The sequence below is a fragment of the Coregonus clupeaformis genome, chromosome 14, assembly GCF_020615455.1.
Source record: "Coregonus clupeaformis isolate EN_2021a chromosome 14, ASM2061545v1, whole genome shotgun sequence".
NCBI classification, from domain to species: domain Eukaryota; kingdom Metazoa; phylum Chordata; class Actinopteri; order Salmoniformes; family Salmonidae; genus Coregonus; species Coregonus clupeaformis.
The window spans coordinates 10,061,528-10,205,706 of record NC_059205.1 but is presented as its reverse complement, the minus strand read 5'-3'; the positions used below and the strand labels follow the sequence as shown (position 1 = coordinate 10,205,706).

The window sequence follows — 144,179 nt, the reverse complement described above, 5'->3', positions numbered from 1 at the left end:
TAAGAACAATCGCGTTATTTTGTCCATAATAATAATCTCATCATGTAGCTATACTTATGCTCTAGCCAACAGCGCGCAGATAGTGATGTTGGCTAGAGCGCATGTGCCAATACCCGGCACAAATAACGCAACATTTCTTGTGAGAACACCATCAGTAGAGTTGAAAATTCGATGGAAACCCATTTAACTTGTATATTTTTTATTCTGCACATGGGAATTTATCCGCAAAAGGTATTTTTATGTGTACTATGTCATCACGCACAGCCTTTTGTCGGCAACAAGTCCATTTGATGGAAAAATTCGTATATTTTTTTTATTATGATTTTAGAATATTCGCATGAAAATCTGTTGCCAATTGGATGGAAACCTATCTAATGTCACAGAACATATTTGGATCATTCAGTGATTAAATCCACCCATCACTGTCATATCTTAACTGTTGAATGATGCCTTTATAAGAGACATACTGTCATATGTCTTAACTGTTGAATGATGCCTTTATAAGAGACATAGTCTCCTTATTCATTGCTTGATTAGACGAATTAGCTCAAAATGCATCATTCCTATTTACGTAAATTAGTACGGAAAGGACATAATTAATTTAGACACACAATGCTCAAAAGCGAGTGATTATGTAAACTGTGCACTATCGAGGAAGAACCCATATAAAATGCATGAAAGGCCACAGATATTAGACGGTCACATTTTGATCAGTTAAAACCACTTACAGTGATTCAATCTTCTGTATTTACCGAAGTTAAACTCAATAGTAGTTTATGGGCTATGTTGTCATATGATTTTTCCGAAAGGATGTCAACATTTTACTTAACTTATGTAACTCTGTAACAATTTAAGCACCAAATGGGTGTCCTAGGGACAGGTATCATGAAGGGTCATGACAGCTCAGCTTCGAGAACATCAGACTTATACAAAGTGTCAAACCAAACAGAGCAGCATGAACCCCCATTGGAGAAAGCTCAGACAGCCAATGGGCAAACAAAGACAGAGGAGGACAAAAGTATGTTATTCTTTCTCGGTGACAGTAATGCCTTGAAAACACTAGTTTGGCTGTAACTAATGCTAGCAATAGCATAGCTGGCTAATCCTGCCAGGACAATCAGTTGTTTAGTTTATGAATATTTACTGAAATGACAGACTGAGTGATGTAACTATTTGCAACAGTTGTTATTTTGACATTATAACCACACTATATATGTATTTCAGTGATAGAAACAAACTGGTTTGAAACCAAACTGAATACCGAGGGCATATGCTCTTCTGAATGTCCTCTGCATTGCCCATAGCTAGACTGAGATCAGTTCTACTCATCTGAGCCCTGCATCGCTCCCCCAGTCCATTCAATAGTATACATCTATGAAGGATAGCATTTACCCTAGCAGGCTATAGTACCTTCAGTGGAGGCTGCTGAGGAGAGAACGGCTCATAATAATGGCCGGAAAGGAGCAAATGGAACGGCATCAAACACATGGAAACTCATTCCACTGATGCCGCTCCAGTCATTATCACGAGCCGTCCTCCCCAATTAAGGTACCACCAGCCTCCTGTGCTTCATACTGCAAAGCCAGCTCATCTCAAAACATGCTGAGCATGGATACTATATTTCACTGGCTCACTGAAATGGTATCAATTATCAGCCGGGCCTTTTATAGGTCAGTGGGGAGTCTAATGCTGAGATCACAGATGGCATTACACTTAGCCTATCTGGGTCATCAGTCATGTGACAGATACACTTTCCACTTCCTGGTGAAATGTGGACTTACCTGCTTTCCTGTGCAAGCATGTCTGATCTCATCAAACAACTTAGTGGTGTTGCTTGAGGACAGACTTCATTCACAGTAACCTTCCCAGTGAGCACCGTCCAACGCCGACGTCCGTGCTCACTGGGTTGTCATCGAATTATGAAAAAAAAAAAAATTTATGTACTCACTAACTGTAAGTCGCTCTGGATAAGAGCGTCTGCTAAATGACAAAAAATTAATAATAATAATAATAATTACATCAAGAAAATATTCAGGACTATGTACTAAACGGATTAAGTGGACAATGGCAGTGCTTTAAACTCTCACTGGCCCGAGTTTGTGTTTGTCTGTCTGTCTGTCAGTTCTCGTCCACTTTAATTGCTAAACTCTCCAGTCTCCTTGCTTGTATGGCTCTCTTTGAGAAGATGATGATTCTACTGATAGACAAGACGACAAGTGAAATGTAACATTCTCGATCAAATGTAAATGACAAAAAACACTCAAATATGCAATTACAATTACTAGCAGACCAGGGTTCAAATACTATTTTAAATCTTGCAAATAAATGGAGTGTTTGCTCTAGCCTGCCTGGAGTGCCAAATGGGTCCGTGTTAGCAGTTTTGGGAAAATCTGCCACCAATTGGACGGAAACCTAGCTACTGTGTTGGTTTTAATACATAGTTGATAGTCCAACATGTTGACCTGGACTAAATAGCTCTGTCAGTAGCAGTGACGTGCAGTCAGGATAGGCAGGGAAGGCAGTCCATTCCCTGTGATAGTCTAATATAAAAAAGCTGTTATGAAAAGCCAAATAAAAAAGTATGTTTTTTGGGACTATAGCAGACGCATCACAAGGAATCCTGTCGATGAATGTTCCGTCCACACAGGCACCTCAGACAACTTTCCAAGTTGGAATAATGTAACGAGACATTTGCAGTGTTCAAAGAGTGGAACGTCAACAATAATGAAAGTTAAGACCAGACAGAGACATACAGCAGCTCTACAAGACCGGACTTTATTCATGACAGGCAACCACCATCACCTTGTGTGTATCTAGGCTACGTTGCTATTTACATTTGGTGGAAATTGTTTGTCAATTTCGGTTAATAGCCTACTGTATGTCACTCTGGTTGTTGGAGCTATCTGTTGTATGGTGAATTTTGGCTTTATCAAGGTTTATTTGTGAGTAAATCTTGCTTTGACAGTAGCCAGTGCTTACCCAGACACCAACCTCACCGCACGTCACTGGTCAGTAGGTAGGTTTTTTTTGTGTTGTGGCCTTTTGAGTGACCCTAGAAATGGAGGACATCCTGTAAACAAGCTGTGTTGCATTTGAACTGGACATGTTGGCAACTCACAGATATGTTGTCAGCACAAAGACAGGTGTTTCAGTTAGCGCCAGTTTGATATGTATGTGGACATTGGGTTGCTGTTGTGTTGCTGCCGTTGTTTTACATTGACGTAGTCCTTCATTCTACAATTACATTTCTGGTCATATCAAATATGGCCAATTTCAAATACTGTTGAAATCAATTGCTTATAACTCCATTTAAGTTCAGGTCAATGGATTGGGTAACTTGATATCTTGGTGAGAGTCATGTGAGGTAACTGTGAGTGTGCCAGGTTAATTTGGTATCATTGAGCGGAATCCAACTGCTGATCCAGGGACCAGCATAAAGCTGGATATCCTTTCACAGCCAACTTGTGCACTACTTATGGGAAGGATCTTCTGGTTATCTAATTAGTAGCTAACAAGCTCACTGAAATAATAAATAACTGAAGTAGACTCTGTGGTTGAGCTGGCTAGAAGTTGGTTGATAGCTCAATAGTTTGCTCTGTAACCTCCAGGCTTTCAAGTTAGCTAGCTAATGGTTTTGCAAACTAATAGCTTATTTGAACATTTGAAAGAGTAATGTTATGGGGAAGTGATTCTGAGCAGGCAAGCACATTGGGCAGTCAGTTGATCACTTTTTTAAGTGTTGAAACTTTTCTATTATTAGATTTCTTAGGTAAGACTATAAGCGGGTTAAGCAAGGGCCATTCTAAACTATGTTAACACACTGTTGATTGGGATTACTTTAAAGCTTCCTTTTTGTAAAAACAAACAGACACAAGAAAGTACATCTTTATTTTTGTCTGGAAACATGCAAAATCAACTCTATAGGCTTACTGGTGTCAAATGTCAGCTAACATTAGCCACAGATAGCTGGGTCATTCTACAGATTCGGTGCCTTTTGTGATTGAGGAGGATGAAACAATGAACATTAAAATCTTAAGCTTTTTTTTATTTGATGTGACAAAGTAATGTGTGTACTTGATAGAAAATACATTTTCCCATCTCAATGTAGAGTATTAAGTTATTATTCTGTATTATTTTCTCAAACAAGTCCCAATTTAATTCAACCCCGTCACAGTCATTTTGTTATTCAACTATTCATTTTTCCAATAAGCTTGAGATCAGCTTCTGGCATAATCTCACAGTTTAGATGTCCCTTGTAAATAATGGCATATTGTAATTAAAGAGAAAATCAAGAAAAACTGACCAGCACCATCCTTTCCAGTTTACGATGAAGAAATTTCTAATCTAACTCCACATTTTCGCAAGAAATGTGCAAGAATGCTGCGTAATTCCTGACAAAATTGAAATAGCCTTATTTACCCTGATTTAATACACACAATAAAAACACTATTGATGTTATATTTTGTGTATTTAATACAAAAATGTAAAAAAATAATCTCGTAACAGGGATGAATGCACCGCAACAGGGTTGAAAATCATGTAACAGGGGTTGAGTGAAAAGCATCACGTGTCATATGTTTTATCTTTTGAGATCACTAACATGTTGCCATTTTTTTAACATTTTAAACATTTTTAAACCTACTGTCAACATAGCTTTTAAAATCTAAAGAATCTAGATGAAAGCTAGACAGAGTAAAACACATTAATGAACTAATAACAGTAACAACATTTCATTGATTTCATAAAAATATCCATCTGATAATGGCAGGAGTCTGTTTGAACATTGAGCAAACATCTTAACATTGATAACCTATATAGGTCACATGTTGCCATTTTTTAACATTTTAAACTACTGTCAACATAGCTTTTAAAGTTTAAACAATCAAGATGAAATCTAGACAGATTAAAACACATTAATAAACTAACAACAGTTACAACATTTCATTGATTTCATAGAAATATCCAGAGTAATGGCAGGAATGTCTGTGTTGTTTGAATGTTTGAACATTAAGCAAACATCTTAACATTAATAACCTATAGGTAAGCCTACAGTTTGTTCACCATTTTTACTGAGAGAGCCTAGCCCACACTTCCTTCTGTATTTCCATGTGCCTAGAAGTCACCGGTTTAGGGGGATCAATGTGTTCCAAGATGTCCTCAAATGGATACCACAGGATATCATCAAGAAGTGGCCAGAAGTACCTATTTGGTCCAGCACAGCACATGCATTTGACCTGCACATGGGATTCATCTGTGGCTAGAATTATTCCGGGATAGAAATCGTCATCATATTTGGCCACGCACCATTTCCCGCATATGTCTGGATTTGCCCAATCAACCTCCCTCTGTGACACGACTGATGTAACTTTAGGGGTAAATGTGAAATGTTGTGTATTGAAACACTGGCATTCCAGTTTCTTGTTGTGGACTGTGCACATACAGCTTACATCACGGTAGGCAATTTGCCTTGCAGCCACACAAACAACTTGGTGGATCCGCATTGTGGATGGAACTACTGGCAAATTGGCTGGCATACCTTGGACGGCTTTCTCGATGGCCTCGTCTTCAATGAAGTAAAGCTTGATGGCAGTGTTGTTCTCCTCTAAGACCCTGTACAGAGTATGAGCATTTGGGATGTCACATCCTTGACTTATCAGCCTGTCTGCGGTTCTTTTTAGGGTTGCACCAACACCATCTGGTGCTCCCTTCCCATGCCCTGCTTCAAAGAAATTCCAAGACCCTGCCCTCAAGCCCCTCTTGGCCAGTTCTGTGCTGAACAGAAAGAAATTGCCTTTTTGCCTGTACTGGGTACAAGGGCCATTGCTGAAGAAGTGTACTGTTGATATGTTGGGGTGGGTATGTTGCAGGTCATCAAGCACAGGACTGAGGTGTGCCCAGATAGCAGGAGGAGCCTTATTCCTTGATGGAGAAATGGTGGTGAAGCAAGTTGGTTGCTGATTCTGTCCAACGTAGAGGACACCTGTGTGGAGGACGGCCTGTTCATGAGATGAACCAAAGTGAACAGACTGTATCTCTGTCCCATATCTGCAGGTGAAGTTTTCTGAAAAATCAATATGGATAAGGCACTCATCTGCAGACATGTTTTTCTTGAGTTCGCGACAGTAAGCATACTGCTGTTTAATGTTGAAAAGATGTTTCCGAAACCTAAAGAGGAGCGTATGAAACAACTGTACTAGTTGTTCCTGCGTCATGTTTACCTCATCCTTCACAGTGACTTTTACTGCTTACTCTTCAAGACTAAATATTGTATCCTTTTAATCAGTATGTAGTAAAATGAACATGAACTTGCAGATAATACTCCTAAATATGTCAATGTATATAGGAGAGAGAACAAATTAATTGTCACTTTTTTAAAGTTATTATTTTCAAAAATTCCTCGTACTTTTAGTTGAAACTGTAAAACCGTAAACAACAAACATTCAACAAGAAAATATGATTGGTATTAAGCAATATACATTAAATATTGCTAAGATTTAACAGCTATTCAACCCTGTTACAGCCATTCAACCCTGTAACATTGAAAAATGTGATGGGGTTGAATGTGACAGGGTTGAAGATTTTGTGCTAATCTGTTGCTAATTCGGGATGCTAGCAGCTAGCAGTGTGCCACATGGCCTTATTCAACAAAAGACATTGTTATACTTCATAGCTATAAAAACAATTCTTGGTAAAATCTTAACTATGAATTCCCCCCAACAGAGTTGAATACCTGAGATTGACAAAGCCCATATGTGCTTAAAAAACATGAAATATTTATAAAAAGTGAGAGAGCAGCTTACCACTTGTCACACCAGGCTTCTCTGAAGACTTGTATGATGTCACTTCCTCATAAATGATGTCCACAGGATCAAACCATTATTTAATTGTGAGTGGGGGTATTGTTGCGTTACGGGGTTGAAAGAAATACAAGGACAGGGGTAAAAGCCTGAATTTCTCAGAAAATAAAATGTCTTATGCTGAGAAAATGGATTATGCATAATAAGGGGGCATATACAATTAATTTAACAAAAAAAAAGCATTATTATTTAACACTGTGTACTCAAAATGAGTCACGCCATTTGCATGATGGTCAATAGGGACAGGCGAAATTCTTAATACTCCTAAGAAAAGCAAACATATAAGTATTGAAATTCATCTCTGTTTAAAATCATATTCTCTACTCCATATTAAAAACATGTAAAACTTTGAAATGTTGTAATTTAAGTGTAGTTTGATAAATGTTCTGACAAGTTATAACACTAGTACATCTTGGGACACTGACAATACTGAAATGTCACCGAATCTGTAGAATGACCCAGCTAAAAATCAATGAGAGTGATGGGGTAATGTCAAATCAAATCAAATCACATTTTATTTGCCACATGCGCTGAATACAACAGGTGTAGACATTACAGTGAAATGCTTACTTACAAGCCCTTAACCAACAATGCATTTTTTATTGTTTTTATTTTTAATTTTTAAAAGAATAAAAGCAAATAACTAAAGAGCATCAGTAAAATAACAGTAGGGAGGCTATATACAGGGGGGTACTGGTGCAGAGTCAATGTGCGGGGGCACTGGCTAGTCGAGGTAATTGAGGTAATATGTACATGTGGGTAGAGTTAAAGTGACTATGCATAAATAATAAACAGAGTAGCAGCAGCGTAAAAGAGGGGGATGGGGTGCGGGTGGGGGGGCAGTGCAAATAGTCCGGGTAGCCATGATTAGCTGTTCAGGAGTCTTATGGCTTGGGGGTAGAAGCTGTTGAGAAGCCTTTTGGACCTAGACATGGCGCTCTGGTACGGCTTGCCTTGCGGTAGCAGAGAAAACAGTCTATGACTAAGGTGGCTGGAGTCTTTGACAATTTTGAGGGCCTTCCTCTGACACCGCCTGGTATAGAGGTCCTGGATGGCAGGAAGCTTGGCCCCAGTGATGTACTGGGCCGTACGCACTACCCTCTGTAGTGCCTTGCGGTTGGAGGCCGAGCAGTTGCCATACCAGGTGGTGATGCAACCAGTCAGGATGCTCTCGATGGTGCAGCTGTATAACTTTTTGAGGATCTGAGGACCCATGCCAAATCTTTTCAGTCTCCTGAGGGGGAATAGGCTCTTCACGACTGTCTTGGTGTCTTTGGACCATGATAGTTTGTTGGTGATGTGGACACCAAGGAACTTGACGCTCTCAACCTGTTCCACTCCAGCCCTGTCGATGAGAATGGGGGCGTGCTCAGTCCTCTTTTTTTCTGTAGTCCACAATCATCTCCTTTGTCTTGATCACATTGAGAGAGAGGTTGTTATCCTGGCACCACACGGCCATGTCTCTGACCTCCTCCCTGTAGGCTGTCTCATCGTTGTCGGTGATCAGGCCTACCACTGTTGTGTCATCAGCAAACTTAATGATGGTGTTGGAGTCGTGCCTGGCCATGCAGTCATGGGTGAACAGGGAGTATAGGAGGGGACTGAGCACGCACCCCTGAGGGGCCCCCGTGTTGAGGATCAGCGTGGCAGATGTGTTGTTACCTACCCTTATCACCTGGGGGTGGCCCGTCAGGAAGTCCAGAATCCAGTTGCAGAGGGAGGTGTTCAGACCCAGGATCCTTAGCTTATTGATGAGCTTTGAGGGCACTATGGTGTTGAACGCTGAGCTGTAGTCAATTAATAGCATTCTCAGGTAGGTGTTCCTCTTGTCCAGGTGGGAAAGGGCAGTGTGGAGTGCAATAGAGATTGCATCATCTGTGGATCTGTTGGGGCGGTATGCAAATTGGAGTGGGTCTAGGGTTTCTGTGGTCCTCTGTAGCTCAGCTGGTAGAGCACGGCGCTTATAACGCCAAGGTAGTGGGTTCGATCCCCGGGACCACCCATACACAAAAATGTATGCACGCACGACTGTAAGTCGCTTTGGATAAAAGTGTCTGCTAAATGGCATATTATTATTATTATTATTCTGGGATAATGGTGTTGATGTGAGCCATGACCAGCCTTTCAAAGCACTTCATGGCTACAGACGTGAGTGCTACGGGTCGGTAGTCATTTAGGCAGGTTATCTTAGTGTCCTTGGGTACAGGGTCTATGGTGGTCTGCTTGAAACATGTTGGTATTACAGACTCAGTCAGGGACATGTTGAAAATGTCAGTGAAGACACTTGCCAGTTGGTCAGCACATGCTTCGGAGTACACATCCTGGTAATCCGTCTAGCCCTGCGGCCTTGTGAATGTTGACCTGCTTAAAAGTCTTACTCACATCGGCTACGGAGAGTGTGATCACATAGTCATCCAGAACAGCTGGTGCTCTCATGCATGCTTCAGTGTTGCTTGCCTCGAAGCGAGCATAGAAGTGATTTAGCTCATCTGGTAGGCTTGTGTCACTGGGCAGCTCGTGGCTGTGCTTCCCTTTGTAGTCTGTAATAGTTTTCAAGCCCTGCCACATCCGACGAGCGTCAGAGCTGGTGTAGTATGATTCAATCTTAGTCCGGTATTGACTCTCTGCCTGTTTGATGGTTCATCAGAGGGCATAGCGGGATTTCTTATAAGCGTCCGGGTTAGAGTCCTGCTCCTTGAAAGCGGCAGCTCTACCCTTTAGCTCAGTGCGAATGTTGCCTGTAATCCATGGCTTCTGGTTGGGGTATGTACGTACGGTCACTATGGGGACGACGTCATCGATGCACTTATTGATGAAGCCGGTGACTGATGTGGTGTACTCCTTAATGCTATCTGAAGAATCCCGGAACATATTCCAGTCTGTGCTAGCAAAACAGTCCTGTAGCTTAGCATCTGCGTCATCTAACCACTTTTTTATTAAACCGAGTCACTGGTGCTTCCTGCTTTAGTTTTTGCTTATAAGCAGGAATCAGGAGGATAGAGTTATGGTCAAATTTGCCAAATGGAGGGCGAGGGAGAGCTTTGTATGTGTCTCTGTGTGTGGAGTAAAGGTGGTCTAGAATTTTTTTTCCTCTGGTTGCACATTTAACATGCTGGTAGAAATGAGGTAGAACGGATTTAAGTTTCCCTGCATTAAAGTCCCCGGTCACTAGGAGAGCTGCCTCTGGATGAGCGTTTTCCTGTTTACTTATGGCCTTATACAGCTCATTCAGTGCAATCTTAATGCCAGCATCGGTTTGTGGTGGTAGATAGACAGCCACGAAAAATATAGATGAAAAGTATCTTGGTAAATAGTGTGGTCTACAGCTTATCATGAGATACTCTACCTCAGGCGAGCAAAACCTCGAGACTTCCTTAGTATTAGATTTTATGCACCAGCTGTTGTTTACAAATATACACAGACCGCCACCCTTTGTCTTACCGGAGTCAGCCTTTCTATCCTGCCGATGTAGCGTATATCCCGTCAGCTGTATGTTGTCCATGTCGTCGTTCAGCCATGACTCTGTGAAACACTCCTATGTGGGATGTGTTTAAAAAAGAGGCTAATTCACCTTTAAGTAACGTCAAATCAAATAATTGAGTTGATTTCAATACATTTGTCGCATCACTCCTATTGATTTTTAGCCAGCATTAGTTAACGTTGTCTGTAGTTTGTAGTGGCTCTTTAAAGGAAACTGAACCATGGATTGCAGTTTATCCTGTCCCATAGAATACTTTCAGAGTGAGGAACCATTTATCATGTAAAATAGTGAACTTCCCCATAGAAGTAACTTTCAGCCAGTGTTGTAATATTCGAGACCGGTCTCGAGACAACATATTGAGTGTCTCGGTATTGTCTCAGTGTCGGATACAGAGACAGAGAGGTCTCGTAATTTCTTTCCCGAGACCAGCAGAATAAAAACCTCATAATTATCAGCTTCCATTCAGTCAGCGCATAAAAACACATCGCCAGACCAAATATATACACTCCTTTCTTGAAACATTAATATCTTTAAAGTCTTTACATCTATTATAGACATGTTTGCGCAGTGGCGAACCTATAGTGGGCATTGCATATACTCACTTCTTAATCCCTATTGATGCGTTTCAAAGTAGTGTAGTGGAGGTATACGATTTATCAATGATGTAGTACAATAGAGAAATCATGCACAAAGTAGCCTACACAATCGCAAAGTACGTGAAATATATTCACATGCGCGCCGCACACATAGCCTAGTTTCAGTGGGAATATAATATGCAGGCAGCAAGAGTGTGAAGCTCTCAACTGGTTTTGTCATGGAGCAGCTCACAGAAGAATAACATCGGTAGCCGGTAGGGTAGGAAAGACATTTCATCAACTTATGATATCTACCAGTAAATGCTAACTATGGCAACAATGGGTATGCAAACCAGGTATTGAAAAAGTTTAGTCCGAAGTGTTGGTTAGTAGACTATTTGTAATAGTAGGCTATTTGTCATCATGTGCTGTTTGCATCAGGGGCGTAGACATGGATGGGCCTGGGTGGACACAGGCCCACCCACTGGGGAGCCAGGCCCTGACAGGCCCACCCAATCAGATTGATGTGGTTTAAGCATTGTTGTGGATTTAGACCATCACATTTGTCTTTTTTCTATAAAAAAAAAAAGTGACTTTGAGAGTGAAAAATCTATAGGAAAACAAATTTTAGAAAACATAGGAAAGCATAGTATTTTTCACACAGGTTGCCTTTACTTCACTTGGCAGGCCATTTGGGAACTTTTTGGTAAAATTTGAGTATGCCCACTTCTCCAGGCACCACTACACCACTGCATAGGGCCGATGGAAAGACAGCAGTCACAGACAGCATGATGTTAAAGGATAAGCAGTCCAAAAACTCAGACATAATAAGCCAGTAGGGCCCAATCATAAGAATACAAAAACACAACCATTAAGCATTTTCCAATTGAAATGTACAACTATTACTTCCATTGGAAAAAACATTTCAAGTTTAACACACAAAGTAACCGGTGACCTAAAGTTTAAAGTGGAACTGACAGCGTTTTAACTACTTTGCAGATATGTGGTCCTCTGTAGCTCAATTGGTAGAGCATGGCGCTTGTAACGCCAGGGTAGTGGGTTCGATCCCTGGGACCACCCATAGGTAAAAATGTATGCGCACATGACTGTAAGTCGCTTTGGATAAAAGCGTCTGCTAAATGGCATATTATTATTATTATTATTATATGAAACAAACAGACAATCATAATATCAGTAAAAAAGATCAAATTCACAGTTGATGCTATAAAACCAACTTGATAAGAGGTTTTAAAAATAGTTTATAGTTGACTCAACGTTCCATGACGTACACTAAGGCATTGTTGGCAGAATAGATGGATGCAGTTTAATGCATGATTAATATAATTCACCAATACATTTCTTGGTAGTCCAAAAAAGATTGCTATCAGGTTGTAAATCACAGCTGGCCTAGTACATTGTTTGCTGCCTCCATTCGGGATGCACTGTTTCAGTTTAAATGACTCAATATTCTGGAAAAGAACTGACAAATATAACTAAGGCAACAATCAAACTAGCAAGGGCAATGATCACAAGTCAGTCATAACGTGGCTAATAGGCTAGTGTATCTATTTATTTAGCAAGCTAAAAACACTGAGCCTAACGTTAGCTAGATAGCTAGCTAGCTGCGAGGAGGATGTCTTGTCATGCCATTGGAGGAGTGGGTGAGTGACTGACTTTTTCCCCTCATATCGTTTTTTGATGGCTATACACAGCTAGAGATGCAGGTGTCATTTGGTTAGCTAGCAAGAACTTGAACGACTGTTATCCAGTTAGCATATCTCTTACGTTCACAAATTGTCCAAATGCACGGCCGCTTTCCCACTCTATATTGCTATAGAATTTTCACAAATGCCTTAGTATACGTAATTCCCAAACATTCTAAGAATTTATGAAAACGTGAAAATGACCATAAGTGGTTGCTTGTCAGAAAATGTTTTTTTGAATGTCATTTTCTTCCTGGGGGTGTATATGAACAGATTTTAATAAGATTTCGTGTTGCTAAATGTCAGTTCCACTTTAATGCAACAATGTTTCAAACACAAGTTATTTTCAATGAGATGGCTAACAACAACAAGAGCGCTACAATAAAAAACACAGTTCCAATCACTACCTTCAAGAAGGCAGAAGTTTCCATAAATTTTTGTAAAAACGGCCCCATCCATTAAGTCAAAATGTGATTGGTTGATTCCATTCTCACTCCAAAATGTTGCCCTAATACAGTTGAACAGCAGATGCCTTTATCTAGCTTCTGATGGCCTAGCCAATGGCTGACTTAGCTAGCTAGATTGATCTCCCCAGAGACAGCAAAGAAAAATCCTGACTGGATCTTTTTTTCTCTTCAGTGTTAACCCTTTCCTTTCCAACAAACACTGAAGAGATTAAATCAGAACATCATTGAAAATCCTTAGCCCTTCTCTGAAGGTGTAGAAGGCCCATTGTTCCCCACTGTGTTTGGGTTAGTAATAATTTGTAGTGGCTCTATTTTCCCTTAGCATACATTTTTTCACTCTTCTGATGTCTAAAGAATCCATATGTTGTTCTGAAATATAAAACACAGAAATACTGGACATTTTGAACTCTTATTATGGTGGTGATTTGACAAAATTACAATCATGGTCTTGAATTGGAGTCGCATTTTTCTGGTCTTGGTCTTGACTCAGTCTTCGGACCCCTTGTCCCCTTCCCGGTCTTGGTCTTGACTCGGACTCAATTTGCTCCAGTCTTGGTCTTGAATCGGTCTCGCTTTAGGTGGTCTCGAACACAACACTGCTTTCAGCTAACATTCTGTGTCTACTTGGGGCACGTAATGACTTGCAACTAAAGGGAATTGAGTAAGCTACTTGAATGGGTCCACAAATTCAAAGCATCGATACAGAATACAAATATACTTGTTTCTGATTGGCTTGAAGGGCATTCTAGAGCGTGCATTATTTCCCTATAACGCACGGTATATCAGCATGGTAGAATTCAATGGCTTTAGTTCATTCTTACATGTTCTATGTTTGAGCTGCTTTTGAAAGCAAAAGTCGAATTGAAACCATTATTGGCATTGCTGAATTCGATTTTCATAATAGCAAGCTTGGACTGATGGTTTGGTTAGCTAAACTAACAAGTCTGTTTGTTTGGTTACCAAGGCAACTACTGTAGCTACAGTTGAAGTCGGAAGTTTATATACACTTAGGTTGGAGTCATTAAAACTCGTTTTTCAACCACTCAACACATTTCTTGCTAACAAACTATAGTTTTGGCAAGTCGGTTTGGACATCTACTTTGTGCATGACATAAGTAATTTTTTCCAACAATTGTTTACAGACAGATTATTTCACTTATAATTCACTGTATCACAATTCCAGTGGGTCAGAAGTTTACATACACTAAGTTGACTGTGCCTTTAAACAGCTTGGAAAATTCCAGAAAATGATGTCATGGCTTTAGAAGCTTCTGATAGGCTAATTGACATCATTTGAGTCAATTGGAGGTGTACCTGTGGATGTATTTCAAGGCCTACCTTCAAACTCAGTGCCTCTTTGCTTGACATCATGGGAAAATAAAAATAAATCAGCCAAGACCTCAGAAAAACAAATGTGGACCTCCACAAGTCTGGTTCATCCTTGGGAGCAATTTCCAAATGCCTGAAGGTACCACGTTCATCTGTACAAACAATAGTACGCAAGTATAAACACCATGGGACCACGCAGCCATCATACCGCTCAGGAAGGAGACCCATTCTGTCTCCTAGAGATTAACGTACTTTGGTGCGAAAAGTGCAAATCAATCGCAGAACAACAGCAAAGGACCCTGTGAAGATACTGGAGGAAACAGGTACAAAATTATCTATATCCACAGTAAAACGAGTCCTATATCGACATAACCTGAAAGGCCGCTCAGCAAGGAAGAAGCCACTGCTCCAAAACCGCCATAAAAAAGCCAGACTACGGTTTGCAACTGCAAATGGGGACAAAGATCGTACTTTTTGGAGAAATGTTCTCTGGTCTGATGAAACAAAAATAGAACTGTTTGGCCATAATGACCATCGTTATGTTTGGAGGAAAAAGGGGGTTGCTTGCAAGCCGAAGAACACCATCCCAACCGTGAAACACGGGGTGGCAGTATCATGCTGCGGGGGTGCTTTGCTGCAGGAGGGACTGGTGCACTTCACAAAATAGATGGCATCATGAGGAAGGAAAGTTATGTGGATATATTGAAGCAACATCTCAAGACATCAGTCAGGAAGTTAAAGCTTGGTCGCAAATGGGTCTTCCAAATGGACAATGGCCCCAAGCATACTTCCAAAGTTGTGGCAAAATCGCTTAAGGACAAGAAAGTCAAGGTATTGGAGTGGCCATCACAAAGCCCTGACCCCAATCCTATAGAAAATGTGTGGGCAGAACTGAAAAAGCGTGTGCGAGCAAGGAGGCCTACAAACCTGATTCAGTTACACCAGCTCAGTCAGGAGGAATGGGCCAAAATTCACCCAACTTATTGTGGGAAGATTGTGGAAGGCTACCCGAAATGTTTGACCCAAGTTAAACAATTTAAAGGCAATGCTACCAAATACTAATTGAGTGTATGTAAACTTCTGACCCACTGGGAATGTGATGAAAGAAATAAAAACTGAAATAAATCATTCTCTCTACTATTATTCTGACATTTCACATTCTTCAAATAAAGTGGTGATCCTAACTGACCTAAGACAGGTAATTTCTGCTGGGTTAAATGTCAGAAATTGTGAAAAACTGAGTTTAAATGTATTTGGCTAAGGTGTATGTACACTTCCAATTTCAACTGTATCATACTAAATGGAGTGTCTCGGATTTACATACAGAATTATACGAAATGCTCTGAGACCAAGTTGGTGTTCCAGTGCTCCAGTCATGAGTCAGCATCTTCCCACATCACCACACACAGCCAGTGCTGACTTTACAGCAGGGGTTGGAACCAGTTCAGGGAACAGATCCGAAAACTGGAAAATAACAGCATTTTTCGAGGATCAAAATCAGAACAGAAAGTGATCTATACCGGAACATAACCTTTATTTTAAAATGATGGGAACCGGTTAATATGTTCCGGGCATTTTTTTCTGTCCCACAAAAAACGCAACAAGGCGCCTATGCAAAGCCCTTACTCTGTCACTCAAACTTCTTCCAGTGTTTGCCTGCCAGCTGAAAATCTTTGCCCAGTGCATGTGTAGGCTACCTTCCCCTCCACCTCCAAAGCATAGGCTACTGTAGCCTACTGACAATACAATATTTTTAATTAGGGAAGAATGGATTCACTTTTTCAATGCCAGTTACGGATACTATTGTCATCACGTTTCACGTTGGATTTATGAACTACAAAAAGGTAAGACGTGTTTTAAATTCTGGTGCAGCCCTGAACACACAAACTTGTTAGCTAGCTAGCTAGCTCTGGTCCAACGTTAAGCCAACTCTCGGAAGTTCAAATACATTCAAAGTTCCTCCATAGAAGACGCTCCTCCGTAGGTATAATTATGTGGGCCTAATTCAGATAAAGCATGTCATAACAAGATGCCCAGCGCTTCAAGCCAAGCCTCCTCCACCCTCTCTCGCTTTCTCCCCACCTGGAAAATTTCAGTCGCGTCTCATGCCACACACTTGTCTGTCCATCGCGCAAATATACAACTATAGTTTGCCCGCTCCAAAGCAAGCTGCTCTTTCCGCACTGATTGGTTTCGTAATTTAATGTCGAGCTAATGTAAAAAAGCAACATGATGATTTCAGAGGTTAAAAAGGAACAGAAAGGAACGTTGTAAACCGTTACATTTTGGGGGTTCGAACCGGTTCAGAACTGGATTTTGCTGGTCGTAACAGTGGAACGAAACGAAAAATAATAAAAAAGAAAAAAAAGAAAAAGTGGTTTCAACCCATGCTTTTCAGTGACATTCATCCAATAACCCAGTTCCATCGAGTACAGGCTTAACTGAATGAACAACAAAGACGGAACGCAATATGACATTTTATTAAATAGTTTGGGGAATGGCCTCATCTCCGAGGGAAGAAAACTGTTAATGAAAAACAGGAAGTGAGAGAACGAGGGTAATTTCTTATATCCCACCCGGTTCTTATATCCCACCTACGTTAGCAGTTCAGAACAAAAAAGTGTACGGTCTGCATGGGTAGGTGCATATTGCGTCATGATTGCAAGGTGTTCAGACATCTTTTCCAACTGTCCCGTTATCTGGTTTTAATGTCCATTTTAGAATGCCCTTCTAGCCAATCAGAAACGAGTATTCAACAACACTGTGGTATAAGTTAAAATAATGCCACTCAAATTGAAAATCATTAAAGGAAATAGGGATTTATATCAGCCTAATTGAGGTGTACATCACACATTCCAGTGTTCAAACTTGTAACAAGGCTGCATGGGATTTCTACTAATGCAACTTGGTGCATCCAGTGGCAATGTCCGCAATAAGTATAACGCAGCAATGATATGCTATGCGTTTGTCGCTTATCGCGGGTTAATGCTGATCTGATCGAATCCTGGCCTTAGTTGAATTTCTTGAACAACTTCTGGCCAAGAATTGATCAATTCCTCCTTGTCTTGTTATGTGTGCGCACACCTAAGAGAGACACAATCGCACACCTGTTTTGGCGTTGATTTCTCCACTTTAAATGAACATTCACTTATGGATGGTGGAAAATGTTAACCCATATATAACATATATATAAAATGGGTTAACATTTTACATTTACATTTTAGTCATTTAGCAGACGCTCTTAACCAGAGCGACTTACAGGAGCAATTAGGGTTAAGTGCCTTGCTCAGGGGCACATTAACGTCATTTAGCAGACGCTCTTAGCCAGAGCGACTCACAAATTGGTGCGTTCACCCCTATAGCCAGTGGGATAACCACTTTACAATTTGGGGGGGGTTAGAAGGAATACTTTATCCTATCCCAGGTATTCCTTAAAGAGGTGGGGGTTTCAAATGTCTCCGGAAGGTGGTGAGTGACTCCGCTGTCCTGGCGTCGTGAGGGAGCTTGTTCCACCATTGGGGTGCCAGAGCAGCGAACAGTTTTGACTGGGCTGAGCGGGAGCTATGCTTCCGCAGAGGAAGGGAGCCAGCAGGCCAGAGGTGGATGAACGCAATGTCCTCGTTTGGGTGTAGGGACTGATCAGAGCCTGAAGGTACAGAGGTGCCGTTCCCCTCACTGCTCCATAGGCAAGCACCATGGTCTTGTAGCGGATGCGAGCTTCAACTGGAAGCCAGTGGAGTGTGCGGAGGAGGGGGTGACGTGAGAGAACTTGGGAAGGTTGAACACCAGACGGGCTGCGGCATTCTGGATGAGTTGTAGGGGTTTAATGGCACAGGCAGGGAGCCCAGCCAACAGCGAGTTGCAGTAGTCCAGACGGGAGATGACAAGTGCCTGGACCAGGACCTGCGCCGCTTCCTGTGTAAGGCAGGGTCGCACTCTCCGAATGTTGTAGAGCATGAACCTGCAGGAGCGGGTCACCGCCTTGATGTTGGCGGAGAACGACAGGGTGTTGTCCAGGGTCACGCCTAGGCTCTTCGCACTCTGGGAGGAGGACACAGCGGAGTTGTCAACCGTGATGGCGAGATCATGGAACGGGCAGTCCTTCCCCCGGGAGGAAGAGCAGCTCCGTCTTGCCAGGGTTCAGCTTGAGGTGGTGATCCGTCATCCATACTGATATGTCTGCCAGACATGCAGAGATGCGATTCGCCACCTGGTTATCAGAAGGGGGAAAGGAGAAGATTAGTTGTGTATCGTCAGCGTAGCAATGATAGGAGAGACCATGTGAGGATATGACAGAGCCAAGTGACTTGGTGTATAGGGAGAAAAGGAGAGGGCCCAGAACCGATCCCTGGGGACACCAGTGGTGAGAGCACGTGGTGCGGAGACAGCTTCCCGCCACGCCACTTGGTAGGAGCGACCGGTCAGGTAGGACGCAATCCAGGAGTGAGCCGCGCCGGAGATGCCCATCTCGGAGAGGGTGGAGAGGAGGATCTGATGGTTCACAGTATCAAAGGCAGCAGACAGGTCTAGAAGGACAAGAGCAGAGGAGAGAGAGTTAGCTTTAGCAGTGCGGAGAGTCTCCGTGACACAGAGAAGAGCAGTCTCAGTTGAATGACCAGTCCTGAAACCTGATTGGTTTGGATCAAGAAGGTCATTCTGAGAGAGATAGCAAGAGAGTTGGCTAAAGACGGCACGCTCAATAGTTTTGGAAAGAAAAGAAAGAAGGGATACTGGTCTGTAGTTGTTGACATCAGTGGGGTCGAGTGTTGGTTTTTTGAGAAGGGGAGCAACTCTCGCTCTCTTGAAGACGGAAGGGACATGGCCAGCGGTCAAGGATGAGTTGATCAGCGAGGTGAGGTAGGGGAGAAGGTCACCGGAGATGGTCTGGAGAAGGGAGGAGGGGATGGGGTCAAGCGGGCAGGTTGTTGGGCGGCCTGCAGTCACAAGTCGCAGGATTTTATCTGGAGAGAGAGGGGAGAAAGAAGTCAAAGCATAGGGTAGGGCAGTGTGAGCAGGACCAGCAGTGTTATTAGACTTAACAAACGAGGATCGGATGTCGTCAACCTTCTTTTCAAAGTGGTTGACGAAGTCATCCACAGAGAGAGAGGAGGGGGGATTCAGGAGGGAGGAAAATGTGGCAAAGAGCTTCCTAGGGTTAGAGGCAGATGCTTGGAATTTAGAGTGGTAGAAGGTGGCCTTAGCAGCAGAAACAGATGAAGAAAATGTAGAGAGGAGGGAGTGAAAAGATGCCAGGTCGGCAGGGAGTTTAGTTTTCTTCCATTTCCGCTCCGCTGCCCGGAGCTCTGTTCTGTGAGCTCGCAATGAGTCATCAAGCCACGGAGCTGGAGGGGAGGACCGAGCCGGCCGGGAGGATAGGGGACACAGAGAGTCAAAGGATGCAGAAAGGGAGGAGAGGAGGGTTGAGGGAGGCAGAATCAGGAGATTGGAGGGAGAAGGATTGAGCAGAGGGGAGAGATGATAGGATGGAAGAGGAGAGAGTAGTGGGAGAGAGAGAGCGAAGGTTGCGGCGGCGCATTACCATCTGTGTAGGGGCAGAGTGAGTAGTGTGGGAGGAGAGCGAGAGAGAAAAGGAAACAAAGTAGTGGTCGGAGAAATGGAGGGGAGTTGCAGTGAGATTAGTAGAGGAGCAGCATCTAGTGAAGATGAGGTCAAGCGTATTGCCTGCCTTGTGAGTAGGGGGGACGGTGAGAGGGTGAGGTCAAAAGAGGAGAGGAGTGGAAAGAAGGAGGCAGAGAGAAATGAGTCAAATGTGGACATAGGGAGGTTGAAATCCCCCAAAACTGTGAGGGGTGAGCCATCCTCAGGGAAGGAACTTATCAAGGCGTCGAGCTCATTGATGAACTCTCCAAGGGAACCTGGAGGGCGATAGATGACAAGGATATTAAGCTTAAATGGGCTAGTGACTGTGACAGCATGGAATTCAAATGAGGAGATAGACAGATGGGTTAGGGGAAAAATTGAGAATGTCCACTTGGGAGAGATGAGGATTCCTGTACCACCACCCCTCTGACCAGATGCTCTCGGGGTATGCGAGAACACATGGTCAGACGAGGAGAGAGCAGTAGGAGTAGCGGTGTTTTCAGTGGTGATCCATGTTTCCGTCAGCGCCAGGAAGTCGAGGACTGGAGGTTGGCATAGGCTGGGATGAAGTCAGCTTTGTTGGCAGCAGAACGGCAGTTCCAGAGGCTGCCTGCGACCTGGAACTCCACGTGGGTGGTGCGTGCAGGGACCACCAGGTTGGAGAGGCAGCAGCCACGCGGTGTGGTGCGTTTGTGTAGCCTGTGCAGAGAGGAGAGAACAGGGATAGGCAGAGGCATAGTTGACAGGCTGTAGCAAATGGCTACAAAAATGCAGAGGAGATCGGAATGAAATGGACTAAGCATCTGGGAGCGGAGAGAGCAGGGCCTCCCTCACCAAAAACCTCTACCTCAGAAACTAAAATTGTTTCACTGAACCACCCGAACAAAAAACTCTCCCAACTTCCGCCTTTGGAAATCAGAATTGTTGTGAACCACAGCGGTTCAATGTTTAAAGGAATAGACTCAACCCACTTTGTTCAGCTAGCCAACTATGACACCATAGCCAACTAGCAGACTAGCATCTAATAACAATAACACACCGTTTAGCACCAACACTTGGTCACAACAAACCACCAATAATGTGATAACACACTAAACAAACATATGTAGGCATATGTTACCGCACTTATGACATAAAAGTGATAAATACCTGAGCTTTGTTGGTCTCTGACCTAGAAGGGCGACCTACAACCTAGTAGGGTTGCTTTAAGTGACTTGAATTACTGGACAGCCATGCTAGATTGCTCCAGTCACATTCCACCCTCCTCAACCCTTTGGAGACTCCCATGGTAGTTTTCCACTGACAATTAGGCCTGCTGGAAATCTACAGCCCGGACAAAGGGAAGAAAACAACTGGAACGTTAAAGGCCAATGTATTCAAAAATGTGATTTTCCTGTGTTTTATATACACTGCTCAAAAAAATTAAGGGAACACTAAAATAACACATCCTAGATCTGAATGAATGAAATAATCTTATTAAATACTTTTTTCTTTACATAGTTGAATGTGCTGACAACAAAATCACACAAAAATTATCAATGGAAATCAAATTTATCAACCCATGGAGGTCTGGATTTGGAGTCACCCTCAAAATTAAAGTGGAAAACCACACTACAGGCTGATCCAACTTTGATGTAATGTCCTTAAAACAAGTCAAAATGAGGCTCAGTAGTGTGTGTGGCCTCCACATGCCTGTATGACCTCCCTACAACGCCTGGGCATGCTCCTGATGAGGTGGCGGATGGTCTCCTGAGGGATCTCCTCCCAGACCTGGACTAAAGCATCCGCCAACTCCTGGACAGTCTGTGGTGCAACGTGGCGTTGGTGGATGGAGCAAGACATGATGTCCCAGATGTGCTCAATTGGATTCAGGTCTGGGAAACGGGCGGGCCAGTCCATAGCATCAATGCCTTCCTCTTGCAGGAACTGCTGACACACTCCAGCCACATGAGGTCTAGCATTGTCTTGCATTAGGAGAAACCCAGGGCCAACCGCACCAGTATATGGTCTCACAAGGGGTCTGAGGATCTTTTCTCGGTACCTAATGGCAGTCAGGCTACCTCTGGCGAGCACATGGAGGGCTGTGCGGCCCCCCAAAGAAATGCCACCCCACACCATGACTGACCCACCGCCAAACCGGTCATGCTGGAGGATGTTGCAGGCAGCAGAACGTTCTCCACGGCGTCTCCAGACTCTGTCACGTCTGTCACGTGCTCAGTGTGAACCTGCTTTCATCTGTGAAGAGCACAGGGCACCAGTGGCGAATTTGCCAATCTTGGTGTTCTCGGGCAAATGCCAAACGTCCTGCACGGTGTTGGGCTGTAAGCACAACCCCCACTTGTGGACGTCGGGCCCTCATACCACCCTCATGGAGTCTGTTTCTGACCGTTTGAGCAGACACATGCACATTTGTGGCCTGCTGGAGGTCATTTTGCAGGGCTCTGGCAGTGCTCCTCCTGCTCCTCCTTGCACAAAGGCGGAGGTAGCAGTCCTGCTGCTGGGTTGTTGCCCGCCTACGGCCTCCTCCACGTCTCCTGATGTACTGGCCTGTCTCCTGGTAGCGCCTCCATGCTCTGGACACTACGCTGACAGACACAGCAAACCTTCTTGTCACAGCTCGCATTGATGTGCCATCCTGGATGAGCTGCACTATCTGAGCCACTTGTGTGGGTTGTAGACTCCGTCTCATGCTACCACTAGAGTGAAAGCACCGCCAGCATTCAAAAGTGACCAAAACATCAGCCAAGAAGCATAGGAACTGAGAAGTGGTCTGTGGTCACCACCTGCAAAACCAGTCCTTTATTGGGGGTGTCTAGCTAATTGCCTATAATTTCCACCTGTTGTCTATTCCATTTGCACAACAGCATGTGACATTTATTGTCAATCAGTGTTGCTTCCTAAGTGGACAGTTTGATTTCACAGAAGTGTGATTGACTTGGAGTTACATTGTGTTGTTTAAGTGTTCCCTTTATTTTTTTGAGCAGTGTATATTTCCACACAATAATACTGTGAAAATTATGATAATGCCCTTTTAGTGTAAAGCTGTTTGAAAAGACTGCCTGAAATTTCAGCCTGTTTTAGTGGGATGGAGATTTGGCTTTCCATGGTGACATCAACATGTGGTAAATTAGTTAATAGACTAATAAGAAAGAGAGTTCCAAACCTCTCTGCCAATAACAGCTAATTTTCAGTTTTCCCCTCCCCACTCAGACCACTCCCAGACAGTCCTAGCATTCTTGCTTGAGAAATTGCCATTTGCTAAGAAGCTATTTTTGTTTATTTTTGACCATTTTAATTGAAAACAATCACAGTAAAGTACTTAATTGTTGCGCAGAAATGATTTGATATTGAGATAAAAATGGCTGCATTGGACCTTTAAGAAGGCATCAGAGTGGAGGATTTAAGGGTCTGATATCTATATTTGGAACCTTTTTTATAGTACTTCAGACTGAACAATTACTTCAGAAAACATAGTTGTGATTATCAAAGGAATATTACCCTCCAAAATCAATGTTTGTCAGATGTTTTCAGACCTCACAAGTCCTAGATTCAGGTACATGCCACAATCCAAAATGAATGGAAAAGATAAGCAAGCGCCATGTAATTTCCAGATGCTTATTTTTGCTTATCTTTTCCATTCATTTGAGGTTGAGGCATATAGCTGGATATACACAATAGTGTATACAGTGTGTGTACGTGTGTGGAACGTGGATTCATCTTGACATTAGACTACTTTTGATGTTTTGAAAACATCTAGCATCTAACATCTTGCGATGCGCTGCCTAAGTTTATAACCCACCAGGTGGCATCATGGTGACTGAACAAGAGACTGGGTTCCATTTCAAATGAAGTCATTTTACATCTGTGTGAATGACTTTTCAAAGGGAACACATTTTGCAACTGAACCCAGCCTCTGTCCCAATTGTGGAAACGGCGTTTCTCAATCTTGCCAACCTATGATTACAACATTTCTGACTTCTACTCTTTCTTCCACGTGTTGGAACCAAGTTCTGATTTACGATAGCTTGATTCCAAGACTCTTCTCTAGACCAGGGCTTTCCAACCCTGTTCCTGGAGAGCTAACGTCTTGTAGGTTTTCACTCCAACCCTAATCCAATGCACCTGATTCTAATAATGCACTGGTTGTTAAAGCTGAATCAAGTAAATTACAACTGTGGTTGGAGTGAACCTACAGGAGGGTAGCTCTCCAGGAACAGGGTTGGAGCCCTGCTCTAGACTCTCCCATGTAGGCAGGCGCACACACACACACACACACATACACACACACACAGTTCCTTCCAAGAGAGCATGGAACTCCAACATATGACCCCTACAAGCCATGTAACAGCTAACAGCCAACAAAGCTGCCATTCATTTCCATAAACACATGTACCCCTTATTTATAAAACTGTTCCAAGGCCTGGCACATCATCTGGGGTTGCCCACAAAAGCCCCCTAATACAGTTAACAGTCAGGTCAGTTGATCTTGACCTCAGACTGGCTTGAAATGACATTTGTCTTATGTAATCGCTAAAGGACTAGTGTTTTTTCAAATCTACAGCCCTGTTATGGTACTGCATCACTACTAGATAATAATAATAATAATATGCCATTTAGCAGACGCTTTTATCCAAAGCGACTTACAGTCATGCGTGCATACATTTTTGAGATCTTGTGAACATCCACTCGTCAATTCTACTCATGACACTGTGACCTGATGCAAGTCTTGAGCAATTTGAAGCTCGCTGTTATTCAGCCACTTATTTCGCCATTTCAACGCAAATTCACTTTGTACTCGTCTCGTGAATGGAATAATCACAGTTCAATGGGATCTTTCTTCTACCTGTTCGCTAACTTTTCTCCCACAGGAGCTTTGTTGACAAAAAAGTTAGTGAACAGTCATTTCATCGGATGACAAAAATGTTGTTGTATTTAACCTGGTAAAATAAAGGTAAAATAAGTATTTTGAACTGAAAAAGCCAGAATTATTCTTATTATACTTTATTTGGGTCAAATAATTCCTCCACCTGGCCTCATGAGATCGCAGGGATCTACTTCATTCCTCTCTGTTTATCACAAGACAATAACTAGCAGCGTCACACATCCTACCACTGCCACCAAATGTCATACTTTTTTTCAAATTTTCGGCACGCCTGTTTCAACAACAACAACAACAACAATAGCATTGTGGGTTTGAACAACAGGAAAAGTCATGCCGATTAAGAGTCTAGAGGAAATAATACACTCACACTCATAGTGGTGGTAGCTCAACTGGTAGAGCACGGCGCTTGTAACGCCAAGGTAGTGGGTTCGATCCCCGGGACCACCCATACACAAAAATGTATGCACGCATGACTGTAAGTCGCTTTGGATAAAAGCGTCTGCTAAATGGCATATTATTATTATTATTATAGTAATGACTGATTACAAAACCGTTCTCATACCCCATAGATGAGCTGAGTTCCTATTTAAGAAGCCTCTGGCTTATTAAATGTCATGTGATAGTATCTGTTTTCTCTCTGGAGTAACCTGACACTAGTAGACTGTGGAATTCACTCTACATGAGGAAGTTCCTAATATGTATTCTGCACTAGACTGTGGAATTCACTCTACATGAGGAAGTTCCTAATATGTATTCTGCACTAGACTGTGGAATTCACTCTACATGAGGAAGTTCCTAATATGTATTCTGCACTAGACTGTGGAATTCACTCTACATGAGGAAGTTCCTAATATGTATTCTGCACTAGACTGTGGAATTCACTCTACATGAGGAAGTTGCTAATATGTATTCTGCACTAGACTGTGGAATTCACTCTACATGAGGAAGTTGCTAATATGTATTCTGTACTAGACTGTGGAATTCACTCTACATGAGGAAGTTCCTAATATGTATTCTGCACTAGACTGTGGAATTCACTCTACATGAGGAAGTTGCTAATATGTATTCTGCACTAGACTGTGGAATTCACTCTACATGAGGAAGTTCCTAATATGTATTCTGCACTAGACTGTGGAATTCACTCTACATGAGGAAGTTCCTAATATGTATTCTGCACTAGACTGTGGAATTCACTCTACATGAGGAAGTTCCTAATATGTATTCTGCACTAGACTGTGGAATTTACTCTACATGAGGAAGTTCCTAATATGTATTCTGCACTAGACTGTGGAATTCACTCTACATGAGGAAGTTGCTAATATGTATTCTGCACTAGACTGTGGAATTCACTCTACATGAGGAAGTTCCTAATATGTATTCTGCACTAGACTGTGGAATTCACTCTACATGAGGAAGTTCCTAATATGTATTCTGCACTAGTCTGTGGAATTCACTCTACATGAGGAAGTTCCTAATATGTATTCTGCACTAGACTGTGGAATTCACTCTACATGAGGAAGTTCCTAATATGTATTCTGCACTAGACTGTGGAATTCACTCTACATGAGGAAGTTCCTAATATGTATTCTGCACTAGTCTGTGGAATTCACTCTACATGAGGAAGTTGCTAATATGTATTCTGCACTAGACTGTGGAATTCACTCTACATGAGGAAGTTGCTAATATGTATTCTGCACTAGACTGTGGAATTCACTCTACATGAGGAAGTTGCTAATATGTATTCTGCACTAGACTGTGGAATTCACTCTACATGAGGAAGTTCCTAATATGTATTCTGCACTAGACTGTGGAATTCACTCTACATGAGGAAGTTGCTAATATGTATTCTGTACTAGACTGTGGAATTCACTCTACGTGCCATAACAGTCAGCGGGATATGGAATGAAAGGGTTTTGAACCAGTCTTTATTATCAATCAATAATTTTGCACAATCACTTTTTTTTAAGGAGTGGAAGCGGAGACTCATTCTCCTTCCGTGTTTTTGTATGCTTTATTGATAGACAGATGAGAAACAGTGTGATATAGGTGAAGGGGTGACACAAAGAGAAGGGAGCACACAGGGATTGGGACCCCAGTCTCCGGTGGGGAGTCACATGTTTGCATAGAGCCAGGAGTGTTACCACTGGACCACAGCTCCCCACACTATCACTTCTTTCATGTGGAAATGTGTACATTTAGTTTCACCTAGAAACATATATATGTTTTTGCTTTTGTCAAACCATGTATTTATTTGGAGGAAAGGCCAAACCAATGTTATTGAGTTAGTTACCAATTTTGAAATTAGGAGAAAACCATTGGACTTGTTTGACTTCTCACCAGGCAAAGATACCAGATCAACATCAATTGTTTTTATTGACATTAAGTCATCAACAAACGTGAAATAAATGTTTCTCGAGTGGGATGTTTTCTACATAGCATCAACCAAGTTTCTCAACCATGGGAAGGTACTTGAACCCCAGGTTCTGTGTGCATGCTCAGAAGTGTATACATTGTGCACATGGGGAGATTATGCAGTGGCGCAGTCAGTACTTTGCACCGGCCTCTGCTGAACTTCAAATATATGTTAGCTCATGCCTGTATAGGTCCCTTAAAGCGGCAATAAGCAGCTGAAACAATAACAAAGTGTACTCCCTGCCCCTATTTTGGTAAAAAGCTGAGGGATAGGGCTGGAGAAATGTTACCACCACTCTGAAATTCATAGACAGAGCAATGGATGCAGGATCCATGATATCAAAATTATAGATTTAACCATGTTTTGAGGCTATATATTGTTTGTTTACATTTAATTTGTTTACAAATATTGGAGTAAAACAAGCTTATATTTTTGGTTCTGATGTGGTACGACAGTTGAACTAAGTTCATAAGGCATTTATAAGTTACATTCTTCAAGAATCAATCGGTACATATCATTAATTTATAAGTCCAAAAACGGATGTAGCAACTGCAGATTTCCCCTTTAAGGACAAGGGAAAAAACAGCTAAAAGTTCACTCTATACGGATAGCATGTGCTATATCATGGGGGAAATCGTAAACTTCTATGGTTTAACTGATGGCCAGATTTACTAGTCATTTTCATTGAGTCACAGTCTGCCTCTTCCATCATGAGGCATTAAAGGTGATTCTGCATGTGTTTCTTCCGGTGCGAATTAAGAAATGCAGCGACCATTACTGAATCCCAAACAAGAGTTGTCTTTGGGGTATGGTTTAATGTGGGTGTTTTTTGGGTGTGTCTTTGCCATTCAATGACAACAAACAAACAAGGGTAGTAGTGAGTAACTAAGCTATCTTTGCTATGGAGAGAAGTTTTAAAGTTGAGGACTTCTCCCCTCCTGAGTGACTTGCCATCTCAAGATGATCTGCTAATTTAGTTCTATGTGTAGGCTAAAGCCTGCGCTGACCTTGTGTTTAGCCAACCTGACAGAAGCTAGCTAGCGAAGCTTGGGGATAGCTACAGCTGCCTAGCCTATCTAGCTAGCTGATATTTCTCTGTCAAATCACAGTTATGCCAAGATAGCAAGAAGTACCAGTGTCTGGAATGTGTGTCACGAGACACTCGTTCTACAACACCTTGCTACGAAAGTAGCTTCCAACTTGAAGTTTTGTCACGTCATGTGAAGACATGTTACGGTGGAAACGATACCAACAACTGCCAGTTGAATGCCCGGTCTTCAGTCAGCTCAGCTGTCAACACAATATTATATAACTGGCTAGTTTTGTCTTGTCTCATCTCTCCTTATGTCTGCTGTTAGATCTTCCCTGGGGGACAAATCCCAGAACTAATATACCTACAGGTGTAGGCTACATGTGGACATTGCACAACACAGGAGGCTGCTGAGGGGAGAACGGCTCATAATAATGGCCAAAATGGAGTGAATGGAATGGCACCAAACACATGGAAACCATGGAAACCATGTGTTTGATGTATACTGAACAAAAATATAAACGCAACATGCAACAATTTAAAATATTTCCCCCCAGTTACAGTTCATATAAGGAAATCAGTCAATTGAAATAAATTCATTAGGCCTGAATCTATGGATTTCTCATGACTGGCCAGGGGTGCAGCCATGGGTGCACCTGTGAGGGCATAGGTCCACCAACTGGGTCTGGGCTAGCGTGGTCACACGTGGTCTATGGTTTTGAGGCCAGTTGGATGTACTGCCAAATTCTCTAAAATGACGTTGGAGGCGGCTTATGGTAGGGAAATGAACATTAAATTCTCTAGCAACAGCTCTGGCGGACATTCCTGCAGTCAGCATGCCAATTGCGCGCATGCCAATTGTGTGACACAACTGCACATTTTAGAGTGAGCTTTTATTGTCCCCAGCACAAGGTGCACCTGTTTAAAGATCATGCTGTTTAATCAACTTCTTGATATACCACACATCAGGTGGATGGATTATATTGGCAAAGGAGAAATGCTCACTAACAGGGATGTAAACACATTTCTGCATAACATTTGAGAGAAATAAGCTTTATGTGCGTATGGAAAATGTCTGGTATCTTTTATTTCACCTCATGAAACATGGGACCAGTACTTTACATGTTGCGTTTATATTTTTGTTCAGTGTATATGATACCATTCCACATAGTCCGATCCAGCCATTTCCACAAGCCTGTCCTCCCCAATTAAGGCACCACCAACGTCCTGTGTTGCACAAGCATGACCAGCTTGAGTGTAGATACATTTATCAACAATTGATGGGTGTGTTTGTGTTACAGAGACAAAACATGTTCTGCTGTAAATAGGCTATCATTTTGATTTGCTTATGAAGACAGTATGGCTACACTTGAAAATAAGTTGTGTGTACAGTACAACCACAGAACAAGGAGCAGACACATCTTTGTTACAACTTCAGCTGTCCCCCACTAGCATGGCAATCTAATATATTTCTATGGTCTATTCTAAGGATTTGGCTGTCTAACCACCAAGGGTTGGAACCGGTTCAGGGAACAGAACCAAAAAACTTAAAATAACAAAATTATTTGAGGAACAGAACTCAAACCGAAAACAAATGTGATCTATACTGTTCCCGGAACAGAAGCGTTATTTTAAAAGCGTGGGAACCGGTTAATAAAGTTATTTTACGTTCCGGGCATTTTTTCCCAGTCCCACAACAATCGCAACAAAGCGCCTATGCAAAGCCCACATTCTGTCATTCAGAAACGTATTCCAGCGTCTGCTTGCCAGCTGGAAATCTTTACCAGTGGGTGTGCTTGTGTGTGTGAAGGCTACCTAGCCCTCCCCTCTGAAGCATAGGTTACAAGCGTAATTCAGAAATTAGGGAGAGATGTTTAGTTAGAGAAGAATGTATTTACTTTTTCAATTCTCATTAAGGATACTATAGTTATCACGTTTCACATTGGATTTAATAACTTCAAAAAGGTACGGCGTGTTTTTAATTCTAGTGCTGCTCTGCACACACAAGTTTCTTAGCTAGCTAGCTAACATCTGCTCTGGTCCAACGTTAAACCAACTCGGAAGTTCAAATACATTCAAAGTTCCTCCATAGAAGCCACTCCTCTGTGTATAATTCTGTGGGCCTAATTCAGATAATGCATGTCATAACAAGATGCACAGCGCTTCAAGGCAAGCTTCCTCCATCCTCTCTCACTCTCTCCTCACCCTCTAAATTTCAGTTGCATCTCACGCCCTACACTGGGACTGACAACACAGTGTGTTTGTCTTTCATTATGATGAAACCATGCTGTTACGACAAAATATATTTTGCTCTTAACGACTTTCCTATATAGATTCAATTGCTTACCCGCTCCACATCAAGCTGCTGGATCCGCTCTGATTGGTCAAGTCATTTAATGTCGAGCTAAATGTAAAAAGAAAACTGGTTTAAAAAGGAACAGAAAGGAATGATATAAACTGGTACTTTTTTTTGGTTTGAACCTGTTCATTACTTTATTTTGCTGGTCGGAACAGTTGAACAGAACCCCAAAAAAGAATGGTACTGTTCAGAACGAAACTATTGGAAAATAATTGATGTTCCAATGCCTGCTAACCACACACTGACATGCACAGCTTTCTGGGTGAGGTTCTGTCTTCAAGTCTCCAGTGGGTGATGAAGTCCCTTCCATCGATGTAATGTATTACAGTTTATGGACAGGTACAGTCAGGTGGCAGGAGGGGTGGAGTGCATAACACTCCATTGTGGATATGACAGAGTTTGCCTCAACCCATGGGTCCAGCAGTCAGATTTCAAATAAATACAGGCAGATGTGAGATGCAGGAAGATGGCCCACTTCTCATAACACCCTGTAACTACTGACCAAGCTTCCTCCAGGAGGAAGCTTTGAATTGGTCAGTATCCTACAGAGTAATATGAGAATAGTGCAATTGCTGAACTTACTGTATGTATATATTCTAAACAAAGTGTTTTGATAACTTTCAGATGTACCAGTTCCATGTAGAATAAACCATCCTTCACTTCATACTGAAGCAGTGTTCTGCTAATATAACAATGTTCAAATATTACACTTGTCTTTCATCTTCTGTTGTAATTCACAGCCAATACAGATAATATTAACATTTTATCTGGTGGTACACATTAGACATCATCCCTTCGTATGGTGTCTCATATAAGACAGTCCCCCCCCCCCATTATATTCAATAATGACAAAAGACAATGAAAAGTAATAGATGTGTCTTGTAGAGTGCAAGGTCTCTCCCAGACATCTGTATAAACCTGTATTTTAGTTAGGGGACTCCATGACAAACCATCTCTCCTGTCCTCCATCTGTAGAAAAACAAGGTAGAGTTGATACACACAGCACTGATTACATTATCAGTGGTTGTTAGGTCAATTCCAGGACAGACAAGTGATAGTATTTTGACCTATGACCAGATCAAATGTGACCAACCTGAAGTGGGACTGGTGCCTGGCCACGTACTTCCTCAGCCTTCTGCTCCTGATATGGTAGGGGGGTTCCCACGACACTGCTGAACAGCAAATCCACCACACTGTTAAAAGAGAAAGACTCAAAACACCATCATTGTATAGTAAAACCATGAAAAGTAGTGCATCTAAGCTGAGATCTGGTGTTTGGAGTTTTTTTTAAATGTACACCCAATGTAAGTGTTATGATACACTGAATGTATTTCAAAACAGAATGGATGTACTCTGAAACACCCAAAGTGGTTCTTCAATATGAATAATTGTGTTTTTAAGAGAGTGTTGTGAAAACACTGCATGTTTCAGTGCATGTAAAAGGCAGCATCCAAACACAAAATGTTTTGGCAGATTGTGTCTCTCATATAATCAAATGTTTTTAAATTGCAAATGGTTTATAGCAGAAATATTGATTGATTATAAATATTGATTGAATTTCCTGTCTATATTTTAATTAACATTTTAAAGAAGACTCTGGGAATTTAGTTATTTTCCTAGGGTAGACTTTGGCACTAATTAGACTTTGGCAACTTTGTGAGATTATAAATAATGTTACAATCAAACTGTTTAGGGCTATGTAAGCTATAGCAGAGGGAACATGTATAGTGAGCCTTCATTACTGGTATTCAAGGTGGATGTGAACCCAGGTCCCCTGCTTGTCAAAACCCTGCCTTAGTCCACTCAGCCAGTCTTCAGGAGGAAACTGTTGTGCTGAACCAGCCTTGTTACACTAATCACATGGGGCCTGATTCCATCCACGTTAAATTAATTTACTGTATGAACTTACTGTATCTCAAGTCTGAATAGGGCCTAGGGAGATTTGGGTGAAATTCCACTTTTTATTTTTTCATATCAGAAGACAAATGTTTAGATTAAAGGCTAAATGTGAACTTCAAACATTGTGCTTCTGTACTGTTCAGAATTCCCCCAGTCTGAGGAATAGAGGTGGAGGGTTGGCATTCGTGGGCAGGTGTGCCCTCTAATAAACTCTATGGTCAAGTATAAAAACAGGCAAGTTTGCGGGCGCCTTCCCTGTATACGAGTCCTTCACGAACTCAGACAGACAATCCAAGAAAGTATGCGTCAATGAAAACAGACAGACACGCCACCAGGGTTCTTTTCACAGTCCCCAAATCCAGAACAAATTCAAGAAACCGTACAGTATTATATTGAGCCATTATTGCATGGAACTCCCTTCCATCTCATATTTCTCAAATGAACAGCAAACCTGCTTTAAAAAAACTGATAAAGCAACACCTCACGGCACAACGCCTCTCCCCTCTCGTTTTCAAATGTATTTAGTTCTGTCCATGAGCTGTTCTTGGCTATTAATGTTCTGTATTATGTCATGTTTCATGTTTTGTGTGGACCCCATGAAGAGTAGCTGCTGCTTTCACAACAGCTAATGGGGATCCTAATAAAATACCAAATACCAAAACGTGAGTACACAATGTTATCACATTGAAGAAGGAAACAGAGCAATTCACTCAATAAGAACATTTGTTTTCTGTAGCATTTTGGCCGCTAATGCTAAAAATCCAAGTAAAACAGCCATTTGTTTCATTGATGCTACGTGTAGTTGTTATTTGACATGTCATTGTTTGCACTTTTTGTGCACTTGTTTTATATGCAAATTAGGGCCAACTTTTGAGTTAATACTGCTGGCTTATTTGCCTACTAGCTTTATGAGTTTTATCTACTGTTTGATGTACTGTATACCCCACATGCTACATGCTACACTAAACAGCCACTGCCATTTTAGTCTCCTGTAGCTTTGGCCTACCATACAACATGTTATTTCATCCCACTTTTGACATTCATTTTGTTATCTGGTTGCTATATTTGCATAGCTTAATCAAGTATTTGCTTTTTTGCATATTGTTATTGATATGTTTAATAATTGTATTAATATTACAATTTATTAATATTATAGCATTTGATAACCTAATTATACATTAATGTACTATCATTATTGCTTGTTATTATCTGCTATTTATCTGTCTCCCTGCAGAAAAACATACATACATACTACATTACCACCGGCTGGCCAATCCTAACCACAGCCAATCAAGACCAGGATCACAGACTAATGCCAACTGAACTGTCAGCTGTCAATCATATCATCTAACTCAACTATACTGTGATTCAATTAATCTGAACAACCTTCCATGCTATGTACCATCATCTGAATATAAAGACTCAGGTCATAAATTAGCATAATGGATGACTGGTGGATCGCATTGAGCCCTGGCCTGAAGTTTTGTACAAGTACTACTGCTAACATTAGCAGTCATTGGCTGTATTTTTTTTCATGAATGTGAAATATAATGCCGCATTTCTGTTGATTTAGAAGAATATGATAAATACCTTACAGCTCTTTATCAATATAAAAATGTTTAAGACCTTTTAATGTTTTGTCATTTTATAATTTGCAAATAAAATATAAAGCATTTGAAGCTTCAATCATGTCTTGAAAAAGTTATTTATACTTATTAATTATTATCCTGGACAAACATATTGATTTCTCATGTCCTTTGTTTGAGCATAATACTGTACATTTGACCTTTTAGAATTATCGATGAGGAGTTTATCAACACACCTTATAAGAGCAGGGAATATACAATAAGATGAGGGACTCCCATTTACAGTATTTGGAAACTCCAGAAGAACAGATCTAATTCTGCACTAGACAGGATTCAAAACACCGTAATAGTGTTTACAAGCGTTTCCGGGTTAGTGCTCCCAGTCTTTGGCAAGGTGTTGCACAACTCTTGACTATGTGGTGTTACAACACAACATGTCATGTTTCATAACACGTCAGGATGAATGTTTCTTAAATTTGGCCCAATACCATCACAACCATGTGTTTCAATACTCCAGCAAAGTTAAAGGAAAACTCCACCCAAAAACGTTATTTTGGTATTTGTTTCATTAGTCCATTGTTGATATAATCCCAACATATTTTGCATGTCAGCAATCAAGTTTTCAAGATATATAACTTTCAAAATACAGATTTTATTTTTTAAGATGGGTGGAGCTTTCCTTTAAGGTTTTGTCTCCTTTAAGGTGGTGGCAACTCATTTTTGCCATGCATGTTTCGTAAGTAGCGTTGCTGAATGCTTGCTGACACATATTTGTAGCATTTTAGCTAAAAAGACTGGTACTCAGGCTAGACAAGTACCATCCGTCATTTATTTTTGCCATAGAAAATACACAATAGATTATTTATGAGAACAGGCATGTTGTTTTAGCACAGATGAAGCCCCCGAATGGTAGCTAGCTAGTGCTAACTAACCATGATCATGACTCCCAGTTCCATTACAGTAATCGAGAGCAAGTGCTAACCCAAACAACATGCCTGTTCTCATAAAAGTAGCTAGCTACCTAACTTGCAAATCCAGGTTAGTTATCAATATCTTTGTCAGAGTTAACGTTAGCTAGCAGGGATCATCTTAGCTAGCCTGTTCCAGTTGAAAAACTATCGATAGCAAGCCGGCTAACGTTACATCCTATCAAACCTTATCGTCAGATGCAACGTTAGCTATGCAAATCTTCCTCTCTATGACATCACATTACACATTAGGGAGAGGCTATGTATTTATCTAGTTACATCACAGTATTACAGTATCATAGCTAGCTACTCACCACAGACCAGTCACAGCCATCATGTTGTAAGTTTGTTGTATGTAATCCATTCTTTGCCATCTTGCACAGTATTGTTGAATGCATTAGAACTTTGCACCAACTTCATGGAAGCCCATTTTCACCCCTATGCCGAGCAGGTGTGTGTGCGTTGCAGACTTGACAACATGTCCACAACACATGGCAGCTGGGGCCGGCCCACACCTTGTTTTCTCTGGGCAATTGGACATCATTGGCAAAAGTGTTTCATACCCAACCCATCCATACCCTTTGTGACACAATCAGTTCCAAATCTCGTTTTGGACAAGACTGATTTTATGACCAAAATTATCCTATTTACACTTTGTATTCAATTTTGACATTATAATTAATGTTTCTGACTCATATTAATGCCCCATAGGCTGTTTATAACCAGATAAGTTGGTTATAGTATGCAGTTCCCCTTTAAAGTGTACATCCTGTTTTCTCCCAAGGTAAATCTACATAGAAGGTAAATAAAGAAAGCTATGAGAAGGAAGAGGATGTGAAGTTTAATGTTTTGACTTTGTTGTACCCAGTGTAAATGCTCTCCTTTTTGCTATATGAAAGGTCAAATAAAGAGCGTTTAAAAGTATTTCTCAGAGTTGCAAATGTTAATAATTTAACAATATTTCACATGCTTGCAAATACATTTGTTGCTGTTGTTATTGATTTTTTTTTTTGGGGGGGGGGTGTATGATAAGCCAATAACGTTGTACTCAGCTATTATTTGAGACATTTCTAGGTCATATTCTGCAAAAGAATAACGGAATAAATTTTCCCAAGTTTAAATAGATTAACTATTACAAGCGGCTCAAACTGTTTCTTAACCACAGGAGAACACTTGATCACCTTGAGGCAATATGTGAAAGCTCCACAGGTATGCAGAGCCTATAGGCATTTCACATGACATGTACACACATGGAGATATACAGTGTGGTTTTATCCTCCTATATATCAAATGAATGCCTGTCTGTAGATCTCCTGAGGACACGATCAATGCAGACTAAAGTTAAATCCATATAGATTGCAAATGGCTTATCATGGGTAAATATAATTTATCTTTGCCATATTTTTTTAATGGCTATAGTAACTGTTAAAGACAGTTGAACATGAAACATTATGCAATATTTAAAAAGGCCTTTGGCTCTTCTGGCATTCTGCATTACGTAATGATACGCTATCATGTACATTTGTTGTGTGCCTGTTGCTCTTTATTTATGTTATTGTAAATGCACAGTTTTTTGTTTTTAAAGGTAAAGCTTTACTTTACCGCTCAGTTTAATTCTTAAATCATAAGGAATAAGGTTTTGAAGTGACTGTCCTATGTCTAGGAGATATAAGAAAGATCAGGATATATATATACACTACCGGTCAAAAGTTTTAGAACACCTACTCATTCAAGGGCTTTTCTTTATTTTTACTATATTCTACAATAGTTAAGACATCAAAACTATGAAATAACACATATGGAATCATGTAGTAACCAAAAAAGTATTAAACAAATCAAAATATATTTCAGATTTGAGATTCTTCAAATAGCCACCTTTTGCCTTGATGACAGCTTTGCACACTCTTGGCATTCTCTCAACCAGCTTCACCTGGAATGCTTTTCCAACAGCCTTGAAGGAGTTCCCACATTTGCTGAGCACTTGTTGGCTGCTTTTCCTTCACCCTGTCGTCCGACTCATCCCAAAACATCTCAATTTGTTTGAGGTCGGGGGAATGTGGAGGCCAGGTCATCTGATGCAGCACTCCATCACTCTCCTTCTTGGTAAAATAGCCCTTACACAGCCTGGAGGTGTTTTGGGTCATCATTCTGTTGAAAAACAAATGATAGTCCCACTAAGCCCAAAGCAGATGGGATGGCGTATCGCTGCAGAATGCCTTGTGCCTTGAATTCTAAATAAATCACAGACAGTGTTACCAGCAAAGCACCCCACACCATAAAACCTCCTCTTCCATGCTTTATTTACATTTACACTTTATGGTGGGAACTACACATGCAGAGATCATCCGTTCACCAACACCGCGTCTCACAAAAATATCCAAGTTGGACTCCAGACCAAAGGACAAATTTCCGCCGGTCTAATGTCCATTGCTTGTGTTTTTTGGCCCAAGCGAGTCTCTTCTTCTTATTGGTGTCCTTTAGTAGAGGTTTCTTTGCAGCAATTCGACCATGAAGCCCTGATTCACACAGTCTCCTCTGAACTCTGGGTCTTCCAGTCCTATGGCGGTCCTCATGTGAGCCAGTTTCATCATAGCGCTTGATGGTTTTTGCGAGTGCACTGGAAGAAACTTTTTGACTGACCTTCATGTCTTAAAGGAATGATGGACTGTCGTTTCTCTTTGCTTATTTGAGCTGTTTTTGCCATAATATGGATTTTTTTGTTGGTTTTTGTTGGTTTTTTAGGGGGTAGATCAGCTTGAATATTTCAGATATACATATACATACACACATATACATATACAGTGGGGGGAAAAAGTATTTAGTCAGCCACCAATTGTGCAAGTTCTCCCACTTAAAAAGATGAGAGAGGCCTGTAATTTTCATCATAGGTACACGTCAACTATGACAGACAAATTGAGAAAAACAAATCCAGAAAATCACATTGTAGGATTTTTTATGAATTTATTTGCAAATTATGGTGGAAAATAAGTATTTGGTCACCTACAAACAAGCAAGATTTCTGGCTCTCACAGACCTGTAACTTCTTCTTTAAGAGGCTCCTCTGTCCTCCACTCGTTACCTGTATTAATGGCACCTGTTTGAACTTGTTGTCAGTATAAAAAACACCTGTCCACAACCTCAAACAGTCACACTCCAAACTCCACTATGGCCAAGACCAAAGAGCTGTCAAAGGACACCAGAAACAAAATTGTAGACCTGCACCAGGCTGGGAAGACTGAATCTGCAATAGGTAAGCAGCTTGGTTTGAAGAAATCAACTGTGGGAGCAATTATTACGAAATGGAAGACATACAAGACCACTGATAATCTCCCTCGATCTGGGGCTCCACACAAGATCTCACCCCGTGGGGTCAAAATGATCACAAGAACGGTGAGCAAAAATCCCAGAACCACACGGGAGGACCTAGTGAATGGCCTGCAGAGAGCTGGGACCAAAGTAACAAAGCCTAGCCCGTCTGAAGTTTGCTAGAGTGCATTTTGATGATCCAGAAGAGGATTGGGAGAATGTCATATGGTCAGATGAAACCAAAATATAACTTTTTGGTAAAAACTAAACTCGTCGTGTTTGGAGGACAAAGAATGCTGAGTTGCATCCAAAGAACACCATACCTACTGTGAAGCATGGGGGTGGAAACATCATGCTTTGGGGATGTTTTTCTGCAAAGGGACCAGGACGACTGATCCGTGTAAAGGAAAGAATAAATGGGGCCATGTATCGTGAGATTTTGAGTGAAAACCTCCTTCCATCAGCAAGGGCATTGAAGATGAAACGTGGCTGGGTCTTTCAGCATGACAATGATCCCAAACACACCGCCCGGGCAACGAAGGAGTGGCTTTGTAAGAAGCATTTCAAGGTCCTGGAGTGGCCAAGCCAGTCTCCAGATCTCAACCCCATAGAAAATCTTTGGAGGGAGTTGAAAGTCCGTGTTGCCCAGCGACAGCCCCAAAACATCACTGCTCTAGAGGAGATCTGCATGGAGGAATGGGCCAAAATACCAGCAACAGTGTGTGAAAACCTTGTGAAGACTTACAGAAAACATTTGACCTGTGTCATTGCCAACAAAGGGTATATAACAAAGTATTGAGAAACTTTTGTTATTGACCAAATACTTATTTTCCACCATAATTTGCAAATAAATTCATTAAAAATCCTACAATATGATTTTCTGGATTTTTTTCCTCAATTTGTATGTCATAGTTGACGTGTACCTATGATGAAAATTACAGGCCTCTCTCATCTTTTTAAGTGGGAGAACTTGCACAATTGGTGGCTGACTAAATACATTTTTTCCCCACTGTGTTATATATATATATATATATATATATATATACACACATATATATACACACATATATTTTATATATATATATATATATATATATATATATATTTTATATATATATATATATATATATACACATATAGATACACACGCATACACACATATATATACAGTGAGGGAAAAAAGTATTTGATCTCCTGCTGATTTTGTACATTTGCCCACTGACATAGAAATCAGTCTATAATTTTAATGGTAGGTTTATTTGAACAGTGAGAGACAGAATAACAACAAAAAACTCAAGAAAAACGCATGTCAAAAATGTTATAAATTGATTTTAATGAGGGAAATAAGTATTACAAAATCAGCAGGGGATCAAATACTTTCTTCCCTCACTGTACATCCCAGAGCCCAACTCAAGAAAGGACCTGATTTACGAATGCATATACAGTTACAGCTGTTTGAGAAAGCATGCAAGATTGAGCAAAAATGGACAACAACGTGAAATTTGATTAATTAATAATATGGACTTGGTCTTTTACCAAATAGGGCTATCTTCTGTATACCCCCCCTACCTTGTCACAACACAAGATTGGCTCAAACGCATTAAGAAGGAAAGAAATTCCACAAATTAACTTTTAAGGCGGCACACCTGTTAATTGAAATGCATTCCAGGTGACTACCTCATGAAGCTGGTTGAGAGAATGCCAAGAGTGTGCAAAGCTGTCATCAAGGCAAAGGGTGGCTACTTTGAAGAAACTCAAATATAAAATATATTTTGATTTGTTTAACACTTTTTTTGGTTACTACATGATTCCATATGTGTTATTTCATAGTTTTGATGTCTTCACTATTATTCTACAATGTAAAAAATAGTAAAAAAAATAAAGAAAAACCGTTGAATGAGTAGGTGGGTCCAAACTTTTGACTGGTACTGTATTTAACCACTTTATTTTTGTTGGCTCAAAACTACCTCCATACTTCCATTCATTTGTATGGGTTACCTTTAGACGAGTCCTGTGACACTTGTGACAACTTAGATTGACGCACTGGTGCTCTAGGGGGTTTTAAGCTGTTACTTAAATGTTATTACCATGGTAACAATGTATACATTCTGGTACTTACCTCAAAAACTCAAATATATTTGCTTATCTCAAAGAAACCAAAATGTAATTACAATGCAATATTAGGTAATGTAATTTCTAAGTAACTACCTGGAACACAAAGTTCTGTAAAAAAAAAAAAAAAAAAAAAGAATTACCAAGAACAAAGAAAATAAATCTGACCAACTATTTTTTTAAAGAGAATTTAACAACATATCACTTTCAAATGTATGCAATAATTCTGTCATCCTTGCCAATTTTGTAAGGTTGAAATATTCTCTGCAGAAGCATTGCTCTGAAGCTTTGGACTTTTTTACCTTCACACTATCCGTAATGACTGAGCGGGTGTTTTTCCAGTGTCATGTTTTGTAAACATGACCTTTGACCCCTGTCAGGTAACTATGCACCTGGGTAAAGTTTGTGAGATGGGGGCGTGTAGATACTTTGAAGTATCTACAGTTCAAGGGTGGAGCAGGGAAGCTCTCTCACAGAGCTCAAACTGGTTTCAAACAAATATACTTTCAGACCAACACAACAGACTATATATAGGTGTTGACATATCAATCTGGTAAATAAACCATTCTCTTATCATCATGTAACTAGTAGCTTTATGTCACTTTATTACTGTCGTTCCTAATCTAGAATATCCTGAGGCAATAATGTGTTTGCCTCCCTCAACAATGTCTATAGAGAATTACACATTTTCATATAACTCAAAACAGAGATGGGCCTATGGAATGTTGTTGTAAAATATACAGTATGTTCAGTCTGTGTTAACATCACATTACTGCCTTGTGCTTTTGTCAATCTGAACCTTTGACCTTGAAGTGTTTGAACATTCTCCTTGACATCGCTGTCACGATCGCTGAAGGAAGTGGACCAATGCGCAGCGCGATAAGTGAACATACTTTATTTATTTCACCACACGAAACAAAACAACATAACGATAACGTGAAGTCCTTGGTTACCTACACAAACCAACACAGAACAAGATCCCACAAAACACTGTGGAAAACAGGCTGCCTAAGTATGGTTCCCAATCAGAGACAACAAGCAACAGCTGACACTCGTTGCCTCTGATTGAGAACCACCCCGGCCAACACAGAAACACATGAGCTAGATAAAGAACCTAGAACACAAATACATAGAAACTACACACCCTGGCTCAACATAACAGAGTCCCAGAGCCCGGGCGTGACAATCGCAACCAATTTACAAAGACTTTGTCTTGTCTAAACTACACTAAGTCCATGACCATAAAAGAGCATTATAAACACAATGTATATTGTATTTGTATGAACATAATATACATGATGTAATGTCATGATGAGATGTTTCCTGCATTGTGCGAGAAGATACGTGGTTAGTGGCAGACAAAGCTAGCCTCATCCTTTGACATTTTTCTCTTTTGAACTGCCAATGTTTTTTTACATGCCAACAGTGTTACAACCCTCTTACATCATGCCTCGAATGTTTCTCTCTTACAAGACTAAAGGACACCAACAATAATTGATTTCAAGATACAGGAAACTGCATATTTTCAGCCATCCAGTAGCCTTACTTTTGACAAGCGTTAAAAAAAATATGTTTCTCACACTTAACATTGACTGATTCCTCTTATGACTAAATCAATTTGAGTCTTGCATACGTTTACCTCAAGTGTATTTTTCATAGGCCTGACTCTCTGTACATTAAGGTTTAGCTCCTACACTGATATCAGAACAGAAGAGGCCAGAAGATTAACAGTTCTGGTGCATGTTAATCTTGCAGCTCACAGGAAATATGGCTGCCTCACTGTCACTGTGCTGAGTGGAAGGAAGACAAAACAACTGCACACCAGTGGGACTTCGAAACCTCACAAGCCCTGACTATTGGTATTTTGCTTGAGTAAGTATTTACCACAAGCTGTGTATGTATGGGTTTCTTCTTGCCCGTGTTCAATTACACCAAAGAGTACATTGAGTCTCGAAAGGATGATGCTAAGATGATTAAACCACATGATATTTCAACCACTAAAGATAAGCGAGGACAACATAGGCCTATGGAGGAGACATCACGTCCTAGAAATAGACCTCTCAGTTACCATAGTCACCTAAACCGCTTTACCTTTTGTTTAAGCATGTAGTATTGAGAAGAGCTGTAGGAGATGTTCCCACTTCATATGCTTTAATTCAAATATTATTGTTTTAAGCCCTTGACTTACTACGTACAGGGTAGCATTTTATTTTACATTTCCGCTGATGTTTGTTATTAACTAAGCAATTATGTAGTAACAATTAGTATTTTGCTGTTACTTGCTTTAAAAAATCATCCAAAAGTATCTAAAATTGATTGTGAAGCTCAACAATGTCACTTAAAGATTATTTGAACATGATGCGTAAAAAATGCTAATATCGGTCCTATGACTTGAATGAGATTTGTGCCACAAATGCTAAAACATTAGCAGTGCCAGGGACACTAAACCAAAGCATGGATTGCTGTCATACCTTGTCCATAGAATGCTTACAGGGTAAGGAAACAAATATGTAATTTTGTAATTTAGGTGAACTATCCCTTTAATTACAGGTTGAATATGGTGAGTAATAGTGTTTGTTTTAATGAGAAACAAGATTCATCATTATGCAACTATTATGAAATGAAATGAACCTTTTACATGGCTATAACATTTCCTCCACCTCCTCAGTCTTGCCACATCATTGGGATTTTTTGCCAAACTTGCCCAGGTTAGTTACCACACTCCTTCCTAGATTAGCCTACTCAAGAATCATAATATAGATTAGAATGCAGATCAAATTGACAACCCAGAGAGGGCTTTTCCCAAATGTTTTAGAACTCATAGCTAGAATTGCATCACTGCCATATGTTGCATGCAGCTTCTTGAATTAGCTCTGTTTTAAAGAATGAGGAAGCATGTTTGGAGTCCCTTTGGCCTTCGTTTCGCTCCATTTTACAAAAAATGAAATCTCTGAGATACTGGAGTGAGGTCAATAGTGGCTTAAACGACAGCACAAATATACGATTTAAAAAAACACTATTGTAAATAAGTATCTTTGAATGGGATGTTTGGGTTGGCCTTGTGTTATTATTTCATGTATTCATTATATTGTATTTATTGTATACAAATATGTCAATATTTTCCTATTATTAGGCTATTTGCTTATCAGAATAGATTGATTCTAGTGTTTTATTTGACAAATTCCAATAAGCACTACTTTACAACAAGCATTTACTTTACAATAAGCATTTACTTTACAATAAGCATTTACTTTACAATAAGCATTTACTTTACAATAAGCATTATTGTACTTTTTTTATATCATTATGTCACAATGTGTCATAATGCATGTTGTTCAAATAAAAATGTAATAAGGCTTTCATTACTAATAAAGTTAACACATTTCAAAATGACAACTGAGTTAGACGAATGTGATCTAAAAACATGTGAAACAGGCCACAGTTGTTGCTGTTGAAGATTTGAAGATTTATCTAGAGGATGTGTGTCAAAGAGGTGATTTAGAGAGAAAACATTGCAATAAGAATCTTGCACGCTCCACATCAACAACAAGGCTAATATGATGAACATCAGAGAAGAAGAAGAATCTTGCAAAGAGCAATGCTTCTGAGTCAGCATTAGGTCTAATCTAAAAGCCAGTCTCTTTCTCATACACACACACAATGTTACTTCATTTCAAGTACATATTGTACTTATTGTAAGGTTCACTACAGGTGGGGGCTGCGCCATGTGAATATCACATTTGTTTACATTTTGCCTGGCACCTTAATGGGTTAGGCTACTCAAGTTAAATCAGTGGAGGCTGATAATGTCGACGACTCATGTAAAAGTAACAGTAAATAACCGGGATTAAATGTAAATCTATTCCAACATGTGTATTAGAAATTAATATAATTTAATAAACAGATAAATCACACAGAGCAGTCCGCATGATGCGCATTACTATAGCGCATTAACCATTGCTGCCTTTGGAGCTCTTGCGCAAGAGTTTTACGCACGCCTATAGGTGGAGATTTCTGTAAAGGCAAGCCTTCACAACAGATTTTTGGCTGCGCTTACTATTAACTATTACTATTAACACAGAGTCCAATTAATTTACAACGTTTGCCATTGGGTGCTATGCTATTTCCAAAGTCTAGCGTGCGCAACCATCAACGATTATAACGTTCATTATTGAGTCCCCCAAAATACCAAAATGAATGTAATCACTCGTACTTCCAAACAAAAACGCACAGGTAAAAGGTTAAAATCCCAGGTCGATAGCTGAACGTGATGAAGTCAACAAAGTCAGGTCTGACAATGTTCGGCCACAATTATTAATTGTAGGATTCCGCGTAAAAGTAAAAACAAGTTTCTAACTACAAGCCACCTATCGCCTGATTTATAGATCAAATGCTCATGCGCAAGCCGTGCTCGTGTCCAGCCTCGTGAACGAGCTCAAATTCTTCGAGGTCTACATAATGGTCAGGTGACCTTGTATTTCGACAGTTCCACTAAAGAGGGAGAATAGAGCAATAATAAAATAGTTGTCATAGTTCAAATCCATATCACCGTTTATTTTCGAATCTGAATCAATAGTATATGCGCGTATTTTACAGTCTAAATTGAATATCCAAATATATTTCCTGTAATGACGATAAAACGACACACACAACATCATGTACCCTCCTCATTGGTTTGGAAATGGTATGGCCCACTGGTAGAATTCCGAGAATTAAGCCCTTGAGTTTCTTAGAACTGCATTCTCAGAACTGGTGATGCACGAAGTTTCCAGGAAAGTTTTACAAGGTGATTTTTTTCTCCATTATTTGACAGTATTATATCAGAAGTTACTTGTAGTGGTAGACATGCGTTGTGGCTCATTGGCTCTATTGATCAACTTTAAATACTTAAATACTTTTGATTTCTAATGTTTTCTTTCGTTTTGTGAACAGTGGGGTTTCTTAGACTACAGTTGCTAGACGTCTTGCTGATGTTTATACTTGATGCATGGTCAGGTAGTCTAGTATCTCATCTGCTTAAGCAGCATGTGTGCGAGAGATTTTCTCGGAAGTTCGTCTTTCATTGCGAAACTATTGGGGTTTTTTCATTGCCAATGGTCCTACTTTGATCATGTTGGTTTATCGAAATATAGATATTATCGAGAGATAATATATTAGTCATAATGTGCAGTTGGTTTATAGCCTATCCTACTGTACAGAAATATTACTTTTGTGTTATATAGTCAGATTTCTTTAGATTGATCAAAGTAGTTTTTCCGGGTAGTATGAATTTAATATTCTCAAAAAGTATATATTTAATAGTCGTTAAATATCAGTAAACTATAGCAAGAAAAGTAGCGCAACAGGGCGAGCCAGTCTGGTTAGATCACTGCGTACTACTTTTCAGCTTTGCGCACTGTTTTCCCTCTCTCTGATGGTGGTTTCACTTCGCTGGTAGATTTCGACTGCTAAACTGTCGACAACGTTTTCGATCGGTAGTGAGTCTAAACAAAAATCGAACAATATGTTGACGCAGATGTACATTCTTGATCTGTTTTTATGGACCGTTATTATCAATAACTGCCTACTAGTTTTGTACTAAACTTACATGGAGCCTCTGTGCAATGTGTAGGCCTATGTGCACATGCATTTGAAACTCCTAAAATCCTACACCCTATTTTACGCATAGGCCTATTTTGCCATATTCCAATTTTTTTAGAATTTTATTTTTCAAGGTAAAAATAAGTTGGGTCTAATGTCATGGGTTAAACCAGGTGGCTTTCCACTTCTAGACCTATCGAAAAACAGGAAGCCTATTTAGAAGCAACCTAATCTGTGCGCACCCAAGACGGAATGTACTAAACGCTAGACACGTTCCATGCGCGAAACTCGGGCTCCTCTTGAGGTGCCGTGTGTATTCGTGGGCTTGGATATATGCCAAAAGCAAATCGGTCATAATCGAATACACCGAGCTATTAACGGATGAAATAGGTTTTAAACGTGAAGTTTTATCAAACTGTTTCAAAGTAATGTAGCCTATAGTAAAACATTTGCAGTTGAGTAAAACTCACAATTTCTAAATGTAAAAATATTTTATTTTTTAAACTTATTGTAAGGTTTAATTCTAAATTGTCTTTGGAAGGTCTAATAGCAATATGTAATCCGCTATGGACACCAACAGATAGCCTAACTTGTTCACTGTAGCCTGTACAAAGTCTACTTTCCCACTGGCCACAGCAATCATGGCTTGTCACTATGTTATGAACATCAGTTCAATGCCTCTAAGATGTAGGCTATACCCTATAGTTGATATGGTTAGGAATATCTGTCTGTAGCCTCACTCGCAGAAACGTGGTCCACTTTCCCCCAATGATGTTTACTTTGTTGGACATTGAAATGGCGCCACCTATTGAGGAAATATTTCTGACACACACCAAGTTCAATGGTAATAGAGTGATAGTACTACGTCCTCATATAGAGAATATTACATATTTAAATAAAAAAGAACAGCTTTGCTTACTTTATGTTAATATCATTCTGCAACTCTCACAATCTGTGTTTGGCAGATTGTCCTTAATTTACAAGGTATTTCCCATGTTTCCTCAGATTCTGACACTATGGCCTCATTGGCAGATGGCTGTATTCAATTTACCCGCCATGCCGGTGATGTACTGCTCAACTTCAACCGACTCCGCAGTAGAAATATCCTGACGGATGTCACTATCCAGATTGACGGTCAGCACTTCTGCGCTCACAAGACGGTCCTCGTGGCCTGCAGGTACGTTCAAGACCTACTACCAGTTTTTAGGCCAATCATCCTTCTTGTGCTATAGGATTGTCATTGTGAGAGAAAAGGGTTATAATCGTAACATGTGATTGTTATTTTTTGATTTTATAGTGGGCTCTTTTACTCCATATTCACGGACCCCCTGAAGAGTAACCTGAGTGCCATCAGCCTGGACCCCAAGGTGGACCCTGATGGTTTTGCCATCCTGCTGGACTTCATGTACACCTCCACCCTGACCCTGAAGGACAGCCTTGTTTTGGTTACCATGAACACAGCCTCGTACCTCCAGATGGAACATGTGGTGGATACCTGTCGCAGGTTCATCAAGTCCAGGTACGGGAAAAAATGCATAATTGCTCATCTATTTATACTAGGTCTGTAGCCTACAGTCCCCTGTAGCTCAGTTGGTAGAGCATGGCGCTTGCAACGCCAGGGTTGTGAGTTCGTTTCCCACGGGGGGCCAGTATGAAAATGTATGCACTCACTAACTGTAAGTCGCTCTGGATAAGAGCGTCTGCTAAATGACTGAAATGTAAAAATGTAGCCTACTAGTGCCTGGAACTTTTCCTGGTCAGGTCTGTGAATATTTCCAGGCCCTATTTTTCTTATTCACATCCAAATGGTATCAGTTTGGAACTAAATAGTTTATCTTCCTTTCTGCCCTTTAGAGAGCAGTCTGTGAGTCTGCAGAGAGAGGAGGTACTGGCCAGCCCAATGCGTCTCTCTCAGGACCTCCCTGCTTTCAGGGTTCTGGATGGGGTGGTGACCAGCCCCAGCCACACATCCATATCTCCTCTCAGAGACTGGAGGAGCTACTCCCCCAGTGTATTCAGTGGTATCAATGCTTCGGGTAGCTCCCACCACGTCCATGGAAAACACGTCCCCATCCCCATCGGAAAAATGCCAGACGCCTGCAATGTCAGTGACATTCCCAAAGGGGGCGCCGTCTCTCAGAAACTCTGCTCTCCCGCGAATCGCACAGAGACCACCATCATCCACCACCCTTTGTCATCCGACTCCTCTTCCTCCTCAGTTATGATCATCCGCCCTCTCCCCTGCTCCAGCCGTCAGTCGGGGTCATTTGGCGGCCTCCAGGGGCCTGAACACAGAGGGGCCTCCCCCATGGAGGAGGACAGCAACCAGCACCCCCAGCCCGGCTCCCTCAGCCTGTCCCCAGGCTTCAGCAAAGGGGTGATCTGCAACCCCCAAAGCCCCCTCCGTTCTGACTGCCAACCCAACTCCCCCACCGAGTCCAGCGGCTGCAGCAGGAACGCAGCCCCGGCCCTGACCCAGCCATCTGGCTGCTCCCAGGAGCCCAAGGCCCGCAACTGGAAGAAGTACAAGTTTATCGTTATGAACCAGACCTCCGAGGAGGATGAGTCCCAGGTAGGGAGAGTTGAGGCTGGGGACTGCTCCCCTCCACAGGGCCCCTACAGGACCAGTGGATCAGAGGGACCCATTGAAGAGCTGCAGACTGGAGAGATAGTCAACGAGCATGGGGAAGAGATCCTTGTGCCGCAGGCCAGCCATCACAGCATTAGCCAGCAGAGATGCTCCTCCTGTGGTACGGACGCCGCTCAGCACCTGGAGGAGTGTCCCCGCTCCCCTGGCTCCTACAGCGGGGAGGACACCAATAAGCTGCACTCTGAGTACTCCGACTCAAGCTGTGGTCAGTAGTGTGTTTCAATGAGTGGGGCCAATGCAATAAACGTTGACACAGTATAGTTACATTCATGTTGTTTTAATTGACTAAATCTCAAAGTTTCCCTTGCAGAGAATGGTTCCTACTTCTGCAACGAGTGCGACTCAAAGTTTACGGAAGCGGACTCCCTGAAAGGCCACATGCTCCAGGTCCATGCTGACAAGCCATACAAGTGTGACCGATGCCAGGCTGCGTTCCGTTACAAAGGGAACCTCGCCAGCCACAAGACTGTCCACACTGGTAAGACTTCTGTTACATCTTAACTAATATCTGTACGGTCAAACTAATAACGTCATTTTGGTGTCAAAAGTGGGATCCACATACTGTAACTAATAACAGCGTATTTACAGGGTCCTGGGTGGGATCAGTGTTTCATGGTTTCTTTATGCCTGTTGTATTCCAGGAGAGAAACCGTACCGCTGTAACATCTGCGGCGCTCAGTTCAACCGGCCGGCCAACCTCAAGACCCACACCCGCATCCACTCAGGAGAGAAGCCATACAAGTGTGAGACATGTGGCGCTTGCTTCGTACAGGTGAGGAAACAGCTATGATCTGTCATTCACTCATGAAGGACAAATATAATTCATATATAATTATGTATACTTGAATTTGTCTCCTACAAATCGAAAGTATCTTATGTATTTCGTTCCTAGGTAGCTCACCTCCGGGCCCATGTGCTGATCCATACAGGGGAGAAGCCTTATCCCTGTGAGATTTGTGGGACGCACTTCCGCCATCTTCAGACTCTCAAGAGCCACTTACGCATCCACACAGGAGAAAAGCCCTACCATGTAAGTGCCTTGTCTTTCCGTTCACTTGACCCAGTGTGTATCTGGTTAATCTGGACTGCTCCATTTCCTATAATCCCTTCCTGGCTTCCTGTGACTGCCTATCAATAGCCTAAGCTGAGTACCCAGGGCCTTAGTTTAAATGCATAGTGGCTATATCCTCTGTCCTCCTGCTAACCCTTAGTTTAATGTATGAATGAACCCATTGAGAGGCAGTTTGATTCAATTAGTGACTCATTGCGTTCGTTCTTTTTCTTCCTCAGTGCGAGAAATGTGACCTCCACTTTCGCCACAAGAGCCAGTTGAGGCTGCATCTCCGGCAGAAGCACGGCGCAGTCACCAACACCAAGGCTCAGTACCGCCGGGCGAACCAGGACATGCTCGTTGGCTTGGCCAAGGCCTGCTAAATGGACACTGGGACGATGGAGTGTGATTGGCTGGCAACCTTTTTATGTTGTTTTAGGAACACGTTTTCATAGTGTCTTAGTACCACGCTGTCGATTGTTGTGTTTGTTGGCACTGGCAGACAAGTTTCCTCCAAATGTGAATATTTCATATTATTTATAGCTATTTTACTGTATGTTTGTATATAAATCCAGTATGTACTGTGTATACATGTTAATGTGTGTGTTTTAAGATCTTGAGAAATGTCCTGTGATGGAATATACATTTTGGAAATTTGAATTTTGGAATAGGAATTATTATCGGGTAATAATTTTTACTTAATGTGTTCGGTTTTCAGTTATGTATGACTTTTCTTCCTGAATGTTTTCAGTTGGACAGTCTACTTCTAGAAAACTACGACAAATGTTCATTCATATTGAGAAACACTGTTACATTGGTACAGTTCTGTTATAGATGCAGGATATGGGGGCATGTTCAGCTGGACATGAGCTAATGTATTACCCAGTTCTGTTATAGATGCAGGATATGGGGGCATGTTCAGCTGGACATGAGCTAATGTATTACCCAGTTCTTTGTAGTTTCTTATCTTATTATTGTGAATATATCATGTACTACCAACCCAGATTGCCCTCTGCTGGCAGAGTATATGTCTGCATTACTATGGTACAGCCGCTTTTTATGTCTTTCCACCAAGTGAAAGTTTGTCATTGAATCTGTAATTTGGTCAAAATAATATATTATCCGACATGGATACATACATGCATACACAATGTATTGAAGGTGCCTTACACTGAGTTGTCAGAATTTTTTGGTCCATTCAGTTCATTAGTGCAATGTCCTACGTCAGCACTTTGTACTGTATTTGTTTTGTACGCTTTTTGTCTCAAGCCCACCAGCTGTAAGTACACCAGCTCTCAAGCTACAAGTCCTCAGGAATGTTATCAACACTTGTCTTTGTAAACTGCAGAGCTTTATGTGAACTATAAATAAAGGAATGTATAATGAAAACATACATTTATCAATGTGAAAATGCACATCCTAACAGTAATTTATAATTACTATCTTCTATTCCATGATCATAGTCTTATAATAGTCAGTGTATGTGATCTCATCTACCATAGAATGTAACTTTTATGACGCGCTCAAAGGCGTCAACGAAAACACAATACCATGAACTTCCCCAGAGGACAAACATTTTACATTGACATTTTAGTCATTTAGCAGACGCTCTTATCCAGAGCAACTTACAGTTAGTGAGTGCATACATTTTTCATACTGGCCCCTCATGGGAAACGAACCCACAACCCTGGCGTTGCAAGCGCCATGCTCTACCAACTGAGCTACAGGGGACTAACCACAGTATGAGACACTATGACACAGACACTGAGTGTACACAACATGAAGGACACCTGCTCTTTCCATGACATAACTGACCAGGTGAAAGCTATGATCCCTTATTCATGTTACTTAAATCCACTTCAATCAGTATAGATGAAGGGGAGGAGACAGGTTAAGTAAGGATTTTTAAGCCTTGAGGCATGGATTGTGTATGTGTGCCATTCAGAGACGGAATGGGCAAGACAAAATATTTAAGTGCCTTTGAACGGGGTATGGTAGTAGGTGCCAGGCGCACCGGTTTGTATCAAGAACTGCAACGCTGCTGGGTTTTTCACGCTCAACAGTTTCCTGTGTGTGTGTGTGTGGGGGTCCTCATTGATCATTTACAAAAAGACAACACTGCTTTAATTTTGTTTTGACTAAATAAAGTTCATTTGGATAGATTCTGTTAATATTTGGCCACACAGAGTTGAAACACAAATAAAATGACATGTTTGTGAGTGCTCTTTGAAGATAAGAGTCAATGGACATTTTCCTTGAACACAGATAACAGAAGTGATGGTATGCTAGAGAGTCAAGAAATCACAAGATATAATTCAATGATGTCTAATTCAATGCAAAGTATGTGAATGAGACACTTTAAATGGGGAAATTGACATGAACAACTCAAATAACTAATAAAGTAAGAATGGTGACGTTGCATTTCTCAACCCTAGCCAATCACTAGGAATGTCAGTGTGCCCTCTGCTGGCTTATTGGTTGACTGACATGGAAGTGATTCCTATCTGTCCACGTCAGTATTTACAATATAGTTCCAGTGTAACTGCACATTGTTACATAATACTTACTCTGATGGCTGTTTATATATTGAATTACATAATGACATTCTCATCAGATTAAACTATAACACACAAGCAAGCTTGGATGAAATAAAATGTAATTTAAACAATGTTGAACGATTTCTGTGACATGAGTTTGGTCTATGTGGCAAAGTTGTTCCACCTACCATAACTGTTTAACCCTCCCGTTGTCCTAGGGTCAAAATGACCCGCCACTGTGTTGAACCAACTTTATTTAATTTTTATATTTTGGGGATCATTTGTGAGAAGGAGGCAGTGAGACTTTCTTTAAAGTCTCACTGCCTCCTTCTCACAAATGATCCCAAAAAATATAAAAATTAAATAAAGTTGGTTCAACACAGTGGCGGGTCATTTTGACCCTAGGACAACGGGAGGGTTAAGGCTTGTGTTGGAAACAAAATAAATAGGTCGTAAATATAGTTACAGATATCAAAATTATATTGTTCCAGGAAGACTGTTTCTTGACCTTTTTTTGTACCAGGGACTTAAAAGCTATGGTCTCTTTTGTGTCAGGGATCAGCAAGCTATGGTATTTTCTCCTCGGGAACCATTTACATTAAAGAGCACTGTAGAACTGAACAAATTAGAGTCTCAGGGACCGGCCAGCAAACAGTTGATTGACACTGATATAGCCTTGAGATAGTGTGATCTTCTGTCTGTGAGTGTGGAATTATCAGTTTGAGTGGGTCCATCAGTAAGTATTCACCTGTCAAAGAAAAATGAAGTACAAACAGACAGACACGAGAGGGGGGTAATATTTGGTTTGTCTGTCATTTACTTTTTCTCCCACTTTATATGGGTAACATACTCCAATTCAACAAAACTGCTCCTTTTTCCTTTGTCGTGTAATCAATGATTTAAAAAAATAACACGCAACAAAAACGTGGGTCGAGAGCTGATCTTTGTGCACTTTTATAGTACAGAGATTTTATCACAGAAAACGTAATTTTGTTAACATACAGTACTGTATATGCCTCTGCTTGACAACAGAAACGAGCATCTCACAAAGCAAAGGGCAATTCTACTAGTCTTGTCCCTATTCAAAGGCCCCCCGGACTAAAATGACAGGCATGTCAGTCGGTGTACTACTATCATAGGGAACCCCCTCAGAGGGTTCATGTGAGGTTTGTCATCAGAGCATCGTACGACCCATCTTATTCACTCATACACACACTCACCCTTGGACGAGCAGCTCGGCATTCACAAAATAAAGACCCCCTGCCCCCTTAAAACAATAATAAAGGTAAAAAGTCATGAATGGAAATAAACAGGAGAATATTGTTGCTGCCGTTGATAAAAATAACAACTAAAAGTAGCTGTGAATTGTAGTTGTTGGCAGTGTGTGGAATTTCAACCCTCTTTGTCCAGGATGGTTTTGACATTGGCAAACACCTGAAACAGACAGGGAGAGAAAGAGATGCATTAGAGAAAACCAGATTCATGTTTGTGTTTTTGTACATGTGCAATCGCCTGGGCGCAAGTGTGTGACTGCCCTCCGGAGTTTGCAAGGGAAGAGAGAGACAACCAATAGGGAAAGAAACAACTCAGATTGAGGGAATTCATACTGAATTATAAGATCAGTGAATGAGTGTGTACTACTGAGTGTGTACTACTGAGCGTGTTCCAAATGCCCATCATGTGTGACTGCAATGGTGCAGTGCTGTATACTCCTGTTGCTTGCCTCGTCCACACCGCACGAGGCATCCACGGTGCGCACCTTGCCCTGTTTCTCATACAGTGAGATGATTGGCCGTGTCGACTGCAGGTAGGTCTGGATCCTTCAGGGGAGGAAACAGAGGCTCAGAAACAGGGCTGACCAGCACCCAGGACTCAGAGGAGACCCAAAATGGTACATACAGCCAAGCTAAAACATGCTCCCGTGTATATTACTTTTAAGGGTGAGTCAAGGTGGGACTGAAAATCGCAATCTCAAAAGCAATGTTTTTTTCACTAAAGTCCATTATTAAAAGGTGCATTATGTAGTTTTGTGTACAACCTGACTGATTTCAGATAGAAATGCGAGTTATAGATCTGTCATTCTCATTGCAAGCAAGTCTGATTAACAGTAGATATGTTCTATATTAAATATTGATATGCTTCCCCTCGTTTAGTTTTTGCTTCATATTACCTTCGGTTTAGTACACCAACTTAAAACTGCTGAAATTACAACATTTTTGGTAACTGAAACTATATTTCACAGCGGTTAAGATAGCATGATGATTCTCTACACCAGGGCTGCCCAACCCTCTTTCTGGAGATCTACCGTTCTGTGGGTTTTCAGTCCAACCCTAATTTAACACACCTGATTCTACTTATTAGCTGCTCAACAAGACATTAACTAGCTGAATCAGATATGCTAAGTTAGGGTTGGACTGAAAACCTACAGGACAGTAGATATCCAGGAAGAGGGTTGGACAGCCCTGCTCTACACTGCTTGTTGTGTCGCATTACCTGAAATTAGAATTTTAGAAACCAGGAAACAGCAGAGCTATTTCAACATATGGCGCCTTATAAGTACACCTTCTTTTAAATGAACAAGAGCCGTGTGTCATTTTGAGAGGTCCAGTTCATATTAAGAGAGGTCAGTGGTCGGTGATCATGGCAAGCCTTAGAGTTTGGACGCTACCTTTTCTCCAGGCTCGCTCTGTTGTCATCGGTCCGGCCACTGCTCTTCCCTCTTTCTAGACATCGGTTGATACAGACCTGTAGACAAGACAAAACGCAGCTCTCAGGATAAAGTATTACACTGTCAGCCAAGCAATAAAATACATTCACACTCGGAGGCAACTTTCAGAAATAAAAGTCGTACTTCAAATGTGTCATATCTGATCTGTTGCCCCTCCCTCTTCGTCCCCTCACCTTCCTCGTGGAGATCCTCCCCCCAAGGTGTATTATTACCTCATTGCTACAGTCGAAGAAAAGCACACATTTGATGTCAGCCTTCCCGTCCATGACAGCGGTCCACCCCTGGAGGTTGTCTTCGTTTCGGGGGAAGCCGTCGATGAGGAAGCGGAACTTCTTCTCGTCTATCTGCATGGTCTCCTCCATGGCCTGAGGACAAAGGAAAGTGGAAGTTAAAAGGGATATTCTTCCCCAAATCGAAGTCAGACATTTTTATGTCTAAAAAGTCTTACACACCACCTGTAGACCTCACTATATGCATCTGATATTAAACATATTTTGGGTGAACTATCCCTTTAAGGGTGAAGCAAGGATTAATTCAGCCTATGGAGCAATGACAGAGACTATTTTAGTACTCAGACCAAAATGACTGTATAGCGCTACTCCATATTATCCAAGCTAATAGTAATGCTAACTGCCAGCTTCCTAAAGGTCAACAGTTAACACAAACCCTGTAGTCATAGGTACCTGGAGTTAGTGCATACCTTCCTGAGTAAGTTAATAGTGATCTCGACAGGGACGATCTTGCCATCCTTGATGTAGTTATCGATGAGCTGTCCGAACTCGGACCCCTCTCGGCTCTGTTCAGCCCTCAGCAGGTCTCCGGCAGACAGATGAGTGTAACTGTAGTTCTGGGAAAAACACAGAGGGTTAATGCCAGCCTTAACCAAAACAACACAGTGCACTCCTCGAATAATAATAATTACTGGTTCAACCGCTTATGGAGAACAATGGGACAAAAACATTTGTATACTTGTATTGTAAGAGGAATGTCCAGCTGAACACAAAGGAGAGCACTCGTTCGTAAAGTCAATCAAGTCAATCCGGTTTAGTACAAGTTGCAACGGGGAGACACCACACACCCAGCACAGAAGCAGAGAAAATGTCTAACTGGCCTCTTCTGAGCAGGCTCTTACAGTGAGGGAAAAAAGTATTTGATCCCCTGCTGATTTTGTACGTTTGCCCACTGACAAAGAAATGATCAGTCTATAATTTTAATGGTAGGTTTATTTGAACAGTGAGAGACAGAATAACAACAAAAAAATCCAGAAAAACGCATGTCAAAAATGTTATAAATTGATTTGCATTTTAATGAGGGAAATAAGTATTTGACCCCCTCTCAATCAGAAAGATTTCTGGCTCCCAGGTGTCTTTTATACAGGTAACGAGCTGAGATTAGGAGCACACTCTTAAAGCTTGTTACCTGTATAAAAGACACCTGTCCACAGAAGCAATCAATCAATCAGATTCCAAACTCTCCACCATGGCCAAGACCAAAGAGCTCTCCAAGGATGTCAGGGACAAGATTGTAGACCTACACAAGGCTGGAATGGGCTACAAGACCATCGCCAAGCAGCTTGGTGAGAAGGTGACAACAGTTGGTGCGATTATTCGCAAAAGGAAGAAACACAAAAGACTGTCAATCTCCCTCGGCCTGGGGCTCCATGCAAGATCTCACCTCGTGGAATTGCAATGATCATGAGAACGGTGAGGAATCAGCCCAGAATTACACGGGAGGATCTTGTCAATGATCTCAAGGCAGCCGAGACCATAGTCACCAAGAAAACAATTGGTAACACACTACGCCGTGAAGGACTGAAATCCTGCAGCGCCCGCAAGGTCCCCCTGCTCAAGAAAGCACATATACAGGCCCGTCTGAAGTTTGCCAATGAACATCTGAATGATTCAGAGGAGAACTGGGTGAAAGTGTTGTGGTCAGATGAGACCAATATCAAGCTCTTTGGCATCAACTCAACTCGCCGTGTTGGAGGAGGAGGAATGCTGCCTATGACCCCAAGAACACCATCCCCACCGTCAAACATGGAGGTGGAAACATTATGCTTTGGGGATGTTTTTCTGCTAAGGGGACAGGACAACTTCACCGCATCAAAGGGACGATGGACGGGGCCATGTACCGTCAAATCTTGGGTGAGAACCTCCTTCCCTCAGCCAGGGCATTGAAAATGGGTCGTAGATGGGTATTCCAGCATGACAATGACCCAAAACACACAGCCAAGGCAACAAAGGAGTGGCTCAAGAAGAAGCACATTAAAGGTCCTGGAGTGGCCTAGCTAGTCTCCAGACCTTAATCCCATAGAAAATCTGTGGAGGGAGCTGAAGGTTCAAGTTGCCAAACGTCAGGCTCGAAACCTTAATGACTTGGAGAAGTTCTGCAAAGAGGAGTGGGACAAAATCCCTCCTAAGATGTGTGCAAACCTGGTGGCCAACTACAAGAAACATCTGACCTCTGTGATTGCCAACAAGGGTTTTGCCACCAAGTACTAAGTCATGTTTTGCAGAGGGGTCAAATACTTATTTCCCTCATTAAAATGCAAATCAATTTATAACATTTTTGACATGCGTTTTTCTTGATTTTTTTGTTGTTATTCTGTCTCTCACTGTTCAAATAAACCTACCATTAAAATTATAGACTGATCATGTCTTTGTCAGTGGGCAAACGTAAAAAATCAGCAGGGGATCAAATACTTTTCCCCCTCACTGTACATCCTAATCAGACAGCACCAAATGTTCTGTAAACACCAGCGTCTGGGAGACAGGCCCTTATATCCTAACCAGACAGCATCAAGTGTTCTGTAAACACCAGCCTCTTGGAGACAGGCCCTTATATCCTAACCAGACAGCATCAAGTGTTCTGTAAACACCAGCGTCTGGGAGACAGGCCCTTATATCCTAACCAGACAGCATCAAGTGTTCTGTAAACACCAGCGTCTGGGAGACAGGCCCTTATATCCTAACCAGACAGCATCAAGTGTTCTGTAAACACCAGCGTCTGGGAGACAGGCCCTTATATCCTAACCAGACAGCATCACGTGTTCTGTAAACACCAGCGTCTGGGAGACAGGCCCTTATATCCTAACCAGACAGCATCAAGTGTTCTGTAAACACCAGCGTCTGGGAGACAGGCCCTTATATCCTAACCAGACAGCATCAAGTGTTCTGTAAACACCAGCGTCTGGGAGACAGGCCCTTATATCCTAACCAGACAGCATCAAGTGTTCTGTAAACACCAGCGTCTGGGAGACAGGCCCTTATATCCTAACCAGACAGCATCAAGTGTTCTGTAAACACCAGCGTCTGGGAGACAGGCCCTTATATCCTAACCAGACAGCACCAAATGTTCTGTAAACACCAGCGTCTGGGAGACAGGCCCTTATATCCTAACCAGACAGCATCAAGTGTTATGTAAACACCAGCGTCTGGGAGACAGGCCCTTATATCCTAACCAGACAGCATCAAGTGTTCTGTAAACACCAGCCTCTTGGAGACATTTACATTTACATTTAAGTCATTTAGCAGACACTCTTATCCAGAGCAACTTACAAATTGGGAGACAGGCCCTTATATCTTAATCAGAGAGCACCAAATGTTCTGTAAACACCAGCCTCTTGGAGACAGGCCCTTATATCCTAATCAGATAGCACCAAATGTTCTGTAAACACCAGCCTCTTGGAGACAGGCCCTTATATCCTAATCAGACAGCACCAAATGTTCTGTAAAAACCAGCCTCTTGGAGACAGGCCCTTGTATCCTAATCAGACAGCACCAAATGTTCTGTAAACACCAGCCCGAGAGGCTTGTAGGAAGTCAAAACTAAAGGCAGTGCTGTCAGCTGCTACAGAATCACACAGTGTTCCCAGAATGTCATCAATACAACAGTGAATAATCAGTGTTCTCTCTGTCCTTATACATTCCGTCTGGCGTCAACCACTATCAACAGATATGAGAATAATCCATAACATTCAGCATCAAGTCTAGTGACCATCAACACGCACCTTGAGTGTCACAAACACTAGAAATTCTGTGTATTACAGAAAGGAAAAATATATACACATTCTGTTGATCACTCTAAACTAAATATGACCTTCAGTCACCTTAAATCTCCCCATTACATCTTTCCTATCAATGTAGCTAGCCTACTTTGTTTAGGAATCAATTGGGTTATGAGAATGAAATTGTCCGGGTGTAATGTAGTTCCTTTAAAAGGAGTGCAATAGTAACAATGTCCTAAGCAGAGAATAAATAGAAAAGAGTAATGTGTTATATAGCTAGATGGTTATTGTTCAACAGTGTGTTTCTGTGCTCCATTGACACTGAAAGCAGGGGAGGGGTTTAGGGAGCGACGAGACAGCATCACTAGTGCCCTTTAACTACTATTGTGCTGAATGAATAGAACAGGTGTTATTTCAGGATGCTTGCTCAAACACATATGGCCCCTGCCCTAAATTATGAATATAGGGCAGGGATTGACATTAAGGTCACCTACCCACAGGAGAGGAACCAGAAAGATCAGACTAATGGAATCATTTGCATTTTGGCTGTTATCAGGAGAGAAAAAAAATCACCTGTTCAATGGGGCAACCACAGAGCAGGCTCAACTTGCACGACTGTTCATGTCACTTGCCCGGGGCAATATGACAACCCTTAATGCCAATCCCTGATAAGTCTAAACACACATCAAAGTAGTTGGCAAATGCATGAAACAACTTGGCACAGAAGAAAGCCAAAGGAGGCCTGCAATGTTGGACGCAAATATGTCAGACAGCTGCATAGCAGTAGTAGACGCTAAATCTTTGCTTGAGTTTATCTATTGACGCAAAACACCACCCAGACTCAGATACACATATGCCTTGATTTCTCAAGAATCCCTGTTCAAGGGCATTGGTTGGAGGGTTAGAGCAGGTGCATTGCAGATAAAATACCTTTACATAATGTGAATTGCACAACAGCTGAACTGATAAGATGTACACTACACATCCGTATGACGTCACTATCAGTGCATAGGCTACTCTGTATGTAGTTAGAAGCCTACCACCATAAACACAGAGTAGCCTAGTCTGTTTCCTATTCCTTCTGTTTCTCAACAGAGGCACAGTCTGTTCAGTGTAAGACATGAAAACACTAGCTACTGATTAGAATAGAAGTCACTGCTGTTTTACATAACAAGCTAGCTACCCTCTGTCTCTCGTTGGTGAACTATAGCCCACTTTGACTCCTGAGGGGTATACTACAACACAGGATCAATGAGTTAACCAGCTAAACATGCCTAAATAACTTTTTATTTTTAAGAAAGATAAGCTAAAAATGAACATCTTCTAATTGACACAAAAACCCAAAACACATAACTAGATTGTGGTTATTTCTGGTTGTTTATCGAAGTTACCTGGCTAACTCACATTGCTCCTGATTTATAGAAAAATTAAAGTACTTCACTGATTAAAGTACTACACCCCTCTCTCTGGTATTCAGGAATAACCTTTATCCATAGCTAGCTAGTTGAAAGTCTATTGATGGAGGGGAAAAAATCATTATTATTCATTGCACTCACGTAGTTAGTTAGCTAGTGTGGTCTTGGCATAGTTATACTGGTAACTGCTCCTTCTATCTGTGGCTATGTTAGCTAGCATAATGAGTAGGCTACATTTAGAGGACAAGAACCGGAAGTTGATACATTTAGCTGGTCTCCCCTGGACAGAAGTTGGCACAACCCACTCAAATCTGTTAGTGGTTTCTTTCCTAACACAGTTCAATGCCCTGATCATTTTATCATTGTCCGTTTCATTGGTTTTTTTTTGTCGCCATCTCTTACCTCCACGATTCTGACGCACTGGGTTCCTTTCCCCGCGCCAGGCCCGCCCAGCACGAACACAACCTGCGGCTTCATGATCAATGCGGCGGTTGCAGCCCTGTAGACAACGCTCGGCACCTTCACAGATAAGATACTCAATAAACGGAAAATCATAAACCGAAAACAACAACCAAAAATACACTATAAATGTAAACCCGGCTCGATGAGGAGACCGCAGAACAGTTTGAATGACCAGTTGACGCGCGTCAGTGGGAAGTCCGCAGAAGCCAACCCCACTTCCCCTGTTGACGTGGCCAACCAATGGCAGCACATGGAGGAGTGTCCATGGGATGTAAACCACGCCCACATGATGTATCCTTGTTTTTTCAACGAAGGGGTCTGTTGAAGGCCTCTCGCTCACTGGTTGTCGCTGTCTATCCTCCCAGCATCAGCACCTAGCCTAACTGAACAGCGACCGTCCTCGAGGAAATGATGCTCTACCAAGCAAGGGAGTTGGACAGATAATGCTTAATCGGTCGACGGAGATCGATATGGATGATTCGTGTCACCAAAACATTTAAGGGATAACTGAGCGGCTGGGTGTCACACGAAGTCCCGGGCACGTTTGTGCACCTCTGGCTGCTTTCTCTCACCATTCATAATGCACCATTCATGATGCGAGCTTCCCTCATCCTTGATCTCAAGAATGGCACGAAGAAAACATTGAAATAGCCTAGCGTTATTGGCTCGACAGGGCACAATAGCCTGCCACGCGCTGTTTCGTTGATTCAATAGCCTATTAGGCTATAACTAGCCTACTATCATCGGGTTTAGGTAGGATATGAGCCAAAGTCTTCTTGTTGTGCCGACCAAGACAATCTTCTTTGAGGGCGCCGTACCAATAACAGGGCTATGCAAGCCATCCAAACAAAGGCACCCGAACATCCCAATTGACTCACCTGCTGTCCCGTCGCCACTGACATGACAACGCTGAGCCGAAAGAGCAGGATCAAAGGGCACCGACCTGCAGCCGGACGCGTGGACTCGAAAAGAAAGGGGGCGACGGCCTCGAAGCGAGGAAGCAGCAGCCCGAGGGAGGCCCAATTGCAGTTTCTGGGGATAAGCACCAAGGGCAGTGCGGCACTCAACAGTCATATCGGGGGAAGGCGGTGGGGAGATGCTCAGTGTACCTTCCCCCAACTCTTCGTTCTTCTCCTTCCATGTCCTTAACGTGCCAGTTTCCCGGCGTGGAAAAGTGCTTGAAAACAACTGCTGTATTGATTTGATTTCGAATGTTGGCTCAGTGTTTATATTCAAAATGATTAATCTATTTCGTTTTCTGAAGCTATTTGACTGCATCAGTGATGGGCAATTAAAATATTAATCTTGATTTACAAGCTCGCTGGAATCCGAGAGGGACTGATGTGCATACTGGTCAGGTATCATCTCCTCCCTCCATCTCTGGTTCTCCTTACACTGCTACTTGTCAGCACCATGGGCTGTATCCAGAGCATCGCCTGCAAGCCGCGCATTAGAAGGGACAACATTGTAGTCTACGAGGTATCGGCCTCCATTGACCAGTGCCCAACGGTGATAGAGGAGAACTCGCCTATAGTGCTGCGGTATAAGACACCGTACTTCAGGGCCTCCGCCGGGATCGTCATGCCTCCGGTGCCCCGCAATGAAACCTGGGTGGTGGGTTGGATCCAGGCTTGTACTCAAATGGAGTTCTACAATACTTATGGTGACATTGGCATGTAAGTTCTGAGCTGTCACCATCCGTAATCATTCAATCTGACTGACTCTGACTCTCTCTCACTCTCTCACACACAAACACGCACAATAGGCTTTAGTTCAGTGGGCTAATGTCTTGAGTCACTTGGCCAGACGATCCGGGTTTGGTACCCAGTCGGTCACATAATGTGAACTGTTCTGTGTATATGTATCAGTTGGATGAGTGAAATTCTAGCAACTGTAAATTTTTGCCATGACCTAGGCTACTATTAACACAGTCCATTAAGTGAGGCTATTGTAATGTATCATTATCATAAACTGTTGTACTGTTTTGTAGCCAGATATTATGTAATAAGATATTCTCTCTGTCCACTACCAAAGGTCCAGTTGGGAGTTACCGGAGCTCCGTGAGGGCCGTGTCAAGGCCATCAGCGACTCAGACGGGGTCAGCTACCCCTGGTACGGCAACACCACCGAGACGGTCACCCTCACGGGCCCCACGTCCAAGCCGTCGCGCCTCACGGTCAGCATGAACGACAACTTCTACCCCAGTGTGACCTGGGCCGTGCCCATCAGCAACAGCAACACACCCATGCTGTCATGCATCACCCGAGACCAGAGCTTCATCACCTGGCTGGTTGCCATCAACTCTGTCACCAAGGTAGGCTTCAGAAGGTGGACTTCCTTGGATTTTATGAACTGCTCTGTTTAGTTTTATGTTTTATTATCTTAAAAGGGATAGTTCACTTCAAAGTCAAAGTTTGTCAGTTGTTTTCCAACCTCTAAAGTGGTCTAATCTCGAGATAAATCCACATCCCACACAATCAGTTGTATGGTTCCAACAATGCGTCCCTCAATCCCAAATGCATGGGAAAGATTAGCACCATCTACAGTTGAAGTCGGAAGTCTACATACACTTTAGCCAAATACTTTTAAACGTTTGGAAATTGCTCCCAAGGATGAACCAGACTTGTGGAGGTCTTGGCTGATTTCTTTTGATTTTCCCATGATGTCAAGCAAAGAGGCACTGAGTTTGAAGGTAGGCCTTGAAATACATCCACAGGTACACCTCCAATTGACTCAAATGATGTCAATTAGCCTATCAGAAGCTTCTAAAGCCATGACATAATTTTCTGGAATTTTCCAAGCTGTTTAAAGGCACAGTCAACTTAGTGTATGTAAACTTCTGACCCACTGGAATTGTGATACAGTGAATTATAAGTGAAATAATCTGTCTGTAAACAATTGTTGGAAAAAGTACTTGTGTCATTCACAAAGTAGATGTCATAACCGACTTGCCAAAACTATAGTTTGTTAACAACAAATTTGTGGAGTGGTTGAAAAACTAGTTTTAATGACTCCAACCTAAGTGTATGTAAACTTCCGACTTCAACTGTATGTGGATCCCACTTCTGACACCAAAATGACGTTATTAGTTTGACCGTACAGATATTAGTTAAGATGTAACAGAAGTCTTACCAGTGTGGACAGTCTGGTGGCTGGCGAGGTTCCCTTTGTAACGGAACGCAGCCTGGCATCGGTCACACTTGTATGGCTTGTCAGCATGGACCGGGAGCATGTGGCCTTTCAGGGAGTCCGCTTCCGCAAACTTTGAGTCGCACTTGTTGCAGAAGTAGGAACCATTCTCTGCAACCTAAGTGTATGTAAACTTCCGACTTCAACTGTAATTAGTTTGATCGACCCAACAAATGGTGTGCAATGTGGACTCATCTCAACACATGACCACCTTTGAGGTCTGAAAACATCTGACAAACTTTGATTTTGGACTGAACTAACCCTTTAAATTTGTGTTTTCCATTATGTTCCTGGAGTACCCCCAGGACTGTTCATTTCTGTCCTTGCCCAGTGTTAGGTCTGGGCTAGGACAGAAATATGCGGCCTTGGGGCCGGGGTAGTCAAGGTAGGCTACATATTGCGAAACACTGCTCTATGTGCTAGCTGTAAAGCTCTTTGGGCTGCAGCGTATTAAATGGCAGTTGCTATACAAGACTCAGTGGAGGCTGCTGAGGAGAGAACGGCTCATAATAATGTCCGGAAACTATGTGTTTGATACCATTCCACTGATACCGCTCCAGTCATTACCACGAGCCCGTTCTCCCCAATTAAGGTGCCACCAACCTCCTGTGATACAAGTTAACTTTACTATTATAATTTTTTCACTTTCCAGGAGCGCATCGTGCTGCAGACGGTGCGGTGGCGGATGCGGGTGGACATTGCCGTGGACCCTGACATGCCCCTTGGCTCCCGGGCCTCCCTAGTGGGCCGTCCTCACCAGGAGCAGCCCCACATCCTCAACTACCAGGAGCCCATCCCCCCCAACGCCCTGGGACGACCTAACGCCAACGACGCCCAAGTGCTGATGTGGAGACCCCGCAGAGGGGCGCCCCTAGTGGTCATACCGCCCAAATAAGGTCGAAAAGACTGAGAAAGAGAGATGTGATTGGTTCACGGTAATGAGGAAGTGTGGCCCATCGCAAAGCAGGGAAATGATGAGTTATTTTACCAAGATGGCAGCTCTTCACTCGTACCTACTACTGTCTCGGTTCAATGGATGATAAGAAATTGTGAAAAAGTTTAGGTATTTTCTCTGGACTGGACTGCATTGGAATTGGCACAGCGGAAATCTACAGAGCTAGCCTGGTTTCGGGTGCAGGCTCAACACTGCATCAGCGTTTGATTAAGTAAGACTGTTTTTGGACGGCCACAGTCCCGTATTAGAGTTGTATCCATTGGAAAGAAAGGGACAGAGTTATCGAAGTTTCATTGAGGTGGACTGAACACAGAACTGCATCCTGCATCCTACTGTAGATCTTATTGCATGAGAGAGAAAACGGTCTTTGACTGGAATAAGAATAGCATTTTATATAAGCTCATCACATTAAGGACATTGAATGGAACTTCTTACATTGGCCATGAAATCCTGCAAGCTGGAAAACCTCCTCAGTGCCAACTATGGACACAACAGCCTTTAATGCTCATACAACCTTTAAGAACACATCGTTAGATTTAATTATGAGGCAAATCATATTATATGAATCTTCTGTTAGTTTAAGAGTAACTCACATCAATCAGATTGTATTAAGAGCACCTACTTGGCATAAAGTTCTACAAATAAAATGGGCTGATTGTAGTCTTATTGAAATACACCATGTCTATCCATTCACATAAAAACATAGAACATGGAAGGGTTAAAGGTGTGGGTTTTCTGGTGTCATTTGGGTATCTACATATACAGTGGGGGAAAAAAGTATTTAGTCAGCCACCAATTGTGCAAGTTCTCCCACTTAAAAAGATGAGAGGCCTGTAATTTTCATCATAGGTTCATGTCAACTATGACAGACAAAATGAGAAAAAAAATTCCAGAAAATCACATTGTAGGATTTTTAATGAATTTATTTGCAAATTATGGTGGAAAATAAGTATTTGGTCAATAACAAAAGTTTCTCAATACTTTGTTATATACCCTTTGTTGGCAATGACACAGGTCAAACGTTTGCTGTACGTCTTCACAAGGTTTTCACACACTGTTGCTGGTATTTTGGCCCATTCCTCCATGCAGATCTCCTCTAGAGCAGTGATGTTTTGGGGCTGTCGCTGGGCAACACAGACTTTCAACTCCCTCCAAAGATTTTCTATGGGGTTGAGATCTGGAGACTGGCTAGGCCACTCCAGGACCTTGAAATGCTTCTTACGAAGCCACTCCTTCGTTGCCCGGGCGGTGTGTTTGGGATCATTGTCATGCTGAAAGACCCAGCCACGTTTCATCTTCAATGCCCTTGCTGATGGAAGGAGGTTTTCACTCAAAATCTCACGATACATGGTCCCATTCATTCTTTCCTTTACACGGATCAGTCGTCCTGGTCCCTTTGCAGAAAAACAGCCCCAAAGCATGATGTTTCCACCCCCATGCTTCACAGTAGGTATGGTGTTCTTTGGATGCAACTCAGCATTCTTTGTCCTCCAAACACGACGAGTTGAGTTTTTACCAAAAAGTTCTATTTTGGTTTCATCTGACCATATGAAAATTTCCCAATCCTCTTCTGGATCATCCAAATGCACTCTAGCAAACTTCAGACGGGCCTGGACATGTACTGGCTTAAGCAGGGGGACACGTCTGGCACTGCAGGATTTGAGTCCCTGGCGGCTTAGTGTGTTACTGATGGTAGGCTTTGTTACTTTGGTCCCAGCTCTCTGCAGGTCATTCACTAGGTCCCCCTGTGTGGTTCTGGGATTTTTGCTCACCGTTCTTGTGATCATTTTGACCCCACGGGGTGAGATCTTGCGTGGAGCCCCAGAACGAGGGAGATTATCAGTGGTCTTGTATGTCTTCCATTTTCTAATAATTGCTCCCACAGTTGATTTCTTCAAACCAAGCTGCTTACCTATTGCAGATTCAGTCTTCCCAGCCTGGTGCAGGTCTACAATTTTGTTTCTGGTGTCCTTTGACAGCTCTTTGGTCTTGGCCATAGTGGAGTTTGGAGTGTGACTGTTTGAGGTTGTGGACAGGTGTCTTTTATACTGATAACAAGTTCAAACAGGTGCCATTAATACAGGTAACGAGTGGAGGACAGAGGAGCCTCTTAAAGAAGAAGTTACAGGTCTGTGAGAGCCAGAAATCTTGCTTGTTTGTAGGTGACCAAATACTTATTTTCCACCATAATTTGCAAATAAATTCATTAAAAATCCTACAATGTGATTTTCTGGAGAAAAAAAATCTCAATTTGTCTGTCATAGTTGATGTGTACGTATGATGAAAATTACAGGCCTCTCTCAACTTTTTAAGTGGGAGAACTTGCACAATTGGTGGCTGACTAAATACTTTTTTTCCCCACTGTACACACATGAATGTCCAAGTCTAAATCCAACCCTAGCCCCTACCCATATTGCATGTCTTTACAATCCTTTCCGATATACTCCAAGTGCCTTGGGGGAAGGGATAGGGGTTGATTTGGGATTGGGCCATAGTACCATAGTACACTATTAAGGCAGTAGTCTGGGCTAGTAGTGGGTTCATTCAGAGGGGTCCCTTTCATATGATACAATGTCACATGATTCACGCTCCATCTCAAATCAAATCAAATCTGTGCTGCTCACCGGGTTCAGTCCTCACCTTCCCATCTGTCTGTCCATTTCTCTCCCTCTCATCACTCCATCATTCTCTCTCCTCTCTGCATGCCCCAATCCCTCCATTTCTCTCCACTCCAAGACTATGCAAACAGAGGGACTGTTGAGCAAGATACAGGTGGATAAATTATCAGGAAAGACAGGGTGCAGGTATTTTTCACAATGATGGCTTTTGTCATTTCCCCCAAATTCATTGATTAAACTGAATCGGGTCTTTTTTCTAGCCACATTCACAATTGTCATTCTTGGGTAAGATGGAAGCTATTTCCATGTTAGATACACAAAGAAATGAAAATAGATTATATATGAACACAGCTTATGCACCTCTGACTTGGCACCAAACATATTCAGTGATCTGTTGCTATAGAGACTGTTTTGGTTTGTCTAAACTGGACTCCATAGGAAGCAGGAACCAGGGTCGCCTTCATTAGGGCACAACGTAGCAGGATGCTTTGCAACACAAAAATGTGGGCAGTCCCTCCCTGTCTTTAGCTTGTTTTGTTCCGTTTGGTGCCCAATACGACCCAGTTGTTGTGAAACATCACACAATGTATTACCTCTTTGCGCATCAATAAATCCTGCTTTGTGATTTCATACCTAGATGAAACAACACACATACATACATACATACATACATACATACATACATACATACATACATACATACATACATACATACATACATACATACATACATACATACAGGCTTTTTCAATACAAAACATCTGTTTAGACCCTTATTTCACATTTGATCAGTTTAATTATTCATTTTTGTTCTTGCATGAAAGGCAATTTTTGCATACAAACATCAGCAACTGAACATCCCCAATTAAAAGGACATCCAGCATCTCTACTGTCATTGGTCTCAACCCCTCCCCTCCGCAGTAAATGTGCTATGGCCCAACACTCCCACTAGGTGGAGCTGTCAATCAAAAACAAATGAGGGGCTTTGTAACGTGTGAGGCATTCCATTCATTTGAATGCCCTTGGCCTCATTGACCATCAGTACCCCTAAAATACATTCATACAAATTCCCTTTCCCCTACTCCCCAAATACATGATAAAATATATAAAACTCTACTTTTTACAAACTAACGTTGGCATTGAATTATTGGATTCATCCATACATTTTCGTTAATACCTGTAAAGTCCCTGTTTTCCCATGATTTCATGCTTTGGTGAGTTTGGCTCCATGATCACCCCTGAGATGAAAGGAGGTGATAGATCAAAGGTGAGCGTAACCCTTCATAGGCATCGTAGCAGCTTCAGCTCCGTGACTGTGCCTGTAAGGGTGTGTGTGTGTGTGTGTGTGTGTGTGTGTGTGTGTGTGTGAAATGCATGCAAGTGTTAATTGTGAAGAAGTCACATTCATGAGCCTGTTCGAGTCAAACTTGATGGGAGTCACTATGGGAGAGCATGGTTGCATTGTACCATTGTTGCCCCCATGCAAAGTAAAGCACTTTGAATTTCAATAAAAAGCTTTGTAAATGCTAAATAGTTATTAATATAATATGCCATTTAGCAGACGCTTTTATCCAAAGCGACTTCCAGTCATGCGTGCATACATTTTTTGTGTATGGGTGGTCCCGGGGATCGAACCCACTACCTTGGCGTTACAAGCGCCGTGCTCTACCAGCTGAGCTACAGCTGTTGTTGCCCTCCATCTTGATTGGACAAACAAAACCCAGTCTGTGTTGGCTGTCTCAGTCATTCCGTCTTCAGGCGACTCCTATCTATCTATTGTGTGCGTTAAACATCGTAGGACTACTTCCGCCTACACTATTTTTCCAGAAGTTGTACTCCTCCTGAGTAGGTGAACCTCGTCCTCCTCAGCAACCTATTCCTCACTCCATCTTGCCCTCTTTCTCTGTGTGTCTCTTCTTTGGGGTTCCAGGGCTGTGGTGGTGGGTCTCCATCTAGACTCTGCTGTGGCTGGCGGCAGGCATCTTACCCTCATAACCATACAGGAAGGTGGCAGCGATGACCAGCACTGCTCCTAGGAAGAACACACTGGGGGGAGAGAGAGAGAGAGAGAGAGAGAGAGAGAGAGAGCGGAGGTTGTTAGAGTTATAGACAGAACATTTATATTCTGGGCGTTCTCACATTAATTCAGCTCCCTCATTTCTTATTCCTATCTGTATTTTATCAGGAAATCTGTTGAGATTAAAACCTTTTATCCTAAATGGACATGGCCAGATTATTTATCAAAGTGTGTGTGTGTGTGTGTACCTGGTGGGGTTGAAGTCCTCCAACCAGAAGTAGGATATGAGTGTTGACAGGATGATGGAGAGTGAGGTGGCGAACCCCTTCAGGATGTTGTCTGCATACTTAATGACTGCTGCTATGACCAACCCACCCAGAGCCTGGAAACACAAGCAACACAGAGAGGACATGGATTTAACCCTTTACTGCAGTGGGCTAAATCAGGGTTTCCTGGTAGCCTTAAACAAGTCTACTTTGAAACAAAAGTATACACCTCGCACACAGGTGGGGTCCACCTCATTTTCGAACGTTGCTATGGGCACAGCCAAACAATGGAAGTGATAGATTCGACTTCCGCTTTACTCCCCTTCTGCAGCGTGAGGGTGGCAAACTTGCCAGAGTCAATTATTTGAAGGAGTCAATTTCTAGAGTATACAAGTCAAGTAGTAGGCTAGTTCTGTTGTGATAATAACGTTAGCTAGTCCTACTAGTAGGCTAGTTCTGTTGTGATAATAACGTTAGCTAGTCCTACTAGTAGGCTAGTTCTGTTGTGATAATAACGTTAGTTGTGTTGTGGTAGTTAAATAAGGCCCGGGCCATCCACCAAGCCATTAACTCTAACGATAACTATAATGATAAACTATAGGCTACATAACTATAAAACGTTGGTGAGCATCCATGCTAGAGGAAAGTTGACAGTTTATCGTTCTACAGTCCTACACCTGTCAATCAACTGATCAAAGCATCCTACTGCAGGCTGCCTAGTAATAAGGTGGTAACACATGACCATTCATGAGCAATGTTCCCTCATTTGTCAGGTCTGTTGAGCGCAAACTTGAATGTTGTGAGAATTCTGTGCAACTTCTGGCGTGCGTTTATTGTGACCACTGAGGCTGTAGCCGCTTTACGTTACAGTTATAACAGTGGCCAAGTAGGCTACTGTGGCTATTTGATCATAATGTAGGCCAGAGTGGCCTACCATCAAAAACAATGGAGAAAATGCATCCCATAACATTTAAAAATGGAAATAGCTGTTCTATCATTCAGCCTACAGTAGCAGCCAATGTGGGGTGTTCAATGTAGCCTACATTCCGTGAGACTTTTGGAAAAAATATGCAGGCCTTGACATTAACCTGTTTCTCCACTTGTCCTTTAGACAAGGATGTGATTGAAAATGTGTTGTTTGAAGCAAGAAACCACTTTACAAAATAAAGTTAATTATTATTCCCATGCCATTCATTACTACAGAGAATCAGACAAATTATGCTACCCTCTGCCTATTGGCTACTTAGCTTATTTATCACGTTTTAGGGAAGACCCAGATGCAGACAGTGTCGAAGTAACAAAAGTTTATTACTAGAACAGGGGGCAGGCAAAACGACAGGTCAAGGGCAGGCAGAGGTCAGTAATTCAGATTGGTGGGACAAGGTACAGGACGGCAGGCAGGCTCAGGGTCAGGGCAGGCAGAATGGTCAAAACCGGAAACAGGAGACAAAAGGCTGTGAGACATGGGTTTGATTTTAGACACATGAAAAGTGGGATGTATACGCAGGGTACGGGGCAACAGAAGACAAACAGCAGAGGGGCTAATGATCTTGGAGATGGGGAAAGGGCCGATAAACCGGGGGGAAAGTTTGCGGGACTCCACCCGGAGGGGCAGATCCCGGGTGGACTGCCATACCTTCTGCCTGAGACGATACCGGGGAGCCGGGGTCCGGTGGCGGTCCGCTTGTCGTTGATACTTGGAGGTGGTCTTCAGAAGGTTCGACCGGGCTCTCTTCCAGGTACGACGACAGCGGCGGACAAACATCTGGGACGACGGTATGCCGACCTCATCCTCTTGCTCAGGGAAGAGCGGGGGCTTAGCCCAGGGAACACTCAAAGGGCGAGAGACCCGTGGCAGAGCAAGGAAGGGTGTTGGGGGCGTATTCGACCCACACTAGTTGCTGGCTCCAGGTGGTGGGTTTGGCGGAGACCAGGCAGCGAAGAGTCGTTTCCAAGTCTTGGTTGGCTCGCTCCGACTGACCGTTGGACTGGGGGTGGAACCTGGAGGACAGGCTGGCTGACGACCCAATGAGCGTGCAGAACGCCTTCCAGAACTGGGACGAGAACTGAGGACCCCGGTCGGAGACCATGTCCACTGGGAGTCCATGGATCCGGAAGACGTGCTGCACCATGAGCTGGGCCGTCTCTTTGGCAGAGGGTAGCTTGGGGAGAGGAATGAAGTGGGCGGCTTTGGAAAACCGGTCCACAACTGTCAGGATGGAGGTGTTGCCATCAGACGGGGGAAGACCTGTGATGAAGTACAGGGATATGTGAGACCAGGGACGGTGAGGGACAGGCAATGGTTGAAGAAGACCAGCCGGAGCTTGCCGAGGAGTCTTGTTCTGCGCACAGACCGTGCAGGCGGCGACGAACGCGGAGACGTCCGGGACCATGGTAGGCCACCAAAAGCGTTGTCGCACAAAGGCCAGGGTCCGACAGGAGCCCGGGTGGCAGGAAAGCCTGGAGGAGTGGGCCCACTCCAGGTCCAAGGAGCGGACAGCATCAGGCACAAACATCCGGTTATCTTGGCCCCCTCCGGGGTTCGGCTGGGAACACTGCGCCTCACGGACCTGCTTCCCTATTCCCCAGCTGAGTGCAGTCGCCAGACACGAGGTGGGAAGGATGGTCTCGGGGTTCGAGGGTGTAGCCGCGGGGCTATAGCGGCGTGACAGCGCATCCGGCTTGATGTTCTTGGATCCTGGTCGGTAGGAGAGGGAAAAGTTGAACCGGGTGAAGAGCAGGGCCCACCTAGCTTGCCTGGAATTGAGACGCTTGGCAGTGCGGAGAAATTCCAGCTTCTTGTGGTCGGTCCACACAATGAACGGATGTTCCGCCCCCTCCAGCCAGTGTCTCTACTCCTCCAAAGCCATCTTCACCGCAAGAAGCTCATGATTCCCCACATCGTATTTCCTCTCCAAGGCGTTGAGAGAAGAAGGCGCAGGGATGTAACTTGAGGTCCAGGGCAGAACGCTGGGACAGGACAGTCCCCACTCCGACATCCGAAGCATTGGCCTCCACCACGAACTGGCGGAACGGGTCAGGATGAACCAAGATGGGAGCTGTGTGAAATGGTGTTTGAGATCCCACAACGCCCGGTCAGCAGCTGGGGACCACGTGAACGGAAACTTGGGAGAGGTGAGTGCAGACAGGGGGGAAGCCAGGGTGCTATAACCCCGGATAAAGCGGCGATAAAAGTTGCAGAATACCAGGAAACGTTGCAGCTGCACCCTGGACGTAGGCTGGGGCCAATCCACCACCGCACCTTCCAGGATCCATCTGTGATGATGTAACCCAGGAAGGAGATGGTGGAGCGATGGAATTCGCACTTCTCCGCTTTCACAAAAAAACTGGTTCTCCAGGAGGCATTGGAGCACGTGTTCTTGGGCGGAGCGGGAGAAGACGAGGTTGTCATCGAGGTAGACGAAGACGAATGTTGTGGAGAACATCATTGACCAGAGCCTGGAACACAGCTGGGGCGTTGGTAAGGCCAAATGGCATGACCAGATACTCGTAGTGACTGCTGTCTGTGTTGAAGGCAGTCTTACACTCGTCCACTTCCCGTATCCGCACCAGGTGGTAGGCGTTCCGTAGGTCCAGCTTGGAGAACACAGTGGCCCCCTGGAGCGGCTCGAAGGCCGAGGAGATGAGTGGTAGTGGGTAGTGGTTCTTCACCGTGATGTCGTTGAGGCCCCGGTAGTCGATGCAGCTAGGGAGTCCTCAATGTAGGTCTCCATAGCCTTGGTCTCCGGACCCGACAGAGAGTACAGTCGTACCCGGGGCGGAGTGGTGCCTGGGAGAAGGTCAATCCCACAGTCATAGGGTCAGTGCGGCGGAAGCGAAGTGGCCCGGGCCTTACTGAACACCTCCCAGAGGTCCTGGTACTCCGTGGGAATGTCGGAGAGGTCCGGGGCAACTTCCGACGTCCCGGGGCAGGCTGTGCTGACTTCAGACAATGGGTGTGGCAGAATGGGCTCCAGCCCATAATGGCACCCGCAGTCCAGTCTATGATGATATTGTGTCGCTGGAGCCAAGAGTATCCCAATACCACGGGAACCTGAGGAGACTTAATCAGCATAAATTGGATTGCCTCGCTGTGGTTCCCTGACACTCGTAGGTTGATGGGAGTGGTATTGTGAGTGACCCGGCCTTTAGAGCACCCGTCCAGCGCTCTAACGTCCATGGGAATGGAGAGGGGCTGAGTGGGGATGCCCAGCTCGGACACCAGGGTAGCGTCCCAAAAATTATAAATCGGCCCCAGAGTCGATGAGTACCCAGAGACATTCCGACTGGTTCCCCCACAGCAGGATGGCATGGAAAGGGGTGCGAGAAAAGGGAGAGTTCTCCATAAGGCCTACCAGAGTACTCGCCCCTTCTTGATGAGCATGGTTTTTTAATGGGCAGGTAGCTACGAAATGTCCCGTAGCTCCACAATATAGACAGCTCTGGGTGAGGAGTCGGCGTAGAGAACACGGGTGACGTCGGGTTCACTCGGACATGTACAGTGCCTTGCAAATGTATTCATCCCCCTTGGCGTTTTTCCTATTTTGTTGCATTACAACCTGTAATTTAAATTGATTTTTATTTGGATTTCATGTAATGGACAAACACAAAATAGTCCAAATTGGTGAAGTGAAATGAAAAAAATAACCTGTTTCAAATAATTCTAAAAAATAAATAACAGAAAAGTGGTGTGTGCATTTGTATGAAGCCCCTTTGCTATGAAGCCCCTAAATGAGATCTGGTGCAACCAATTACCTTCAGAAGTCACATAATTAGTTAAATAAAGTCCACCTGTGTGCAATCTAAGTGTCACATGATCTCAGTATATATACACCTGTTCTGAAAGGCCCCAGAGTCTGCAACACCACTAAGCAAGGGGCACCACCAAGCAAGCGGCACCATGAAGACCAAGGAGCTCTCCAAACAGGTTAGGGACAAAGTTGTGGAGAAGTACAGCTCAGGGTTAGGTTATAAAGAAATATCAGAAACTTTGAACATCCCATGGAGCTCCATTAAATCCATTATTAAAAAATAGAAAGAATATGGCACCACAACAAACCTGCCAAGAGAGGGCCACCCACCAAAACTGACAGACCAGGCAAGGAGGGCATTAATCAGAGAGGCAACAAAGAGACTAAAGATAACCCTGAAGGAGCTGCAAAGCTCCAGAGCAGAGATTGGAGTATCTGTCCATAGGACCACTTTAAGCCATACACTCCATAGAGCTGGGCTTTACGGAAGAGTGGCCAGAAAAAGCCATTGCTTAAAGAAAAAAATGAGCAAACACGTTTGGTGTTCGCCAAAAGGCATGTGGGAGACTCCCCAAACATATGGAAGAAGGTACTCTGGTCAGACGAGACTAAACTTGAGCTTTTTGGCCATCAAGGAAAACGCTATGTCTGGCGCAAACCCAACACCTCTCATCACCCCGAGAACACCATCCCCACAGTGAAGCATGGTGGTGGCAGCATCATGCTGTGGGGATGTTTTTCCCATCGGCAGGGACTGGGAAACTGGTCAGAATTGAAGGAATGATGGATGGCGCTAAATACAGGGAAATTCTTGAGGGAAACCTGTTTCAGTCTTCCAGAGATTTGAGACTGGGACAGAGGTTCACCTTCCAGCAGGACAATGACCCTAAGCATACTGCTAAAGCAACACTCGAGTGGTTTAAGGGGAAACATTTAAATGTCTTGGAATGGCCTAGTCAAAGCCCAGACCTCAATCCAATTGAGAATCTGTGGTATGACTTAAAGATTGCTGTACACCAGCGGAACCCATCCAACTTGAAGGAGCTGGAGCAGTTTTGTCTTGAAGAATGGGCAAAAATCCCAGTGGCTAGATGTGCCAAGCATATAGAGACATACCCCAAGAGACTTGCTGCTGTAATTGCTGAAAAAGGTGGCTCTACAAAGTATTGACTTTGGGGGGGGTGAATAGTTATGCACGCTCAAGTTCTGTTTTTTTGTCTTATTTCTTGTTTGTTTCACAATAAAAAATATTGTGCATCTTCAAAGTGGTGGGCATGTTGTGTAAATCAAATGATACAAACCCCCCAAAAATCCATTTTAATTCCAGGTTGTAAGGCAACAAAATAGGAAAAATGCCAAGGGGGGTGAATACTTTCGCAAGCCACTGTAGACTTCTGGGGTCTCCAGGATTCTTCAGAGGCGAGGTGGGAATCGAGGGCGAACGAGGGCAACAGGGCACAGATTCCCTCTCCTTCCTACGTTCTCGAAGCCACCCATCGATCCTGATGGTCAAGGCAATGAGGGAGTCAAGGTCCATGGGCAGCTCCCGGGCTGCAATCTCATCTTTGACCACCTCCGATAATCCGTTAAGGAACATGTCGAACAATGCTTCCGGGTTCCAGGCACTCTCAGCCGCCAATGTGCGAAAATCCACTGCGTAGTCTGCCACACTACGGGAGTCTTGACATAGCTGGAGCAGCTTACGAGCAGCCTCTCTCCCGGAAAACGGAGAATCAAACTCCTTCCGAATTTCCACCACAAACTCCTCTAGACTGAGGCAGACGGCGGACTGTTGCTCCCACACCGCCGTAACCCCGGCGAGTGCCCTCCCGGACATCAGCGTTATGATGTACACTATCCTTGAGCGGTCCGAGGGGAACAAAGAAGGCTGCAGCTCGAAAATGAGGGAGCACTGGGAGAGAAAATAAGTTAATTTGAATAAGTGCTCAAAAGCCTGGCATTTAGAATGCATATTCATTTCGAAATAACATGCTGAACACACCACTCACGCGTGTGTTGATTTTGTCCACCCACACCAGACACGATCAGGATATACAGGTTGAAATATCAAAACGAACTCTGAACCAACTATATTAATTTGGGGACAGGTCGATAAGCATTAAAAACATTTATGGCAATTTAGCTAGCTAGCTTGCTGTTGCTAGCTACTTTGTCCTGGGATATAAACATTGGGTTGTTATTTTACCTGAAATGCACAAGGTCCTCTACTCCGACAATTAATCCACAGATAAAAGGGTAAACAGAGTTTGTTTCTAGTAATCTCTCCTCCTTCAGTCTTCTTCCTCTTCTTTGGCCTTTAAATGGCAGTTGGCAACCAACTTTAAGGTGCATTACCACCACCAACTGGACTGGAGTGTGGACCTCAGTTCATCCTTCAATCACCCACGTGGATATATGCTCCTAAAAACCAATGAGGAGATGGGATAGGCGGACTTGCAGCGCGTCAAGCGTCACACATAGAACCAAGTTATATTTTAGCGCCTGGCTACGCAGATGCTCGTTGACGTGTGCGAGCAGTGTGGGTGTAATGATTGAATAACATGTATGTGTACATTTATTTTGCAACGCACGTGCAATCGAACGCGGGCAGTGTGGTCAGCATGTCTCATCTAGGTTGCCTGATTGGTCAACCATTTGGATCAGTTATGTTTTTTTCAAGCCAGTTTAGCCTACAAAGTCCAGGCACATTAGCAGGACAGTAATATGGTGTATTTTGTCATGATGTATAAGCTAACAGAAACATGCTATTAAATGCATGGATTTCTAGTGGTGAGCATATGAATTATGATCACGCATGAGCATGGAGGAAGTTTTATCCATAGTTTCTGCATTTGGCTTCTGTGTTTTAAAATCATTTGAAAATGAGGTGGATATCTGCCATCTAATACAGGACTAGTAAAGGCCCAGTGCACTACTTTTGTGAGAAAAAGAAAGTCACATATATATTTTCTTTAAATTCAGAATTTTCAGGGGTTGCTGCAGCACCCTCAGCACCCCTACTTCCTGTGGCTATTGTTATGGGCTTTAAAAAAAAAAAGAATACACCTGTACTATGTCAGATATAGAGTTTACATCCAAAAAAATCTCTCTCTCTCTCTCTGACTGTACAAAACATTAGGAACACCTTCCTAATATTGCATTGCACCCCCTTTTGCCCTCAGAACAGCCTCAATTCGCTGGAATATGGACTCTACAAGGTGTCAAAAGCTTTCCACAGGATGCTGGCCCATGTTGACTCCAATGCCTCCCACAGTTGTGTCAAGTTGGCTGGATGTCCTTTGGGTGGTGGAACATTCTTGATACACATGGGAAACTACCCATACCCAGTTCAAAAGGCACTTAAATATTTTGTCTTGCCCATTCACCCTCTGAATGGCACACATACACAATCAATATCTCAATTGTCTCAAGGCTTAAAAATCCTTTAATCTACACTGATTTAAGTGGATTTAACAAGTGACATCAATAAGGGATCAGAGCTTTCACCTGGATTCACCTGGTCAGTCTATGTCATGGAAAGAGCAGGTGTTCTTGTCTTGTTTTGTACACTCAGTGTATATAGAGTTCGGACAGGATTTAGAACGGCTGACATGTTAGTGCCTTGATTCTCGTAATAATACAAAAGCAACTCTGTCAATTCCCTTTGAAATTACCCACTGTAAACAAGCAAAACAGAGTAGCGAATTTAACTGACGTTTTTATTGATTAGCATTCTGTACTGTGTTGTGGCGTCAACAAACTGCATATCTGCTTTTAATGGACATCTTCATAGGTTTTAAGTGTCAATTATTAAAATTTTAGTCATTTAGCAGACGCTCTTATCCAGAGCGACTTACAGGTAGTGAGTGCATACATACATACATACATACACATATATATATATATATTTTTTTATTATTTATACTGGCCCCCTGTGGGAATCGAACCCACAACCCTGGCGTTGCAAGCGCCATGCTCTACCAACTGAGCTACACGGGCCCCAATTATCACTTAGCAACGGCTATGGAGGAGAAAGTGGTGCTCTCGGAACGTGCAGACAGAAACCGCATTGTCCCAACTCTATATATAATTTTGGGTAAACCTAATAACCAACGTTTCGGCAATCCAGTGCCTTCAGATGTATTTTATTGTTATAGTATTTTTACAAGGGGGTCCACTTTTTTCACCTCACTTTACAAAAAATGTAATGATAAATCCATTAAACACATCCATTTGTATGGCCTGAGTTATAATATAATATACAGTGGGGGAAAAAAGTATTTAGTCAGCCACCAATTGTGCAAGTTCTCCCACTTAAAAAGATGAGAGAGGCCTGTAATTTTCATCATAGGTACACGTCAACTATGACAGACAAATTGAGGAAAAAAAATCTGGCACTGCAGGACTCAAATCCTGCAGTGCCAGACGTGTCCCCCTGCTTAAGCCAGTACATGTCCAGGCCCGTCTGAAGTTTGCTAGAGTGCATTTGGATGATCCAGAAGAGGATTGGGAGAATGTCATATAGTCAGATGAAACCAAAATATAACTTTTTGGTAAAAACTCAACTCGTCGTGTTTGGAGGACAAAGAATGCTGAGTTGCATCCAAAGAACACCATACCTACTGTGAAGCATGGGGGTGGAAACATCATGCTTTGGGGCTGTTTTTCTGCAAAGGGACCAGGACGACTGATCCGTGTAAAGGAAAGAATGAATGGGACCATGTATCGTGAGATTTTGAGTGAAAACCTCCTTCCATCAGCAAGGGCATTGAAGATGAAACGTGGCTGGGTCTTTCAGCATGACAATGATCCCAAACACACCGCCCGGGCAACGAAGGAGTGGCTTCGTAAGAAGCATTTCAAGGTCCTGGAGTGGCCTAGCCAGTCTCCAGATCTCAACCCGAAAATCTTTGGAGGGAGTTGAAAGTCCGTGTTGCCCAGCGACAGCCCCAAAACATCACTGCTCTAGAGGAGATCTGCATGGAGGAATGGGCCATTTTCCACCATAATTTGCAAATAAATTCATTAAAAATCCTACAATGTGATTTTCTGGATTTTTTTTCCTCATTTTGTCTGTCATAGTTGACGTGTACTTTTTAAGTGGGAGAACATGCACAATTGGTGGCTGACTAAATACTTTTTTTCCCCCCACTGTATATGCTTTTTGAAATGATAACTTAAGCATATGTACATTACCTGCAGGGCCACAACAGTCCAGGTGATTGAGTTGTAGCCTTGGAACACTCCGGACTCCCTCACTCTCTCTCCGTCGTACACAAACACTCCCATTAGACCAAACACCAGGCCAAACAAACCTAGGAGAGAGAGAGAGATCAAATCAATGTTTGTTTGTCACGTGCACAGGATACAGCAGGTGTAAACAGTACAGTGAAATGCTTACTTGCAAGCTCTTCCTCAACAATGCAGTATTCAATATTTAAAAAAAGGAAATAAATAGAAAAGTGTCTTAAAAAGAGCATGGAATCAATACTAAGTCAGATAAAATACACACGAGAAATACAAAATACACTATATATTCCAGCCACCCAAGTCATAGACTGTTCTCTCTTCTACCGGAGCGCCAAGTCTGGGACAAAAGGCTCCTGAACAGCTTGTACCTCCAAGCCATAAGATTGCTGAACAGTTAATCAATTGGCTACCTGGACTATTTGCATTGACCCCCTTTTTTTTTTTAGCACTGACATTCTTGCAATGGCTCTATGCACACTCACTGGACTCTACCCACACATACTACACTGACAATCCAACACACACACATACACACACTTTCACATATGCTGCTGCTACTCTGTTTATTATCTATCCTGATTGCCTAGTCAATTTTACCCCTACCTACATGTACATATTACCTCAATTACCTTAACTACCTCGTAACCCTGCACATTGACTCGGTACCGGTACTCCTTGTATCTAGCCTCGTTATTGTTATTTTATTCTGTTACTATTTCCTTATTCTTTTTATCTTATTTTCTTACTTTTGTTGGGAAAAGGCTCCTAAGTAAGCATTGCACAGTAAAGTCTACAACTGTTGTATTCGGCGCACGTGACAAATACAATTGTATTGTCAATACCAGTACCAATATCAATGTGCAGGGATACTGGTGATAGTTATGTAGATGTAATCAGGGGTAAAAGTGACTGAGCAGCAGGATACATATAATAAATCGTAGAAGCAACGTATACTGTATGGTGATTGTGAGTGTGTGTGTGCATCAATATGTGAGAGAGAGAATGAGCGAGCGAGACAGAGAGAGAAATGGGTGAGGTTTTGAGGGAGGACTATTTAAAATAATTGTCAAGTATTCCATTGCTTACCTACTGTGACTATTAAAACCTACCCTAACCAGAAACTGTGGATAGATGTCAGCGTTCGCGCGAAACTGCATTTAACCATGGCAAGTTCACTAAGAATATGGCAGAATACAAACAGTGCAGTTATTCACTCCGCAAGGCAATTAAACTGGCAAAACATCAGTATAGAGACAAAGTGTCGCAATTCAACGGCTCAGACACGAGACGTATGTGGCAGGGTCTACAGACAATCATGGACTACAAAAGGAAAACCAGCCACGTCGCCGAGACCCAGGTCTTGCTTCCAGAAAAGCTAAACACCTTCTTCGCCCGCTTTGAGGATGATACAGTGCCACCGACGCGGCCCGCTACCAAGGACTGTGGGCTCTCCTTCTCCGTGGCCGACGTGAGTAAAACATTTAAACATGTTAACCCTCGCAAGGCTGCCGGCCCAGACGGCATCCCTAGCCGCGTCCTCAGAGCATGCGCAGACCAGCTGGCTGGTGTGTTTATGAGCATATTCAATCTCTCCCTATCCCAGTCTGCTGTCCCCACATGCTTCAAGATGGCCACCATTGTTCCTGTACCCAAGAAAGCAAAGATAACTGAACTAAAAGACTATTGCCCCTTAGCACTCACCTCTGTCATCATGAAGTGCTTTGAGAGACTAGTAAAGGATCATACCACCTCTACCTTACCTGCCACCCTAGACCCACTTCAATTTGCTTACCGCCCCAATAGGTCCACAGACGATGCAATCGCCATCACTCTGCACACTGCCCTATCCCATCTGGACAAGAGGAATGCTGTTCATTGACGATAGCGCAGCATTCAACACCATAGTACCCTCCAAGCTCATCATTAAGCTCGAGGCCCTGGGTCTGAACCCTGCCCTGTGCAACTGGGTCCTGGACTTCCTGACAGGCCGCCCCCAGGTGGTGAAGGTAGGAAACAACATCTCCACTTCACAGATCCTAAACACTGGGGCCCCACAAGGGTGCATGCTCAGCCCACTCTTGTACTCCCTGTTCACCCATGACTGCGTGGCCAAGCACGCCTCCAACTCAATCATCAGACGACACAACAGTAGTAGGCTTGATTACCAACAATATCGAGACAGCCTACAGGGAGGAGGTGAGGGCTCTGGGAGTGTGGTGCCAGGAAAATAACCTCTCACTCAACGTCAACAAAACAAAAGGAGATGATCGTGGACTTCAGGAAACAGCAGAGGGTGCACCCCCCTATCCACATCGACGGGACCGTAGTGGAGAAGGTGTAAAGCTTCAAGTTCGTTGGCGTACACATCACTGACTAACTGAAATGGACCACCCACACAGACAGTGTGGTGAAGAAGGCGCAACAGAGCCTCTTCAACCTCAGGAGGCTAAAGAAATTTGGCTTGGCACCTAAAACCCTCACAAACTTTTACACATGCACAATTGAGAGCATCCTGACGGGCTGCATCACCGCCTGGTATGGCAACTGCACCGCCTGCAACTACAAGGCTCTCCAGAGGGTGGTGCGGTCTGCCCTACGCATTACCGGGAGCAAACTACCCGCCCTCCAGGACACCTACAGCACCCGATGTCACAGGAAGGCCAAAAAGATCACCAAGGACATCAACCACCCGAGCCACTGCCTGTTCACCCTGCTATCATCCAGAAGGCGAGGTCAGTACAGGTGCATCAAAGCTGGGACCGAGAGACTAAAAAACAGCTTCTATCTCAAGGCCATCAGACTGTTAAACAGCCATCACTAGCACATTAGAGGCTGCTGCCAATACTGACAGAGACTAGAAATCACTGGCCACTTTAAGAAATGGAACACTAGCCACTTTAATTATGTTTACATAACTTGCATTACTCATCTCATATGTATATACTGTATTCTATACTATTCTACTGTATCTTAGTCCATGCCGCTCTGACATCGCTCGTCCATATATGTATATATTCTTAATTCATTCCTTACTTAGATTTATGTGTTTTGTGTATATGTTGTGAAATTGATAGATATTACTTGTTAGATATTACTGCACTGTCGGAGCTAGAAGCACAAGCATTTCGCTACACATGTTTTACATTTTAGCAGACGCTCTTATCCAGAGCGACTTACAGTTAGTGAGTGCATACATTTTTCATACTACACCCGCAATAACATCTGCTAAACACGTGTATGTGACCAATAAAATTGGATTTGATGATTTGATTTGTCATGGTTTATAATTACATGCTTGTATAGTTTATGGTTTCAAGAGCTAAGACCACAATTTTGGCAACAGGACATTGCCTAAGGATTGGAATTACAAGGGCTATGGGACGTTGCCTCCAACCTAAAGTTGCTATACTGTTGTGAGAATACATTCGATTTAATTGAAGTCAATGATGTAACTTTTTTTTCTTCTGGATTACATGGAGAGACCATAACATATACTGTATAAATGCTGTAATCTCTATAGAGAAAGTGGAAAGATATTCACACACACCAAGAGAGTACAGTTTACGTAGAATGAAATTAAATCAATGAACCAAACATGCATACACAAAGAGACACACAAACACACAAAAACAAACACACACACACAAACAAACAGGTTCCAGTGATGCTGACCTAGCTGGAGGTTGCGGACCCACACACTCTGTTTGGTCTCTTTGAGGATCTTCTCAAAGTAGACTCCAGCGAAGCCACTGGAGAAGCAGGCTATCAGTACGGCTATCACACCTACTAACTGGGAGCCTGCAGACAGAGGCGTCGGAGAGATCCCACCCAGAGACTCTGTAGGCCACTGTGGAGACAAAACACACAGTACATCATTCAGTATAGAAAACCTGTGTAAAAATTCCAGAAACTTTTCCTGGAGATCATGTTACCACTGATTATCCTGAAAAACCTGTGAACTTCAGAACAATTTAGACTTCTACCTCCCTAATGTGGATACACAAAGATCAATGACTAATCTGACAAAAACACATCCAAACAGGAATGACGAGTTATTGCCTTGTCACCTGTACAAGAGCGATACCAGTCATGAGGATGAGCAAGGAGAGCCACTGGTAGAGCCCCAGTCTCTTCCCCAGCATGGACACTGAGAACAGGGCCGTGGTCAGGATCTTCAGCTGGTACGTCACCTGTTTGGGGACAATATCAATTAAAATTCCGGCCAGTCGAAATTGGACATGAAATGGAGTATGGAGTCCCTGAGTGCTCCATTCCTGGTTTCACTTTTGTTCCCCTTATACATGCTGCAGCATGCACACGCATGCACACACACACACACAAGCACACACACACACGTGTCACATCTCTCACCTGGTAGCTAGCAGCGTCCAGGTTGGACAGGGCGACATAGAGAAGGTTATTCTGGAGTGTGTAGATGCCTGATGGGATGGCCAGCTTCAATGTCTCCATGGGCTTGTTGAGAATCTCTTCCTTCAGCACCCGATTCAACACACGAATACTGAAGTCTGACAGAAAGAGAGACAGAAATGTAACGGCCACACACTGAAGCCTAAGACAGAGATAGAAAGACAAAGAGACTGTAGGAGTATTCTCTTTGTTGTCATTGTTTATCCATTGACTGTTACAGACAGGCATGCCAGCCAACCAGCCAGACAGACAGCCAGACAGCCAACCAGCCAGACGGACAGACAGACAGTCAGACAGATCACTAGACTCACTGTTGTCATAGAAGACGAGCAGCAGGCAGATGAGGATCTTAAGCAGTTCGGCCGACACCACGGCTGAGGAGGCCAGGTAGCGGGGCCCCTCGCCCTGCAGTGTGCGCGAGTACCTCATGGTGAGCACCAGTGAGGTGGTCTGCAGCACCAGCACGCCCAGGGACACGTACTTGAGATGCGACTGGGACGGGGAGACAGGGGGCGATGACATGGAAACGAGGTGGGATGAGGCCAGGGGTGAAAGGCCTGGTTTAGGCTGTGGGAGAGATAGATAGACAGTGAGACAGGCTGGGTTACGCCATATGTCCACCAGATGCACATGCGTTTTGCCATATGTTGTTTTTGCCGGATGTCTAGCCTGCATTTTCTGTACTTGAAGCGGCAGAGCGGTTTGCAGCATGGAGAAGATCATTTTCGCCCTGTTTGACCAAAGCTAATAATTAAAAACAGATGAAAGTTATTCTCCTATCGATTTCATAGGCTGGCAGAGCTATCAACAGACTGTCACGCATTACAACAATTAATCTAGTTTGTTTCTATTCTTCTGTCACATTAATCTCTAGCAACATAGTCATTATAATGTGGCCTCTGTATGGTGCCACCCCCTCCATGCGGAACTTATTTTTATTTATTTGGTATTTATTTTTTTACCCCCTTTTTCTCCACAATTTCGATCATCTCATCGCTGCAACTCCCCAATGGGCTTGGTCGAGTCATGCGTCCTCCGAAACATTACCTGCCAAACCGCGTTTCTTAACACCTGCCAGCTTAACCCGGAAGCCAGCGCACCAATGTGTCGGAAGGAACACTGTTCAACTGAAGACCGAGTTCAGCCTGCAGGGCAGGCGCCCCACCCGCCACAAGGAGTCACTAGAACGTGATGAGCCAAGTAAAGCCCCCAGGCCAAACCCTCCCCTAACCCCGACGACGATGGCTGGGCCAATTGTGCGCTGCCCTATGGAACTCCCGATCACAGCCGGTTGTGATACAGCCTGGGATCAAACCAAGGTCTGTAGTGACACCTCTAGCACTGCAATGCAGTGCCTTAGACCGCTGCGCCACTCGGGAGGCCTCTATGCGGAACTTTTATGAACTTCCGTTTGTACCACCGCACTGTAGTGCAACGCACAAGTTGAAAATACTGAACGCATGCGGTACACAGAACGCACCGCAGCCTAGTGAGACATCCCAAACCTGCCGTTGCGGACTGCTCCATTGACAATGAATGACTTTAGCAGGAACGCAAAGAGTTTGACGCATCTGGTGGACATGAACCTTAGGTTGTGGGACAGACAGACAGGACAGTGACGACACTGGCTGGGTTAGGCTGGAAGACAGTAGCTATGTTTTCATGAACTTGTCCAGTGATTTTCTGTCGACATTTAGAAAGTTCACTTAGAAAACAGATGCGACAATTGCCTGCTGGGGTGCGTTTCCATTTTATGCTGTTGTCATCGACACAAGACAGTTAACTCGGAACTGGGAGCACAGAAATCTCCGACTTCCGACTTCAGTGTGTTCAAAACAACTGGGAACTCAGAAAAAAACGAGCTCCGATTAGGAACAAATTTTTTGAACGGTCATCCACCTCGGAATTCCAACTCGGGAACTCAGGCCTATTTCTAGAGCTCCAACGTTCGGACCTGAAGATCACTGGCATCATGATTTGACCTCAGTTCCCAGTTCTTTTGAACGCGGCATAACTGTCTTGTGTCGATAAAAACAGCTGGACTTAATGATGTCACACCTAAAAAATAAAAATAAAAAAAACGTTTTCACAAAGACCTACAGTGCCGAATAAATATTTTGTGGTTGAAGTGTTGCCATTACCCATTTAGGCAAATTGCGCATTCATAAATTGGCGACAGCCTGTGTGCCCTCCCACCTATCTGTTTCATCTCTCAGGTAGCCCGCAAAAGCCAGCATGGATAGAATGCAATAATTGACTAATATTTGCCATATTCTAATAATTCTCATGTGCCAACGTATTCTAATAATTCTCATGTGCCACGGTCCGTGCCATGGTGAAACTTGCACTCCTGTAGATCTGAAATAATTGGATGGTGAAACTTGCTAGCCAACTAGAAAAGCAAGACGAAGCAATTCAGGCATTCTTGAAAGTCAAGACAATCCTTGTCCTGCAAAGAAACATAATTTTTTGTAGTTTAAATTTTTTTATTTTGCAAGCAGTAGGCATTTAGAATTAAATGTGGAGTGGAGTTTATAGTTACGTGATGACATCACGTGCCCCACGTACCTTCAAAAGTAATGTACCCGTTACATCGTGACGTATTTCATTTTGCTGTACGTCTTGCCCCGCTACTGACGCAAGATGGCGGAGAGCCTCTCTCGTCAGAGATTGCATTTATTTTGGGAGAATGCAAAATATGACCTTTTCATTCAAGACAGGATAAATATATTGTTTCAGGTGATAATCAATCAATCAATCAATCAATTTTATTTTATATAGCCCTTCTTACATCAGATAATATCTCGAAGTGCTGTACAGAAACCCAGCCTAAAACCCCAAACAGCTAGTAATGCAGGTGTAGAAGCACAGTGGCTAGGAAAAACTCCCTAGAAAGGCGAAAGCCTAGGAAGAAACCTAGAGAGGAACCAGGCTATGAGGGGTGGCCAGTCCTCTTCTGGCTGTGCCGGGTGGAGATTATAACAGAACCATGCCAAGATGTTCAAAAATGTTCATAAGTGACAAGCATGGTCAAATAATAATCAGGAATAAATCTCAGTTGGCTTTTCATAGCCGATCATTAAGAGTTGAAAACAGCAGGTCTGGGACAGGTAGGGGTTCCATAACCGCAGGCAGAACAGTTGAAACTGGAATAGCAGCAAGGCCAGGCGGACTGGGGACAGCAAGGAGTCACCACGGCCGGTAGTCCCGACGTATGGTCCTAGGGCTCAGGTCTCTCAGTTGGCTTTTCATAGCCGATCATTAAAGAGTTGAAAACAGCAGGTCTGGGACAGGTAGGGGGTTTCGTAGCCGCAGGCAGAACAGTTGAAACTGGAATAGCAGCAAGGCCAGGCGGACTGGGGACAGCAAGGTGTCATCATGCCCGGTAGTCCTGACGTATGGTCCTAGGGCTCAGGTTCTCAGAGAGAAAGAGAGAACGAGAGAATTAGAGAGAGCATACTTAAATTCACACAGGACACTGGATAAGACAGGAGAAGTACTCCAGGTATAACCAACTAACCCCAGCCCCCGACACATAAACTACTGCAGCATAAATACTGGAGGCTGAGACAGGAGCGGTCCGGAGACACTGTGGCCCCATCCGAAGAAACCCCGGACAGGGCCAAACAGGAAGGATATAACCCCACCCACTCCGCCAAAGCACAGCCCCCCGCACCACTAGAGGGATATCCCCAACCACCAACTTACAATCCTGAGACAAGGCCGAGTATAGCCCACAGAGGTCTCCACCACAGCACAAACCAAGGGGGCGCCAACCCAGACAGGAAGATCACGTCAGTAACTCAACCCACTCAAGTGACGCACCCCCTCCCAGGGACGGCATGAAAGAGCACCAGCAAGCCAGTGACTCAGCCCCTGCAACAGGGTTAGAGGCAGAGAACCCCAGTGGAGAGGGGAACCGGCCCGGCAGAGACAGCAAGGGCTGTTCGTTGCTCCAGCCTTTCCGTTCACCTTCACACTCCTGGGCCAGACTACACTCAATCATATGACCTACTGAAGAGATAAGTCTTCAGTAAAGACTTAAAGGTTGAGACCGAGTCTGCGTCTCTCACATGGGTAGGCAGACTGTTCCATAAAAATGGAGATCTATAGGAGAAAGCCCTGCCTCCCGCTGTTTGCTTAGAAATTCTAGGGACAATTAGGAGGCCTCATGCCTTGTGACCGTAGCGTACGTATTGGTATGTACGGCAGGACCAACTCGGAAAGATAGGTAGGAGCAAGCCCATGTAACGCTTTATAGGTTAACAGTAAAACCTTGAAATCAGCCCTTGCCTTAACAGGAAGCCAGTGTAGGGAAGCTAGCACTGGAGTAATAGGCCCTTTTCACGTGACGTCAGACAACTTCCGTTCTGCCGCGATGCAGGTTATGTTTACATCCGGTGTCGCTTAGGAACGCTTAGCTAGTAGCACATCATTATGGAGTTCACCCAGTCCCTTTCACATCTGCCACCAATACGACTTAACGACGTAGAACGACTTGCTGACAAGTGGTCCCTTACTTCAAGATCGAAGCTTGATAAAGGCTACAAGTTCTTCGTTGAAGGTTACCTGTTTGATTATGAAGGTACGTGTTTATCTTTATTTAGCTTAAATTAGCCCTATGCTAGCGAAGGTTATGAGCTGACGAGTTTCTGTTTTGCAGCCTCTTTTTAATATTACTGCTGTTTGTATCGACCGTAAGATAAGAGTCAGTAATGTATTAATGGCTAATGCTGCGCCCTTTCTCCCAATCACTGTATTGAAACAGTCTCAAGTGTAGTTAACGGTGAGGTGACAGTGAGAGGGCGATGTTACAGGTCCATGAAGAAAAATGAGGAGGCTCATCGGCTTCAGGTTTCTCAGATAAACAGTTCTCTAACATTATGATAAGATAGGTTAAGATAGATAAGTTTTCTTTTTGTTGTGTTTTGCTGCGGTTGCAGATTTAATAAGAATGATTCCACAATGTTCCACTGTGGATCAGTTTGTTTCTCAGTCTGAGCTCTGATTTTGTATCATTAAACTTAATACACAACGAAATTCTAACAAACCGATGTGGGTTGTTGACGGCAATAAAGACTGGGAAAGATTCTGTGATAACTCAAAATGTTCAAATTTTCGATAAGTGTTGGCACTACTTGTCAAAGGTTTCAGAACAGCCAATTTTTCTTAATTAAAAAAAGAAATTGGGTTTTGAAAATTGTGTACAGTAGTTTATAATGAAACGCGAAAAAATGTTTTGTAAGTACAGCACTAATTGTTATGTCTCTATGAACAGGTTACACTAGACTCTGCAGAGGTTCCTGTGGTACTCAATCACATGTCATGTTCCTGCTCTGCTGGGAAAGCACTATGTAATCACATAGTAGCACTTCTTTTCAAAGTGCTCACTATGTTACCATGGGCTTTAAGACAGTGCCATTGCCTCTGTCATGCACCAGCGCACTGCAGACCTGGCACCGGCCTAGGACACAGGTCAGACATTATTTGTTACACTGATGCAGAACTTTGCAGTTTGTATTGACTTTTGACAATGTATTGTTCATCATTATTATATCACAGGGAATTGTACCAGAGGCCACCAATGATATGGCGGTGTGTAAACCAGCGGCTAAGAAAAAAACAAGTGTCAGAGCTGGTGTGAAGTGCACACTGTACCGAGCCTATGATGGTGAGTCTGAATGAGCCCCCGCCTGTACTAGAGCACAAAGACTTTAGTGCATTTCTAAAATAATACAAACATAAAAGTGATTATTATTTGTTACTTTTTATATAGACTTTCAGTGGATATTTTTTTATTTGTATTAGAAGCATGTACGAGACTGGATGAGTGTGGTTGTCTTTTTTTAGTGAAAAAGATAAGGTGGCATTTAATGAAATCTAAACTTGACATATCTCACTTTCATGCCAGGGCCTATTCCGGATCCTCACGTCATGGCCAGTGCTGAGAAACTGAAAGACATCCGTCCACAACCAGGGGATTTGCAAATTGCTGCACGGGCTTGAGGGCCTTAATTTGGTGGACTCTAAATTTGGCCCTGTGCCATTTGGGTCTGTGCTTTCTTACCAGTGCCCTCTAGAATTAAGTAGAGATATTATTAAACACCCTGGTGCCAGTGAGTTTCCTCAGTTGCCTATTGAAGGTTACAAATTTAAATTTCCCATTGATTTTGAGCCCAACTACATACAACAATGTCATTTGGACAGCCTGATTGTGTCAGAGGAGATGTCTGCTGCTATTGAAGCAGAAACAAGAATGCAGTCAGAATGCCAGCTGTGGAGCCAGGTACGCAAACCCCGACTGACAGCCAGCAGATTCCGTGAAATATGCCATGTTCGTGGGGGAGTTGTCTGCCAAGGCTTTGGCAACCCGCATTCTGAGAGGAACTCCTCAGACAGCTGCTATGAGAAGAGGGTTGGATCTGGAACCTGAGATACTGAGGCAATATTCTGATTTTTGTGATGTCTCTCTGAAACAATGCGGGGTCATCATCCACCCTGATTCACCTCACCTTGCAGCCAGCCCGGATGCTAAAGTCTTCTGCCCAACAGAAGCACCACCATTTGGTCTTGCTGAGGTTAAGAGTTGCGATGTTGAAAATGTTACCCAAGTTAAACACCTGATCACAGTTAAAGGCCAGGCCTGCCTTAAGAAGAGCCACAAATACTACTATCAGGTTCAAGGCCAACTCGCCTTAAGCGGACTTCAGTGGTGTGACTTCATTACAGATACCCGCACTGACTTCACAGTTGAGAGAATCTTTAGGGATGAGGAGATTATCCACTCAATGCGACAGAAGCTTGATCATTTCTATTATAACATCTACATGGATGTCTTCTTAAGTTATAAAACATAAGGCAGAATTTTATGTGTAAATAGTGTTAAGGTAAATGTGGAAGGTGAACCTTTGACATTTTTTTCTTTAACTGCAAATTAACTTGTCATATACTGTATATCTCCTATGTACTGAAACACACATTTTGAAAAGGATTGTGATGTAAATGTCGACATGTTTTTCTTTAACTGCAAATGAACTTAATTGTGTTATATACTGTATATCTATGTATTGAAATACAAATTTTGAAAAGGATTGCGATGTTGTAAATGCTCTTACCAAAATCAAAAAGGATTGGAAGCAGTTGCTTGCAAACATATATTTAATAGTTCCATCAGTGCCATGACACATAAGCACATAACATGGTTAATAGTTGGATATTTTTACAATATATCACATTAGGTTCATTAATAGCTATGAAAAAGTTATTACCCTTAACAAAAACATACAGTATAACATTAGATCAATTAAATTACCAACAAAGTTAATTCATATTTACATTTTTTTGTACATACAATACAGTAATATAAAAGTACTTCTATTTACAGCCCATCTAGCTTACTCAGGAAATATACAACTTCCAGTTGACAAAAACATCAGACTGGTTTGTCTCCTTTAATGTCAAGAGGTCCCTGATAGTTCGACATGAGGCAGCAGATGGCCCACAGCTGATTCACTGAACCCACTGTGGAAAGAGGAACAAGCCCATCCCAGATATGGTACTCCTTCACCCTCCGTATGGCCCTCTCGACTAAAATCCTCAGCCGGGCGATGGCCTGGGTCTTAAGAGTGTCCTCCCTGCTGAGCTGAGGAGATTTTTACGGGAAGATACGGGAATTTCTGTTTGTTGTTTGAACAAAATGGTACACTGCAATAGCATCTTCTCGAAGATTGTGCCATGCTTCGGTGTTGGATGGGATACTGTTGCGATACAGACACCGGGAGAAAAGAAACAGCTAAATTAACATTCAGCTTTGACCAGGAATCAATATTTATCTAGCTATCATGCACAACAGTATTTGAATAGGTGAGTTACTATACATTCATGAATAAACTAACTGCCTAACAAAGGGTTAGATAGCTAGCTAAGTAAACTTGTTACATTACAGCCAGGCAGCAATGTAACGCTACCTTTTAACGTTATCGGTATCTGGTACTAAGTTGTTGTTAGCTAACGTTAGCCCACTTTTAAGTAACTAAGGCAGTGAACAATTATGAATTAACAATAACGTTAGCAAGTTACAAACCATTGCATATACGTAAACATTATTACTCTTAACTTTACTAATTTAACTTAAACGTACCTCAGAAGAGAAGTCTCAGGTTACGGGCGAACGGAAGTGAAGTTAACCTGCTACGCGGAAAGGCGGAAGTTAGATGACATCATCGTGAAAAGGGCCTATATGATCAAATTTCTTGGTTCTAGTCAGGATTCTAGCAGCCGTATTTAGCACTAACTGAAGTTTATTTAGTGCTTTATCCGGGTAGCCGGAAAATAGAGCATTGCAGTAGTCTAACCTAGAAGTAACAAATGCATGGATTAATTTTTCTGCATCATTTTTGGACAGAAAATTTCTGATTTTTGCAATGTTACGTAGATGGAAAAAAGCTGTCCTTGAAACAGTCTTGATATGTTCGTCAAAAGAGAGATCAGGGTCAAGAGTAACACCGAGGTCCTTCACAGTTTTATTTGAGACGACTTTACAACCATCTAGATGAATTGTCAGATTTAACAGAAGATCTCTTTGTTTCTTGGGACCTAGAACAAGCATCTCTGTTTTGTCCGAGTTTAAAAGTAAAAAGTTTTCAGCCATCCACTTCCTTATGTCTGAAACACAGGCTTCTAGCGAGGGCAATTTTGGGGCTTCACCATGTTTCATTGAAATGTACAGCTGTGTGTCATCCGCATAGCAGTGAAAGTTAACATTATGTTTTCGAATAACATCCCCAAGAGGTAAAATATATAGTGAAAACAATAGTGGTCCTAAAACGGATAATAAAACATGTTTTGTTTAGTTACTTTTTCCTCAACTTGTTTCTCTAACTTTATAGCAAGTCAAGCTAGCTTGCACTGCAGCTAGGCTAGGTTAGGTTGAAGATACCGCTGTAGCTAGCAACCTCCACCTAATAACTATCATCAAAAACAAACGTCATTACCGTCACAGTAAACTTAAATGGGAGGTGTGTATTATTTAACATTACTATTAAAATAGTACTCACTTATAGGAATGGGTAATTGTTTACAAGTTGCTAGCTATCCCATAAAGCCATCACCCCGAAAACAACATATTTTCATCTTCTGTGGTTTGGTAACTTCATGTTCTTCGACGGACTCTGGCTGGACTGAAGACGAAGCATAGTTTGAAAAATGTAAAAGTACACGGCGTCCGTCTCGCAACGGAGCCTTCAACCAAAAGGGGGCATTGCAATTCTACTCCATTGTGGATGTCCCCATTGAAATGCATGACATCCAGCGCAACGTAACAGAGTGCTTATGGGTAATGTGAATGAGGCTTTTGGCTATCATCATTTATTCGAAAAACAGTTTCCATAATCATTTGTTGCAATAAAGAAAGTTAGACAAAGTAAAAAATCCACCCCTGTCGAACGGATAAAAATGTTGTCGATCTTTAGAAAATGTAGCCTATATTTGGCGTTTCCATGACATGTCGCAATTATTTGCAGTCAAACGGCACCAGCTGCTAATCAAAGTTACTAAAACAAGCACCAATTTTCAATTGGACGATTAGCTCACAGTGTTGCAAGACTGGCTCAGGGCTCCAGATAACATGTGTCCCCTTTTTCAGTTGGTGGCACCAGCCCATTATTTGGTCGCACAATTAGGCTATATTTATTGTATTTTACTGTCAAAATAGAGCTCCAGAATGTTTAGATTTTTGGGTTCAATAGAGATGAATTTCCCTTCATCTTTATGAGCATTAGGCTAATATTACATACTAGCGGCACCCTGCCCTTACAGTCGCTAAATAATTGGAAAATAATAATTTGATTCAATGCAATTCTACCCTCCTGCAAAAAAATTCTGGAGCATTTAAGAAACTCCCATAGGCCTATTTCCCGTGGGATCATGGCACTTGTTGCTTTATCAAATTCAATGTTGTGATGGCCTTTCATAACAATTAGGTTATTGTTGCTATAATTCTACTGTCAGAATAGGGCTCCATAATTGCAGATGTATTTTGTTCAATAGATTTTAATTTGCATACATCTTGTTGTGTACAAATATCACATAGGCGAATTCAACTGGGGCTAATTACTTAGGAAGGGGAAACTAAAAAAACAAAACCACAACAGCCCACTGTTTTTCGTGCGATTGCATTTTGAAATGTTGCATTTCTCTCTTCCTCCCCTTCTCTCCATCTAGGCTACTCAGAGTGCACATGGAGAAACAGGGACAGGGCAAACACTTTAACACAGGGAGAAACAGGGACAGGGCAAACACTAACACAGGGAGAAACAGGGACAGGGCAAACACTTTAACACAGGGAAAAACAGGGACAGGGCAAACACTAACACGGGGAGAAACAGGGACAGGGCAAACACTAACACTGGGAGAAACAGGGACAGGGCAAACACTAACACAGGGAGTAACAGGGACAGGGCAAACACTTTAACACAGGGAGAAACAGGGACAGGGCAAACACTTTAACACAGGGAGAAACAGGGACAGGGCAAACACTTTAACACGGGGAGAAACAGGGACAGGGCAAACACTAACACAGGGAGTAACAGGGACAGGGCAAACACTTTAACACAGGGAGAAACAGGGACAGGGCAAACACTTTAACACAGGGAGAAACAGGGACAGGGCAAACACTTTAACACGGGGAGAAACAGGGATAGGGCAAACACTTTAACACGGGGAGAAACAGGGACAGGGCAAACACTTTAACACGGGGAGAAACAGGGACAGGGCAAACACTTTAACACAGGGAGAAACAGGGACAGGGCAAACACTTTAACACGGGGAGAAACAGGGACAGGGCAAACACTTTAACACAGGGAGGGACAGAGCAAACACTTTAACACAGGGAGAAACAGGGACAGGGCAAACACTTTAACACAGGGAGAAACAGGGACAGGGCAAACACTTTAACACAGGGAGAAACAGGGACAGGGCAAACACTTTAACACAGGGAGGGACAGAGCAAACACTTTAACACAGGGAGAAACAGGGACAGGGCAAACACTTTAACACAGGGAGGGACAGAGCAAACACTTTAACACGGGGAGAAACAGGGACAAGGCAAACACTTTATTACGGGGTGAAACAGGGACAGGGCAAACACTAACACGGGGAGAAACGGGGGCAAACACTTTAACACGGGGAGAAACAGGGACAGGGCAAACCCTAACACAGGGAGAAACAGGGACAGGGCAAACACTTTAACACTGGGAGAAACAGGGACAGGGCAAACACTTTAACACAGGGAGAAACAGGGACAGGGCAAACACTTTAACATGGGGAGAAACAGGGACAGGGCAAACACTTTAACACAGGGAAAAACAGGGACAGGGAAAACACTAACACGGGGATAAACAGGGACAGGGCAAACACTTTAACACAGGGAGAAACAGGGACAGGTTAAACACATTAACACGGGGAGAAACAGGGACAGGGCAAACACTTTAACACGGGGAGAAACAGGGACAGGGCAAACACTTTAACACAGGGAGAAACAGGGACAGGGCAAACACTTTAACACGGGGAGAAACAGGGACAGGGCAAACACTTTAACACGGGGAGAAACAGGGACAGGGCAAACACTTTAACACGGGGAGAAACAGGGACAGGGCAAACACTTTAACACGGGGAGAAACAGGGATAGCGCAAACACTTTTATGCAGGAATCAGGTTATTTGACCAAATCATGGTTTTATCTGCCCCAAAAATAGAAAGTTTTGAGTGAAGTGACCTGCTAGAATGTATAGCTGTAATTTAAAGTGTAATTTCCACCTTTGTCTACCAGCTCACATTTGTTGCCTATGCTTTAGGCCTAGTGTTTATTTGGCACATTACAGTGAGGGAAAAAAGTATTTGATCCCCTGCTGATTTTGTACGTTTGCCCAAAGAAATGATTAGTCTATAATTTTAATGGTAGGTTTATTTGAACAGTGAGAGACAGAATAACAAAATAAAACAATTCAAAAATGTTATAAATTGATTTGCATTTTAATGAGGGAAATAAGTATTTGACCCCCTCTCAATCAGAAAGATTTCTGGCTCCCAGGTGTCTTTTATACAGGTAACGAGATGAGATTAGGAGCACACTCTTAAAGGGAGTGCTCCTAATCTCAGTTTGTTACCTGTATATAAGACACCTGTCCACAGAAGCAATCAAAAAATCAGATTCCAAACTCTCCACCATGGCCAAGACCAAAGAGCTCTCCAAGGATGTCAGGGACAAGATTGTAGACCTACACAAGGCTGGAATGGGCTACAAGACCATCGCCAAGCAGCTTGGTGAGAAGGTGACAACAGTCGGTGCGATTATTCGCAAATGGAAGAAACACAAAAGACTGTCAATCTCCTTCGGCCTGGGGCTCCATGCAAGATCTCACCTCGTGGAGTTGCAATGATCATGAGAACGGTGAGGAATCAGCCCAGAACTACACGGGAGGATCTTGTCAATGATCTCAAGGCAGCTGGGACCATAGTCACCAAGAAAACAAATCCTGCAGCACCCGCAAGGTCCCCCTGCTCAAGAAAGCACACATAAAGGGCCGTCTGAAGTTTGCCAATGAACATCTGAATGATTCAGAGGAGAACAGGGTGAAAGTGTTGTGGTCAGATGAGACCAAAATCGAACTCTTTGGCATCAACTCAACTCGCCGTGTTTGGAGGAGGAGGAATGCTGCCTATGACCCCAAGAACACCATCCCCACCGTCAAACATGGAGGTGGAAACATTATGCTTTGGGGGTGTTTTCCTGCTAAGGGGACAGGACAACTTCACCGCATCAAAGGGACGATGGACGGGGCCATGTACCGTCAAATCTTGGGTGAGAACCTCCTTCCCTCAGCCAGGGCATTGAAAATGGGTCGTGGATGGGTATTCCAGCATGACAATGACCCAAAACACACGGCCAAGGCAACAAAGGAGTGGCTCAAGAAGAAGCACATTAAGGTCCTGGAGTGTCCTAGCCAGTCTCCAGACCTTAATCCCATAGAAAATCTGTGGAGGGAGCTGAAGGTTCGAATTGCCAAACGTCAGCCTCGAAACCTTAATGACTTGGAGAAGATCTGCAAAGAGGAGTGGGACAAAATCACTCCTGAGATGTGTGCAAACCTGGTGGCCAACTACAAGAAACGTCTGACCTCTGTGATTGCCAACAAGGGTTTTGCAACTAAGCACTAAATCATGTTTTGCAGAGGGGTCAAATACTTATTTCCCTCATTAAAATGCAAATCAATTTATAACATTTTTGACATGCGTTTTTCTGGATTTTTTTGTTGTTATTCTGTCTCTCACTATTCAAATAAACCTACCATTAAAATTATAGACTGATCATGTTTTTGTCAGTGGGCAAACATACAAAATCAGCAGGGGATCAAATATTTTTTTCCCTCACTGTATGTATCTGGCTATGTATATTTTGATAATCATTATCAATATCATCGCTAGCATAGCTGGCTAACGTTAGCCTACCTCAATACAACTCGGATTTGCCTTGGATGACACAATAACATTTCAAAAGAAGAAGGCAAATAATTAGTAGGAAAACATTTTGTCATGATTGTGATGTCGCCAGATTGACTCTCTCTAAAGTCAATTTGACAACAAAGTAATATGGCAAAGTTGTTTCCTACTAATGTTTTGCCTACTTTAGCGATGTCATCGTATTTCCATGACACTATAAGTTATAAGGTAACCTAGTGATTAGAACAGGGGTGTCGAACTCCATTTGCCCCGGGGGCCGCATTCGGTCTTCAACGAGGTCCGGTGGGCCACACAGAATTTTTTAAATATTTCCTAGCAACATTTTCACTTTATTTTTTGCGTTTTCTACGCTCCCTGACTGTCTACTGAGTATTAGCGAGCAGGACAGTCAAGAAACTGTATGAATATATGTCCATTATCATTTCTACACAGTTTTGATTTGGTTTTAGTAATTTTAAAGTACACTGCTCAAAAAAATAAAGGGAACACTAAAATAACACATCCTAGATCTGAATGAATGAAATAATCTTATTAAAAACTTTTTTCTTTACATAGTTGAATGTGCTGACAACAAAATCACACAAAAATTATCAATGGAAATCAAATGTATCAACCCATGGAGGTCTGGATTTGGAGTCACACTCAAAATTAAAGTGGAAAACCACACTACAGGCTGATCCAACTTTGATGTAATGTCCTTAAAACAAGTCAAAATGAGGCTCAGTAGTGTGTGTGGCCTCCACGTGCCTGTATGACCTCCCTACAACGCCTGGGCATGCTCCTGATGAGGTGGCGGATGGTCTCCTGAGGGATCTCCTCCCAGACCTGGACTAAAGCATCCGGCAACTCCTGGACAGTCTGAGGTGCAACGTGGCGTTGGTGGATGGAGCGAGACATGATGCCCCAGATGTGCTCAATTGGATTCAGGTCTGGGGAACGGGCGGGCCAGTCCATAGCATCAATGCCTTCCTCTTGCAGGAACTGCTGACACACTCCAGCCACATGAGGTCTAGTATTGTCTTGCATTAGAAGGAACCCAGGGCCAACCGCACCAGCATATGGTCTCACAAGGGGTCTGAGGATCTCATCTCGGTACCTAATGGCAGTCAGGCTACCTCTGGCGAGCACATGGAGGGCTGTGTGGCCCCCCAAAGAAATGCCACCCCACACCATGACTGACCCACCGCCAAACCGGTCATGCTGGAGGATGTTGCAGGCAGCAGAACGTTCTCCACGGCGTCTCCAGACTCTGTCACGTCTGTCACATGTGCTCAGTGTGAACCTGCTTTCATCTGTGAAGAGCACAGGGCGCCAGTGGCGAATTTACCAATCTTGGTGTTCTCTGGCAAATGCCAAACGTCCTGCACGGTGTTGGGCTGTAAGCACAACCCCCACCTGTGGACGTCGGGCCCTCATACCACCCTCATGGAGTCTTTTTCTGACCGTTTGAGCAGACACATGCACATTTGTGGCCTGCAGGAGGTCATTTTGCAGGGCTCTGGTAGTGCTCCTCCTGCTCCTCCTTGCACAAAGGCGGAGGTAGCGGTCCTGCTGCTGGGTTGTTGCCCTCCTACGGCCTCCTCCACGTCTCCTGATGTACTGGCCTGTCTCCTGGTAGTGCCTCCATGCTCTGGACACTACGCTGACAGACACAGCAAACCTTCTTGCCACAGCTCGCATTGATGTGCCATCCTGGATGAGCTGCACTACCTGAGCCACTTGTGTGGGTTGTAGACTCCGTCTCATGCTACCACTAGAGTGAAAGCACCGCCAGCATTCAAAAGTGACCAAAACATCAGCCAGGAAGCATAGGAACTGAGAAGTGGTCTGTGGTCACCACCTGCAGAACCACTCCTTTATTGGGGGTGTCTTGCTAATTGCCTATAATTTCCACCTGTTGTCTATTCCATTTGCACAACAGCATGTGAAATTTATTGTCAATCAGTGTTGCTTCCTAAGTGGACAGTTTGATTTCACAGAAGTGTGATTGACTTGGAGTTACATTGTGTTGTTTAAGTGTTCCCTTTATTTTTTTGAGCAGTGTATATTGTGTTCATTTCCCTTCACAATTTGTTGTATTATTATTATTTAATGTTCTTTTTACAGGATTGGAACCCCTGGCTGTATGTTTGACACCTCTGGGTTAGAGTGTTGGGTCAGTAACCCAAAGGTCGCCGGTTCAAATACCCGACAAGGTGAAAAATCTGTCAATGTGCCCTTGAGCAAGGCACTTTACCATAATTTACTTCAAGGGGCTCTACTACTATAGCTGACCCTGTAAAACAACACATTTCACTGCACCTATCTTATGTATGTGACAATAAAACATTTGTATTATTATTTATTTTTTTGGGATGAAACAGTCAGATTCGCCCCTGAGGTGCAACCCATGTCCAGGGCACGAATAAATACTGGATGCAGCCATGGTGGTACTAGCTAACTTATGTCTGACTACAACAGTGTACTACCTAGCAGCAACAAACCCAAACCTACTCAGGGCCATAGCAAACATGTCACAGTTGGTTACATAGTGTAATGGCGTCACCGGCCTGAATCCAATCTGGAGCCTGTCAGTCTACATCTCTAAAGCATAGAATTATCTCCCAAGCAAGATTATGTTATTTCTCAAGCTACATTATGTTTATAATTAAGGGATGATGAGTCTGTTTTTCTGTTAGACAAAGTGCACAGTTGGGTGCTAGACTGATTCCCTGGTCATGAACGGATGCCGGGACCTACCAGAAGGAGCAATGGTGGGTATCATAATATGTCCTGCAATGTGATTACAATGGTTTAGCCACCTCCAAAAATTATTTAATTCACTGTTCACTTGCTATTTTCACAGCTTGTCAGGCAAGACAGCTGTGTTGTTGGCAGTGTCTCCCTCAACTCCTATGAAAAGGACATGCCATTATGAGGCCTCTGATAGTGACCCTAGTTACTGCCCTGATGACACAGACGGCTTCATCAACAACGACAGGTAATGTGTGTTATGTGAAATGTTGTATTAAAAAATACCCGGCTTGATAAACTAGTAGGTAATTCCCCAGCCAAGCAGATACAACTAGTAGAGTCATTTTGGTTGTGAAGTGCATTAGCAATAAGATTGCTGCAGTTGTTGGAGAAATGCCCAGTTTCCAGCCGAACATGCAACATAAAGAAGACCAGTAAGGGGGCCCTCATCAGCATCATGCAGGCATGCCCTTCGCTGTGAGCATTCCTATGAATGGAACAGTCAGCCACATGTTGGCAAGTATTCGGCCAGCAACCTTCAGCTGTCAGTGGCAACAGCTTTCACAGGCTCATCATTTGTACAAATACAGAAGGTAATCCACATCATTACTTTGATACAATTGAGAACCCAATAGTGAAACATAATTTATGTAAACTGACATTATTTGTTGATTATTTCTACTTCTTAGATGCATATAATGTCCAGGGCATAACCTTGCCTGGTCGAACCAGCCTGATCGCTATGTTCACCATTCTATTTCACTTCACATTTTATGATATCTGAAGTGAAATAGAAAGGTGAATGCCTCGATCAGGTTGGTTCCACCAGGCTAATCACAACCACCATTGATAATGTAATCAGTGCTCTGTGTGTGTGTTTGTGTGTGACCGATCAGTATATTATTGACGGGGTGCTGATCTACGCTGCTATGAGTCTGGAGTGCCACTTTAACGCTTACCCTAGCCCTTATTCTAACAGATAGTTTGTTGATAGCATGACCATCTGTAGAGCATCTATTTGGGACTATCCAAATAAAGTGTGACCAAAACTTAAAGTTTTGTTCGCAAGCATGGCCCCACCGCGATTTGGGATGATTAACAATCAATTGTATTCAGGCCTTACATAGTTATTAACACATACATTCAGCATGCAGCAATCTAACCCACACTCCTGGAACACAAGAAAGGCAATACAAATGATGAATGCCAAAAACAGTTTGATATCAGAAATAGAACAGAGACTAGCCTGGGTGCAATCTGGTGTTTCTGCTCTCTTGCCAACTCCTTATGGAATTATAGTGCAAAACATTTGGCTTGACAATAAAAAAAGGATTAGGCAAAAGTACAATCAGATCTCGGACCAGGACAGACTAAATGTTAATTTCAAATACAGGCATTAATGGCAATGTACATATCATAACAATCAGTCTCGTCTGAAAAACAGTAATTCAGAACAATAGACATCACACAACTAGTAACTAGTGAGAGGCAGAAGTTAGATTTCTACATTATCCTACATCATCCTTTCTAATCCAGCATCTGAAATAATCAGCCTGCCAAGTGTTTTTATTGATTAGATTTTTTAAGTATTTTTATTGATGTGTGTATACCACCATACTACATGGAAGCCAAGGGAAGCCAGGCTTCCCCAAAAATGTGACCAAGAAAAAAAGAAAACATATCAAATAATGTATCTTTAGTGTCTCTGTGTGGTCATAATTTTCCTTCCTTCAAAAGGTGTCGACATACTTTTGTATATATAGTGTATGTTGTAATATGGCTTTTTTTCCTGGCTTTGCTTCCCCAGTGATTCTACCCACACACCGCTACTGCTACTAATACAAATACACTGACAATGCCAAAATACAGATAAGACAACCAAGATGACCTGACTAGCCTGTCTGAAATATAAAGCTTAATATTACTTACCGTGCCTTTACTGAACCTCATGCACACATACAGTGCCTTCAGAAAGTATTCAGACCCCATGACTTTTTCTACATTTTGTTATGTTACAGCCTTATTCTAAAATGGATTAAAAAATATATATATCCTCAGCAATCTACACACAATACCCCATAATGACAATGCGAAACAGGTTTTTAGAAATTTTAGCTAATTTAAAAAAAGAAAAAGAAAAAAGAAATACCTTATTTACATAAGTATTCAGACCATTTGCTATGAGACTCAAAATTGAGCTCAGGTGCATCCTGTTTCCATTGATCATCCTTGAGATGTTTCTACAACTTGATTGGAGTCCACCTGTGGTAGTGCATGTCAGAGCAAAAACCAAGCCAGAGCTCAGAGACAGGATTGTGTCGAGGCACAGATCTGGGGAAGGGTACCAAACGTTTTCTGCAGTATTGAAGGTCCCCAAGAACACAGTGGACTCCATCATTCTTAAATGGAAGAAGTTTGGAACCACCAAGACTCTTCCTAGAGCTGGCCGCCCGCCCAAACTGAGCAATCGGGGGAGAAGGGCCTTGGTCAGGGAGGTGACCAAGAACCCGATGGTCACTCTGACAGAGCTCTAGAGTTGCTTTGTGGAGATGGGAGAACCTTCCAGAAGGACAACCATCTCTGTAGCACTCCAACAATCAGGCCTTTATGGTAGAGTGGCCACACGGAAGCCAATCCTCAATAAAAGGCACATGACAGACCGCTTGGTTTGCCAAAAGGCACCTAAAGACTCTCAGACCATAAGAAACAAGATCCTCTGGTCTGATGAAACCAAGATTGAACTCTTTTGCCTGAATGCCTAGCATCACGTCTCAAGGAAACCTGGCACCATCCCTGAACGGAGCAAAGTACAGAGAGATCCTTGATGAAAACCTGCTCCAGAGCGCTCAGGACCTCAGACTGGGGCGAAGGTTCACCTTCCAACAGGACAACGACCCTATGCACACAGCCAATACAACGCAGGAGTGGCTTTGGGATAAATCTCTGAATGTCCTTGAGTGGCCCAGCCAGAGCCTGGACTTGAACCCGATCAAACATCTCTGGAGACCTGAAAATAGCTTTGCAGCAACGCTCCCCATCCAACCTGACAGAGCTCGAGAGGATCTGCAGAGAACAATGGGAGAAACTCTCCAAATACAGGAATGCCAAGCTTGTACCGTCATACTCAAGAAGACTCAAGGCTGTAAACGCTACCAAAGGTGCTTCAACAATGTACTGAGGAAAGGGTCTGAATACTTATGTAAATGTAATATTTCAGTTTTATATTTTTAATACATTTGCAAACATTTCTAAAAACCTGTTTTTGCTTTGTCATTATGGGGTATTGTGTGTAGATTGATGAGGGAAAAAAACAATTTAATACATTTTAGAATAAGGCTGTAACGTAACAAAATGTGGAAAAAGTCAAGAGGTCTGAATACTTTCCAAATGCACTGTATATGTACAAACCTACCTCAATTTCCTCATACCCCTGCACATCGACTCAGTACTGGTACCCAGTACTGTACATAGCCAAGCCATCATTGCTGATTGTGTATTTATTCCTCATGTTACTATTTCTTTATTCTCGATTGTTGGGAAGGGTCAGAAAGTAAGCCTTTCACTGTTAGTCTACACCTTTTGTTTTTTACGAAGCATTTGACAATAAAACATATTTCTGGTTAGATGCTGATCCTCTTCTTCGCATAGGTCAGAGCCCACGATTTCGATGCGAGGTGAACAATTTGCCATTTGAATTCAAAACTGTGGATTCGTACAATCATACACCGAGATCCGTTCTGGATAGGAACCGTGCGGTGCGCAATGTTAAAGTCAAGGGATCTGAATACTTTACGAATGCACTGTACCAGCCAAAGCCCACTTCTTCTCAAGACCATGAAAAGACCACAATGTGCTTCATTCACTAACATGCCCAATTTATCCCACTAACATTCCCCAAACCTTTCCTGACCAACTCATAACACCCCCCCTCCCCCTCCCTCCCCTCCCCATACAATAAAACAAGACAAACCATACCAGGACGGCTGAGAAGTCAACGTTGCTCCTGGAGGTAAAATCAGCTGTGTCACCTTGGAGAGACAGGATGCCACTCCTTCCCATGTGTTAACGCTCAGTGACTGGTGAGCCGGAGGGGAGAAGCAAATTCAGTAGTGTTGCAAGGGCTAGGTCAAATTGCTGGCAGGGCACAGCCCCGGTTATCGACGGTTACGCATACTGACTGGGCCAGCCATAGCTCACACTCACAGGCAGGCACAGCTCTTAAAGGAATAATCCACTCAAAAACTATATTAAACTATACTAATTTTTTTAAATTAGTCCACTGTTGATACAGTCCCAAAATGTTTAGCATTTCAGCAATCAAGCTTTCAAGATGTATTGTCACTTGCCACATCATCATGATGCAAAGGCATTTACAACTTTATTCAGGCTCCCGTGCGTCAGCCCACCACTATAACATCACCAAGCAAGAGTGTCAGGCTTCGGGTTTCTGTTGAGTGCCTTTAGGGAACTTCAAATAAATGTGTATCTGAATGGAAGCATGCAGACACTTTTTCCTGTTCATCCAGTTTAGCATTATCCCATCAGCATCTTCACAAACCAGTTTTGGGAGTGTGGTAGATTCTGCTTATTACCTTAAATCTGCAATATGTAACTTTTTGGGCAACCCGACCAGATTCACATAGAAATGTGTGCTATAGATCTGTCATTCTCATTGAAAGCAAGTCTAAGAAGCTGTACATATGTTCTATGTGCGCTATTTCTATGCTTCCTGTTCTTAAGTTAAGTTTTTGCATCTTTTAGTTTTGGCTTTGTACACCAGCTTCAATCAGCTGAAAATACAATATTGTTGGTTATTGAAAATATATTTCACAGCGGTTTAGATGGTACAATGATTTTCTACACTCTACTGCTCTATTCTCTTTTGCTTGTTTTGACACATAAACTGACATTTGGTGTCAGGTGCTGATGTGGATGTGGTGTAGGAGTCAGGCGCAGGACACAGAGGCTTAGTCCAACAGACTTTACTGGTCATAAAGTGACAAAATACAAAATACGGGCCTCGAACAAACAGAGGCGAGCGATTACGCAAACTGTGCGTAAAAACACCAAAACAAATAAACAGAGCAGAAACTCGCAGCTCCTACGGACAGGCGGACAATAACACACAACACAAGACTAACCAAACGAGAAACTTATAGGAGACATAATCAACCAAACAGGAAACAGGTGTACACAATCAGACAAAACCAAACAGACATCGAAAACATCAAACGGTGATAGCTAGTACTCCGGGGACGACGACCGCCGAAGCCTGCCCGAATAAGGAGGAGGGGCAGCCTCGGCCGAAACCGTGACAGTACCCCCTCCTTGACGCGCGGCTCCAGCCATGCGCCGACCCCGGCCTCGGGGAAGACCAGGAGGACGCGGAGCAGGGCGCGTAGGGTGTCCACGGTGGAACTCCGTCAGGAGAGACGGGTCTAGGATGTCTCTCCTCGGCACCCAGCACCGTTCCTCCGGACCGTACCCCTCCCACTCCACGAGATATTGGAGACCCCCCATCCGACGTCTCGAATCCAAGATGGACCGAACTGTGTACGCCGGAGCCCCCTCGATGTCCAGTGGGGGCGGAGGAGTCTCTCTTATCTCATCGTCCTGGAGTGGACCAGCTACCACCGGCCTGAGAAGAGACACATGGAACGAGGGGTTAATATTCTTATAATCAATAGGCAGTTGTAACCTGTAACACACCTCGTTCAATCTTCTCAGGACTTTAAAAGGCCCCACAAACCGCCGACCCAGTTTCCGGCAGGGCAGGCAGAGGGGTAGGTTTCTGGTAGAGAGCCAGACTCGATCACCAGGTGCGTACACCGGCCCCTCACTGCGGTGGAGATCGGCGCTCGCTTTCTGACGACGGATGGCCCGCTGCAAGTGGACGTGTGCAGCGTTCCACGTCTCCTCCGAGCGCCGCACCCACTCATCCACCGCAGGAGCCTCGATCTGGCTCTGCTGCCACGGTGCCAGAACCGGCTGGTAACCTAACACACATTGGAAAGGGGTTAGATTGGTTGAGGAGTGGCGGAGAGAGTTCTGGGCCATCTCTGCCCAGGGGACATACCTCGCCCACTCCTCCGGCCGGCCCTGGCAATACGATCTAAGAAACCTACCCACATCCTGGTTCACACGTTCCACCTGCCCATTACTCTCCGGGTGGTAACCCGAGGTCAGGCTCACTGAGACCCCCAAACGCTCCATAAACGCCCTCCAGACTCTGGAGGTAAACTGGGGACCTCGATCAGACACTATATCCTCGGGTACCCCGTAGTGCCGGAACACGTGGGTGAATAGTGCTTCGGCGGTCTGTAGGGCAGTAGGAAGACCCGGCATTGGGAGCAGACGAGAGGCCTTAGAGAACCGATCCACAACGACCAGTATAGTAGTACTCCCCTGTGAGGGGGGAAGGTCTGTGGCGAAATCCACCGAGGCGTGAGACCATGGTCGTTGTGGAACGGGCAGGGGTTGTAACTTTCCCCTGGGCAGGTGTCTAGGCGCCTTACACTGGGCGCACACCGAGCAGGAGGAGACATAAACCCTCACATCCCTGGCTAACGTTGGCCACCAGTACTTAGCGCTAAGGCAGTGCACAGTCCAGCCAATACCAGGATGTCCAGAGGAGGGTGACGTGTGAGCCCAATATATCAGTCGATCCCGAACCTCGAGCGGAACGTACGTCCGACCCACCGGGCACTGTGGAGGACTAGGGTCGGTACGCAACGCCCGCTCGATTTCAGCATCGACCTCCCACACTACCGGTGCCACCAGACAAGACTCCGGCAGTATGGGAGTGGGCTCAACGGACCTCTCCTCCGTGTCATACCGCCGAGACAGTGCGTCTGCCTTACCGTTCTGGGACCCAGGGATGTACGTGATCTTAAATACGAACCGGGCTAAAAACATGTTCCACCGCGCCTGGCGAGGGTTCAATCTCCTAGCTGCCCGGATGTACTCCAGGTTACGGTGGTCAGTCAAAATGAGAAAAGGGTGTTGAGCCCCCTCAAGCCAATGCCTCCACACCTTTAGGGCCTGTACCACGGCTAACAGCTCCCTGTCCCCTACGTCATCATTTCGCTCCGCCAGGCTGAGCTTTTTGGAGTAAAAAGCACAGGGGCGGAGTTTAGGTGGCGTGCCGGACCGTTGCGAAAGTACGGCCCCAATACCGGCCTCTGACGCGTCAACCTCTACCTGAAATGGTAAAGCGGGATCCGGATGCGCCAGCACCGGGCCAAGTAAACAGGTCCTTCAGTCTCCCAAAAGCCCTATCCGCCTCGGCTGACCACTGCAAACGCACCGGACCCCCCTTCAACAGAGACGTTATGGGAGCTGCCACCTGTCCAAAACCCCGGATAAACCTCCGGTAGTAATTTGCAAACCCCAAAAACTGCTGCACCTCTTTAACAGTGGTTGGAGTTTGCCAATTACGCACGGCTGACACTCGGTCAACCTCCATCTTCACCCCTGACGCAGACAACTGATAACCCAAAAAGGAGATAGACTCCTGGAAAAACAGACATTTCTCTGCCTTGACATACAGGTCGTGCTCCAACAGCCTCCTCAACACTCGGCGCACCAGGGCTACATGCTCGGCTCGGGTAGAAGAGTACACAAGAATGTCATCAATGTACACGACCACACCCTGCCCCTGCATGTCCCTGAAGATCTCATCTACGAAGGATTGGAAGACTGAAGGAGCGTTCATCAACCCGTATGGCATGACGAGATACTCGTAATGACCTGAGGTGGTACTAAATGCTGTCTTCCATTCATCGCCCCCTCTAATGCGCACCAAGTTGTATGCGCTCCTGAGATCTAGTTTTGTGAAGAAACGCACCCCGTGCAATGACTCCGTCATAGTCGCAATCAGCGGGAGTGGATAACTGTATTTCACCGTGATCTGATTGAGACTACGGTAATCAATGCACGGGCGCAAACCTCCATCCTTCTTCTTCACAAAAAAGAAGCTCGAGGACGCAGGGGAAGTGGATGGCCGTATGTATCCTTGTCTCAGAGATTCGGCTATGTAAGTCTCCATAGCTCTCTTCTCCTCTTGAGACAGAGGATACACATGGCTCCGTGGAAGCGCTGCTCCTGCCTGGAGGTCTATCGCACAATCTCCCTGCCTATGAGGAGGCAACTGCGTCGCCCTCGATTTACTGAACACGATTGCCAAATCCTCATACTCAGGGGGAATGTGCAGTGCGGGCACCTGGTTTGGACTCTCCACCGAGGTCGCCCCCACGGAAACACCTAGACATCGCCCCACACACTGGGCAGTCCACTCCTTAAGAGCCCTCTGTTGCCACGAAATAGAAGGATTATGGGTAATCAACCAGGGAAGCCCCAACACCACCGGATACGCAGGAGAGTCAATCAGATATAGCTGAATAGTTTCCTCATGACCCCCCTGCGTCCTCATCCTAAGGGACGCTGTGACCTCCCTAATCAACCCCGATCCAAAGGGACGGCTGTCTAAAGCCTGGACAGGAAATGGGGCGTCGACTGGAAGAAGGGGAATTCCTAGTTTTAAACAAAAACGTCGATCAACAAAATTCCCAGCTGCGCCTGAATCTACTAGCGCCTTATGCTGGGAATGAGGTGCAACCTGTGGAAAATGTACAGGTAAACAGACGTGCACAACAGAGAGCTCTGGGTAAGTGGGATGCCTACTCACCTGGAATGACTCCCCAGTGCGTGGCCTGTTGTCCTCTCCCCTAGGAGACCCTCCCCAGCATCTGGCCGCAGTGTGCCCTCCACGGCCACAGTTGGTGCAGGGAACAGCCCCCCTCGGGCTCCTCCTCCTCCTCTCTCTAGCGCCAGCACCTCCGAGCTCCATAGGGCTCGGCTCGGAGGTGCTGGAGGGTGGAATGGACGACCCCCACTCGGAACGTCCGCGGGTTGCCAGCAGGGTGTCAAGCCGGATGGACATGTCCACCAGCTGGTCGAAGGTGAGGTGGGCATCCCTGCAGGCCAACTCTCGACGGACGTCCTCCCGTAGACCACATCGGTAGTGGTCGATGAGGGCCCGCTCATTCCACCCTGCATCCGCCGCTAGAGTCCGGAACTCCAGGGCGAACTCCTGTGCACTCCTCCTCCCCTGTCGGAGGTGGAACAGACGCTCCCCCGCCGCCTTCCCCTCAGGTGGATGGTCGAACACTGCCCTGAAGCGGCGGGAGAACTCCGCGTAGGTGATGGTGGCGGCATCTATTCCCCTCCATTCGGCGTTGGCCCACTCCAACGCCTTGCCGGTGAGACAGGAGATGAGGGCGGAGACGCTCTCGTATCCCGAGGGCGCCGGGTGTATGGTGGCCAGGTAGAGTTCCACCTGCAGGAGGAACCCCTGACACCCGGCTGCGGTACCATCATATGCCCTCGGGAGCGAGAGACGAATACCACTGGGTTCCGGTGCTGGAAGAGGAGGACTGGCCGATGGTGATGGTAAGGTGTGCGGAGGTGTGGGCACCTCTCCGGTGACCAAACGGCGCAGAGTGTTAGACACCTCGTTCATGGCGGCCCCAAGTTGCCGGATCATGGTGTCCTGATCGCTGATCCGTTCCTCCAGCGACTTGGGTGCCGCCGCTGCTCCTGCTGACTCCATGGGGGTGTGTTATTCTGTCAGGTGCTGATGTGGATGTGGTGTAGGAGTCAGGCGCAGGACACAGAGGCTTAGTCCAACAGACTTTACTTGTCATAAAGTGACAAAATACAAAATACGGGCCTCGAACAAACAGAGGCGAGCGATTACGCAAACTGTGCGTAAAAACACCAAAACAAATAAACAGAGCAGAAACTCACAGCTCCTACGGACAGGCGGACAATAACACACAACACAAGACTAACCAAACGAGAAACTTATAGGAGACATAATCAACCAAACAGGAAACAGGTGTACACAATCAGACAAAACCAAACAGACATCGAAAACATCAAACGGTGATAGCTAGTACTCCGGGGACGACGACCGCCGAAGCCTGCCCGAACAAGGAGGAGGAGCAGCCTCGGCCGAAACCGTGACATTTGGCGGACTATTAGAATTTTAGCAACCAGAAAATGGCGGAGCGATTTCTGCATATGCACCTTTAAAGGGAAAATTATACCACTGATTTATATGCTAATTATGTAAATGAAAACGAGTGCTCTGCTATTTGTAAATAATCTCAGTTAAGTTTCAGTCTCACTTTCAGTAACACCAGTTATGTGTAGGCTAAGTTTCAGGCATTTATTTTACGCCTGCTACGTTAGGTTAGTGAGTAGGTAACGTGGGTACAGGGAGGGGCTAAAGCTGAAATTGTAGAGCAGAGAGGTACCGAGGCAACGACACACTAGGCTCCTTATGTAGACACTCTCAAGCTGCTGCTAGTGGGGATCCCTCTCTGTGTGTGTGTGTATACCAGGAAGGGAAGGAGGGTGTGGGGATGTCAGAGCACCGGGTAGCCAGAAAGCCGCCCTTCACACACAAACACACACAGATGCGCCCTCACACACACACTCATGTGTGTGCTCACACACACATGCATGTGCACACGCAAAAACACACACACACAACCGCTCTGCCTTCATAGTAACCCTGGACGTACACACACATTCCCTCTCATTCCAGTGCTTTGGCACTGAGGACCCAATGAACACACACTTGAAGAGTTAAACACTCACACACCTATTCCCTAAAGGCATTATACTGCACACAGTGTTCTCTAAGATACTTTGTAAGAGAACACAGAATCCTGTTTGTGAATCATTAAGACAGACGTCAATTCAAAGTCTATTCCACGTTGGTTCAACATAATTTCATTGAAATTATGTGAAAACAACGTTGATTCAACCAGTGTGTGCCCAGTAGGTGATGTGTTGCAAGCAGGCATTTGCCCCAGCACATTTGTTTTATTTGGTTTAATAAGACATTTTAACGCAAAAACATTGAAAAAATTTTGACAAAGTAGGCCTACTATTTTTTAGACTAACTTGCCTTGCCTTCGTCATTTGTCAACTCACACACTATGTCCTTCTGATAAAAGTGCTACTGTTTGTGTGTGTGTGTCACAATCGTTATGAAAAGCGGACCAAGGCGCAGCGTGATATGCGTACATTCTTTTATTAAGTACACACACGAACAAAAACAAACGATACGTGAAGTCCTAGGTTAAACACCAAAACAAACCTTACGGAACAAGATCCCACAAAGAACAGTGCCAAACAGGCTGCCTAAGTATGGTCCTCAATCAGAGACAACAAGCAACAGCTGCCTCTGATTGGGAACCACCCTGGCCAACATAGAAATACATGAACTAGAACAAAACATAGAAAATGACACATAGAAAATCCACACCCTGGCTCAGCGTATAAGAGTCCCCAGAGCCAGGGCGTGACAGTGTGTGTGTTTTGACCAATCAGATTCACTGAAAACACAGGTTGTGGCATGGCGCATGCTCTCCACTTCCCTCCGGTATTATTTTAGCAAAAGGGAAAACTCTTTACAGAAATGTTGTAGCAGCTAAACCTAAACATTAGCAATCAGATAACCTGTATTAGTCTGATCAACTGTAGGCCTGAGGTGCGTTCAGTTCGCTTGAACGTTTGCTACGTTGCGGAACAGTTTATACTGAAAGACACGTTTCCCCAAAACGTTAAAGAATCGATCAAATCAAATGTTATTTGTCACATGCTTCATAAACAAAAGGTGTAGACTAACAGTGAAATGCTTACTTACGGGTCCTTTTCCAACAATGAGTTAATTGATAAAAGTCACCTTGTCCGAGAGAGATTTATATGGTTATCAAAACGTCACGCCAGGGTAAACCTACACAAAACACAGCCCTTATTTTAAGTGTTTCTAAAATCCCCTATGGGGAAAATGAATGGTGGAAAAACGATTGGAACCATTTCCCTGTTTGACCGCTAGGTTTTATGGGTATTATGACACCTCCACTGTGGGGCTGTCACATTCCCCAACCCACAACCCAATCCCTCCCCGTTTTTCAATTAGTCGTTTAGTACAGCACCATTTCCGTTCAATTGAATGTTCCAGAACGTAAAAACGTACTGAACGCAGACCTGGTGTACAAAACCCCTCCCACTCCCCTGCTACTTGGAGGGAAGCCTGCTCCTTATTGGCCGCCACACACCTCAATCAATGTAATCAACCAGATCACGTCCATCTGAAAGAGGTGGGGCTATTCCTTTATATGCCCCCTAGTTTCTGGTGTAAAGCAGACTGAAGCAGGTTTCCCGCTAGGATTTTGCCTGTGCTTAGCTCCATCCTGTTTCTTCTCATTCTGAAACTCCCCAGTCTTTGCCGATGTCAAGCATACCCATAACATGATGCAGCCACCACCATACCTTGAAAATGAGGAGGCAGTTACTCAGTCAGTGACGTGTTGTGTTGGATTTGCCCCAAACATAAGGCTTTGCAGTTAAGGCAAAAAGTGTATTCCTTTGCCGTGCTTTTTTGCAGTATTACATTAGTACCTTGTTGCATACATATGCATGTGTTGGAATATTTTATTCTGTATATTGTTATTCTTGTCACTCAGTCATTTAGGTCATTATTGTGGAGTCACTGTTGTTGATCCATCCTCAGTTTATTCCCATCACAGCCATTGAACTGTGTAGCTGTTTTAAAATCACCAATGGCCTCATGGTGACATCCCTAAGCAGTTTCCTTCCTGTCTTGCAGCTCAGTTCAGAAGGACGACTGCATCTTTGATGTGTCTGGGTGATTTAATACATTATCCACAGCATGATTATTAACTTGACCATGCTTAAAGATATATTAAATGTCTGATTTGTTATTGTTACCCATCTACCAATCACTACCCTTTATGAGGCGTTCGAAAAGCTCCCTGGTCTTTGTAGTTGAATCTGTGCTTGAAATGTAATACTTGACTGACGGACCTTACAGATGTTGTACAGTGCCTTGCAAAAGTATTCATCCCCCTTCGCATTTTTCCTATTTTGTTACATTGCAACCTGTAATTTACATTGATTTTTATTTGGATTTCATGTAATGGACATACACAAAATAGTCAAAATTGGTAAAGTGAAATAAAAAGAATAACTTGTTTCAAAAAATTCTAAAAAATTAATTACGGAAAAGTGGTGCGTGCATATGTATTCACCCCTTTGATATGAAGCCCCTAAATAAGATCTGGTGCAACCAATTACCTTCAGAAGTCAGGCAAGGACGGCAATAATCAGAGAGGCAACAAAGACACCAAAGATAACCCTGAAGGAGCTGCAAAGCTCCACAGTGGAGATTGGAGTATCTGTCCATAGGACCACTTTAAGCTGTACACTCCACAGAGCTGGGCTTTACGGAAGAGTGGCCAGAAAAAAGCTATTGCTTAAAGAAAAAAATAAGCAAACGCGTTTGGTGTTTGCCAAAAGTCATGTGAGAGACTCCCCAAACATATGGAAGAAGGTACTCTGGTCAGATGAGACTAAAATTGAGCTTTTTGGCCATCAAGGAAAACGCTATGTCTGGCGCAAACCCAACACCTCTCATCACCCCGAGAACACCATCCCCACAGTGAAGCATGGTGGTGGCAGCATCATGCTGTGGGGATGTTTTTCCTCGGCAGGGACTGGGAAACTGGTCAGAATTGAAGGAATGATGGATGGCGCTAAATACAGGGAAATTCTAAAGCAACACTCGAGTGGTTTAAGGGGAAACATTTAAATGTCTTGGAATGGCCTAGTCATGGCCCAGACCTCAATCCAATTGAGAATCTGTGGTATGACTTAAAGATTGCTGTACACCAGCAGAACCCATCCAACTTGTAGGAGCTGGAGCAGTTTTGTCTTGAAGAATGGGCAAAAATCCCAGTGGCTAGATGTGCCAAGCATATAGAGACATACCCCAAGAGACTTGCTGCTGTAATTGCTGAAAAAGGTGGCTCTACAAAGTGTTGACTTTGGGGGGGGTGAATAGTTATGCACGCTCAAGTTCTGTTTTTTTGTCTTATTTTGCATCTTCAAAGTGGTAGGCATGTTATGTCAAGGGGGGTGAATACTTTTGCAAGCCACTGTGTTAGGCTATGGTTCAACCCAGCACTCAGAGAAACAAACACGACAAAGGGAGTGGAAGAAACAAAAATATTTAATAAAAGTTAAAATTGTCTTAGTCCAAAAACAACTGAAGTAAAGGAACAGAGTGGGCTAGTCGGCTCCGGAGGAAGGAGAGGCTGAGGCAGGCAGGCAGGCAGGCAGGCAGGCAGGCCGACAGGCAGGAAGGCAGGCAGGTTGGGAGGTATGTCCGAAACTAAAGACAAAACAAATGACAGGTTAAGGAGAGTGGAGAGCCAGGCTGAAGACAAAGACAAAATAACTTTACTGGTGAGCCAAGTTACCGCTCTGGTAAGAACAACGATCTGGCGCCGGTGGAGAGCCATGCCCCGGAATTAGTAGTGCAGGTTGATTAGAGAATAGGATGCAGCTGCGTAGGCAGGAATCACTGGAAACAACCCGCAGCTGCACAGGAGAGGCAGATCCTGAGCACGCCCCCTGATCCACTCCAGACACACCCACATAAAGGGGACAAACACACATACAGATACAACAGACACAGAGGGGACAAAACAAGGAGGAAGGGAAACAGAAAAGGGAGAGACAAGCTGCCCACATAACAGTACCCCCCCTCAATGGTCGCCACCTGGCGACCCACCAGGCCTGTCAGGGTTGTCGTGATGGAAGTCCGTGATCAACTGAGGATCCAACACAAAACGCTTAGGGACCCAAGACCTCTCCTCTGGTCCATAACCTTCCCAATCGACTAGGTATTGGAGACCCCTACCCCGCCTCCGAGAGTCCAGTAGCCTGCTGACGGTGTAGGCCGGATGGTCGTCAATGAGACGAACAGGTGGAGGTGGAACAGCCGGCGGACACAAAAGGCTGGAGGACACAGGTTTCAGTTGGGAGACGTGGAAAGTAGGGTGTATCTTCATGGCTGAAGGCAACTTCAAACGAACCGCAGCGGGGTTAATGATGGACTCCACCACAAACGGACCCAGGTACCGAGGAGACAGCTTGCGTGATTTGGTACGAAGAGGTACGTTCTTAGACGACAGCCAAACCTCTTGACCAGGATGAAACACAGGTGCGGGAGTCCTGCTCCTATCCGCTGTCATCTTGTTCTTGTCGGTGGTCCGAGCAACGCTTCCCGAGCGTCGCGCCACACTCTCTGGCAGCGGCGGAGGTTCTCCTGAACCGAAGGAACAGCCAATTCCTTCTCCTGAGCAGGAAACAGAGGGGGTTGATAACCCATGGTAACCTCGAAGGGTGAAAGACCAGTGGCAGAGGTGGTGAGGGAGTTGTGGGCGTACTCTATCCAAGGCAGATGTTTGGCCCAGGATGATGGATGTTGAGCAGCCACACAACGAAGGGTTGCTTCGAGGTCTTGATTGGCTCTTTCTGTTTGACCGTTGGTCTGGGGATGAAACCCTGAGGACAGACTAACGGAAGCACCCAAAGCAGAACAGAAAACCTTCCAAACACGGGAAGTAAACTGTGGGCCTCTATCAGATACGATGTCCACAGGTATTCCATGGGGACGGAATACATGTTGGACTAGGAGGTCCGCTGTCTCACTGGCAGACGGTAATTTTGGTAATGCTATATAGTGAACAGATTTAGAGAATCTGTCCACAATGGTAAGTATAGTATCATTACCTTCAGACTTGGGTAGGCCGGTGACAAAATCCATGGCTATGTGGGACCAGGGACGGCTGGGAACTGGGAGGGGTAGCAGCAGCCCCGAAGGGGACTGATGGGAGGCTTTGCCCCGAGCACAGGTTGAACAGGCTGCCACAAAAGCCCGAACGTCAGTTTCCATTGAAGGCCACCAAAAATGTCTCCTAAGCAGCGTCAACGTGCGTCTCATCCCAGGGTGACCAGCAAAACGGGAGGTGTGAATCCACTGCAACACCTGAGACCGGACCGTCTCGGGAACAAAGAGTAGGTTGGGAGGTCCATCACCCGGTCCCGGGTCCGTGGCAAGTGCAGTCTTCACAAGAGACTCGATCTCCCACTGAACAGCCGCCACGACGCATGAGGAAGGCAGGACTGCCTCAGGCTCGCTGGTCTCCGAAGGGTCAGCAAACTGGCGGGACAAAGCATCTGGTTTAACATTTCTTGACCCCGGTCTGTATGTAAGAATAAAGTTAAACCTACTAAAAAACAGGGCCCATCTGGCTTGGCGTGAGTTGAGTCTCTTAGTGGCTTGGATGTAAGCCAAGTTCTTGTGGTCTGTCCAGACCACAAACGGCAGTTCAGCTCCATCCAGCCAGTGCCGCCATTCTTCCAGTGCTAGCTTGACCGCCAGCAGTTCTCGGTTTCCAACGTCGTAATTCCGTTCTGTGGGTGACAATTTTTTGGAGAAAAAAGCACAGGGGTGAAGCTTTTGGTCAGTGGGGGAGCGCTGGGAGAGGACGGCTCCCACACCTGAGTCCGACGCGTCCACCTCCACAACAAACTGCAGAGAGGTATTGGGGTGTATCAACACAGGGGAGGTGGAAAACAGTTCCTTCAAAACCCCTACCGCCTGCTCCGCCTCAGGGGACCACAGAAAAGGGACTTTTGGGGATGTGAGTCTAGTAAGGGGTGCCACCACTTTACTAAAACCCTTAATGAACCTACGGTAGAAGTTAGCAAAGCCCAAAAATCGTTGAAGTTGCTTACGGGTGGTGGGTATGGGCCATTCCGTCACTGCCCGGATCTTCTCGGGGTCCGCCTTCACCTGCCCGCTCTCAATGATGAAACCAAGGAACGATGTAGACTGTTTGTGGAACTCACACTTCTCTGCTTTGACATACAGCTTGTTTTCCAAGAGCCGTTGAAGGACTTGACGGACGTGTGACTCATGCTCCTCGGGTGACTTGGAAAAAACAAGAATATCATCCAGGTATACAAAGACAAAACGGTTCAAAAATCCCTAAGAACATCGTTCACCATGGCTTGGAAAACAGCAGGGGCGTTTGAGAGCCCAAAGGGCATGACCAAATACTCAAAATGTCCCAGTGGAGTGTTGAAAGCGGTTTTCCACTCATCTCCCTTACGGATCCGGACAAGGTGATAAGCGTTCCTGAGGTCGAGCTTGGAGAAAACTGTGGCGCCATGCAGAGGTTCAAAAGCAGAGTTGATGAGTGGAAGGGGATACTTGTTTTTAACAGTTATGTTGTTTAAACCCCTGAAATCGATACAGGGGCGTAACGACTTGTCCTTCTTTTCCACGAAAAAGAAACCTGCACCCAAAGGAGACGACGAGGGACGGATTATGCCTGAGACCAGAGAATCACCAATGTACTGCTCCATTGCCTCTCTTTCCGGTCGGGACAGATTGTATAAGCGACTAGAGGGCAAGGGGAGCACCAGGAAGCAGTTCAATAGGGCAATCATAAGGCCTATGTGGTGGTAGAGACAGAGCCTTGTCCTTACTGAAAACCTCCGCTAAGTCATGGTATTCTTTGGGGACAGATGACAGATCAAGAGGAGCTGAGGGATGAGTTGGGTTACACTTAGTGGGGGGAACCGCTGACCTCAGGCACTCTGAATGGCAGTTAGTGCTCCAACTGAGAATGATGTGACGTGTCCAATCAATTTGTGGGTTGTGAAGAGCCAACCAGGGGAAGCCAAGGATTAGGGAGGTAGCTGAGCCAGACATAACTCTTAGCTGAATGCTTTCACAATGATTGCCAGAAATCACTAGGGAAACGGGGGTGGTTTGATGAGTTATCTCCGCGAGGAGGCGCCCATCAAGGGCTGTGACCCGAATGGGGGTAGGTAGTGGCTCCATGGGGATACGAGCTTGTGTAACGAACTGGTGGCTAATAAAGTTGTCTTCTGCACCTGAGTCTATGAGAGCTGAGAGTGGCAGGGAATGACTCTGGAAACGTAAGGTTACAGGTACTTGTAATCGGGGAATGATGGGTTCAGGATCTAACTCTGGGCTCGCAAGTAGACCCACCGTTACGAGCGAGCCTTGTCTTTTGGCCGCTTAGGGCATGTAGCCAGAATGTGTGTGGCGTCTCCACAGTACAGGCACTCACCCGCCTGGAGGCGCCGTTGCCGTTCTGCTGGAGGTAGTCGAGCTCGACCCACTTGCATAGGTTCCTCCTCTGTGCTCGGGATGGAATCAGGAATAAGAAGCTGCCGGCTCCGGGAGGCGAGACTCGAGTGGTTGAAGGCTGGGGAACTCGTCCTCCTAGATGCGGCCGACCGCCTCTCTCCCGACGCCTCTCCGCAACCGGTTGTCTAGCTTAATGGACAGGGAAACGAGAGAATGTAAATCATGTGGCTCGTCACGAGCAGCCAGTTCATCCTTAATGGCTTCATTCAAACCGTTTAGAAATGCTCCTTGAAGTGCCACATTGTTCCACTTGGAGTCCGCTGCCAAAGTCCAGAACTCAATAGAGTACTCAGCCACACTGTTAGAACCCTGCCTCAAATTAAAAAGTATCTTGGAGGAATTACCCACATGGTCAGGATGGTCAAAAACAGTCTTCAATTTAGCAGAAAAAATCAGCGAAAGTCAATCCAGTCAAAGTTTGATTTGAGCACACAGCCTCAGCCCAAACCAGAGCTCTCCCTCTTAACAGCCCCAGAACATAATGTACCTTAGAGGAATCAGTAGAAAATGACAGTGGTCTCTGCCGAAAAATCAAGTCACACTGAAGCAAAAATCCCCGGCACTTGTCCAATTCTCCATTGAACGGTTCAGGCGACGTGACAGGGGGTTCCCGATGGAACGAAGCCTGCATCATGTCCGAGGAACCAACTTGGGGTGCATCAAACTGGGGGTCAGAGAGAGATGGAGAACTGATAACAGACAATTTAGAGACTTGTGTAGTTAACTGAGTCACCTGGTTCAGCAGTTGATGATTATTTTCCAAAAGAGTCCGAATCAGTTGGTCATGCTGTCCTAGCAACGTTCCTTGAGCCTGGATAGCTTGTTGGAAGCTGTCTTCGTTTGCCCCGTGCTGTCTCTCTGTTGGGTCCATGGCCAGATCGTTCTGTTAGGCTATGGTTCAACCCAGCACTCAGAGAAACAAACACGACAAAGGGAGTGGAAGAAACAAAAATATTTAATAAAAGTTAAAATTGTCTTAGTCCAAAAACAACTGAAGTAAAGGAACAGAGTGGGCTAGTCGGCTCCGGAGGAAGGAGAGGCTGAGGCAGGCAGGCAGGCAGGCAGGCAGGCAGGCCGACAGGCAGGAAGGCAGGCAGGTTGGGAGGTATGTCCGAAACTAAAGACAAAACAAATGACAGGTTAAGGAGAGTGGAGAGCCAGGCTGAAGACAAAGACAAAATAACTTTACTGGTGAGCCAAGTTACCGCTCTGGTAAGAACAACGATCTGGCGCCGGTGGAGAGCCATGCCCCGGAATTAGTAGTGCAGGTTGATTAGAGAATAGGATGCAGCTGCGTAGGCAGGAATCACTGGAAACAACCCGCAGCTGCACAGGAGAGGCAGATCCTGAGCACGCCCCCTGATCCACTCCAGACACACCCACATAAAGGGGACAAACACACATACAGATACAACAGACACAGAGGGGACAAAACAAGGAGGAAGGGAAACAGAAAAGGGAGAGACAAGCTGCCCACATAACACACTGTATGTATTGGGGACAGAGGAAGTGGTAGTCATTTAAATAATCATGTCAACCCCTATTTCACACAGTGAGTCCATATAACTTGTGTGATTGTTAAGCCAAATTTGACTTCTGAACTAATTTAGGCTTGCCTAAACAAGGGGGTGAATACTTAAGCAATTACTATTTTAGTTATTACATTTTTATTAATTTGTAAAACAAGATGTAGAATTTTGTGTAGATCAATGATAAAAAATTACAATTAAATCTATTTCAATCCCACCTTGTAACGCAATAACATTTGAAAAAAGGTCAAGGGGGTGAAGACTTTCTATAGGCACTGTAGATGTATATTGTCTGATAGATTGCTGTGCATGTACAGTAAGTTCACTTCCCTTGTTTGCTAATTGTGGAGCATTTCAGTTTGGTTATGATTTCCTTTTATTTCCCATGCGTGTCTGTTTGTACCTAGACAAACCATTTACATCACTATCATATTTCATCTCCTGTTAGCTGTGACATTTGAAGCCTACAAAAGACCCGACAAACCTGTTCTAAAAACAAAAAAATATCAAAAGTAGGGCTGGGAATTGTCAGGGACCTCACAATATTATCACGATACTCACAGTGCCTGTAGAAAGTCTACACCCCCTGTAAAAACGGCCAGCTCATCTCCTTTCCAAGACCCCCAACTTTCTTGTTGTTTTCCTATTGGAAGAAGGTCACGCCAATCAACATAATTGTATTAGCCAATCAGCAGCCTTTTTACCCTACCAGGCAGGGCCTCAGGCAGTCTCTAGTTTCCATTCTGATGACCAACCTGTTTTTCTCTCCTGCTTATTCTACCTCCTTAGAAGAAATTGCTTTTCTTTCTGATGTTTATTGTGCGTGCAGCTAAATGTAAGTGCCGAAATCCTGATGTCTTGTTGTTTGGAGCTAAATAGTGTCTGTTGTAAATATGTACAGTACCAGTCAACAGTTTGGACAAACCTACTCATTCAAGGGTTTTTCATTATTTTACATTGTAGAATAATAGTGAAGATATCAAAACTATGAAATAACACATATGGAATCATGTAGTAACCAAAAATGTTTTATATTTGAGATTCTTCAAATAGTCACCCTTTGCATTGATGACAGCTTTGCACACTCTTGGCATTCTCTCAACCAGCTTCATGAGGTAGTCACCTGGAATGCATTTCAATTAACAGGTGTGCCTTCTTAAAAGTTGAGTGTAAAATTTCTTTCCATCTTAATGCATTTGAGCCAATCAGTTGTGTTGTGACAAGGTAGGGGGGGTATACAGAAGATAGCCCTATTTATTTGATAAAAGATCAAGTCCATATTATGGCAAGAACTGTTCAAATAAGCAAAGAGAAACGACAGTCCATCATTACTTTAAAATAATAAAAATAAATAATAAGCCATTTAGCAGACGCTTTTATCCAAAGCGACTTACAGTCATGTGTGCATACATTTTTGTGTATGGGTGGTCCCGGGGATCGAACCCACTACCTTGGCGTTACAAGCGCTGTGCTCTACCAGCTGAGCTACAGAGGACCACATGAATGTCAGTCAATATGGAACATTTCAAGAACTTTGAAAGTTTCTTCAAGTGCAGTCGCAAAAACCATCAAGCGCTATGATGAAACAATGTAAAAAATTTTAAAAATAAAGAAAAACCCTTGAATGAGTAGGTGTGGCCAAACTTTTGACTGGTAGTGCACCATTTGTGTTAAACTTGCTAGCTGGCTAGCTCGCGTACTCCCGCTAGCGTTAGCATTAGCATTGTCATTCGGAATGCATTACTATTTAGCATGCTTATTAGCGATTAGCATTTATTAGCATTTGTCTGTGGTGCTAGGCTATTTTCGGTTGTAGATCGCTCATGCTTATTATGTTTTATAATGTTAGATATTTCTACATTGCTCTATTGTTATTTGTGCATCTAGCATGTGTTTGGGTCCACATAGCCTGTTTATTTGTTGACATGCAAATAGGCATATTTTTCCCATACTGTGCTATAGCCTAAGTTCTCCTCTTTTCTTTACAGAACCACAATTAGTATCAGAGAGAGTGGTGTTGTATGTGTGTGTGTGGATCTTCAATAAACCCTTGAACTGGAACTACTGCTTCCTCGTGTTCTGAACGGACACCCTGTTGTGGTTGCTACCGGCCTAAAATCCAGCACCTAAGTTTTCTATCCCTTTTTATTGGTCCTTCAAATTCATAAACAACACATATGTTTCACCCCCCTTGGATTTCTTCACATTTTATTGTTACAAAGTGGATTAAAATGAATTTTTCACCTAGCGTCTATGCACCCTGTCTCATTTCAAGTAACTCGCTGCAGTCTTAAAGAAACTTTAACTCATATGTCCCCTGTAGCTCAGTTGGTAGAGCATGGCGCTTGCAACGCCAGGGTTGTGGGTTCATTTCCCATGGGGGGCCAGTATGAAAATGTATGTACTCACTAACTGTAAGTCGCTCTGGATAAGAGCATCTGCTAAAATGACTAAAATGTAAATATACTTTGCATAGAAACCCAAATAAAAGCATGTAGATAGAAAGATGTGTGTGTCATGTATCCTAGAATGGAGGTTTTAAAATGACAGCTGCATATGCATATTAGCCAATATGGCATAGCCTACACATATAGCATACCCTGCGATACAATCTTCTCTTAAAACAGTTGTACAATGTGCTCTGCAATAAGATAACCAGTGGTCGGCATGCATAATGTTGGATGCATTGGAATATAAGGTATGGAGAATTATAAAGAGCCTGTAGGATTATAGAAAAATCAGTTGGGAAATGAATGTTTGAGTTTCAAAATACTAAATGTTCGGTGAATGTGAGCATTTAGGTGGTTTAAATTATTAACTTTCCTGCTATCCTTGTAAAAGTTGACGGTGCCAAAATCTTGCCAATTAATTCATTATTCTACGTGTGAGACATGTTTTCCATAATGTATGTTTCATGCAGATACATTAGAACAAAGAACCCCGTCACATTTTTACATTTTAGTCATTTAGCAGACGCTCTTATCCAGAGCGACTTACAGTTAGTGAGTGCATACATTTTCATACTGGCCCCCCGTGGGAAACGAACCCACAACCCTGGCGTTGCAAGCGCCATGCTCTACCAACTGAGCTACAGGTGTTTCACCATTTATAGAGTATGGAGTCAAATAGCAAAGGTGTCTCATGCAGTTTTTGGATTATCTAAATATAGTGTAACATTCCAATCAATGTATATCAAGTGCCGTGGAGAGCACAATCTTACAATGTTGCGGTCCAGAAATGAGAGCTTCACCATCTATGCCAAAAGCCTGGGTCTCTAATGGAGACTGTTGAACTGTCATCAACGCATGCTTTAGCATTCCCCCTTCTCTCTAGGAACATTTGTGTGTCCAAGCCCCATAGGCATATCGAAAGGATTCCACCCTGGTCACCAATGTAGCTGTCAGATGTAGAGAGAAAGTTTTTTATTTTTTATTTTATTTCACCTTTATTTAACCAGGTAAGCCAGTTGAGAACAAGTTCTCATTTACAACTGCGACCTGGCCAAGATAAAGCAAAGTAGTGCGATAAAAACAACAACACAGAGTTACATTTGGGGTAAAAAAACAAAGTCAAAAAAATACAACAGAAAATATATATACAGTGTGTGCAAATGTAGCAAGTTATGGAGGTAAGGCAATAAATAGGCTATAGTGCCAAAATAATTTCAATTAGTATTAACACTGGAATGCTAGATGTGCAAGAGATGATGTGCAAATAGAGATACTGGGGTGCAAAAGAGCAAAATAAATAACAATATAGGGATGAGGTAGTTGGGTAGGCTAATTTCAGATGGGCTGTGTACAGGTGCAGTGATCGGTAAGGTGCTCTGACAACTGATGCTTAAAATTAGTGAGGGAGATAAGAGTCTCCAGCTTCAGAGATTTTTGCAATTCGTTCCAGTCATTGGCAGCAGAGAACTGGAAGGAATGGCGGCCAAAGGAGGTGTTGGCTTTGGGGATGACCAGTGAGATATACCTGCTGGAGCGCAGACTACGGGTGGGTGCTGCTATGGTGACCAATGAGCTAAGATAAGGCAGGGATTTGCCTAGCAGTGATTTATAGATGGCCTGGAGCCAGTGGGTTTGACGACGAACATGTAGTGAGGACCAGCCAACAAGAGCGTACAGGTCACAGTGGTGGGTAGTGGATGGGGCTTTGGAGACAAAACGGATGGCACTGTGATAGACTACATCCAATTTGCTGAGTAGAGTGTTGGAGGCTATTTTGTAAATGACATCGCCGAAGTCAAGGATCGGTAGGATAGTCAGTTTTACGAGGGCATGTTTGGCAGCATGAGTGAAGGAGGCTTTGTTGCGAAATAGGAAGCCGATTCTAGATTTAACTTTGGATTGGAGATTCTTAATGTGAGTCTGGAAGGAGAGTTTACAGTCTAACCAGACACCTAGGTATTTGTAGTTGTCCACATACTCTAGGTCAGACCCGTCGAGAGTAGTGATTCTAGTCGGGTGGGCGGGTGCCAGCAGCGTTCGATTGAAGAGCATGCATTTAGTTTTACTAGTGTTTAAGAGCAGTTGGAGGCTACTGAAGGAGTGTTGTATGGCATTGAAGCTCGTTTGGAGGTTTGTTAACACAGTGTCCAATGAAGGGCCAGATGTATACAAAATGGTATCGTCTGCGTAGAGGTGGATCTGAGAGTCACCAGCAGCAAGAGCGACATCATTGATATACACGGAGAAAAGAGTCGGCCCAAGAATTGAACCCTGTGGCACCCCCATAGAGACTGCCATAGGTCCAGACAACAGGCCCTCCGATTTGACACATTGAACTCTATCTGAGAAGTAGTTGGTGAACCAGACGAGGCAGTCATTTGAGAAACCAAGGCTATTTAGTCTGCCAATAAGAATGCGGTGGTTGACAGAGTCGAAAGCCTTGGCCAGGTCGATGAAGACGGCTGCACAGTACTGTCTATTATCGATCGCGGTTATAATATCGTTTAGGACCTTGAGTGTGGCTGAAGTGCACCCATGACCAGCTCGGAAACCGGATTGCATAGCGGAGAAGGTACGGTGGGATTCGAAATGGTCGGTGATCTGTTTGTTAACTTGGCTTTCAAATACTTTCGAAAGGCAGGGCAGGATGGATATAGGTCTGTAACAGTTTGGATCTAGAGTGTCACCCCCCTTTGAAGAGGGGGATGACCGCGGCAGCTTTCCAATCTCTGGGGATCTCAGACGTTATGAAAGAGAGGTTGAACAGGCTAGTAATAGGGGTTGCGACAATTTCGGCGGCTAGTTTTAGAAAGAAAGGGTCCAGATTGTCTAGCCCAGCTGATTTGTAGGGGTCCAGATTTTGCAGCTCTTTCAGAACATCAGCTGTCTGAATTTGTGTGAAGGAGAAGCGAGGGGGGCATGGGCAAGTTGCAGCGGAGGGTGCAGAGTTGGTGGCCGGGGTAGTGGTAGCCAGGTGGAAAACATGGCCAGCCGTAGCAAAATGCTTGTTGAAATTCTCGATTATTGTAGATTTATCGGTGGTGATAGTGTTTCCTAGCCTCAGTGCAGTTGGTAGCTGGGAGGAAGTGCTCTTATTCTCCATGGACTTTACAGTGTCCCAAAACTTTTTGGAGTTAGTGCTACAGGATGCACATTTCTGTTTGAAAAAGTTAGCCTTTGCTTTCCTGACTGCTTGTGTATATTGGTTCCTTACTTCCCTGAAAAGTTGCATATCGCGGGGGCTATTTGATGCTAATGCAGTACGCCACAGGATGTTTTTGTGCTGGTCAAGGGCAGTCAAGTCTGAGGAGAACCAGGGGCTATATCTGTTCTTAGTTCTGTATTTTTTGAATGGGGTATGTTTATTTAGGATTGAGAGGAAATTACTTTTAAAGAACAACCAGGCATCCTCTACTGACGGAATGAGATCTATATCCATCCAGGATACCTGGGCCAGGTCAATTAGGAAGGCCTGCTCTCTAAAGTGTTTTAGGGAGCGTTTGACAGTGATGAGGGGTGGTCGTTTGACCGAGGACCCGTTACGGACGCAGGCAATAAGGCAGTGATCGCTGAGATCCTGGTTGAAGACAGCGGAGGTGTATTTAGAGGGTAAGTTAGTCAGGATGATATCTATGAGGGTACCCATGTTTACGGATTTAGGGTTGTACCTGGTAGGTTCGTTGATAATTTGTGTGAGATTGAGGGCATCTAGTTTGAATTGTAGGATGGCCGGGGTGTTAAGCATATCCCAATTTAGGTCACCAAGCAGTACGAACTCTGAGGATAAATGGGGGGCAATCAATTCACATATGGTGTCCAGGGCACAGCTGGGGGCTGAGGGGGGTCTGTAGCAAGCGGCAACAGTGAGAGACTTATTTCTGGAAAGGTGGATTTTTAGAAGTAGAAGCTCAAACTGTTTGGGCACAGACCTGGATAGTATGATAGAGCTCTGCAGGCTATCTCTACAGTAGATTGCAACTCCACCCCCTTTGGCAGTTCTATCTAGACGGAAAATGTTATAGTTGGGGATGGAAATTTCAGAATTTTTGGTGGCCTTCCTAAACCAGGATTCAGACACTGCTAGAACATCAGGGTTGGCGGAGTGTGCTAACGCAGTGAATAACTCAAACTTAGGAAGGAGGCTTCTGCTGTTAACGTGCAAGAATCCAAGGCTTTTACGATTACAGAAGTCAACAAATGATAACGCCTGGGGAGTAGGAGTGATACTGAGGGCTGCAGGGCCTGGGTTAACCTCTACATCACCAGAGGAACAGAGGAGGACTAGAATAAGGATACGGCTAAAGGCTTTAAGAACTGGTCTTCTAGTGCGTTGGGTACATATAATAAAGGGGGCAGATTTCCGGGCGTTGTAGAAAAGATTCAGGGCATTATGTACAGACAAGGATATGGAAGGATATGAGTAAAGTGTAGGTAAACCTAAGCGTTGGGTAACAATGAAAGAGATAGCATCACTGGAGGCACCGATTGAGTCGGTCTCCGCGTGTATGGGGGGTGGGACAAAGGAGCTATCTAAGGCAGGTTTAGCTGGGCTGGGGGATCTACAGTGAAATAGTACAATTAGAAATAACCGAAACAACAATAAGCAAACCATATTGACATGGGAGAGAGGCATAAAGCAATCACAGGTGTAATTTGAGAGAGCTAAGACAACAGCTGGTAATGATGACACAGTTTGGGCTGAGACTAAACATAAACAGGATGCGGTACCGTAAAAAGGAACAGTCCAGCAGGCGTCAGCTGTATAGCTGAGTTATCATAAGGTCCGGTGAACAGCAATAGGATAGTTCGGGGGCTGCTAAAGCACTAGCGCGCAAGAGGCCACGGCTAGCGTGTGCTAGCGGGCCGGGGCTAGCAGATGGAATCTTCGTGGTCGACGTCGTAACGGGAAGCCTGTTGTAACCACATCAGACGATTTCGTCAGCAGACCAGTCGTGTAGGATCGGCGGGGCTCCGTGTCAACACTAGGTGGTCCCGTCCGGTTGACAGAGAGGTAGATAGCCGGGAGATGGGCCTAGCTCAGGATGATTAGCCAAACCACAACGTCCATTTTGTTGCAACTAGCTGGTAGCGATGAATCCAGAGTTAAAGGTCCAGTGATTCCAGCAGAAAAACTGATATGTTCTGGGTCGATAACGCGCTGTGCAGACAGTGCAGACTGGCCGAATAATAGTCCAGGCTAGAGCTGGCTGGTAGGTGGTGCAGGCCACGGACAATGGTGAAAAACCGATAACGGTAGCTGATAGCAAGTAGCTAGTTAGCTGGCTACTTCCTTCCAGTAGACCGAGAGGTAGATAGCCGGGATATGGGCCTGGCTCTAGGCTAGCTCGAGGCTAATTGGTGCTTGCATCGGGCAGTGGTGATTAGCCAAACAGCAACATCCATTCGGTTGCGGCTAGCTAGTTGTGATCCGGTGATTAATGTCCAGTGGTTAAATTATTCCGGCAGAAAAATCCAATGTTCTGGGTGAAATACCGCTAACTGTGGCTAATAGCAAGTAGCTAGTTAGCTGGCTAGCTAGTTTCAACTGGAGATTCTAGATAAAAGGTAAGTCAATAATAGAATCCGTTCCACATTGAGTGAGGCGGGTTGCAGGAAAGTATATTTTGTAGAAGGATGAAAAGTCTGATAGGGAAATATGTACGAAAAATACAAAAAAACAGGGTATTTACAGACATACAACAAAAACAGGACTGCACTACTACGCCATCTTGGATTACAGCCGAATGCAATCTGAAGTTTGTGTGGTCGAGAGACGAGAACTCTATTGCAAAAGCTTGGCTCCTGACGGGGACAATTGGAATTCTCCCACTGCATGTTACCATAGTAAAATAATATGTTTGTCACCTTAGAATGGCGCCGGAGAAGATGGCTGCCGTTTTACAGCCCTCTAACCAAGTGTACTATTATGTGTGTTTTTTCCGCGTTATTTGTAACTTATTTTGTACATAATGTTCCTGCCATCGTCTCTTATAACCAAAAAGAGCTTCTGGATATCAGGACAGCGATTACTCACCTCGTATTGGACGAAGATTTTTTCTTCAGCGGGGCGGCCGCAAAGGATATCCTACAGACACCCGACAAGGCCCAAATCCCCGTCATTCGCATGAGGAAGAGACAGAGATATCGTGGACGTAGGTCGGGTGCCTTGTAAGGATCCGACGGCGAGCGAGTAAACTGCCGCTCCCATCAATCCTATTAGCCAATCTTCAATCATTTGAGAATAAATTGGATGACCTAAGATTACGGTTATCCTACCAACGGGACATTAAAAACTGTAATATCTTATGTTTCACCGAGTCGTGGCTGAACGACGACATGGACAACATACAGCTAGCGGGCTATACGCTACATCGGCAGGATAGAACAGCTGACTCCGGTAAGACAAGGGTTGGCGGTCTGTGTATATTTGTAAACAACAGCTGGTGCACAAAATCAAATACTAAGGAAGTCTCAAGGTTTTGCTCGCCTGAGGTAGAGTATTTTATGATAAGCTGTAGACCACACTATTTACCAAGAGAGTTTTCATCTATATTTTTCATAGCTGTCTATTTACCACCACAAACCAATGCTGGCATTACGATTGCACTGAATGAGCTGTATAAGGCCATAAGTCAACAGGAAAACACTCATCCAGAGGCAGCGCTCCTAGTGGCCGGGGACTTTAATGTAGGGAAACTTAAATCCGTTCTACCTAATTTCTACCAGCATGTTAAATGTGCAACCAGAGGAAAAAAAACTCTAGACCACCTTTACTTCACACACAGAGACGCATACAAAGCTCTCCCTCACCCTCCATTTGGCAAATCTGACCATAACTCTATCCTCCTGATTCCTGCTTATAAGCAAAAACTAAAGCAGGAAGCACCAGTGACTCGGTTAACAAAAAAGTGGTCAGATGACGCAGATGCTAAGCTACAGGACTGTTTTGCTAGCACAGACTGGAACATGTTCCGGGATTCTTCAGATAGCATTGAGGAGTACACCACATCAGTCACTGGCTTCATCAATAAGTGCATCGATGATGTCGTCCCCACAGTGACCGTACGTACATACCCCAACCAGAAGCCATGGATTACAGGCAACATCCGCACTGAGCTAAAGGGTAGAGCTGCCGCTTTCAAGGAGCGGGACTCTAACCCGGACACTTATAAGAAATCCTGCTATGCCCTCCGACGAACCATCAAACAGGCAAAGAGTCAATACAGGACTAAGATTGAATCGTACTACACCGGCTCTGACGCTCGTCGGATGTGGCAGAGCTTGAAAACTATTACAGACTATAATAATAATAATATAATATGCCATTTAGCAGACGCTTTTATCCAAAGCGACTTACAGTCGTGCGTGCATAAATTTTTGTGTATGGGTGGTCCCGGGGATCGAACCCACTACCTTGGCGTTACAAGCGCCGTGCTCTACCAGCTGAGCTACAGAGGACCACTACAAAGGGAAGCACAGCCACGAGCTGCCCAGTGACACAAGACTTCCAGACGAGCTAAATCACTTCTATGCTCGCTTCGAGGCAAGCAACACTGAAGCATGCATGAGAGCACCAGCTGTTCCGGATGACTATGTGATCACGCTCTCCGTAGCCGATGTGAGTAAGACTTTTAAGCAGGTCAACATTCACAAGGCCGCAGGGCCAGACGGATTACCAGGACGTGTACTCCGAGCAACTGGCAAGTGTCTTCACTGACATTTTCAACATGTCCCTGACTGAGTCTGGAATACCAACATGTTTCAAGCAGACCACCATAGTCCCCATGCCCAAGGACTCTAAGATAACCTGCCTAAATTACTACCGACCCGTAGCACTGACGTCTGTAGCCATGAAGTGCTTTGAAAGGCTGGTCATGGCTCACATCAACACCATTATCCCAGAAACCCTAGACCCACTCCAATTTGCATACCGCCCCAACAGATCCACAGATGATGCAATCTCTATTGCACTCCACACTGCCCTTTCAAACCTGGACAAGAGGAACACCTACGTGAGAATGCTATTCATTGACTACAGCTCAGCATTCAACACCATAGTGCCCTCAAAGCTCATCACTAAGCTAAGGATCCTGGGACTAAACACCTCCCTCTGCAACTGGATCCTGGACTTCCTGACGGGCCGCCCCCAGGTGGTAAGGGTAGGTAACAACACATCTGCCACACTGATCCTCAACACGGGGGCCCCTCAGGGTTGTGCGCTCAGTCCCCTCCTGTACTCCTCAGTCCCCTCCTGTACTCCCACAACTCCAACACCATCATTAAGTTTGCCGACGACACAACAGTGGTAGGCCTGATCACCGACAATGATGAGACAGCCTATAGGGAGGAGGTCAGAGACCTGGCCGTGTGGTGCCAGGATAACAACCTCTCCCTCAACGTGACCAAGACAAAGGAGATGATTGTGGACTACAGGAAAAAAAAGAGGACTGAGCATGCCCCCATTCTCATCGACGGGGCTGTAGTGGAACAGGTTGAGAGCTTGAAGTTCCTTGGTGTCCACATCACCAACGAACTATCATGGTCCGAACACACCAAGACAGTCGTGAAGAGGGCACGACAAAGCCTATTCCCCCTCAGGAGACTGAAAAGATTTGGCATGGGTCCTCAGATCCTCAAAAAATTATACAGCTGCACCATCGAGAGCATCCTGAGTGGTTGCATCACCGCCTGGTATGGCAACTGCTCGGCCTCCGACCGCAAGGCACTACAGAGGGTAGTGCGCACGGCCCAGTACATCACTGGGGCCAAGCTTCCTGCCATCCAGGACCTCTATACCAGGCGGTGTCAGAGGAAGGCCCTCAAAATTGTCAAAGACTCCAGCCACCCTAGTCATAGACTGTTCTCTCTGCTACCGCATGGCAAGCGGTACCGGAGTGCCAAGTCTAGGTCCAAAAGACTTCTCAACAGCTTCTACCCCCAAGCCATAAGACTCCTGAACAGCTAATCATGGCTACCCGGACTATTTGCACTGCCCCCCCACCCCATATTTTTACGCTGCTGCTACTCTGTTAATTATTTATCCATAGTCACTTTAACTCTACCCACATGTACATATTACTTCAACTACCTCAACTAGCCGGTGCCCCCACACATTGACTCTGCACTGGTACCCCCTGTATATATAGCCTCCCTACTGTTATTTTATTTTACTTCTGCTCTTTTTTTCTCAACACTTTTTTGTTGTTTTATTCTACTTTTTTATAAAAAATAAATGCACTGTTGGTTAAGGGCTGTAAGTAAGCATTTCACTGTAATGTCTGCACCTGTTGTATTCGGCAAATGTGGCCAATAAAATTTGATTTGATTTGATTTGATTCGAGTCTTGGAGATGCTCAAACAAGCACACGTGTCTGTAGTTGGTGTTCTTCAACTCTAAAATGCACTAGACTGCGTAAGACAAAACCCACGAAGAAAAGACAACATGCAAATGCATGTGGTCTCTATGTCTAAATAGTGACGGCAGGGCTAGTTCAAACTGCAGTAGGATGAATCAGCTCATGCTTGGTGAATAGCACTTGGTTGATCTCTGGGAGCAGGACACAGGAGAGCTAAATAGGTTGTGAGACAAACGTGAAAGACAAGAATTAATCAAATAAATCATCACAGCAAAGGAATACTGAACAAAAACATAAACAGAACATGCAACAATTTACTGAGTTACAGAAAATCTGTCAATTGAAATAAATTCGATGACTGGAAATACAGATACTTTTTTTTTTTTAAGGTAGGGGTGTGGATCAGAAAACCAGTCAGTATCTGGTGTGACCACCATTTGCCTCATGCAGCGTGACACATCTCCTTCGCATAGAGTTGATCAGGCTGTTGATTTTGGCCTATGGAATGTTGTCCGACTCCTCTTCAATGGCTGTGCGAAGTTGCTGTATATTGACGGGATCTGAAACATGCTGTCGTATACATCAATCCAGAGCATCCCAAACATGCTCAATGGGTGACATGTCTGGTGAGTATGCAGCGGATGAATGGCACGACAATGGGCCTCAGGATCTCGTCACGGTATCTCTGTGCATTCAAATTGACATTGATAAAATGCAATTGTGTTCGTTGTCCGTAGCTTATGCCTGCCCATACATAACCCCACCGCCACCATAGGGCACTCTGTTTACAAAGTTGACATCAGAAAACCGCTCGCCCACACGACGTCATACACGTGGTCTGCGGTTGTGTGGCTTATGGTAGAGAAATTAACATTAAATTATTTGGCAACAGCTCTGGTGGACATTCCTACATTCAGCATGTCAATTGCACACTCCCTCAAACTTTGAGACATCTGTGGCATTGTGTTGTGTGACACAACTGCACATTTTAGATGGCCTTTTATTGTCCCCAGCACAAGGTGCACCTGTGTAATGATCATGCTGTTAAATCAGCTTCTTGATATGCCACACCTGTCAGGTGGATGGATTACCTTGGCAAAGGAGAAATGCTCACTAACAGGGATGTAAACAAATTTTTTCTTTAATGAGTCTGACGCGAAGGATATATTGTTGCTACCGGACAAGGCCCAAATCCCCGTCATTCGCATTAAGAAAATAAGGAAATACAGGGGGCGGAGATCAGGGTGCCTTGTGAGAATTAGTTGGCCAACGTGCAATTACTGCATAATAAACTGGATGAGCTCCGTTCGAGGCTATCCTACCAAAGGGACATTAAAAACTGTAATATCTTATGTTTCACCGAGTCGTGGCTGAACGACGACACGGATAATATACAGTTGGCTGGGTTTTCCGTGCATCGGCAGGAAAGAACAGCTACGTCCGGTAAGACGAGGGATGGGGGTGTGTGTCTATTTGTCAATAACAACTGGTGCGCGATGTCTAATAATAAGGTAGTCTCAAGGAATTGCTCGCCTGAGGTAGAGTACCTCATGATAAGCTGTAGACCACACTATCTACCAAGAGTTTTCATCTATATTTTTCGTAGCCGTCTATTTACCACCACAAACGGATGCTGGCACTAAGACCACACTCAACAAGCTGTATAAGGCCATAAGCAAACAAGAAAATGGTCATCCAGAAGCGGCGCTCCTAGTGGCCAGGGACTTTAATGCAGGCAAACTTAAATCCATTTTACCTCATTTCTACCAGCATGGCACATGTGCAACCAGAGGGAAAAAAACTCTAGACCACCTTTACTCCACACACAGAGACGTGTACAAAGCTCTCAATCGTCCTCCATTTGGCAAATCTGACCATAATTCTATCCTGATTTTAGCTTACAAGCAAAAACTAAATCAGGAAGTACCAGTGATTCGCTCAATATGGAAGTGGTCAGATGACGCGGATGCTACGCTACAGGACTGTTTTGCTAGCACAGACTGGAATATGTTCCGGGATTCATCCAATGGCATTGAGGAGTATACCACCTCAGTCACCGGCTTCATCAATAAGTGCATTAACAACATCGTCCCCACAGTGACCGTACGTACATATCCCAACCAGAAGCCATGGATTACAGACAACATCCGCACTGAGCTAAAGGCTAGAGCTGCCGCTTTCAAGCAGCGGGAAACTAATCCGGACGCTTATAAGAAATCCCGCTATGCCCTCAGACGAACCATCAAACAGGCAAAGCATCAATACAGGACTAAGATTGAATCCTACTACACCGGCTTTGACGCTCGTTGGATGTGGCAGGGCTTGCAAACTATTACGGACTACAAAGGGAAACCCAGACGCGAGCTACCCAGTGACGCAAGTCTACCAGATGGGCTCAATACCTTTTATGCTCGCTTCGAGGCAAGCAACACTGAAGCATGCATGAGAGCACCAGCTGTTCAGGATGACTTTGTGATCACGATCTCCGTAGCCGATATGATCAAGACCTTTAAACAGTTCAACATTCACAAGGCCGCGGGGTCAGACGGATTACCTTGATGTGTACTCAGAGCATGCGCGGACCAACTGGCAAGTGTCTTCACTGACATTTTCAACCTCTCCCTGACCCAGTCTGTAATACCTACATGTTTCAAGCAGACCACCATAGTCCCTGTGCCCAAGAAAGCAAAGGTAACCTGGCTAAATGACTATCGCCCTGTAGCACTCACGTCGGTAGCCATGAGGTGCTTTGAAAGGCTGGTCATGGCTCACATCAACACCATCATCCCAGAAACCCTAGACCCACTCCAATTCGCATGCCGCCCCAACAGATACACAGATGACGCAATCTCAATCGCACTCCACACTGCCCTTTCCCACCTGGACAAAAGAAACACCTATGTGAGAATGCTGTTCATTGACTACAGCTCAGTGTTCAACACCATAGTGCCCACAAAGCTCATCACTAAGCTAAGGACCCTGCGACTAAACACTTCCCTCTGCAACTGGATCCTGGACTTCCTGACGGGCTGCCCCAGGTGGTAAGGGTAGGCAACAACACATCTGCCACGCTGATACTCAACACGGGGGCCCCTCAGAGGTGCGTGCTTAGTCCCCTCCTATACTCCCTGTTCACCCATGACTGCGTGGCCAAGCACAACTCCAACACCATCATTAAGTTTGCTGATGACACAATGGTGGTAGGTCTGATCACCGACAACGATGAGACACCCTATAGGGAGGAGGTCAGAGACCTGGCAGTGTGGTGCCAGGACACCAACCTCCCCCTCAACGTGAGCAAGACAAAGGAGATGATTGTGGACTACAGGAAAAGGAGGGCCGAACACGTCCCCATTCACATCGACGGGGCTGTAGTGGAGCGTGTCGAGAGTTTCAAGTTCCTTGGTGTCCACATCACCAACAAACTATCATGGTCCAAACACACCAAGAAAGTTGTGAAGAGGGCACGACAACACCTTTTCCCCCTCAGGAGACTGAAAAGATTTGGCATGGGTCCCCAGATTCTCAAAAAGTTATATAGCTGCACCATCGAGAGCATCCTGACTGGTTGCATCACCTCCTGGTATGGCAACTGCTCGGCATCTGACCGTAAGGCGCTACAGAGGGTAGTGCGTACGGCCCAGTACATCACTGGGGCCAAGCTTCCTGCCATCCAGGACCTATATACTAGGCGGTGTCAGAGGAAGGCCCAAAACATTATCAAAGACTCCAGTCACCCAAGTCATAGACTATTCTCTCTGCTACCGCACGGCAAGCGGTACCGGAGCGCCAAATCTAGGTCCAAAAGGCTCCTTAACAGCTTCTACCCCCAAGCCATAAGACTGCTGAACAATTAATCAAATGGCCACTTGGACTATTTGCATTGACCCCCCCCCCCTTTGTTTTTACACTGCTGCTACTCGCTGTTTATTATCTATGCATAGTCACTTTACCCCTACCTACATGTACAAATTACCTCAACTAACCTGTACCCCCGCACATTGACTCGGTACCGGTACCCACTGTATATAGCCTCATTGTTGTTATTTTATTGTGTGACTTTTGTATTTTATTTAAAACTGCATTGTTGGTTAAGGGCTTGTAAGTAATCATTTCACGGTAAGGTCTACAGCTTTTGTATTCGGCGCATGTGACAAATAAAATTTGATTTGATTTGAATGAAATTAGTGGGTCGTGCGTTGATGACTGTATTAGATGTTGGACACTATATAGACAGGTGTGTGCCTTTACAAATCATGTCCAATCAATTATATTTACCACAGGTGGACTCCAATCAAGTTGTAGAAACATCTCAAGGATGATCAATGGAAACAGGATGCACCTGAGCTCAATTTCGAGTCTCATAGCAAAGGGTCTGAATATTTATGTAAATAAGGTATGTTTTCGCTTTGTCAATATGAGGTATTGTGTGTAGATTGATAAGGAAATGTTTTTCTTTAATCCATTTTAGAATAAGGCTGTAAAAGAACAAAATATGGAAAAGGGGAAGAGGTCTGAATACTTTCGGAATGCACTGTAGGTAGGGGTAAAGTGACTAGGCAACAGGATAGATAATAGACAGTAGCAGCAGCAAATGTGATGAGTGTGTAAGTGTATGTGTGTGTGTGTGTGTGTGTGGGTGAAGTCCAGTGTGTGTGCATAGAGTCAAAAAGGGTCAATGCAGATAGTCCGGGTAGCTATTAGGTTAACTATTTAGCAGTCTTATGGCTTGGGGTAGAAGCTGTTCAGGAGATTTTTGGTCCCAGACTTAGCGCTCCCGTACCGCTTGCCGTGCAGTAGCAGAGAAAACAGTCTATGACTTGGGTGTCTGGAGTCTTTGACAATTCTTAGGGCCTTCTTCTTACACGCCTGGTATAGAGGTCCTGGATGGCCGGGAGTTCGGCCACAGTGATGTACCTTGCGGTCAGATGAAGAGCAGTTGCCATACCAAGCGGTGATGCAGCCAGTCAAGATGCTCTCAATGGTGCAGCTGTATAACCTGTTGAGGATCTGAGGGCCCATGCCAAATCTTTTCAGCCTCCTGAGGGGGAATAGGTGTTGTGGTACCCTATTCACGACTGTGTTGGTGTGTTTGGACCATGTTAAGTCCTTAGCAATGTGGACACTGACGAACTTGAAGCTCTCGACCCCGCTCCACTGCAGTCCTGTCGATGTGAATGGGGGTGTGTTCGGCTCTGTTTCCGATAGTCCACGATAAGCTATTTTTGTCTTGCCCACGTTGAGGAAGAGGTTGTTGTCCTGGCACCACACTGCCAGATCTCTGACCTCCTCCCTATAGGCTGTCTCATCGTTGTTGGTGATCAGGCCCTCCACCGTTGTGTCATCAGCAAACTTGATGATGGTGTTGGAGTCGTGCGCGGCTACGCAGTCGTGGGTGAACAGGGAGTACAGGAGGGTACCAAGCACGCACCCCTGAGGGGCCCCCGTGTTGAGGGTCAGCGTGGTGAATGTATTGTTGCTTACCCTCACCACCTCGGGGCAGCCTGTCAGGAAGTCCAGGATCCAGTTGTAGAGGGAGGTATTCAGTCCCAGGGACCTTAGCTTAGTGATGAGCTTGGAGGGCACTATGGTGTTGAACACCGAGCTGTAGTCTATGACCAGCATTCTCACGTAGGTGTTCCTTTAGTCCAGGTGTGAAAGGGCAGTGTGGAGTGTAATAGAGATCGCATCATCTGTGGATCTGTTTGGGCGGTATGAGATTTGGAGAGGGTCCAGGGTTTCTGGGATGATGGTGTTGATGTGAGCCATGACCAGCCTTTCAAAGCATTTCATGGCTACAGATGTGAGTGCTACGGGAGGTAGTCATTTACACAGGTTACCTTGGTGTTCTTGGGCACAGCGACTATGGTGGTCTGCTTGAAACATGTAGGTATTACAGACTGGGTCAGGGAGAGGTTGAAAATGTCAGTGAACATACAAAGCATTACACATGATCATCACTGATGTGATCTTCCTGTCCGGTTGTGCGCCCCATCAGGCTCGTGCAGTGGATGAGATCTTCGTGGGCTATACCCCGCCTCATCTCAGGGTGTTAAGTTGGTGGTCTGTTGATATCCTTCTAGTGATATGGGGGCTGTGCTTTGGCAGCGTGGGTTGGGTTATATCCTGCCTGGTTGGCTCTGTCCTCAGGGGGTACCCCCCCAGGGGGTACCCCACCCCCAGTATCTATGCTGCAATAGTCTATGTGCCGGGGGGTAGGGTCAGTCTGTCCTGTATGGTGAAATTCTCCTGTATTCTCTCTCTGTCTCTGTCTCTGTCTCTCTCTGTTTCTCTCTCACTCCCGCACCTGCTGTCTCAACCTCGGAATGCTCAGCTATGAAAAGCCAACTGACATTTACTCCTGAGGTGCTGACCTGTTGCACCCTCTACCACTGTGATGATGGTGATGATGATGATGATGATTATTATTATTCGTCTATGAATGTTTGAACATCTGGAAGAATGATCTGGCCTTAATGGCCAAATACTCTTATTATCTCCACTCGGCAAAGCCAGAAGTGGACTAACCACCCCTCAGAGTCTGGTTCCTCAATAGGTTTCTTCCTAGGTTCCTGGCTTTCTAGGGAGTTTTTCCTAGCCACTGTTCTAATACATCTGCATTGCTTGCTGTTTGGGGTTTTAGGCTGGGTTTCTGTATAAGCCCTTTGTGACATCTGCTGATGTAAAAAGGGCTTTATAAATACATTTGATTGACTGTAGCTTAGCATCTGCTTCATCTGACTACTTCTGTATTGAGCGAGTCACTGGTACTTCCTGTTTGAGTTTTTGCTTGTAAGCAGGAATCAGGAGGAATTAGAGTTATGGTCAGATTTACCAAATGGAGGGCGAGGGAGAGCTTTGTTTGCATCTCTGTATGTGGAGTAAAGGTGATCTAGAGTTTTTTCCCCTCTAGTTGCACCGGTGACATGCTGTTATAAATTAGGTATAACAGGTTTCAGTTTTCTTCGTATTAAAATCACCGGCCACTCGGCGAGCCACCCCTGGATGAGCATTTTCTTGTTTGCTTATGGCCCTTTACAGCTTGTTGAGTGCGGTCTTAATGCCAGCATCGGTTTGTGGTGGTAAATAGACAGCTATGAAAAATCTACATAAACTCTCTTGGTCTACAGATTATCATGAGTTATTCTAACTCAGGCGAGCAGAACCTCGTGAATTCCTTAATATTAGACATTACGCACCAGTCTTTGTTGACAGAGACACACCCCACCCCCACGGATCTTACCAGACGCTGCTGTTCTGTCCTGCCAATGCTTAGAAAACCCAGCTAACTGTATATTGTCCTTGTTCAGCCATGACTCCAAAGAGCATAGTATATTACAGTTCTTAATGTCTCGTTGATGGGACAGTCTCGAACGGAGCTCGTCCAGTTTGTTCTCCAGCGATTGCACATTCGCCAATAGAACAGAGGGTAGGGGCGTTTTCAAGATTCCAAGATAGCATAGCAGTGCGGTCGTGTTCTCTTGTGTGTCCATGTAAATAGCCTGTTTTTTGTATTTTTTTTTGTATTTTACGTATATATTTCCCTATCACACTTTTCATCCTTCTACTAAATATACTTTCCTGCAACCCACCTCACTCAATGTGGAACGGATTCTATTATTTACTCACCTTTATCTAGAATCTCCAGTTGAAACTAGCCAGCCAGCTAACTAGCTAACTAGCAACTTGCTATTAGCCACCGTCAGCGGTTTTCACCCAGAACATCGGATTTTCTGCCGGAATAACTGAATCACTGGACCTTAACACCGGATCTAGCTAGCCGCAACCGAATGGATGTCGCTGTAGGCTAATCACCACTGCCCCCGTAGCACCAGTTAGGCTTGAGCCTTGAGCTAGCCCCGGCTATCTACCTCTCTGTCTACCGGACGGGAGTAGCCAGCTAACCAGCTAACTAACTACTTGCTATTAGCCACCGTTAGCTGCTTTTTCTCCATTGTCCGTGGCCTGCACTACCTACCAGCCAGCTCTAGTCTGGACTATTATTGGCCAGTCTGCACTGTCTGCACAGCGAGTTATCGACCCAGAACCTATCGGATTTTCTGCCGGAATCACTGAATCACTGGACCTTTAACACTGGATAATCGCAACTAGCTAGCTGCAACCATATGAACGTTGTTGTTGGCTAATCAGCCTTGAGCTAGCCTTTAGTCAAGCACATCTCCCGGCTATCTACCTCTCTGTCAACCGGACGGGACCTCCTAGAGTCGACACGGAGCCCTGCCAATCCATCACGACTGGTCTGCCGGCGTAATCGTCTGTGGTTTCAACAGGCTTCCCGTTGCGACGACCACGAAGATCCATCTGCTAGCCCCGGCCCGCTAGCACACGCAAACTACAACCGTGCTGCCTGCTCGCTGTGCTGAAGCACCAATTTTAACTGCTCTCGGACTCACATATTGCTGTTCACTGGACCTTATGATCACTCAGCTGCACAGCTGATGCCTGCTGGACTGTTCCTTTACACGGTACCCTGTCCTGTTTATTCTGTTTAGCCTCAGCCCAAACTTTATCGCCATTACCAGTTGTTGTCTTAGCTCTCTCTAATAACACCTGTGATTGCTTTATGCCTCTCTCCCATGTCAATATGCCTTGCATATTGCTGTTCCAGTTAGTTCTTATTATACAATTTCACTGAATAACCCCAAGTCCCTCTCAAACTGCCTCAAATAGTTCCTTTGTTCCACCCCCCATACACACCGAGACCGGCTCAATCGGTGCCTCCAGTGATGCTATCTCTTTCATTGTTACCCAACGCTTAGGTTTACCTCCACTGTACTCATATCCTTCCATATCCTTGTCTGTACATAATGCCCTGAATCTTTTCTACAACGCCCGGAAATCTGGCCCCTTTATTCTCTGTACCCAACGCACTAGAAGACCAGTTCTTAAAGCCTTTAGCCGTATCCTTATGCCACGATCGTCAAAAGGATTGGACCAATGCGCAGCGTGGAATGTGAACATACTTTATTATATATTCACCACACGAACAAAAACAACAAAACGATACGTGAAGTCCTTGGTAACAAACACAACCCAACACGGAACAAAACGAGAACTTATAGGACACATAATTAACACTAAACGGAAACAGGTGTACAAATAAGACAAAACCAAACAAACATCGAAAACATACAACGGTGGCAGCTAGTACTCCGGGGACGACGACCGCCGAAGCCTGCCCGAGCAAGGAGGAGGAGCAGCCTCGGCCGAAACCGTGACACCTTATTCTAGTCTCCTCTGTTCCTCTGGTGATGCAGCCCCCAGTATCACTCCTACTCCCCAGGAGCTATCATTTGTTGAATTCTGTAACCGTAAAAGCCTTGGTTTTCTGCACGTTAACATCAGAAGTCTACTTCCTAAGTTTGAGTTATTCACTGCGTTAGCACACTCCGCCAACCCTGATGTTCTAGCAGTGTCTGAATCCTGGCTTAGGATTCCATCCCCAACTACAACATTTTCCGTCTAGATAGAACTGCCAAAGGGGGTGGAGTTGCAATCTACTGTAGAGATAGCCTGCAGAGCTCTATCATACTATCCAGGTCTGTGCCCAAACAGTTTGAGCTTCTACTTCTAAAAATCCACCTTTCCAGAAATAAGTCTCTCACTGTTGCCGCTTGCTACAGACCCCCCTCAGCCCCCAGCTGTGCCCTGGACACCATATGTGAATTGATTGCCCCCATTTATCCTCAGAGTTCGTACTGCTTGGTGACCTAAATTGGGATATGCTTAACACCCCGGCCATCCTACAATCCAAACTAGATGCCCTCAATCTCACACAAATTATCAACGAACCTACCAGGTACAACCCTAAATCCGTAAACATGGGTACCCTCATAGATATCATCCTGACTAACTTACCCTCTAAATACACCTCCGCTGTCTTCAACCAGGATCTCAGCGATCACTGCCTTATTGCCTGCGTCCGTAACGGGTCCGCAGTCAAACGACCACCCCTCATCACTGTCAAACGCTCCCTAAAACACTTTAGCGAGCAGGCCTTCCTAATTGACCTGGCCCAGGTATCCTGGATGGATATAGATCTCATTCCGTCAGTAGAGGATGCCTGGTTGTTCTTTAAATGTAATTTCCTCTCAATCTTAAATAAACATGCCCCATTCAAAAAATACAGAACTAAGAACAGATATAGCCCCTGGTTCTCCTCAGACTTGACTGCACTTGACCAGCACAAAAACATCCTGTGGCGTACTGCATTAGCATCAAATAGCCCCCGCGATATGCAACTTTTCAGGGTAGTCAGGAACCAATATACACAAGCAGTGAATAAAGCAAAGGCTAGCTTTTTCAAACAGAAATGTGCATCCTGTAGCACTAACTCCAAAAAGTTTTGGGACACTGTAAAGTCCATGGAGAATAAGAGCACCTCCTCCCAGCTGCCCATTGCACTGAGGCTAGGAAACACTATCACCACCGATAAATCTACAATAATCGAGAATTTCAATAAGCATTTTGCTACGGCTGGCCATGCCTTCCACCTGGCTACTACTACCCCGGCCACCAGCTCTGCACCCTCCGCTGCAACTTGCCCATGCCCCCCCCCGCTTCTCCTTCACCCAAATTCAGACAGCTGATGTTCTGAAAGAGCTGCAAAATCTGGACCCCCTACAAATCATCTGGGCTAGACAATCTGGACCCTTTCTTTCTAAAACTAGCCGCCAAAATTGTCGCAACCCCTATTACTAGCCTGTTCAACCTCTCTTTCGTAACGTCTGAGATCCCCAGAGATTGGAAAGCTGCCGCGGTCATCCCCCTCTTCAAAGGGGGTGACACTCTAGATCCAAACTGTTACAGACCTATATCCATCCTGCCCTGCCTTTCGAAAGTTTTTGAAAGCCAGGTTAACAAACAGATCACCGACCATTTCGAATCCCACCGTACGTTCTCCGCTATGCAATCCGGTTTCCGAGCTGGTCATGGGTGCACCTCAGCCACGCTCAACGTCCTAAACGATATTATAACCGCAATCGATAATAGACAGTACTGTGCAGCCGTCTTCATCGACCTGGCCAAGGCTTTCGACTCTGTCAACCACTGCATTCTTATTGGCAGACTAAATAGCCTTGGTTTCTCAAATGACTGCCTCGCCTGGTTCACCAACTCAGATAGTTCAATGTGTCAAATCGGAGGGTCTGTTGTCTGGACCTAAGGCAGTCTCTATGGGGGTGCCACAGGGTTCAATTCTTGGGCCGACTCTTTTCTCTGTGTATATCAATGATGTCGCTCTTGCTGCTGGTGACTCACAGATCCACCTCTACGCAGACGACACCATTTTGTATACATCTGGCCCTTCATTGGACACTGTGTTAACAAACCTCCAAACAAGCTTCAATGCCATACAACACTCCTTCAGTAGCCTCCAACTGCTCTTAAACACTAGTAAAACTAAATGCATGCTCTTCAATCGAACGCTGCTGGCACCCGCCCACCCGACTAGAATCACTACTCGCGACGGGTCTGACCTAGAGTATGTGGACAACTACAAATACCTAGGTGTCTGGTTAGACTGTAAACTCTCCTTCCAGACTCATATTAAGAATCTCCAATCCAAAGTTAAATCTAGAATCAGCTTCCTATTTCGCAACAAAGCCTCCTTCACTCATGCTGCCAAACATTACAAAATAGCCTCCAACACTCTACTCAGCAAATTGGATGTAGTCTATCACAGTGCCATCCGTTTTGTCACCAAAGCCCCATATACTACCCACCACTGTGACCTGTACGCTCTTGTTGGCTGGTCCTCACTACATTTTCGTCGCCAAACCCACTGGCTCCAGGCCATCTATAAATCACTGCTAGTTAAATCCCCGCCTTATCTTAGCTCATTGGTCAACATAGCAACACCCACCCGTAGTATGCGCTCCAGCAGGTATATCTCACTGGTCATCCCCAAAGCCAACACCTCCTTTGGCCGCCATTCCTTCCAGTTCTCTGCTGCCAATGACTGGAACGAATT

At 44.1% G+C, this 144,179-nt stretch overlaps 4 protein-coding genes across 7 annotated transcripts; 2 read left to right on the top strand and 2 right to left on the bottom strand.

Moving 5' to 3' along the window:
- Window positions 1-45,316: 45,316 nt before the first annotated feature.
- On the top strand, window positions 45,317-51,242 carry LOC121580710 (B-cell lymphoma 6 protein). Its single transcript, XM_041895708.2, has 8 exons — window positions 45,317-45,354; window positions 47,154-47,325; window positions 47,446-47,667; window positions 48,003-49,003; window positions 49,109-49,276; window positions 49,440-49,570; window positions 49,691-49,828; window positions 50,089-51,242. Exons 1-8 carry the CDS (start codon window positions 45,324-45,326, stop codon window positions 50,230-50,232), a joined length of 2,007 nt encoding a protein of 668 aa, XP_041751642.1. The 5' UTR covers window positions 45,317-45,323; the 3' UTR covers window positions 50,233-51,242.
- A 2,082-nt stretch (window positions 51,243-53,324) lies between these two features.
- LOC121580709 (UMP-CMP kinase) lies at window positions 53,325-62,454 on the bottom strand. 3 transcript variants are annotated; one of them, XM_041895705.2, is made up of 7 exons: window positions 61,876-62,454; window positions 60,938-61,054; window positions 55,815-55,961; window positions 55,327-55,479; window positions 55,055-55,131; window positions 54,110-54,206; window positions 53,325-53,820 (listed from the first exon to the last, which is right to left on the bottom strand). In XM_041895705.2, the coding sequence occupies exons 1-7, from the start codon at window positions 61,897-61,899 to the stop codon at window positions 53,779-53,781; spliced, it is 657 nt and encodes a 218-aa protein (XP_041751639.1). In that variant the 5' UTR covers window positions 61,900-62,454; the 3' UTR covers window positions 53,325-53,778. The 3 variants fall into 3 exon arrangements, with proteins under 3 accessions (XP_041751639.1, XP_041751641.1, XP_041751638.1); XM_041895707.2 differs by lacking the exon at window positions 60,938-61,054; XM_041895704.1 differs by lacking the exon at window positions 61,876-62,454 and having other exon boundaries at window positions 60,938-61,214.
- On the top strand, window positions 62,339-65,834 carry fam78ba (family with sequence similarity 78 member Ba). The gene is made up of 3 exons (XM_041895703.1): window positions 62,339-62,673; window positions 63,032-63,311; window positions 64,839-65,834. The coding sequence occupies exons 1-3, from the start codon at window positions 62,339-62,341 to the stop codon at window positions 65,079-65,081; spliced, it is 858 nt and encodes a 285-aa protein (XP_041751637.1). The 3' UTR covers window positions 65,082-65,834.
- A 3,534-nt stretch (window positions 65,835-69,368) lies between these two features.
- On the bottom strand, window positions 69,369-104,872 carry LOC121581447 (UDP-N-acetylglucosamine transporter-like). Of its 2 annotated transcripts, none has more exons than XM_041896942.2 (8): window positions 104,698-104,872; window positions 84,783-85,038; window positions 84,415-84,569; window positions 84,111-84,233; window positions 83,716-83,890; window positions 79,990-80,108; window positions 70,025-70,158; window positions 69,369-69,805 (listed from the first exon to the last, which is right to left on the bottom strand). In XM_041896942.2, exons 1-8 carry the CDS (start codon window positions 104,779-104,781, stop codon window positions 69,712-69,714), a joined length of 1,140 nt encoding a protein of 379 aa, XP_041752876.1. In that variant the 5' UTR covers window positions 104,782-104,872; the 3' UTR covers window positions 69,369-69,711. The 2 variants fall into 2 exon arrangements, with proteins under 2 accessions (XP_041752876.1, XP_041752878.1); XM_041896944.1 differs by lacking the exon at window positions 104,698-104,872 and adding an exon at window positions 93,528-93,776.
- Between the last annotated feature and the right edge of the window lie 39,307 nt (window positions 104,873-144,179).

What these genes read in the sequence shown, in the direction of transcription:
- LOC121580710 (XM_041895708.2), top strand. Translation starts at nt 45,324, where the DNA reads ATGCACGAAGTTTCCAGGAAAGTTTTACAAG. An exon ending in ACGGTCCTCGTGGCCTGCAG is followed by an intron (nt 47,326 to 47,445) that starts GTACGTTCAAGA and finishes TTGATTTTATAG; the next exon opens with TGGGCTCTTTTACTCCATAT. An exon ending in CGCAGGTTCATCAAGTCCAG is followed by an intron (nt 47,668 to 48,002) that starts GTACGGGAAAAA and finishes TCTGCCCTTTAG; the next exon opens with AGAGCAGTCTGTGAGTCTGC.
- LOC121580709 (XM_041895704.1), bottom strand. Translation starts at nt 61,090, where the DNA reads ATGATTTTCCGTTTATTGAGTATCTTATCTGTGAAGGTGCCGAGCGTT. An exon ending in AGTGCGTCAGAATCGTGGAG is followed by an intron (nt 55,962 to 60,937) that starts GTAAGAGATGGC and finishes TGTTTTTCCCAG; the next exon opens with AACTACAGTTACACTCATCT. An exon ending in CTATTAACTTACTCAGGAAG is followed by an intron (nt 55,480 to 55,814) that starts GTATGCACTAAC and finishes CTTTGTCCTCAG; the next exon opens with GCCATGGAGGAGACCATGCA.
- fam78ba (XM_041895703.1), top strand. Translation starts at nt 62,339, where the DNA reads ATGTGCATACTGGTCAGGTATCATCTCCTCCCTCCATCTCTGGTTCTC. An exon ending in ACTTATGGTGACATTGGCAT is followed by an intron (nt 62,674 to 63,031) that starts GTAAGTTCTGAG and finishes CCACTACCAAAG; the next exon opens with GTCCAGTTGGGAGTTACCGG. An exon ending in CCATCAACTCTGTCACCAAG is followed by an intron (nt 63,312 to 64,838) that starts GTAGGCTTCAGA and finishes TTCACTTTCCAG; the next exon opens with GAGCGCATCGTGCTGCAGAC.
- LOC121581447 (XM_041896942.2), bottom strand. Translation starts at nt 104,781, where the DNA reads ATGGGAAGGAGTGGCATCCTGTCTCTCCAAGGTGACACAGCTGATTTT. An exon ending in GCTCGTCTTCTATGACAACA is followed by an intron (nt 84,570 to 84,782) that starts GTGAGTCTAGTG and finishes TCTTTCTGTCAG; the next exon opens with ACTTCAGTATTCGTGTGTTG. An exon ending in GAGGACTTCAACCCCACCAG is followed by an intron (nt 69,806 to 70,024) that starts GTACACACACAC and finishes CTCTCCCCCCAG; the next exon opens with TGTGTTCTTCCTAGGAGCAG.